This window comes from Sarcophilus harrisii, chromosome 2, assembly GCF_902635505.1.
Source record: "Sarcophilus harrisii chromosome 2, mSarHar1.11, whole genome shotgun sequence".
Classification (NCBI taxonomy): Eukaryota; Metazoa; Chordata; class Mammalia; order Dasyuromorphia; family Dasyuridae; genus Sarcophilus; species Sarcophilus harrisii.
Window position 1 is genome coordinate 97,524,238 of NC_045427.1, and position 126,779 is coordinate 97,651,016.

The 126,779-nt window shown below is 35.2% G+C and overlaps 1 protein-coding gene and 1 long non-coding RNA gene across 4 annotated transcripts in view; both read right to left on the reverse strand.

Moving 5' to 3' along the window:
- The window catches only part of RTN4 (reticulon 4), a 64,509-nt gene extending 35,997 nt beyond the window's left edge, over nt 1-28,512 (reverse strand). The window contains exons 1-3 of one of the 3 annotated variants that reach the window (XM_031950480.1): nt 27,657-28,512; nt 19,117-19,173; nt 15,942-18,389 (exon numbers count right to left, since the gene is read on the reverse strand). In XM_031950480.1, the coding sequence (XP_031806340.1) occupies nt 15,942-18,389; nt 19,117-19,173; nt 27,657-28,224 (3,073 nt within the window). In that variant the 5' untranslated portion in view covers nt 28,225-28,512. The remainder of the gene's footprint in view (nt 1-15,941; nt 18,390-19,116; nt 19,174-27,656) is intronic. The other 2 variants (XM_031950481.1, XM_031950482.1) reach the window with 2 other exon arrangements.
- Nucleotides 28,513-31,457: 2,945 nt separating this feature from the next.
- LOC116421368 lies at nt 31,458-102,929 on the reverse strand. The gene is made up of 3 exons (XR_004231707.1): nt 102,740-102,929; nt 56,202-56,295; nt 31,458-31,812 (listed from the first exon to the last, which is right to left on the reverse strand). It is a non-coding gene; the product is annotated as an uncharacterized LOC116421368 (long non-coding RNA).
- Nucleotides 102,930-126,779: the final 23,850 nt, after the last annotated feature.

Here is a 126,779-nt window from a genome sequence, read left to right on the forward strand (position 1 = left end):
ATACATAATAATGTAAAAATTACTCAATTCTCAGTCTGAAATACAAGTTGTTCATATTTTTAAAATTAGATTATTGCAGAATTATCATTTGTTGGTATTTACTAAATGAAGCAAAGTATAAGTAGGATTATGCAGAGAAAATAGCACTTAGATTTGAGTCAAAAGACCTTAATTCTAAGCCTAGTTGCTTAGTTATCACCTAAGACAGTGGTTCTCAAACTTTTGTTCTCAGTATCTTCATGTTGTTAAAAAAACTATCGAGGATCTATTCAAAGAGTTTTTGTTCACATGGGTTATATTTATAGCTATTTACTATATTAGAAATAAAAAATAATTTTGAATTTGTAGACCCTCTGAAAGGGTTTCAGAGGCCCCAACAATTCTTTGGACTACACTTTAAGGACCACTTGTAATGGGCTGAGGAACAAATCATTTAAGTTTATCTGTCCTTGTTTCTGTAATAGCAAAGCAAAAGGAATTGAACTAGATAACCTTGAAAGTCTTTTCCAGTTCCAAATCCTAGCAGTCAAATTTTTTTTAGAAAAATATAAGCCTTTACTGGGCATTTTTTTTTTTTTTAATTTGGACTGTACTGAGCATTTCCCAAGAAGTTTTCTCTCTTAGGCACTAGATGGCACCAAAACCTATCTTCTAGAGCAGGCCACGAGGTCAGTTAAAACTTTTTTCGAAAGTTTACTTCTGTATTTCTGCTGGTTCTATGGAACAAATACATGGTGCAGACCATGTAAGGAGGAAAGGAAATAAATATAAAGAAATAAATATGTGTATATATGTATTGGGATGAGGGTGGGGGACTGCTACTGCCATTTAATACAATAGGGAAAGTCACAAAAATATCAAGTTTTCCTATTTTTTATTTCAATAAACTGTTCAATTCATGTAATTCCTACTGTACTGCTTACTGGAAGAAAATATGCCCCAAATCACTTAATATCTTCAACTGTTGAATTATCTACTTTCAGATATTTCCACTGAATTTCTTGATAGTAAAGGGAGGTAACCTAGATCAGCAATTGTCCTTTCCCATCCCAAAATAAATAACAAAAGGGCCAGTAACAAAAATTGCAATGAAATGAAAAGGAAAAAAGAACTGACTACAAAGAAAAAGCCACTCAGCATAAGAAATGAGAGAAAGATGGTTTGTTGGGGCTTTCCTCTCAGAAGCATCTGGGGGAAACCTTTCCCACAATCCATTCACAACAAGCCAACAAAGGGTCACAGAGAGATCTAGTTCGGGAACAGAAAGGAAGGAAAAGCCAAAAAAATTGGGTATGGGAAAAATGAAGAATAGGTTCAACTCTAATGGCCTTTAATCTCCCTCCAATAGTATTCCCAAATGAAACCAGTTATTGAGAATCACAGATCTCATCCAACTATAGTGGGTGGGAGAGAACACAGAAAAAGGCAGCAAGAGGTCTAAGAGCACTGTGTTTATTGGCAATGACTGGCAATAAGAAACATGATTACAGCAAGGATGATGTGGGGGGAAAAGTAGTAATGCCTTATTAAATATAAAAGCTAAGGAGAAAAGAACAGAAAATAAAAAACTGTATCAATGAATGAGTACCCTGAAGTAAAAGTATCCTCCTCTAAGAAAGATTAAAGTTCTAAAAGAAATTCTGCAGAGCTCCCTGAAATGACAGTGAAACAAATCCTAGAACTGTCTAAATGTCTTATAAGAGCAAATAATTAAGTATCAAAGAAATAAGTACAGAAATTAGAATTCTTGAGTAAAAGGTCAATTAAAGTAATTTAGCATAGAAGATAGAGACTTCAAAACAATATTCTGAAAAAAAAAAAAAAAAGTCGAATGTAAAATGGCAGAAGCTAAAGCAAAATTAATTGAACAAAACCAAAAGATGATTTGAATAATTCATCAAAGTTCAATGAAACGACTTAAAATAGGATAGGAAGAAATAATCTAAGAAGTACAAGTTTTCTAGAAAACACAAACATTCAAGTGTACTTGAAGCAATCACAAAGGAACATAATCAAAAACATACTGATAACAAAGTAGAGACTGAGACCAACAGAAAAATACTCCCAAATTGAACTCACCCAAAACTTTCTAGTTAAACTTCAAAATTACAACAAATTTTGCAACCAAGAAGAACAAAGAAAACAAATCAGCACAATGGAGGATTGTTCCTTGTTTGTAAAAAATCATGTTGACTATAGATCTACAGTTAAAAGGGACCTCAATAATCTAATCTCCATTTTACAGATGGCCCAAGAAAGTTAAATGACTTGTTCAATATCACAGATTTTAAGTGTGAAAAGTCTGATTTTTAAACTATGGTGCTCTAACCTCAACCAATGCTCCTTCCATTGTACTATGCTGCCTGAAAATCCGAAAAAAATATTGGAATGCTATTTCAAAAAAGAGCAGTTTAGGTGCTTAAAAAAGTAAACCCCAGTCTAATCGAAGAAAATAGAGGGGATTCAGTAAAAGGCGAGAATGAGCAATTCCATAAAAAGAATCCAAGGTCAACTGTGTATTTAAAAAAGCAAATTGCCTAAACACAAGCTAGCTATGTTCAAATAGTAATGAAGGAACTAAGAAATGAAATATTTGTTTTTTCAAGTGGGTGAGACAAAAGGTAAGAGTGTAGAAAGGGAAATCTTTTTGCCAGTTTGCTTAAATTTCCTGTATTAAAAAAAAAAAAAATTCATGGATTAGACTGGATTAGAGATACCGAGAAGGAAAACAGTGTCAATAGGTGAGAGAATATAGGGAACTCACTACTAAAAAAAAAAAAAAACAAATCGGCAAAAAAAAGGGAAACCCTGAAAAATTTTTAAAATGGAAAGAAGGTAATTCACAAAGGAAAACAACTAAGTAATGTTGGTACTGTTAATTTTAATACTTAAAACAGTTACTTGGACAAAATATATTTTTCTGTCTTATATAAAGAAACGTTCATTTCTTGTCAATGCTTGTAGGAGAAACTGAAGGCTCTGGCAGCTCAGAATTTACAAAAGCAGGAGGGGATAAGATAATCTGAACAGCAAAAAAGATATATAAAACAGATGCTTTTGGAATACAATTTCTTAGTAATCTCAACTGAGAAGAAAAAAGTTTAATACATTAGGGTTGAGTACAGCTGAGAAAGCTGAATAAGAGAATACAGATTTAAAAAGGAGAATTCCATGACATCAAATATAATGTGAGGAAAGAGCAGGCAGAGCCCATCAGATTCAATAACAGCAATCTCAGCCATCTTCCATGCTACCTCAGAGTACTTACATTCCTGGAAAAAAATGCTAGAATGATGTCAAAAGGGAAACAAGCAAGGAACGGATTGTCATGAAAACAACAATTCTTGGAAAGGAATGTTATAAATTAATATCAGTGAAAAGGACATATTGCAAAAAGAGGAAAGACAAGAATGATTAAGTACCACACTTTTATCAGAACGGAAAAAAGACAGGGCTAGAGATGAAATGTGAGATTAAGATTGGGCAAGATAACTGAGGGAGGGGAAATTAATGAGAGAAAAACAGAACCAGGTAAAGAAAAGGGCAGACTTAAAAAAGAAAAGGAGAAGAAATAAATCCAATACAAAAGTTTAATTGATCATAACCCTAAATGTGAAAGGATTAAATGTCTGAAGAAAATACATTTTTAAAAAAACTAACAATTTTCTGCAAAATACTAAAAACATATACACAGAAAGATAATAACCAGAATTATGATTTCATTAGGATAGGGAACTCTGATAAACAATCTTGTTCTATCATTTCAAATCAATACCTTCCATTTTTTTCCATTCCAATCTTACAGTCAAGAGTGAAAATGAAGGAATGGACCAAAATTAACTGGTGATCACAAAAGAAGCATTATAGTCATGAATAAGGCAATCATAAAAACTGATATCAAAAGGGAAATTAAATTATTCTCAAAGACAGCACAGATTATCAAAAAAAAAAATTAAATAAATATAACCAGTGGCCTAATAGGTCATTTTTTTTAAAGCTAGATAAACTGCAAAAGATACTGATAGCAAAATAGTGGCAGAGAGATGAAGAAAATATTGCAAAAATTAAATGTGATGAACATATAGTAACCTCTTTATGGGAAAATTATAAAGTATATATTTTTCCAGCATCCCATAGCACTTTTATAGAAATTGATTATGTGGGAGACCATAAAGGAATTATAAACAAATGTAAAAGGCAAAAATAAACATCTTCTATAAACCTTAAAACAATAAAATAAAATTTAGTTAGAGAGATAGAAATAAAAGATACAATATTAGAGGTTAAACAATGACATCCTGCATGAATGAGTATAGGAACAATAACTAAATAGATTGAGGAGAATAATAATGAAACTTATAAAATAAATTAAGTTGATCAGTTCTCAGAGGAAATTTTCATCTCTGAAAATATGCATTAACAAGTAGAAAAAAGATCAATAAAGTGAGCATTATAATTAAAGACTACAAAATAATAACTTTTTTAAAAGTGCAAAAAAAAGACATCCTAATCAGCAAAATAGTTGTGAACCTGGGCAAGTCATTTTCATTGTCTGGCTTAGTTTCATCATCTGTAAAGTTGGGATAATGATAGCATGTACCTCATAATAGCATGTATCTTCAAGCGTTGTTGTAAGGATCAAATGAGATACTGTGTAAATTATTTAGCACAGTATCTGGCATATAATAGGTGCTTAACACTTGTTTCCTTCCTTTTTCGAAACAAATACACTCTCAATATTAGAGAAGATAAAGCTACAGAGACCAATCTCACTAACAAATACTTCTGTCAAGATCTAGAAAATAATCGGATGCATATGGATTACTAGTACATAAATAACAAAGAACGAACAAAAACAAATCATAACACAAATCTAGAAATAAGAATTACTTAAAGGCCATCTAATGTAACCTACTTATTATTAATCCTGAAGAAAGAGGTCCACAGTTAGCTGACAAGGTCACACAAGTAGTGTCAGAGGTAGGATATGAAGCCTTTTGCCTCCAGTTTTTCTTCTGCATTATACTACCTCTTCTACATCAGTCAATTATTTCAACAGACTCAGAAAAAGACAGAAAAATGTTTCTCATTTAAAGTTAAAAACAGACATCTTTTTTAATATAATAAATGTAAACAAAAGTTTTCCCTAATGCAAATAAGAGTAAAGCAAAAAATGGCCTCCATGCCACTATTTTTTGATAATTCTAGACATTGCAACTACAAGAATAACAATAGAATTAAAGGTATGAATACAACATGCCCCAAAGTCAATCTATTTAAAACTTTTTGTGACAGACATTGGGTGATATCCAATATACACAAAGAAACATCAATATTATTTGCAGATGACATAGAAAACTGTGAATCAAAGACAGAAAGGTAATGACTATAATACATAGGATGCAAAATAAATCGACACAAATTCCCAATATTTCTTCAGACTGATACTAGATAATGACTTCTCCTTTTATAAAGCTTCTCCTTTTAAATGGATGGGTCTTTTCAGAAGCCCTACTAAAGGCCAATCTTATCTTCATTTCTACGATGGCAGGGGGGAGAGGAGATACTAGTTTTCTTTTATGTATTGTCTTGCCAAGTTAGAATGCAAGATCCTTACTTTCATTTGTACAAAAGGATGGCTTAGGTGGCACATAAAGTAGGCCGAGAGTCAGAAAGACCCGGCCCAGACAAAGTCATTAACCTCTGTTTGCCTCAATTTCTTCATTTGTGAGATAATAATAATAATACTCTGCTCTTAGTTGTTGTGAGACTAAAATAAGATAATAATTGTATAGTATTAATAAATACTTGCTGACATTATAGTCAATATTAACAAAAAAAATCTAATTTGCATTCAAAAGTGTACAACTATTTGGAAGTTAACCTATCAAAATATATGTAAGACATAAATACATCTATAAAATATTCTTTACAGAAATAAATGAAAATATAAGTTAGTAAGATTTAATGGTCACGATTGGCTCATGAAAACAGAATAAAGATGAAAATATTACACCAATCAAGTTTCCAAAGGAGATGCTTTATAGAAGCAGGAAAAACTATGGTGCTCTAACCTCAACCAATGCTCCTTCCATTGTACTATGCTGCCTGAAAATCCGAAAAAAATATTGGAATGCTATTTCAAAAAAGAGCAGTTTAGGTGCTTAAAAAAGTAAACCCCAGTATAATCGAAGAAAATAAAGGGGATTCAAGAAAAAAAATACAATTTTCGTTTGGAGAAACATTTCAAAAATGGAAACAAAAAATAAAAAAGTAAAATTTAACAGAGCACAACATTACCAGATTTCAAGCTATATTATTATGAGGCAATAAACACGAAAATTATTTGGTACTGATAATACAAAAAATAAGTAATAAAAAATTACCAAACTCTCAAATCTATAATCCAACAAAAATAGTCCAGTCTTTGCTACCCATAAGAACAAGAAGGGAAAGATTCCCTATTCGACAAGAAATTTGACAGAAATTTGGTATGAGACCAACATTTTACATCATATAATCACAGTAATGAATGAGAAAAAGGTCACATTATTTTAAAATAGGGACAATGCAAGAAATCTTAACTAAACAAGAAACAGTGCGATTCAAAACTGATATAAAAAATTTTAAGCATTTTCAGGTCAATGAAGTAAATAACAAATTTTCTGTCAAATACACATTGGGGAATTAACATAAATATAACTACAAACCATTCTACAAAAGATAGTGGTCAAAGGATAAGAACTGTCTTCAAAAGAATTATTAATATACTCTTAATAACAGTAATCAGAAATAAAATTTAAACAACTATATATTTCACTCTGAAAAACTGGCAAAAATGCTAAAATGACTATAACCAATGATTTTTACCTGTGTAAGAAATCCAAATGAGACAATTCACTACATCAAATTAGACAGGAAACTGTTCTGCTATTAATAACCAAAGAATTGTCTTAAGTAGCTTGTATTGGGGCCAATACTTGAACGACTGCTAGGTGGCACAATGAATAGAAAGCCAGACTTGTAATCAGTAAGGCTCATCTTCCTGAGTTCAAGTCTGGCCTGACATTTACTATTTTTATGTGATCCTGGGCAAGTCACTTCATCCTGTTTACCTCAGTTTCCTCATTTATAAAATGATCTGGAGAAGGAAATGATAAACGACTTCAATATCTTTGCAAAGAAAATTCCAAATGGCATAACAAAGAGTTGAACTAGAGGATTGTTAAACTAGTTGAACTAGAACTAAAAGAATTCAACAAAAGCTGAATCCAGGTCTTCTGGACTCGTAATAGCTCTCCACTAGCTTCTGTTGTATCTCTCATAATTATTAAATTAAAACCTTTTCTACTGTACTAACAGCTAACCAATCTCTCAGCAATTGTTTACTGAATACATATTGTATTTCAAAATCTTCATAATTTGGATAGTGCTGTATCACAGACTTTGGCTAGGCCAAGTGTCAAATATTGCCTCTAACATTCCCCAATGAAACAAAATCAGATATAATTGTTAGATATTTAATGAAATAAATAAAAAATATAGATATTACATTTAAAAACTACATCCCCAGGAGATCTTCAAGAGACCTATCCCACTCCCTCAGGTCAACTTTTTCATTCAAGACGAGAAAATATCCAAGAAAGTGAAGTACTGGGGATCAAGTTCACAGGAGGCCAAATCCCTGACTATTCCATTGCACATTACCCATTGCTTTTTTAAAGTAATATCATTTGTGCTCTTTTCCCAGTCATTTTTTTCTAATTTGTTTCCCTTTAAGACAATTTAATAACTAAGTACCCAATTCTCCCACCTCTGGAATGGGCATAAATTATCTGCCATAAAAAAGGCAAGAAGAGAAGTGCAAGTGGAAGAAAAGAGGAAGAATAATTTTTTACCCATATTTTTCTAGGGAAAGAGAGTCAATCTCATTTTCATCAGGAAATAACATACACACTCAATATGGATACAGAAATCTATCTCACCCTAAAGGAAAACAGGAAGGGAAAGGTATTAAGGGTTTAGAAAAAAGAATATGTTGGGATAGGGAGTGATCAGTAGCAAAGCACTTTTGATGAGGATCAGGGTAAAAAGTGAGAAAATAAATAAGGAAATACAGTTAGCAATAGTAATTAGGAGAAGAATTTTGAAGCAAGTTTCCCTGATGATGGCTTCATTTCTCAAACATATAAGAGAACCGTCAAATTTCTAAAAAAAAATTAAGAGCCATTCCCCAATTGATAAGTAACCAAAAGATAGGAACTATGCCCCCAAAGCTATAAGATCATGTATATCCTTTGACCTAACAATACCACTATTAGGAATGAATCCCAAAAGATTAAAAAACAAAACAAACAAACAAAAAAAAAAAAAACAGGAAAAGGACCTCTATGTACAAAAATATAGAGAGTAGCTCTCTTTTCAGGGCAAAGAATTGGAAATTGAAGTCATGCTCATCAATTGGGGAATAGCTGAATTGTGGTATGTGATTATAATGGAATTTTAATGATCTATGGGAAATGAGCAGGATAGTCTCAGAAAAATCTGGGAAACCTGCTTAAGTGAAATATACTATACACAAAATAATAGCAGTGTTGTGGGATGATCAGCTACAGATATTCATACCCAGAGAAGAAATGATTGTGTCTGAAAACAGATTGAAGCATAAACTTTTTTTAAAATTTTTATTTTTCTCAAAGATTTTTTTTTTGAGGGGGGAGAAGATCTATGTTTCCCTTCAGAACATGACTTTTATGGAAATATTTTGCACAATTTCACAGCTCTTCTTAATGGGGAAGGAGGGCATAGAGAAGGGAGAAAATCTGAAATTCAAAAGTTTTAAAAACAAAAGTTTTACATCTTAACTGGGAAAATAATGCCCTCTCATCTCTGGGATGCATCATATCTTTTCTATGTATCAGGGCAGGTATAATCACTATTTTCAATTTCATCTTCTTAAGTTCATATGTTCCTCTATTTAAAAACAGGTAGGGAACTCAAAATGCCATCCAGTCCAACCTCCTAATTTTATGGATGAGGAGACTGAGACCCAGGAAAATAAAGGGACTTGCCCAAGGTCACACAACTAGTTAGCATCTAAGGAGGATTTGAACCTACATCCTTTCCTCTCATTAAGGGAAAGCTCAATATTCATTCCAGTGTATCACTAAGTTCATCACATAACACATTCAATAAAGGAACTTCAATGTGGTGACTTTATTATCAAAAGTGAGATTATACCACAATCTATTCCATTTTGAAATCTGTTTTTCTGGTTTTCTCAATAAACGGTCAAGGTGATCAGGCTAGAGGGGTTGGAAGCTCACACAAAGCTTTCTGCTAGTTATATCCTCCAACTGTCCCTTTAACAAGACAGTACTGCTTGTAATCTTCAGTTATCTTCCTCCATGTTATTGAGAATAACATTCACACTAAAATAATTACCCATATTTTTCTATTTAGCAAAGAAATGAACAATTAGACATCCAAGAATTTTTGTATTCCTTTTGGTCTTCTTATCATGACTATTTTACATGGTTTTATGTTTATCTAAAAAGTGATAATGCTCTAAGTCATACTTCGTTTAAATAGATGAAAGCAGAGCTACTAAAATATGCCGCCCTTAAGGTATAGTGCAAAGAACACAAGAATAGGAATATGGTAAATTTCACCTCTGCTACTTATTCAATGTTCTAATCTCTAAAATAGGAATATTACCAGTAGTAATCACTTCACAGGATAATTCTATCAAATAAATTAATCTAAAGTATTTTGCAAACTTTAAAGCACTATATATATAATGGGAGCTATTTCCTTTCTCCTTCTTCAATAACTGATTCCAAACTTCATTTTAACCAGGCAAGGATGAGAAAAGGTGACTGCAGACAGCTGACTCCTAAATGATGAGCCAAGATAAGTGATGTTCATGTCAGTACTCAAATTATTTTCCACCTATTTAAAATAGTCTTTATTTTCTGTTAATATTCAGAATTTGCCAAAATCTTCCAACTCCTCATCTGTGGGTGAGAGAAAAATGCATCTTCTGACAAGATAAATCTTTGTATTCTCTATTTAATTCCAAAATAATATCCAAAATATTTTTCTGTCTCTCCCTGTGGCCATCTTCACATTAAATTATCAAGTATCAAGGTAGATGGATTCAATAGGAAGACCCACCTTCTCAAGTTCTTTATGCAATTTAATTTTTCTACTTCAACTTGTGCAACCAAACCTGCAACTGATTATTACACTGGCTTAAGCTCATTATGAGCACTACCAGGCAAGATAACCAAGTATCCCACGGAAAAATGCTACCTTTTAGAAAACAATGAAACCAACTCAAACAACTCCTTTATTCGCCCACCTCTGTGAATCATTGTTCCATTTAACTACAACTAATGTTTTTTCTTTACATTTTACTGATGTCAGAAAGGTTGATATGTGAGTGATTTCTCTAGTAAGTATTAAAGCACTGATAGACAAAGATTGAATATGAGAATACCAACAATTAAACTGGTGTTTGCGTGTCATCAAAAAATTTACTCTTTATACCTTCTGCCCCCACTCCTTTCACCATATATAATAATCTCTATGAAAGCACAATAAGGTTGCTGAAAACCAATACCCATTGCATATTTTTTTAAGTCATCATGGCTTAAGAATTCAACACCCAGTAGTCATCTTTCTAATAAAGAGCTTCCCCTATATTCAGGTTGGTCCTTAAACAGCAGGTACAGTCTGTCACGGGAACTGTCCTTGAAGTCTGTCCAGGTTGGCAGACCCTGCCAGAGCCTGAGTTCTGCTGGTATAGTTTTCAAAAACCCTGAGTTACCTCTACACCATAAGCCATTAGTGAGGGTATACAATATGTGGCTGGGGGAAAACAAGGGAATATGAGAACAGAGCTCGTTCTCCAATCACACCTCAGTCTACAATGATGCAATGAAAACTGCTCGCTGACAAGAAAATGAGAAGAAATTCTAAAACCTAATACTAAAATTCAGTAGATTTCTAGCTTTAGCTTTTATAAAAAGGTTATATCATATACCCTTTTCTAACAAAAATTTAAAAATTAAAGTTCAGTACTGCAGAAAAGTTCTGCATAAAAGAAATTTCCATTCAAGTAGATTTCATTTTATGTAATTTGTTAACTGATTTAACAAAAATATTAATGAGGTCAAAATATTACCGAGTGCATCTTTTTTTTGGGGGGGGAGGGGGCACTAAGGAATTGGGGTTAAGTGACTTGCTTAGGGTCACACAGTTAGGAAGTATTAACTGTCTGAGTGCTCCTGACTTCAGGACTGGTGCTCTATCCACTGCACCACCTCGCTGTCCCTACTGAGTCCATCTTGACAGGACCAATTAGTTTTTTCCTACATGTATATGTCCAACTGATTTTGAATATGTGGATAACTTTTATATACCAAAAATAGCTCTAAAAATCTAAATTTGTATATTACCAGAAAAAACTTTTAATGAGGAAGGTAAACGATAACCAACCCAGTAATTTCAGGCATTAGGACCTCATTTACATATTATACAAGTTAGCTATTGTATCTCCTAGCTAGCAACTCATTTTTCTTATGCAGCATTTTGAAAACTTGGCAGTAATTTCCCAAATACGAAATCTCCTTTCTACAATGAAACCATCAACATCTTATAATTTTCCAAAGAGCATGAAAGGAAATGAATTGACATGCCTGGAAATTTCCTGCTGTCATACTTAAAAGTTGCCCAAATCTTATTGCGAAATTCCTATCTGGTGACTGACAATGTCTAACAAAAAGCTGATTTCTGGGTTATAATAGAGACTGGTACCTGCTTTCCCCAAACAATACAAAAATTCCTTAAGCTTGAGTTATGAACTAACAATATTGTTTTTTCCCCACAAAATTAACCCATACAAATGGCTACCATTGTTAACAAGAGATGAAAGCTTAGTATAATTTATGTCCCTTTGGATTTTCCTACGATTTCCTTAAATCAGAGGTTCATAGCTATGTGTCATTGACTCATTTGTCAATCCAATAAAGTCTATGGCCCTATTCTCAGAAAAAATATTTGTTGCCTTCATTCATAAGTGAAAGAAATATTAAATTTCAGTTAGAAGTTATGGAATACACAGATGTATTTTTTTTTTTACCCATACAATATTACAGAACCACTTAAATCTATATACAGGGATCTGTGAACCTCTAACCCTCATCAGCAGTTACCTGACTTCCAACAGCACCATGTCATTAGCAACAGAGTAGAAGAAAAGCAGGGGGAGAGCCAGACCTGTTAAAGAGTAATCCAGGCTTCTGGTTGAAGAGGACAAGAAAGCAAGAGATTTCAAGAATATCATTTAATTGGAAAGAGAAAGAAAGAGCAAAGAAATAAATTCAATACAATAAGTTCACAGACTATAGATAAAGCACCTAGTACAATATAAATCTGAGGCTCTGAGAGTGACTTTGTCCAAGGCCGTACAGTGAATCTCTAATTCCAAAATAAAAGTATTTTTCAACAAGGTATCGTTTTTCATCTTAAAACAAAACTACTGTCAGTTCTAGTAGGGACTGGATTTCAGTGAACTTAATCTTCATCCCATTCAGGGACTCAGAGGATAGAGCAAGGGGCCTGCTGTCAGTAAAACCTGATTTCATATCTGACACAAGTTATATGATTCTAACTACTTAGCCTTTGATTGCCTCAATTTCCTCATCTGTGAAAATGGGGATAATTAATAGCACCTACCTTACAGGGTGGTTGTGAGGATCAAGTGAGGTAATTATCTATAAAGTACTTAAAGCAATACCGGGACATATCAGGAACATAGTAAACATTTGTCTTCTTCCTTAATCTCATTAAAATTGCTAAAATGAAAACTAACCAATTATGAAAAACAAAAAAATCCACTTTAAAGAAGTCTCTTTATGGAGAATTTTTCTGTAATATTCAATACTTTTTTTTGTTGTTTAATAAGTTGACTTCTACTTTTAGTCATAATACACCTGTAAAAGACAAATCAAAATTCCTTTTAAAGTGAGCTGGGACCTTAGAAATCCAATTGACTTGATTTTGCAGATAAGGAAACTGATGTCTGGAGAGAGGAAGTGATTTGCCCAAGATCTCACAAGTTAGGATTCAAAAATAATTCCACTAACTCCAGATTTAGTGCTCTTTTCACTATATCATGAAGTTAAATATAGTGGATTTTTTTCTGTCATATCTCTGGTACTACATGAAGAGATAACAATTCTTAACAAGGATACAAGTTTACTCCATTTCCAAACCCATCTAAGTTTCCTCTGTTAGATCATCATCCAGGCCAGGGCTGCTCACAGTAGGTGTCCCCCAGAGCTCTGCCCTGAGTCATCTCTTCATTTTCCAATTATTTCTTTTGATGATTTCCTCAGCTCTCAGGTTTCAATGATCATCTCTATGCTGATAATCCTCACCTCTTTCCTAATTACCTAATCTGCCTATTACATGTGTCCCAAACATCCTAAACTCTACATTTCCAAAACTACAACTCATCTCCTGCCCAAACTATTCCTGTTCCCAAGATCCTTCCAGGCACCCAGGCTCACAATCTAGATGTCATCCTCAATTTTTTTTTCCCCTCTCTACATTCAAACATATCCTTTCCTCCTGACACTGCCAGGAGGCTGTCACATGCATTCATCACCTCATCACAGACCACAGCAGCAGCCTGCTGGTTAGTCTACTAGGCCAGGTTCCTCTTCACTTCAGACCATGTCACTCAGCAGTCACATTAATCTCAAAGATCTGACTGTGTTAGCACCACCGACAACGACAAACTATCCCAATACCCTGCAATGGTTCTCTAGAACTTCCTAATGTAAAATGCTCTTTTGGCATCTAATGCCCTTCCCAGCCTGACCATCCCCTACATTTCCAAGGGTCTTTTATTATACATTCCTACAATAAACACTGTAATCCAGGAACACTGGCCTCCTTTTATTGTTTCTCCTATGAGACACTACATCTCCAAAGTGAGGCGCTTCCACTAATTAGCCCCCATGCATGGACTAGCCTCCCCCCGCCCATCCTCATCTCCTGGCTTCCTTCAAGTCCCAGTTAAAATCATATGTTCCATAAGAAGCCTATCCCGCTTAATGCTAGTGCCTCCCTTCTGTTAATTATTTTCAATTTATCCTGAAAATATTTTACTTGTACATTTGCATATTGCCTCTTTCACAAGACTATGAGAGTCCCTGATACTTGGGAACAAGGACTGCCTTTGTACCTTTCTCTTTAAATCCCTAGTAGCTGGCACATAACAGGTGCCAGATAAATATCCATTCCTGACTAAAAATATAATTATTTTGCTTACAAAGGTCAATGTTAAATCAGGATAACAAATATAGAATAGATGATTATCACACCTAACTGGAGTTATTCTGCAAGGTACTATCCTGGGCCCTCTTCTCCCTCTATACCAGGGACTCAAAACCTAGATTATATCTCCCTAACAATCTACCAACAAATTTCAGGGAGTCCATGAATTTGCTTCTTTAAAATTTTGATAACCCTTTTAATATCAATGGCTTCCTATGTAATCTTATTTTACTTTATTTATACATACAAAAACATAATTCTGTAAAAAGAGACTTTAGACCACCAAAGGAGTTTAGGACACAAAAAAAGGTTCTTTAACAACTCTTGATCCACAGTATCTCTTTATAACTAAATCAAGTCCAGAAGTTTTTTTACCATTTTTACACAAATTAACTTCCAGATCTACAGATGCATGCTCAAGTGTTTCCTCTGCTAACTCAGTCTCATTGTCACTAATGGTCTATCAGAAAATTCAAACCAGATTTCCCAGAGACCTCTTAAGAATAACCAAAACCAAACTAAACTCACTACTTTTTGCCCAAAATCCTGGTATTTCAGGTTCATAATCTTGGTATTATCTTGGACTCTTCATTGTTCCTCACCCCAACTGTCTTACCAAGTTGCCAAATCTTGCCATTTCTATCCACATTTCTTGCAACTAGTCCTTTTCATTTTCACTTAGATTATTGCAACAATCTCCTGATTGGTTTTCCCATCTCAAATCTTGCTCCCTCTCTAGTCCATACTATATTCTACTTCAAAGGAAGCTTCCTTAAGCAAAGAACTAACCAACTGCAGTGGCTTCCTATTGCCTCTGGGAGAAAATATAAACTGTTTGGCTTTTAATAAAATCCATGGTCTCAAACTATCTTTCAAAGCATATTTATTTGGTCTCCCACATTCTGTGATCAACTCACATTGGACTTCTATTTCTCTCTCATGATACTCGCATTTGAAATGGACTTTCTCTTCACCTCCATCTCATTCCAACACTCTCTGTTCCTTTAAGATGCAACTTAGGCATCACCTTTTGAATGAAGTCTTTCCTAATTCTGGAAGCTGCTAGTGACCTCCCCTCTACTTTGTTTTTAAATACTTTGTATGTATTTGTATGTATTCACTTCATAAAGTGTATAATATTTGTATTTACATACATACTTGTTGCCTTCCTCATTAGAAAGATCACTGTATTGTATTTGGATCTTCAAAGCCTAGAGTAATATGTCACATAATAGAAACCATTTAATAGATACTTGCTTAAGATTTCTTCCTTTAAAATTAAGACATTAATCTCAATCATAATGGGTCTAAAAAACTTGCCCATATTATGAACAAACCATTAAATTCTGTTTTAGTAGTCGAGAATTTATGTATTGAGTGATGAACTAATAACTTGTGAAGTAGCCAAAACAGGGTGAAAAGGCAAGGAGGGTAGGAAAGAAAAGATTATAAGAATTGATATCATGATTTCAAGGAAGCATCATAACAAATGTAGTGTATTAGATAGGATGTAGTGAAATGTAACATGGAAATTCATAACATGCCAGTTGAGAAAAAGGTTGGTTAGTAAGTACAAAGTGTTACAAAATTACCTGAAGTCTTACTCAGCTCTGCTGAAAATATAGCCGAAGGTGCTCTTTTCTCTTTTTCTGTAACAGAAGGCTTTTTTTCTTCAGCTTCTTTCAAGATAACTTTGGGCTTTACTATACTGCCTATCTCTGCATTAGTGGGCAAAACAGAAACATCTGTAGGCAACGAAAGCCCCTTGGATCCATCAGGCATGTCTTGAGAGACTCCATCTGGAGCTTTGTGCAAAACATGAATTTTTTCTTCAGCTTTAATAGGTACATTTTTGAGAGAAAGGTCATGGGGTAATTCTGAGCAAAGCGATGAGCTTACTACTACTTCTTGGTGACTACCATTTTCACCCTTCAGTGATACTTCTACATCAGTGAATTCTCTAGCCAATTTAGCAGGAGTAACAGTTTTTGAGCTGACGGTTATAGAGAAATCTTCTACAATCTGAATTGGAGAAGAATCGGCAAAGAGTTCAGCTTCTCTTATTTTTGGTTCCTTAGAAACAAAGAAGTCTTCATCTGAATAAACTGCGGTATTCAGTTCCTCCATTTGCAAAGGAATTTTCTCCTTGTTCACCACTGTGAAAGTAACTTCAGATGACAGAGCACTGGCTGCTTTTGAGGTATCCAGAATAGGCTGAAAAGACTCCAAATATGGCTTTCCCATGGTAGGAGGGGATGCGTTGAGTTTTTCCTTACTTTCATGCTCTATCACCAGTGACGGTGAATTTTCCATCAAATTTTCTCTTTCAAGCAGCACAGCCTCATCTTCCTTTTGAGGAACTTCTGGTATTGAGTCATCGCTGAATAAATCTACTGGTTCTGATTCAGGTGAAGAGTCTTCCACCAGGTCAGAGAGGTCAGGCATAGGCTGTGAAACATTTTCTTTTACTGCCATCTCTGAGTAATCAGTAAAGTCTGCGGAAGCAGATTCAGTGGAGAGTTTTGTTTCTTTAATTAAGTCACATGCAATAGAAATATATGATGCTTCTGTTTCTTCAACAATTGGACTAATGCATTCAGGTCCCTTCTTTTCTTCTTTTATTGCTGATATCTCTTTTGAGAGTATATTCATGCTATCTTCATAGGGTGGGGGGTTTTCTGACTCGAGTTTTAGGCTTTCATAATTAACAGGTGTAAAAGCCTCTAATGGAGATGAACTGAGTTGAGCAGCTGAAGCACTTGCACCAGGAGTTACAGAATTCAGTGGGGCTTCCATAACAATGTCGGGCAAAACTGGTGAAGGGGTAGCTTCAGATTCTTCAAATGAAGGGCAAAGCTGAGCTACAGAATGTACAGACTCCTGTAAAGATTCAGACATTTGGACCAAATCCATTTTTGTTTCATAAACCAGCTTTGTGGAAGTAGCATCACTAATTTTGCTTTCATGTGCTTCTTGTACTAAATCTGGTGTAAGACCTTCTGGTATGCTTGCTCCGGCTTCTACAGGTACCTTTGATAAACTATCTGTTGAGACATAATCTCTGTCACGATCCTGTGCTGACACAATAAAAGGGTTTGTTGTTTTGATACTATTACTTTCAGTCACAATTTGAGCTTGCTTTTCTGCAATTTTTTTTTCATCTGTCTTATTTTCAGAAGTTTGGTCTTCTAAGAGAGAAAGATCTTTTTTTGCAAGGTTTTCTGTTACTGCATCAGGTTCAAAAGAAGCATATGCTTGTGAAACATCTTTTATAGCTTCTGGAGTACTGGGAAAAGAATTATCTTCATTGCTGCTTTCACTGTCTTTGTCATGATTCTTTTTCCTAAGACTATCTGCAACATATTTCTCATCTACAATGCTTTCCAACTTGTTATCTAAATTATCTCGAAAACTTTCTATATTACTCTTTTCATTGTAAGTATCTTTTGCTTTCCATACTTGCTCAAATGGTTTGAAATCTACATATTCTTCCCTTAGAGGAGCCTCTTCCTTGGAAGGTACTATGACTTCCCTTTCACCAATGTTGTCTTTATCATATTTTGCTTTTTCAGAAAATATAACTTTGTCTTTTTCTTCTGATTTAATGAGAGCTAATGGCAAATCTTGTTGGCACTGGCGGAGAGTCTCACTGACTAAATTCTCTTGTTTATCTTGTTTCTTCATAAATATTTCTTCCTGAGGGATTTCTTTGAAGGATAATTCGGCTTTTTGCAACCCTTCAAATGAAGATCCCATTTCTGAGTATCTCAACTCTGAAAACCCTCTGAAGTCGCTATCTACAAATGGATTTTTTGCCTTCTCTGTGGATTCTTTAGAAACTTCATTTGTAGTTTGGTGTGTTTCTTCTGTAGATAATACAGCTGGAAAGTTACCAAAAGATTCATGTTCTTTAAAAGGAGCAGCTGATAGAGGAGACAGAGAAGGAAGAGAAGCAGCAGTTTCAAGAAGTACAGATGTAAGTTCCTCTTGATCAGCTGATAGAGTGCTACCTGGCTGCTCCTTCAAGTTCATAACTTTTTCTGTGACCATGGACAGAAAGGAAAGTTAGAGAATGCAAGTGTTCTTAAAAGTTAATGCAAACTTTATGACAGATTCAAATTAGTAAAAAAAAAAAAATCACCTATAGTTAGCTAAAATGACAGTATAAAAAGGATGTTAAATGAGTTAGAAAATAATTGACTGATTTAAAGCTACTGCCCAGCAACCAAAAAATTATTATATATGTGACAAAAGAAGAAATTTCATGCAATGCGAAGACAGAAATAAAGACTAGAAAAGAACTTAAGTGTTAACAAGTAGGGAAAATTATTTTTAATGAGTTTTAGAAAAGAGGAAATTTGGTTTGGCAGTGTATAGGGGACAAAAAAGCAATGGATAATTCCGTGATCTAATCCTGGCATTCATTTACAAATAGGATTAAGAAAGTTAATGCAACAATTAAAATGTTTCATCTATCAGCAAATATATCTATTAGGAAAAATTAATTGTTAATGTGTAAATCAAAGGTCCAAGAATTCCTATATATATATATATATATATATATTCTTATTCTGCCCATCTCCTCTTACATCTGTCATCTAGGAAGACTGAGTATGAAACTACAAATTTACAGCCTGACATATTATAAACATTCTTGGACCCATGCTAAATTTTAGTAAGCACAAACTATTCTGTAAAAGATTAATGAGATGAAAGATTCAAAGGATAGAATATACTTAAGACACAAGACTAGCAGAAAGAACTTGCCTGCAGAGGAGTGCATCACAGGCTCAGATGAAGCAGGAAGAGCAAAAAGGGTCTCATCTGAAAAACAAATACAATATAACCTCAGCAGAAATAAAGATAGATAGTTGAAAGGAGATTGGGAGCAAGAGGAAGCAAGCTAGTGTATGATTCATAATGAGTTAGCACAAGACTGTGACAAACATTCACACAGAAAAAGTCAAGACTAAAAAAACTTTAAAAAAATAGTCTATGAAAACTTGCATTAAACCAAAAACTTAAATACAGCTATATGTTCATTATAATTTATATTTACCGAAATTTTATGCAAAAGACCCATATCTTCAAAGAGACAGTGTTAATTATTTTTTAAAATTTCTTAATATGAACTTAAATGTAGGTTAACAGTTCTATAAACTAAATAATCAACATCTTAAGATAAGGTATCACTTTTCTTAATTATAAATTATGACACCACATGCCTAATATCTGGAGTACTACTTTATAAAGATATGGTCAATAATGGAAGAGGATTTAGTAAAAGATCTCCACAAGTTGTATTTCAATCATTTTTTTTCCCTGTCATATCTGACTTTGTGCCCCACTTGGGGCATTGTTGGCAAAGATACTAGAGTGATTTGTCATTTCCTTTTCCAGCTAATTTTACAGATAAGGAAACTGAGGCAAACAGAGTTAAGTGACTTGCCTAGTCACACAGCAGTGTCTGAAGCCAGATTTGAATATAGAATGATGTCTTTCCTAACTCCAAGCCTGGCACTCAATAAACAGTAAGCCATTTAACTGCCACTAAAAATTGGCAAACAAAATGGCCAATGAGAACTGCCCTAAAGGACACATTAAAAAAAAAAAAAAAACTGGACTTAAATCTGTAAAGACTGAGACTGAGTATGGATATGAAGAAAATATATACATAAAGTTGTAAAGAATGTGGATAAAGTGAATATATTTGTTCTGCAATCAACATACATTTATTAAACATCTACAATAGTCAGGTGCATGTCAGGAAACTTCTCAATAGATTTCCTTCACTTAAATTATCACAGATAAAACTGAGATTTGGAAGACGAATAGCTGAACCAAATAAACTAATATTAAATAGAATCAATCATTTTGCAGTAACATTACTTAAATTTGGTACTACAGTAACTTGTCTTAATGGAGAATTGTGGGCATCCTTAAGGCAGTTGAACATTTATCAATTTCTCCTTGTCAATGGAATAAAATACAGTAAAATAAATCAGAAGGATGGAGAAATTGTCAAAAATCTGAATTGTAGAATATTCTTAAACAAATGCAGCTTCTTCCTTTTATATGCCAATATAAACAATAGTAAAAGCCATCTTACTCATTAAGTTTTAGAAAATTACATTTCCATCAAATCAATTTTCACTCTTAAATGCAACCTATCACCAGAATTTAATTACAAGCAATTTGGGCAGAAGTACTGTATTTCCAAAAGCAGTTAGAAAACGCTGAAAAAGTTACATCATCTAGTTCTCCAAAGAGATGCAATAATTCTGAAGCTCTTGCAATAGCCAGAGCTCAAAAACAGAAATTCCCGCAATCCCTACCCTCCTCCAAAAAAGCTAATGTGCACATTTACATCAACTGCAATCAATCTTTGTGCACATCTGCAGCAACTGCAATCAATCTTTGTGCACATCTACATCTACATTAATTGCAATCTTTTGACATCAGTTTCCACATCTCATTCCCATTTCTTTCCCAAAATCTCCATTCCCAAAGCAAAGACTTAAATCAGTTGCTGTTTATACAGAATTGAGAGACTAAACAGCTTTACGAACTTCATAACATGTACCACTTGGGCCAGATGGCCTTAACAAATAGGAAATATTAAAAAATGCAATTATACCATAACATTTGAAAGTCATGATGGGAGATATAAATCAAACATATTGCAACAGGAATGATGTATTGGTTAGTATGCAATAAAAATAAATAAATAAATAAAAGCCTTTAAATTTAGGTCTAGAGAAACCAAACCAAAATGGTTGTCACTTAAGACTAACTTAAAAGGGCAGGTAAGGTGGTGCAATGGATAGAGCACCAACCCTGAAGTCAAGAGGACGTTAGTTCAAATCTGTCTCAGACACTTGAACGTTTCCTAGCTGTGTGACCCTGGGCAAGTCACTTAACCCCAATTGCCTCTGGAAAAACAACAACAACTAACTTTTCTATAGCTACAAAAATAAACCAGAGGGGGAAAAAAGGAGGCATTCCCAAAAGTATAATATTAATATTCTCTCTTTCCATTCTCTCCTTTGGCAAAGACCATTCAGTTTCAACTTTAACTTGTATCTAAATAACTACAAAATCCCCAAGTCCAGCTGATTCTCTTTTCTCAACTAATACCTCCAACTGCTTACATTCATCTTTCAAAAGACTTTTACTAACCTCAATACATTCAAAAGCATTAACAGTGGTATCACCAATTTCCCATGTCAAAATCTTGATTCTTTCTTCTCTATCTCACATATTCAGTTATTAAGTATGCACGCAGAGCATTGCAAATCTAAATTTTCATTATACTTCATAAAGAACAAAAGCTTTGCTTCACAATATGAAATAATGTAAAATACTGCATATTACAATTGTCATACATGTCATAATTCTCTACCAAACTGCTGAGTTCCATGAAGGCAAGGATGGTGTCTTAGCTAAGATTTGTATTTCCCTCAGTGTTTAACACAGTTCTACACACAGCAGACACAACAAATGTTTGTCAAATTATTATATCAAAAAAAAAATATATATATATATATTCTTTACAGTGTCCACTAATTAACGTAGGATTTTCTGCTTAAAAACATATGTAAAATAATGGCAGTAAAGAAAAATGAAAGTTACCTACATTTTGCTACTCTTAACAAACCTCTGGGGAGATCATTCTATGAATGAATGTAATTCCCTGTGTGAAAGAAAACAAAGGCACTAAAGCTTAAATATTTAGCACAATTAAGGCCAAAATATCCTTAGAATTCACTATATTCCTGGCTGTGGTCAATGGGAAATATTCAAGCAAGAAAAGTCATCATAAGAGATTATGCAATTCACTAAAACTTTCAAAGCATTCCAAGTTGGGAAGCCAATATATTTCACATAAGGATAGAGGTTAAAGGAACTAGAGATGTTTTAGCCTGGAGAACCAGGGTAGAAGGAGGAGAGAGGATATAATCCTCTTCAAATATCTGAAAGATGTGTTTAAGAGAAATTAAACTTCTTTGCCTCTATCCAAGAGGCAAATTCTGAGTATGTAACTCAGAAGGAGAAAAAAAAAAGAGCTATCAAAAAATGGAGAAGAGGCTGCCTTGAAAGGTCATGTGTTCTAGAAGACCAAATAGGTTAATGTTCTAATGGGAATTCCTTTTCAAGTAGAAGGTGAACCTAATAGATGCTGAGACTTTTTTCAACCCTATAATTCTAAGATTCTACAAGTCACAGTCAAGTTTATTATGTTCACCAGACAATTTTTAATGAGGTTATATTTAAGAAAATTTGTACACATTCCTGTATTTTTTCTCTCAAATAAATCAGAAGAGGTATCATTCATAAAGTTTGTTAATCTAATTATACTTTTTAATCATCTAACAGATAAAATGGAAAAATGTCATTAGTGAATCTATCAATAGACATCATCAATCTGGTATTTTGTCATTTATCTTAACAGAACAATTGTTTCCCTTTTATATGAAGCAAAACCACTTTTAGAAAATTTTTAAGATGGTCATTCTGATAAACCTGAGTTGTCATCTAAATCTAAAAATACTGTGAAAGATATGAATAGAGGCAATTTGTGCCCTTTTCACTAATACCAGAATTGGGAACAGCGGGAATAGACACTCAAAAGTTTGAAGGATAAACAAAAGTATGTTTCATTAAGATAAATATGAGTATATTACTCATTTATATCAATGAATTTTAATAAAAACCTAAGCATCTACTATACTCCAGACATTAATAAGTACAAAATACATACAAAGTAATTTGGGGTTTAGGGAAAAATGTTAATAAGAATGGTTTCACCTGAGTTGACACTTGGAGAACTAAGGCTTCCAAAATGTAGAGATGAAAAGCAAAAGCACTTCAGGCATGTACAGTAGGTACAAAAGCCCAGAGGTCAGAAATGGTTATTATATGCAGGATTACACCTTAGGTATGAATGCCTCTGACTTTAAATGTCAAAGAAATTAGTTGATGTTATATCTTAGCAGCAATAAGAAGTCAATCAAACTTCTTACTGATGGATTGTCCTAAAGATGTTTAGAGCAAGCTTACTAAAGGTGAGTTTACAACTCAATGCTTTTATTTAATTATACAAAGCAGTTATTTTACCCACCTGTGTAATCATTGAAATATTAAATATAAATGAATAAGTAGCAAGACAGTGGCTATTCCTAAACTATTTCTATCTATTGAAAAAAATGAAATTAAAAAATTAATAAAGATAATTGAAGTTTCAAGCCTAAATGTTAGAGAACTGTGATATCAATAAACAAAATAAGCAAAATGGGCAGAGGGAGCTAGTTATGAAACAACAATCCTATATTACTCAACATTTTTATAGCACTTTAAATTTTAAAAATTTTAAAAAACACTACCCAGCCTACACAGGTGTTGTGAGAAAAACATCATTATTATCCTCTGAAGCTTTGAGAAGTAACTTATTTAAGGTTGCACAGTTGGCAAGTATCAGAGCTGCAGTTTGAACAGAGGTCTTCCCAATCTCAAATTCAATGTTTTTTCCTCTATCTCAACCAGCTCAACTTAATTCCTAAATTGATACTGGAACAATCAATTATATGTTAAATCCATGAGGAATACATAAAATAGCAGAAGAAATCAAAACCATGATTAAACAGGAGTAGGTACTTATCTCCCTTGTGTTACCAACTTCATGAACTATCCAAAAAAACTTACAGAAGATGAGTCATATATACAACTAAGAATTTACGAAGTCTAGGAAAAAAAAATTGTGATTAAATATATAATGAAAACTGATCTATTACAGAGGTGATAGTTTAAAATTTTTTAGAAAAATCTATAAAAGGAATATATTATTACAGCAGTTAGTGGAGACTACAAATTGTACATCCAAATAAGAAAGAGGAACCGGCAAAGGGGAAAAAAAGGAAGGAAAGAAAGAAGGAAAGGAAGGGAGGGAAGGAAGGGAAGGAGGGAAGAAAGGAAGGAAGGGAGGAAGGAAGGGAGGAAAGAAGGGAGGAAGGAAGGAAGGGAGGAAGGCAGGGAGGGAGGAAGGCAGGGAGGGAGGAAGGCAGGGAAGGAGGGAAGGAGGGAGAGGCAGGGAGGGAAGGGGAGGAGGAAGGGAAGGGAGGAAGGAAATCATACAGCTTCAAGAATGACAAAGGGAAAAGGTTTCCAAAAAAGGGTAGGTGAAAGATATTGCAAACAGGTCAAGGGAAATCAAGACTAAAAAGTGTTATATAAGATGGTGATAACCTTCAAAAAATGAATATAAAACTTAAGCCATTAAATTACTGTGAGTGTTCTTTCAGAACATAACAATTCAATAATTCTACTTTTGTCAGTGAGTTCCTTTAAAGGGTCAGAACTTCATTATATTTTAAGAAAACTCCAGAAAAGTATTTTAAAAAATCAGGTTATAAAGTGAGAAAAAGACAAGTCAAGGTTGAAGCAGTGATTCAGAGCACCTAGTTAGCACAAAAGCATTTTTCATTAGTCATTAGCAAGAAAGTATACCACACTGAGTAAGTAACCCAATGACATTCCTCTCCACAAAAGTTGTTAAGGCTTAATTTAATTTCTGTGCCATAACTATTCTTTCTAGAAAAGAACATTCCCTGCGCCCCCCCCCCAAAAAAAAAAGCTTTGGAGATGACTCAAATCTATATAATTTAGTAGGCTTTAAAAAATTCTTCTAAAATAGAGTTATGATGGTCATTATCACTATGCTTCAAGATGTAGGCACCATTTTAAATATGGGATGATGCAAGAGATAATCTCATTGAATATTCATGGTTGGAAAATGTTTCTAACAACTAACCAATACAAACTGGTTAAATAATTCTTCAATTGACAGAATTCAGAATTCCAAGTCAAACTTTATTGGAGGGGGAGAAAAAGAGAAAAATAGAGATTGTTTAATCTTTTCTACTTAGGGGAAACATGTCCCGGGAGGCTGAATACACCTACAAGAATGCCACAATAGCTTAACAAAGTAAAAAAAAAGGTAGCCAAGCAAAGAGACCAGGTAAAAAGCATGTCAAAAGATAACTTTCTTAGTCCACACATAATTCCTGAGTTAGAAGTCACAAATCAGAATTCCTTTTATTCTTTTGTTACGACAGCTTCTGAACACTTCAAACCCATCTATGGTTGTGGTTCTTGGAGTCTGCACTAGGCATAGTGATAAAGACCATTACACCTCTTAAAATTTTAATATTAATATTTAAGAGATTTTTATCTTTCTAAAAGCACAAGGAGAAACTGGTATAATTAAAAGAATATTACATTGGGAGATTATCTAAGTTCAAATCCAAGGTATGTTACTATGTGATCTTGGGGCAAGATACTTTTGACACCCTCTATGGGCCAGTTTCCTCATGTAAAAAATAGCATTCATTTATGTGGAACTTGTCATTTATCGTCATCCTTTATACAAATCTCTGTGTTCCTTCTATTCCCCCCCCCCCCTCCTGAATTTAAGCTCCTGGAGGAGGGCAAGTTCTATGTCATTTTTCAATTTATATCCCTCAGTATCTAGTTGTGCTACAGAGGACAGATCTTTAATAAAAGCTAAACAGAACTGAATAAAGATCATCTTCAAATAAGTCTTTTCTGCCTTCTGAACACAGTACTGATTGGGATACTAAAAGTTTTATATTCATCATTTATATTTATTTATTTAATATATAAAATACACATATATTTATATTTCAATCATCATTTTTCTTAAGTTCAATTACTTTGAGAAATCTTTGTAAAATCGCTAAATAACATTCTTTTGTCTAACTTCTGTCTAAATTTCAAATGTTTCTTTCTTTCATACTTTCTTAATCTTCCCATCTATTCCTACATCTCCCAAATGTCCTTTAGCCTCCTCTACGAAAAATAAATAAATAAATGTTTCTAATACAGAAAATGGGAGAGTGAATGAACCCTAATATCTACTATCTTTAACTTCTCATTCTGAAGTTCTCTGCTTTCATTAATAAATTTCTGCAGGAAATTATATTGTAATTATAAGCTCTTGATCACTTAACCATCACTGTCTTTATCTCAATAAAACCCTGTATTAATCAAAACTGTGTCACCAAATAGTCTAAGCTTTTGACAAGCTTCACGATTCCTTTCAAAGGGAACTCCCGGCTAAGATGGCTCACAAAAAATAAAACTACCACATATTCAAGTATTCACACAAAAAGAACTGACGTAATCCTCTTCCCAAGCTTTGTAGAATTCAGTCTTTTAATTAAAATTTGCATCTTTACTAATTAATGCAAATATATGTAAATGCATTTTTTAAAAATCCTAGACAATAAGATGCTGCACAGACAAGACGCTCATTTCAAATGCCTGAACAGAAAGGGAAATGTGTTAAATACGCCCAAAAAATTACTGACAGCTCAGAATTGATGTTTCTGTTCTCGATTGGCTGGTTCTAATCAAAGAATCCACAGGTTGGGGGGGGGGGGGGTTGTTTAGTGTTTTTTTGCTTTTTTTTTTAACGTGCCAACCATTTTGCCATTGTTAAATGTCCTTTCAGGAGCGCAGGAGGGCCCCGAAAGGGCCCGAATGCGCCCATCCCCTGCTGCGGCACAGAAAACTGGCAGGTCTGCTCCTCCTCCAGAGACGGCCCCGCAGTTAAAGGACGGCCGCGCTCCCGCTCCGCGGCCGCAAGCACAGACGCCACATCACAGCGCATCAGTCGGGAAACTGGGCGGTGGCGCGAAGGCTACGCCAGAACCTCACCCCCACCCCCCCCCGGCCCCCGCGCTCTAGGCCGCTAGGGGCGCTCTTCCCCATCACCGCAGGGGCCAGGGAAGAGACGCAGAGGCGGCGGCGGCGGCGGCAGCGGGGTTACCCCAGAAAGACTTGGCCTCCTCTCCAGACAGGCCGGGAGGGCTGGGCCGCTCCCCACCCCCGCGGCCCAAAGCCGCCGCGCCCCTCCCGGCTCCCCATTACTGACCCCAGGCATCCTCCGTTCTCCAGTTAAACAAACTCTAGGGAGGGGAGTGGGGCTGGAACAAAGGGGGAACAAGCAAGGCAAGGGTGGGAGACGCTGCGGGGTGAGGAGGACGCACATGGTCCCCGCAAGGGAGACGCAGACAATGAGGAAGCCGGAGTGGGACCAGATGACAATGACCACCAGCTCCACCCTCCTCCCTAGGCCTCCTTCCCAGGCAGGGGTACACGAAGCTCCCAGGGGCTTGGAGAAGGGCGGGAGGGAGAGCAGGCAGGACCCCCGACACCCTCCCCTCCGCGCCGCAGCTCCACCTCCCCCCAGGCGGGACGGGGCAGAGTGGGGGAGGGCGCTCACTCACCAGCAGAGCCCGACGATCCTTTGCGCTTGGGCGCGGCCGGAGTGGAGGGGGGCGCGGCTGGCGCCGGGGTGCTCGGGGTCCAGGCAGAGGGTGCAGGATCCGGATGGGGACCCACGCTGGTCGTTGGGGGAGGGGGCGGGGGACGGGAAGGGGGCTCGTCTTCCTCCGGGGTTGCGGCGGCCACGGAGGAGGAGGGCGGGGGGGATGGCGAGGACGAGGACACGGGGCTGGGATCCCAGCGCGGCTGCCGCTCTGCAGCTGCAGGGGGCACGGCGGGTAAGGGCCCGCGAGGGGCCGGCGGCACCGACTCGTTCTCGAAATCCAGGAGGGGCGCGTCCGCCGCGGCGGCGTTGGCCGGCAGCGGCACTGCAGTCATCCCGGCGGCCGGCTTCCTCTCCAGCACCTCCAGCTCCTCCAGGTCCTCGTCCTCGTCCTCTTCCTCTTCCTCCTCCTCGTCCTCGTCCTCAGGCTCCTTCACGAACTGGTACTTGAACTCTGGCTGAGGCCGGGCCGGGCCCGAGGCAGCGCCCGAGGAGGAGACCAGGGGCGACTGGTCCAGCTCTTCCATGGCCGGGCTCGGAAGGATGCTGTAGCGGCGGCGGTGGAAGCGGGAAGGGAGGAAACAGGGGAAGGAGGGCTTTCCACCCGAAACCCGGGAAGATGCCGAGAGGAGCGGAGACGAGAAGTGACTGAGAGACACGGAGATAAAGAAACGAGAGAGAGGCGGGCAGGGGCGCGGTGGCTGCGGCTACGGCTGCCGGAACAATGAGTCGGCTCCTCCTGCCTGAGCGCCCCGCAGCTGCGCCGCTCTGCGCTGCGCCGCGCCACCCACCAGCCCCCAGGCACCGCCGCCGCCGCCCAGACCGGGGAGGGAGGGATGAAGGAAGGCAGAGAGAGGCGAATGAGCACAGCCAAGAGACTCTCCGCCCAGTTTGGCGCGACTCTAGCTGAGAGAATCGCGGGGCTGGGCGGAAAGGGGCGTGGCTCAAAGGAGGGGGCGGTCCCGCGGAAAGCCTGGACCAATGAGCGGTAGCATCCAGGGAAAGAACGGCCGGAATCTCCAATGGGAATGGAAAGGGGAAGCCGGGGCAGGCTTGGCTGGCCCACTCTAGTCGCGGGAGAGAAGGAGCATGGGCGGGGCTTAGGGACCAGTGAGTCTCCCTGACCTCCTGGGGATGCTCGCCTGGGTGGGGCCAGCTGCGGACATGGCCTGGGCAGGTTTCTCGGTTAAAGGATGGGAGTATCCTCTGATATGTGGGCTAGGGAGCACTTGGGGAAGGGAAATCCCCCTTACAGACAAGAACGGGAAAAAAACAGGAGTGATGGGGCTAAGAGGCGAGGAGAGTCTCACTATTTTTTAAATGCAATAAATAATAAATGATGAAAGCTGGTTGTCAAAGTGACCCTTCATCTCAGCGTGGAGCCCTCCCAAACTACCGGCCCCCTCAAGAATCCCAGACCTGGGCCGGAGAGCAAAGCCACAAAGAGAGAGGGGGAGGAGGGGGCGTTGGAAAGGCGTTTCGCTCCTTTGCTAGGACGTTTTCGCCTTTTCAGCCTGTGCTCGGCCTTTTCAGCCTGTGCTCGGCCTTTTCACGTGGTGGAAGATGAGTCATGCGGGTGGAGGGTGGGAGCCTACCAGGAAGAAGTTTGCCTCTGTCTGGGAGCTCGCTTGATTCGTGTTACATTGCAGTCGACTCCGTTTTATTAAACATTTCTGATGATTCAGACGTTCTGCAAGTTCAGCCGTGCATTCCGCGCTCTGATTGATTTGCAGGAGAGGAGCTGACCCTCGGTTCACTTTCTGCAGTGTTTCTGCAGATGAGTCGGCATCATATACAAGAATCAAAATCTAGATATTTAGTTTTGTGGGAGTTTTTTTCGGAAGTGTGTGTGTATGTGTTTAAATTTCTGGTATACTTTTCATTTCCAAGGTATCCCTCTAATTTGAATAGCACCAGTTGCCAAAGGAAAATGCTAATTATTCAAAAGGTCTTTTAAAAAAAAAAATTAAACCTCAAACGTCATATAGATCATTCTTTTAATTTATATTGATTCGGGCTTAATTTGACTAAATGCATTTCATTCCAGGAAGAGGGAATGTTAAATAGGATGTGCCCTCTTCCCTTATCCCAGACCTTTTTTTCATTTTTTGTGAAAATAATAAACATTTCAACCTGGCCAGATCTCTTGGGTGAATATGTAAAACATCAAATTAGGAAACTTTGTGGCCCAGTATTTTCCTTCCCACAATGATAAACTGCCTAAATTATCTCATTGATTTTGTATTTTTCTTAATATACTTGGATATGTAGATGCTATTTCTCCTATTAGAAAGTAAGCTTTTTGAGAACAAGGGCTCTTTCATCTTTGGTTTCATATCCCCAATACATAGCACAGTGTAAATTCTGGTGGATTGATTAAATGATGGCACTGAGGATACAAAGATGAAAAACACCATTGCCCTTGTCATCACAACAAGATGTGGAACAAAAGAAAGAACCTGAGAGGCCAAGTAGTCCCATCCCCTTGTTTTTCAGTGGAGGAAATGTAGATCTAGCAATATTGAGTGATTTGCTCAAAATTACACAGGCTTCTATAACTCAAGGGAGTTTGGATCTCAGTGCCTCTGAATCCAAAACCAGTGCTTATTCCAACATGGATACAATTGATGTTGAAAAAGACACAGAAAGATTCAAAGGGCTGTAAGAAAATTTGAGGAAAAAGAAAACACTCAGCTAGAAGATGGAGAGATCAAGGAAATCATCATGGTAAAAGTGATGCCAAAGCTGACCTTGAAGGAAAAGGAGGTTTACAGGTGAAAACTGGGAGAGTTTAAACTTAGGACATGACATGGCCAGATAGCCCTTAGGATGTCTCTTTCCAGTACCCATTGCTATTGCCTTCTAAGTGATTAAAAATAGTTTTAGGGGACAGGTGAAAAGGGCAACCAGAATTGTGAAGCTATATCAGTTTATACCACTTATAATCAATTGAAGGAAAGGGGGTGTTTAGCCTGGAGAATTCAATTTGATTAAAATTTGCTAAGCACCCATTATGGGCCAGACCTTGTTTTAAGCATTAGGGATATAAAAAAGAGGCAAGAAACTCCCTGCCTTTGAAAAGTTTACAATCTAATGAGGGAGACAAAATGCAAACAAATATATACAAAACAAGCTTGGGAAAATTTGAGGATTGAGGAGAAAGGGTTATGAAGAACATTTTCTATTTGATCTTGGAGACAATAGGGAGCCACTACTGTTATATCACTGACTGCCAAGGACAGAAAAGTAAGAGCTGGATGAAACTTAACAAAGAGGTAAGTATAGGCTTAATTTGGGCTGTCAGGTGTTTCCCTTTACTACAGATCTTTTAAAAAGGCCAGATGCACAATTGCCAGGTACACTATGTACAGATTCTTTTTCAGGTAGATGGCCTTTGAAGTCCCTTTCAATCCTAAAATTCTGTGAAAAAACTGACGAAATATATTCCTAAATTATCCATTACATTCAAGGGAAGGGGGGGGGATCTAAAATTGCTGATGTTGCTGCTACTGCCCTTTTGTTATTTTTTGTCCTTTCTCTGAAGACATCCATGACATCAGGGAGATACTGTGCCGTGCAAGTGGAGTGGATTTAAGTGCTGGAGGGCTGTGCAAAGTCACCAGTCTCACTTTCTCTTCCAGAGCCATCTGAGTCCCAGGCAAAATATAGATCCAGATGACTAGCAATAGTCCTAGATAAAAATGAAAGACCTTGGCCTTTTTAAGCTAAGATCTTTAACAAATTTCAGTTTGACCAAGGCAATGTCCATTTAAGACTAGGTAAAAGATTTTTAATCTAGATTAAGACTAGGTAAAAATTGAGGCAAAGGACACAAGAAAAATTAAATGGATAAAGAATGTCTATTGATATGCAGAGGATGACGTTAAGAGCTTCCACCAGTACATATGTGCAGGACAAACAACACAAATGAAAAATGAATTGGACTTGGAATCAAACAGAACAAGAACAGCTGGTTGAATTGCTTTTAGGAAATTTCAAAGCTTCTTAAAAGTCCAAACTTCTCCAGAAAGAAAGGCACATCTTTTTGTTGTTGTTGTTGTTGTTAATATTGACCAGTGTTGCTGTATGACTTCTAGCCGTCAATACCATGATGTCTAAAGAATTAAAAATGAGTATCACAGAGAGGATCATGAAGTGGCACATGATAGGTATGAAGAACTACAACATATAACAAATAGCAATTTTCAAAGAACTAAGTAAAAGATGTCACTGGGAAAATATATGGGAGAAAAAAGAAGATAGACTCATCTCATGGTCCAATTAAAGAGCCCATGTGCTCCATACTAGGATCTTTACAAAATCAGAAAAAGTGAGAAAGACCCTTCACATGTTAGATAGATCCTTTAAAGTAAACTTCTGAAAGAACACGGACAAGAGTGATGGATAATGGACAATGGCTGCCATGGATAGGTTGCAATCTGTGTTTGACTTCCATCTAAATGAGGACACAGATCCATTTAAGAATGTGGCGGGTGACTTGAAAATATTAATTTCTCTCATATGTATATACATACATATATGTGTGTTTAGATGTACATATTTCACATGCAGACAAATATATGTGTGTCTGTGTGAAGATACTAAAGAAAAGCTCTTTGGTAGAATGGATTGTTCTACTAAGCACATAGGATAAACAGTGGTAGTTCAATTTTTCCCACTCTCTCTCCAAGTACTTTAATTTAACCTGAACTGCTAAAATCTTTCTCAAATATTGAGTTATGTATACAGATTAGTGATGTGGCAGGAGAAGTTTCAAAGGGACTTCATTTTTCACCTTCAGCTTACTTAGGTAAAATTCTTGTAGTTAGATGTCTGTCTTTGTATAACTCCAAGCTAAATAGTCTCAAAGGATGATGTTTCTTCATTCATCCATCCAACCATCAATTTGACAAAAATTCATATCATAGAAAATGACAATCATAACAATAATCTAGCAATTAACATAAGGACTATAAAACAACACAACTATCAACCTTTGTCCACCTATCCATCCCACCAGAAAAAAAAAATGCAAAAAACCCTGGAGAAGTGATTGGAATGAGATATTAGGGTCAGGAAAACCTGGATTTGAATTCTGTCTCAGACATTTGCAAATTGAGTGTCCTTTGGCAAATCACTTAACTTCCTCTAAATCTCAGTTTCCTCCTCTGTAAATAAAAACAATAATAGCTTCTATGGTATAGGGTTGACATGAGGATCAAATAAGATAATACCTATAAAGACAGTTGCAAACCTTAAAGCACAATACAAATTTTAACTATGATGATGATATATATAATTTTTATATAATGCTAATTTGATGTATGATTACTTTTGGTTTTAGTTATGTCTAAGAAATTAAGTTATTTGACTTGTACCTGAGAGTAAAATTGAATCTATACACTATTAATAGTATAAGTATATAAAGGAGGAAGGAAAAAGTGGTAATTTGTATCTAGAACTAAAAGGTGTGAAGAGAGCTTAAAAAACACAAAATTTGTAATAGACAAAAGCATGTAATAATAATTTTTAAATCATCTATTATTCCACAGAAACATCTGGAATCCATTTACTTAGTTTGCTAGCAGGCATTTGAGAAGAAAAGCAGCTAGAATATGGGGGAAAGACCACTCTACTTGGAATCAAAAGACCCAGCGTTGAGCTCTGATCCTGAATAACTTTGTACACTTGGGCAGTCAATTTACTCTGGCTCTTAGTTTCCAAATCGGTAAAATTCAAGTATTAGATTAAATGATTCTAAGATCCCTTCAAGCTTTCATATGCCATAATATGAGAATAGCTAGAGGCAAATGCAAATTCTGTCTGGCACATATTAAACACTTAATAAAATACTTGTTGGCTGCTGAATCATGTTCATTGAATGAATAAATCTTTGATATTATCTAGTGCAGATTGAAAAATTGCAGTATGGTTTGACTGTTGTAAGGGGGAGAACTGCTTAATATTTGTTTTGTCTGATATAATAATAGTTGGATTTGAATAGCACTTTCAGATTTACAAAGCATTTTACATTTTATCTCATTTTCCAGAGTCCTATATAGCTAACTAGCATCTGAGGCAGAATTTGAATTCAATCCTCCTAACTCCAAATCCAACTAGGTGGCAAAATTGATAGCAGAGTGGACTTGGAATCAGCAAGATTCACATTCATGAATTCAAATCTGTCCTCAAACACTTCCTGGCTGTGTGACCCGGGGCAAGTCACTTAATTTATGCCTCAGTTTCCTTATCTATAAAATGAGCTGGAGAAAGAAATGGCAAACCACTCCTGTATCTCTGCCAAGAAAACCCAAATGGGGTCAGAAAGAGTTAGACACAACTGAACAACAAACTCTATTCATTCTATCTATTTCTAGTTTGCTATGGTCCTACAAAGCAGGAGGAATGAAGTGACTATCCTAGACACCTGGATATAAGACCTTCAGCGGTCATCTAGTCTATTCTCTGCATTAACTCAATGAGGACTCTCCTTGGAGACTCCCTGTGAGAGGGTCCCCACATCCTCTAAAAGGAAGCCCACTCTACTTTTATTTGACTCCACAGGCAGTAAAGTAGATAGAGTGCCAGACCTGGAATCAGGAAGACCTCTACTAACTAGCTATGTCACCCTGGGCAAGGCACTTAAAAAAAAAATCAATGTTTTCCTCAGTTTCCCCAACTATAAAATGGAAATTTAACAGCACCTATCTTCCAGAGTTGTTGTGAGTATCAAATGAAATAATATTTATTAAAAGTGCTTAGCAAAGTGCCTGGCACATAATAAGTACTAAATAATGCTTATTCCCTTCTCTATTTGTTTCTCTTCAAATTCCTCTAGTTTTCTCCTCAGTAGCCAAATCTGATCCTTCTTCCACCTAGCAACCCAACGGCTTGAAATATGCTTCTCTCAAGCCTGAAAAAGAAGAGATTTTCACTATTGATTAAAGAAATTTAGGACAACTCTGAAGTACCATTTCACACTTCTGAGATTGGCTAAAATGATAGGAAAAGATAATGATGAATGTTGGAAGGGATGTGGGAAAACTGGGACATTGTTGGTGGAATTGTGAAATAATCCAACCATTCTGGAGAGCAATTTGGAACCATGCCCAAAGGGCTATCAAACTGTACATATCCTTTGATCCAGCAGTGTTTCTATTGAATTTGAATCCCAAGGAGATCATAAAAGAGGGAAAGTGGCCCACGTGTGCAAAAATGTTTGTGGCAGCCCTCTTTGTAATGGCAAGAAAGTGGAAACTGAGTAGATGCCCATCAGTTAGAGAATGACTGAATAAGTTATAATATATGAATGGAATGGAATATTATTTTTCTATAAGAAATGATGAGGAGGCTGATTTCAGAAAAGTCTGTAAAGATTTCCATGAACTGATGCTAAGTGAAGTGAGCAGAACCAAGAGAACATTGTACACAGTAACAATAAAATTATATAATGATCACTTGTGATGGACTTGGTTCTATTCAACAATGTGGTGAGTCAGGCAATTTCAAAATGCTTGTAATAGAAATAGCCAACTCCATCCAAAGAGAGAACTATGGAGACTGAATGTGGATCAAAACATAATATTTTCACTTTTTTGGTTGTTTGTTTGCTTAGTTTTTTTTTTCTGATTTTTTTCCCCTTTTAATCTGATTTTTCTTGCACAGCATGACAAATATGGAAATATGTTTATAAGAACTGTATGTCTAATCTTTATCAGATTGCTTACTATCTAGAAGAGGGTTAGGCTAGAAAGGGAGAAAAAATTGTAATATAAGGTTTTGCAAAAGTGAATGTTGAAAACAATCTTTGCATGTTTTTGGAAAAAGAAAATACTATTTAAAAAAAAAAAGGTTCCCCAATAGAACTCACAATTAACCAAAAGAAAGGGAATACACTATTAATTGGCAGACTAAATCCATAGAGAAATTTAGTACCCTAAAGAGTTAATTAGCAAGGAGAAAGATACCATGAGGAATGGGGGAGGAGTGGAAAGAAAGATATCATAAGGCAAAATGCTGTGGTGTACCAACCCAAAAGGGATTCTGCAAAGATGGAGTAGGCCATGGGAACTATAAGGCTGAGATGATTCCCATCAGTGCTCTTCCCTGCTTGCCTTGAGGAATTTTATCACCTTATTAATACTTCAGGTTTTATCTACCAGTCCTACTTAGCTACCCAGGACCTCATCAATAGGCACAATCAAGACTTGATGGGATGAGACCTAGAAGTAGAATACTCATAAACTGTATTAAGGCATGCTTATACAAAAGGAACAAGTTAGGTAAATTGTAAAAGGAAGGAATATTAAGTAAATTTTAACAAAAACTCATGTGAGGAAATCCAGGGAGTAGATGGTAGATGTGTGATTGAGAACATTTTAGTGGATGTCAAAAGAGAGAAACAGAAACATTATTGTTGTCAGAGTCCATTATAGACCACTTGGACAGAAAGAAAACATAGGTAAGTACTTAAGGGAACATTATAAGCTTGGAATAAGTGAATGGAGTAATAAGTGACATGGAATTATCCAGCCAACTATAGGAATTCTCTCTTAGTCAAAAGTAATAATAATTTCCTGATATACTTTCTTTGTGGGGGAATATCCTCTCTCCTAGATTGTGATTCTCATCACTGAGGAGGAATTACTATAAGATTTTGTCCACAAAATTTAGTTTAAAGAAGAAATGAGTCATGACAATTGATGGCTCCTGCTTCCCCCAAAACTTCCATTTAAGGTGGGCCCTGAGATACCCATCTTGTCTTTTTCCACCTAACTGAAATTCTCTACCTTCCCACCCTAGACCTCACCCTCTCCTTTCCAGTTTCCTTTTGGGTGTTGTCCTCCCCTTATAAGGTCCTTAAGGGAAGAAACTATCTTTTTTTTCAAATTTGTATTCCCACCATTTAGCATAAGGCCTGACTTAATAAATGTTTATTGACAGATTAATATGAGTGATATAGTTTGACAATAATGCATATGTCCCTCAGATTTGGTAAACAAATACTAATGATTGTGTGTATCCCCCCTCCCTATCTTGTTAAAACTGATAAACACTCATGAATGACATTGGGAAACTGTAGTGGGCAGAATCTCTGAAAAGGTATACTTAAGTATATACTTAAGGTATACATTATCGATGTAATCTTACAACAAGATGTTAACTCAATGGGATGCATTGTTGGTGGAGTTGTGAACAAATCCAACCATTCTGGAGATCAATCTGGAATTATGCCCAAAAAGTTATCAGACTGTGCATACCCTTTGATCCAGCAGTGTCTCTACTGGGCTTATACCCCAAGAAGATACTAAAGAAGGGAAAGGGACCTGTATGTGCCAAAATGTTTGTGGCAGCCCTGTTTGTAGTGGCTAGAAACTGGAAAATGAATGGATGCCCTTCAATTGGAGAATGACTGAATAAATTGTGGAATGTGAATGTTATGGAATATTATTGTTCTGTAAGAAATGACCAGCAGGATGAATACAGAGAGGCTTGGAGAGAATTACATGAACTGTTGCTGAGTGAAATGAGCAGAACCAGGAGATCATTATATACTTCAACAACAATACTATATGAGGATGTATTCTGATGGAAGTGGATTTCTTCAACAAAGACAAGATCTAACTCAGTTTCAATCGATCAATGATGGACAGAAGCAGCTACACCCAAAGAATGAACACTGGGAAATGAATGTAAGCTGTTTGCATTTTTGTTTTTCTTCCCAGGTTATTTCTACCTTCTGAATCCAATTCTCCCTGAGCAACAAGAGAACTGTTCAGTTCTGCACACATATATTGTATCTAGGATATACTATAATCTATTTAACATGTATAGGACTGCTTGCCATCTGGGGGAAAGGGTAGAGGGAGGGAGGGGAAAAATCGGAACAGAAGTGAGTGCAAGGGATAAGGTTGTAAAAAATTACCCAGACATGGGTTCTGTCAATAAAAAGTTATTAAAAAAAAAAAAGATATTAACTCAGTGGAATTGATGAGATAATGGTTCCCAAATGATATAATGATTGGCTTATATTCAGTATGATGAATTGATATAATTGTAATAGAAGATTTAAGAGATCAGAGTTGGACTAAAGTCAGAGACTGAGATGTGCAGACTGTAGACTGACTGACTGAGACTGTGACTACTAGTGCAGACTAGGAGACTGAAGGAGATAATAAAGACTTTGGACTTTATTCCTCACTATTCTCGGGGTGATTATTCTGCTGAGACCAAGGCTGGTCCCAAGGCCCTCCAGAAAGCTAGTCTGGACATTACAGGATACTAAAGCTTTGACTGATAGTTTCATTTCATCATTAGTCACTAATCAGAATCTAGAAGTAACCAATCTTTGTACCAAAAAAAACCCTGCTGGAGGCCCCAGACATCAGACAGCTCCTAGGTCTCATCTAGGATAGACTCTAGTCTTGCCCATGCTTGGAAATATGAGCATTCCATGTTTTCTTGCCAATTGGTGGATGGGAGACACATGGGCCTCTTGCAAGGCAGAAAGGAATCTCTGGATGAGCACTAGATACAAAACATAATTACCAGGATCCTTAGGAATCAGATTGATGATTGGTCCTAGAAGGCTTGATGTTTGCATTATTGAATACTCAATAAAATTTGATAGCGTGTACTGCTCAGTCAATTAGCATTTATTAAGTGTCTGCAATGTGTTAGGTCATTCAAAGATATTTTGGGATTTACCTTAAACCCAAATCACTTTGGTTCTCATTGATTGACCAACAGCAGGTCCCAGGCCAAGCCCCACTTGGTCATTGTTTGGATCCTAATTCATTTAGAGTGAATGTAATAGCAATTGTTTTTGTTTTGTCCAGAATCCTTGAGGGTCTTCTTCTATTCATAGATATATCTATATTTGTATGGATATATATATATATTGTACATACATATATGTGTATTACATATACATATATAATATATATTATACATAATATACATATCATATATACATATATATACATATATGTGCATGGCATATACTAGGTAAAAAGAGATCTCCATCTCATTTCTTACCTAACCTTAATCACTGATTGAGTATTCCCTCACTCAAACTGAGGCCTGTTGAAGGCCTTAACTTAAAAAGGCCAAGATTTCCCTTTCATCCAGGGCCATTTCCAGTTATCCTGATGTATATCTCCAGATGGTTCTGGAGGAGAAAGTGAAGCTGCTGACTGCACAGCCCTCCATTACTTAAATCCAATTCATGTCATGTCATGGTATCACCTCCCTGATGTCATGGTCCTCTTCAAGAAAGATAGACAACTGCTATACTCTGGGAGTAGAAAGAAAGGCAAACCACAGTCTTTGCCCTCAAGGAACTCACAATCTAATGGGGGAGACCACCTACAATAAAAACTGTAAGCCTTTTCAGTGTACAGTAAGCACCTAATGAGTTCACACAATCATTTGTAGGCTTTGCACAACAAAATTACTCTGCATTATAGTCTGCCATATACTTAAAGACACTTGTAATTTCCTCTTTGCCTTTCTGATTCAAGGCTTAAAAAACAAATTTTCTTTAGCATTTCTTCCCAGAAATCCCATTCTTGTATAATCATTCCTTTTTTATTCTTTCCAATTCACTCATGAAATTAACTTTAAAACTAAATGAGTTTTTAAGTGCCTGAAGTAGCTAGTTCTAATTTTTTTTTTTTTTATCATAGGGTGAACTGATTAATGTAACACTGGATAGATAATACATAAGCTTCTATTAAACTAGTGGCTCCAACTTTCTCCCACATCAGACTTTTTAATCAGAGTTAATAATAAGTTGTTAAAATGGCTGGCTGAATTTTAACTCTTTTCTATAACCTTATCCCACTCAAATTCAATTCATCTACACTTTTAACAAGTGTACTACAAGGCATTGAGTGTGTAAAGGTTAAAAACTTCATACTTCCTGTCCATAAACAGTGTATAATCAAAAAGGGAAAATATAACATATAATTGGGATTTCTCAGATTCCTACCTCATTAACTATAAAGAACCTAGAATTTTTTTATTGGAACAATCAGAAGCACAAAACTAAGCATAAACAAAGCTCAGCTATCTCTACTGAGTCAGACATAGATGAGGAGAAATTATATTTCAGGAGTAAGGAATAGACCAAGATCACTCCATGGATGAAACTGCTAATAAAAACAGTGAAATGGATAAAATACAAATAGGGAGAGAAAAATCTCAGGATCTAGACTATATCCTAATTATCTATGATTCATTAAGATAGAGAATTCTCTATGCAAATGTTTTTTGTTGTTCAGTCATTTTTCAGTCATGTACTCCTCTTTATGACCATATTTTAGGGTTTTCTTGGCAAAAATATTGGAGTGGTTTGCCATTTTCTTCTCCAGTTCTTTTTATAGATTAAGAAACTGAGGTACATAGGGCTAAGTGACTTCTCCAGGGTCACACAACTAGTAAGTTTCTCAGGTCTACTTTGAACCCAAAAGATGAGTCTTTCTGACTCCAGTCTTAGAATACTATTTATTGTGCCATCCAGATGCCCCTTTGTGCCAGATCTGAATTGTTTTTGACTTAGCAGACAGATCCTAGAGTTGCCTGAAGCAGAAAGACCTTGACTTTCTCAAAGTCACAGGTAATAAGTGAATTTGGTTGGTGAAGGTGGTTTAGCCAATGGAAGCAGAATTTAAATCCAAGTCTTTCTAATTCTAAACTCAGCACTTTATTTACTACACAACTCTGTCTCTCATCTTTAAATTTTGTTATCTGTTATCTACTCTATATTATAGCAATATATAATATGTATTAGTAGTCCCTTTATAACCAAGAATTGATGGAGTAATCACTGATTATATTGTATTTTACTTCTATTTAAGAATTATAACTTGAATTCTAATTCAGTTAACTAGAATTTTTTAAACAGCTACCAAATGCCAGGCACTGGGCTCAGTTTCGTAAGATGAAAGAAAAGCAGAAACTATTTCATGTTCTCAATGAGTTTACACTATTCTACTAAGGGAGATAATATATAAACAATTATGTATAAACAAAATATATGCAGGATGTATTTGGGATAATTTCAGAGGGGAAGCACTAAAATTAAGGAGGACTAAGAAGGATTTATTTCAGAAGGTGGGAATTTAGGAAATACTTGGAGGAAACATGGAAGCCAGGAGGCAGAGATGAAGACAGAGAGAGTTTCAGGCTTGGGAGTCTGCCAATGAAAGTGCTAAGAGTTGGAAATGGAGTGTTGTGTTCCAATAACAATTTGTTCTTAAAATTAAAAAAAATAATAAAAGCTCAGAGCCATAACGCTAACTTCAATTATCATGCTATTTCCCTTTATGGCATCTATATATCCCCAAATTCAATTTTGAGAAAAGAATGTATACTTTAAATAACATTTGCAAAAGGTAACTTGTCTATGGCCAATACCACTGAGCCTCAGTAGTAGAATTTGAACCCAGACCAAATCAAAACATTATCCATGCAGCTATTTTGGTCTCTGAAGAGATTTTTCTGCAGTTAGTCCTCCCTTTTAGAAATAGTGCTTTGGATTTTTATGTGCTTAGGCGAATCAAAATTTCCATTTTTACTTAGTTCTATTCTATTTTTTAGAAATAACTATTTAAGTTGTTGAAAAGTGAAAAATATTGTGTCTAGTTAAAGATGCTATGTTATCTCTATAGCATTCTAACCATGTTCTTATAATTCCTGAGATTATTTCTCAGATTCAGGCAAAAAGCTTATTGGAATATGAAAGGGCATTCACTGAAATTTGGTTGTAAGGCAGTTTAAAAAAAGTGGGAATAAATTTGGGATGGGAGAGAAGAGGAGAGAGAAAGGAAGAACCTTCAGGAGGACATGGTTTAGTCCAAAAACTAGACAAGGAGGACCCTTTTCCACTCCCATGAAATATCAGTCCCCAACAATTTTCTTAATCCAGACTCCAGCTTCAATTATAGTCCTGTATCTAAGTGATGCTCTATTTTAAGGAACTAAGATCCTATCTAAGGCAGAAAGAAGGACCCTAATATCTTTCATCTATCTCTGATGTTATATGAGCCTATAAACATGCAAATCAGTTGTTTATTCTCATTCAAATATTAGCAATACTCATGTTAATAAGCAACATTAGCCACATTTAATTATAATTTTAAACAAAAATTACTGTTTTTATAACCTTAAAATTCAGATAAACATTTAAAATATTATTTAGAAAATGACAAAGCATATGCAAGCATATGTATGTATTATTCATTATTCCCAAAAATCAGAGAGGCAGGACCATAATATAACATTACATTTCTTTTTAATCGATCTTGTCCTTCAGAAAGGTGAAACTGGGTGATACTCCATGGCATGGCATTATTTAAAAGTTTACATTTTAACTCAACTTCCTAAATGTATGCAAAACAAATCTCTAAAGCAACTGACATTTTTATGATTCAATTTTCTAAAATGTAAATATCAAATTTTTCAATTAAACATTCATTTTTATTTATGTCTTTTAAAATCCCTATTGAACAAATTTTTTAAAAGCAAAAGAAGGCTCTCATTATTGCTGCATAGTTCAGTGAAACAAATTGCCACATTAGCCATTTCCAAAAATGCATGTCTTTGCATTTTAAGTTCATTACCTCTCTATCGGGAAGTAAATGGCATGTTTTATTTTTATTGCTTAAAATTATGGCTTAAGACTGTACTTGATACTACATTTTATCATCAGTTGGGTCAGCTATGCAGTAAATAGAGTGCCAGATCTGGAATCGGGAAGCCTCATCTTTCTGCATTCAACTCTAGCCTCTGATACTTAACAGCTATATGACCCTGGGCAAGTCACTCAACCCTGTTTGCCTCAGTTTTCTCATCTGTAAAATGAGCTGGAGAAAGAAATGGAAAATCACTCTAGTGACTTTGCCAAGATGATCCCAAGTGGGATCATGAAGACTCAAATATGACTGAAAAATGACTGAATCAAAACAAAATAACTTGTCATCAGTTAGGAATTCTTTTATCTCAGAAAGTTAAGAATTCACAGATGATAAATGGAGCCCCACCTAGGGAGGTAAATTGACTTGCCCTAAGGGGACAGTTGTAATCTCCAAAGTAGAATTTGAATCCAGATATTTTGATTCTAGAGCCTCTACTTTCTACTGTACATGTACATTGGTAGTATAATAAATAAAATTAAAATTCTTTATAAATCCACACTAAATCATTGCTCAGAAATGACTACAGTACTGAATAACTGGCTGTTTTCAGATAGTATGATACCTGAAAAATGTAAAATATAATACAAAAATGTAATATTTTAAACAAAACAGAGTTGTTTTGTAGTCAAAGAATTTTAGAGTTGTAAGGGCTCTCAGAGAGGAAAACACTAAAAAGTGCTAAATTTATAGTCAAAAAAACTAGTAAAAATCCTATCTCTGCTACTTTGGGAAGTCAGAAAGAAAAACAGAGAGAGAGAGAGAGAGAGAGACAAAGACAGAGAGACAGAGAGGGAGGAGGAAAGAGAGAGAGACAGAGAGAGACAGAGAGAGAGACAGAGAGATAGAGAGACAGAGATAGAGAGGGGAGGGGGAAAGAGAGAGAGAGAATGCAGTATCATCATATATTTAACTAGATGAACTGCTTTTTCCCTAGCTTCATGTTTCTCACTTTTAAAGAAAATGTGAAAGCTGAGTAGACTTGGCAATACTTTGAGGAAGATAATATTAAAGTCATTGCCTAGGCCAGATATATTAGTCAAAAGATAAAGCATAATGACTGCAGAGCTTTTTTATTTTAGCCAAAGTTGATATGATTCTCAAAAGTTCTGGATGAAGTGTATATATATGTGTGTATATAAACACACATTTTTACAGTCTTATATCGTATTTTTGTTTTTTGTTTTTTTTCTATATAGCACCACTTTAAAGTATCAAAGCACAAATTTTTTCACTAACTTTAGCGGGGTTAGGATGGAATAAGTTGATCTGTTTATTTGACCATTCTCCAACTTAACATCTATATTCCAAACAACATAGTTGGGTTACCTTGGTAATTTAAAAAATATCATTTTAGTCTCCATTTCCAGAATATTTTTCTCCGTCTATAAACTATATTATAAATGATGTGCTAAAAATACCACCTATATTTAAAGATTCTTCTAAAAAAGAGAAAGCTCATTTAGAATCAGAAATCTAGATGTGACTAATTTAAATGTTTGGATTAGCATAAATTATTATATTACTATATAGGACTTCATAATTTTTATATTACAATCTTAATACATTTTATTACCTAATTTTTTGGAAAGCAAGTCAATTACAACTAAAGTAAATAGAAAAAAGGTTTATATTTAAAGAGAGGAAATGACTCAATATCTCTAAGGGAGACAGGGAGAGTCCTAAATTGAGGGGGAAGTAAAAGTGAATAAGCTGTTTAAAAAAATGTTTCTAAAAATGCATCCAAGTTATGTATCAGCAACAGCATTTCTGTTACTAAAATATTTCATTTTCTGAATAAGATTTTTATATCAATACTTTTTTTGCTCAAGAATATCAGGATGAAAGTTAATAAAGGCAGAATTTTCATGAGAGTTAACTTGGAACATTGAGATTGTATCTCATTATTTCTTTGTTTATTTGTTTGTTTTCTTTGTGACCGCTGAGGATATTAGAATAACAAGGACTTCCTTGATATTCTGATCAGGGCAAACATGTGCACATTGCCTCCATAGGGATATATGTATAATCTGAAGGATTTACACTATGGGACAATGGTGAAATCCTTTACTAATTTCCATAACTGGGTGCTTTGTTAAAGAGGGCTGTCAAATAGGCCAGGAAGAGCATGGCTACACAGTAGACTATAAAAGGAGAAGACAAACACTCTGTTCTCATTTCCTCTGGTTTGAGTGTGTCACTTGGGATGCTGCCAGTTCTTTTAGACTTCCAGTGTGGATAGGGGAAGGGCTTTCTCTTCCCCTTCCCAGCAGAAGCTTTGGCAGCTTATACAAACATGGCACTGAAAATATGTACTTGCTAAGGTGAGCCAAAGACTAGACTTTGTTGTCTACTGTTTGGTTCTTTCCTGAGCACAGGGGACCAAGCAACAATTCTAAGAGATGACTCTTTTCAGAGCTGCCTCGGTGGCTGCCTTGTGAATTTGCTTGACAGCCTGAGAATTCCAGTCAGGTATTAGATGCCCAATGGGAACTATACAGTTTTTCAGAAGAGGACAGATGACCATTGATAGCATCCCCTAGAATCTGAAAGGACAAAGGAAACAAGGGGCATGTCCTGCCTGGTCAGAAGACCTGGACTTCTGAGTACTGAGACCCTAAAGACTGACCCTAAAGATTCACAAAGTGAAATACCTATTCATAGATCTCATCAGTCTTCTCCTAAATGGTTTTTCTCCCTACCAGGAAATATTAGAATCGTAATAGGTTATAGTTTACGGTGTTAAGTATATCTTAAAGCACCCTTTGAATCTTGAGTTTTCAGAATTTCTTTTGTGGTTGAGAAAATAAATAGCCATCATATTCAGATCAAAAATTACTACTTTTTCATTGAACAGCTTTTTTTTTTTTTTTTTAAGAATGGAATCTGTTTTTCTCTTTTGGAGATACCCTACACATGTATAGTAACCAATCTTTACTGAAGTGATTTTTTTCTGTGGTTCTGAGATTAGGAACTCATGAATTCAAGAAAAACCCAATTACACCTCTTTAGGGTCATATTTTCCCAAGACTGAACCTGATCCAATAGTTAAAGAAGTGAGGGCTTGCTGTGACATCAGCATTTATAGGAGGAATTCTTACTGTAATCTCTATTTACCTGAATTGGTATTGGAATATCATCACCAGGGGTCCTGTGTTTCTACTATTACTAGTTAATGATAACAATTTTATAAGAAAGACAACAGCATTCTAGAATCAAATAAGATTTAAGGTTCAGAACTAATGTTTCTACAGCAAGCTCTTTCTTTTGTCTCTTTGTTTTTAGCAATTCATTTTATTTCCCACAAATCCTCAGACAGCTCATTAACACCCTTTGTATTTAGGTCAAGTTTCTATTTCTCAGAGCCTCTCCATGCTGCCCAGTCATATATTTTTATTCTTCTACTCAGATCTTTCCTTCCTTGAGACAATTAAAAAAACTATCCCTCAGTACTTTTATGATTGTTTCTCCTTTAGCATTAATTTCTTTTATATGTATTTGACCAATTCTAGTAAGCTCAATAAAAAAGATATGCTTTGTGTATTAGAACAATAAAGGCAGGGTATGTTTCTGATAATGTTAATTTTTCTTTAGTGGATCAGTGTTTTATTTAACACATAAATATATGCATATATGATAAACTTATTTGAATAAAATGGGATAATATATAAATATATCATACAGAATAACTTACAATTCATCTTAATTGAATTAGCATCTTATTTAACACAAAAATAAATATGTGAAACACGTATGTGATCCAATCTAAGTAATTATTGAATCAGGATAAGTAAAAGAAGCTACATTTTTTTTCATTTTATTTTTATGTTTTTGAAATAAGGCATTTCCACAACATAATAGAATAAAAGAAAGAATGGTTCCACATGAAACTGGAAATCTATTATGTATAATGTGATATTTCTTTTAAATATCTAATAAAGTTATGATGTAAATTTTTTTCATTTTTTTTCTTCTTTTACCCCACAATCCCAGAGATGGTTACCATTATATGTATTATATTTCCTGAGCTCAAGGGACCAAGCAACAATTCTAAGAGATGGCTCTTTTCAGCTGCCTCACTGGCTGCCTTGTAAATTTTCTTGACAGCCTGAGAATTCCAGTCAGGTATTAGATGCCCAATGGGAACTATATAGTTTTTCAGAAGAGGACAGATGACCATTGATAGCATCCCCTAGAATCTGAAAGGACAAAGGAAACAAAGGGCATATATATATATATATATATATATATATATATATGTGTGTGTGTGTGTGTGTTTGTGTGTATGTATGTATGTATATATATAATATAGAAAATCATTCTATACATTTATCAATTAAAAGAAGCTATTCTTAAAGAGATAACTTTGAATTATCAGTCTTATTAAAAAAATAAGACTTACATACAAAAAATGATAAAACAGTATATTATCAAAAACAAAAATGGATGACAGATAATAAATGTTATAAGCACTCAGACAATGGAAAAGCTGATTTGGCCTAAAACAGTTAGGAAAAGCTTCAGTAATATTGCAGAAATCTTGCAAATTTAGCTTGTCTTTACAAGATAATAATAGTAATGCCACTTGTATTTGTTTTTTTTTTATGATCCATATAGCTATTCCAAAACCACAGAATCATGGAATTAGAGTCTCAGAAGATATCCAGTCCAATCCATGGCTGGACAAACAACCTTCCTATAATACCACCAAAAAATTACCCAGTCTTTCCTTGAAGATCAACAGGAAAGGGAACTCACTACCAAGGCAGCCCATTTCATTTTTAGGAAATTCTCTGCTCATATTGAGCCCAAACATGCCTCTCTGTGACTTCCAGTCATAGTTCCTTATTCTGTCCTAGTAGAGCCCTGAACTGGGAGTCAGACTTGAATTCAATTCTTATTTCAGACACTTTCTGGATTTGTGACCTTGAGAAAATCATTTAACCTCTTAGAGCCTCAGTTTCTTCATCTGTAAAACAATAATACAGAGTGGGGTCAAAAGATTTTGGGGTCACTCTATACTTATAATACCTACCTTTAGGGTTGTTATGAGAAAACAGTGTTTTATGAACCTTAAAACACTATTTAAATGTGAATTGCTATTGTTATTCTGCATCCCTATTTTTTAAATATTTAAATGCAGTTATTACAACCACCACCAGCTATGATCGCACTTTAACCAGGTCTTGTTTAGGTTAAGCATCTCCTTTAATCATGGCTTGACTTCAAGACCCTTCACTCTCCAAAAGCCCAAGGGCTTCTCTGACCAGCTTTCAAATTTGTCAGAGTCAGTTCCCTCAGCCCAATAATATATTCCCTTTGTTATTCCCGTTTTTCAGATGAGAAAACAAAATCTAAGAGGTTAAGTGATCACCTTATCACCACCTATCACCACCCAACTATTCCATTTTTATCCATACTAATCCCCTACATGTGTTATATGATGCAGTCAAATTATTCTTGTCACTAAGCAGACACCAAAAGAATTGTCCTGCACTTTCCTCCTTCCTACCTTTACTCACATTCTTCTGTAAAGCTGACATACCCTTTTCTCACCAACAGCCTCTGAAGCTGACTGATTAATTCCCACAATTCTTTGAAGACCAACTGAAAATTTACCTCCTCAATTAAGAATGATTTAATCCTCCAGGCAACAATAATGGTCATTTTCCTGTTGGATCTTCCATAAGCACTTTGTACTTCTCTCTTAAATATTTTTTCTTCTTCTTAGTTATTTCTGTATATGTTTCACACCTTCACTAAACTATAAGCACTATATGGGCAAGGACTATAATTAATCAAAAATTTGTATTTCTCCCTGTGTCTAGCAGTAAATGTATACACAGTAGACATTTAATTAATGTGTATTTATTGCATTTAAAGTAAGATGGTCAGTGAGAATTGAGCAAAGGAAATATCAATAAAGAAATCAAAGCTCCTGATTGGGAATTAAGGGATAATATCCATAACAATATAAACAAATATCAATATCAATAAAGAACCCAAAGCTTCTAATTGGGCAATAAGAGATAGAGAAGAAAAGAAAATAAGGACAATATGCTGGAATTTGTTCATTTTTCTTGGACTTACGTAATTATTAAATATATTTAAATTAATCTTTTCTTTTATACAGTGTTGCCCATGTTATATGACTGGAGTGTTTATTCTGGATAAAAGGTGCAAGTATCCTAAATTGGTCCACCCACAACTCACACCAAAGCTAAACTGAGACATGTTGTAGGAGGGAATCAGGGATTTCTACTGAGCTCTGAGCAGCTTTTAACTAAAAGTGTAGGTGGTGTTAATGTTAAAAGTATCACTAAAAAAGCACTTAGAAAAGTATACACACAAACTCATTATAAATTGATTTTTCACCCATATGGCTTTTCTATATAATATGTTTTGCTTGAGGGTCACTCTTCTATCTTAATTTTCAGAATCCTCTGTTAAAATGGAGGATCCTGGATCAGGACCTTAATAATAGAATCACAGGCTTTACTCCCACAATATTAAGGGCAAAAAAGTTTTTGCTTGGGTACTGTCAACATAACTCTTCCCAAAGAATAAAAAAGGAAATTGGGAATTGAACCAAGGTTTCTCTTACTTCCTTGATAAGAGCTTAAAGTCACAGAAATTACATAAAATGTTTTGACAGCTTCACCCAGAACCAGACTTCATTTCAGCCAAGTGGTTTAGTAAATAAGTCAATCAACAAACATTTATTAATGTCAACTAACTTGCTGAAAGCTATTAGATACCTAATCATTTTATGTGTATTGATCTTGATTTATTTAAATCAGTGATTCTTAAAGCATAGACCAGGAACCCCACTGTTTCCGGGGGAGAGGGGGTCTATGAGGTCAAAACTTTTCATAATAATAGCATCATGCAATAATATTATAGTAGAAATAATACTAAGACTTTTTAATTTCTAATATAGAAAAGACCAGTAGATATAACACACATAAACAAGAATTGGGGGGGCGTCCTCAATAATTTTTAAGAGTGTTAGAGGGGTTTTGATGCCAAAAAGTTTGAGAACTCCCGAACTAACTTATCAGCTACTTGAGGACAAAGATCACATTTTCTATTTTTTATTATTCCTTTTGGCAGGAGTGCCAAACAAAGACACTATAAACCATACATAAGGATTCTTGTGACTCAGAAAACTACATTTAAAAATCATCTGTGTTTTATTTCATATTTATTTATTTTGTTAAATATTTCCCAATTGCATTTTAATCTGATTTGGCTGTATTCTGCCGTTTAGCATGAAACCCAGCACCTACTTGATATTTTACTCGGCATACTTGTTGACTGGAGCAGTGGGGAGATTTTCCTCTTGGAAATTTGTGGGGAGTCACAAACCAATTAGAGAAAAAGGTACCTTTCATTCGAGGACAGTAGATGGCACAATAAATAGAGTGCCAGGCTTGAAGTCAGGAAGACCTGAGCTCAAATCCTGCACCAGACATTTATTAACCATGTAACCCTGGGTTAATGCTCCCTTAACCTAAACTACCTCGTGTTTACTACTTCATGTTCTTTGTGTACTATTTTATGTACATGTTTTATTTTCTGAATAGAATATAAGCTCTTTGAGAATAGAGACTGCTTCATTTTGTACTCTCATTCCTAGCACAGTGATTGATAATTAATATTTGATCATTTAAGACTGATTAATTGATAAGATCTTCATGATCAGATGGTGGCCCAGAGTCAGGTAAGAGAAGCAGTAGATGGACTTCCTCCATCTAGGCTACCATATCCATTGGGGTTTACTTTCTCTCTGCAGTAATTCCCTACCAACCTGATACCAACCATATGAAAGAAGTATACTCAATGTTATGTCAGTGCCCAGGACAGAAAAAACATGTCCCTTGCCTTCTGGGTGTCAGCATCCTAAAGGAAAGTCATTTGTTTTTATTATACATCTGTTTAATACCATACTTCAGGAAATCATACCACAAATTATACAAAAGTATTGAAATTAATGGGAAATGTACATTGATAGATTCCATGGTCTGGAAGAAAAGAAAAATTCCACCTTCAACTCACTCAGACATGGAGTCTCTGAGCTCAAGAATGGAAGAAAAGGTCTTGCCAGCTGCAAGAAGGAAACAGTAAGAAATAGTTGCCTATTTCTATTTCAAGGAAGACCAATCCAAAATGTGGTGAACTACTCTTTGATAATGAGAAATTAAGGCAAAGCCTAGAATATGCTATATCAAAAAGCAGAGGAAGACACTAATATCCTATAAACTTGAACAATTTCCACAGGAAAAAAAGATGAATTTTCAATAAAATCAATGCTCTTCTGTTAGTCAATAAACATTTTTAAAGAATCTACTATATGCCAGATATGGTACTAAGTCTCAGGGACACAAAAAATAGAGGCAAAAGATAGCTCTTGCCTTCAAAGAGTTTACAATCTAATGGGAAGACAATAAGCAAACAAAAAAATGTACACACTATATAAAGAAAAACAGGAAATAATTTTAAAAGAAAGGCCCCTAGAATTAAGAGGGATTGAAAAAGACTTCCTGACTTTAGTTTGGACTTGAAGGAAGCTAGGGAAACCAGAAGGTAGAGTTGAGTTGATTTTTTTTCAAATGAAAATTTATTAGGAAAAAGAAATTTTCTGCCTCTGACACAAAGTTTGAAGAGATATTTAACATGCTAAGTGACAGAGTATGTACCCTAAAAGATCTAGGTTAGACCACTGGACTAAATAATAAAGATCAAATATAAGAAAAAACATGTAAAGTCATGTACTTTTATTAAAATAATTGGCTTTATAAGTACAAGACGAGAGAGACATGGTGAGACAGCAGTTCATCTAAAAATGTCTAGGGAACTACAAGTGCAATATGAATCAATATAACAGTCAAAATGGATAATGAGCTCATGGATTCTGAGGCATAATTTCAGGAATAAGGAGATGGTAATTCATCTGTACTCTGTCGAGCTCAGGCCAATTCTAAAGTATTGTTTTAAGTTTTGGGCAGCACCATTTAGTAATTTAATTGATAGATCTGATAGATCTGTCTAGGGGAAAACACTTAGGATCTTTCTTGTTTGTTTTTTGGGTTTTTTAAAATAATAATAGATTTTTATTTTTCAAAATACCTGCAAAGATAGTTTTCAACATTCACCCTTGTAGATGCTTGTATTCCAAATTTTTCTCCCTCCTTCCCTCCCTCTTTCCTCCCTTAGACAGCAAGTATTCCAAAATAGGTCAAACATGGACACCTAAGATATTGAAAAGTTTTGAATTTATATCATATGTAGATGGGTAGAAGGAACAATATTTTGTCAAGAAAAGGGAAAACCTGGGGAAGACATGATAAGTGTCTTTAAGAATTTCAAGGACTGCCAATTGAAAGGATAATACTTAGTCAATGTATGCCCAGAGGAAAAAACTAGGAGCAATGGCTAGAGCTTTCAAAGAGAAAAATTTATGTTTTACATCCAGAAAAATTCTCCAGAAGTAATCCATAATGGAATGGGCCAATCTGAGGTCTTCAAGCAGATTGAATGACTATTTATCTGATATTTTGTAGTAGAGATTCTTTTTCAATACAGGTGTGATTAAATCATAATTGAGGTCCCTAAATTTTGGGATATGATGAAATTTAAGAAAGGTAAACAAGTATATCTGGCAGGGTGATTGCTTGTTGTTTATATCCTTCCTGTAAAAGAACACTTTTGACTCCTAAAAGTTAATCCCTCCTCAACAAAAGATAAATGAAGGACAAAGAAAGAGTTTTGAGCACAAGTGTTCAAGCAAAAGTAACTTAGAGCAATGGGGTGAGGAAATAAAAGGATCCAGATACTGATGTTCCAAGGAGAAATTCTGAGTGAGGCCATTGAATATAGGAATTATCAGAAATCATTATATAACAATCTTAAGTTTGAATGCAATTTATTGTGCCAAAGTTTAGGATCTGATACACAAGTTGCAGGAAAGGCAAGAGAAAGAGGAAATCAAAGAAGAACAATTTCAAAAGAGGAAAAGAAAAAAATGTAGTAAATGATTTATATTTCTAACATAGTTTCAGAAAGAATCTACATAATCTGACTTTCATATAGAAATTAATAAATACTTGTGGATTATCATAATGTGATAATAATAAATTAATGGCTGTTGTCATCAGTCTAGTAGTGCAGTGGATAGAGCACAGGTTTAAAGTCAGGAAGACAAATTCTGATCTGTCTGTGTGATCCTGGGCAAGTCACTAAAACCTGGTTGTCTCAGTTCCTCACCTGTAAAATGATTTGGGGAAGGAAATGGCAAACTATTCCAGTATTTTTGCCAAACAGGGATATGAAGAATCAAATCTGACCAACACAACAACAATAAAGTTCTATTAAGGCTGCAAAACAAATGTAAACATCTAATTAGAAGATCTTAGAAAATTATGAAATATTTAGTCATGGCTAATACCTATAGTTCCTGCCCTTGAGATTGATAGATTTTGAGCAGCAATGGACTAGGCCCATTAGGATTGCTAAATTAGCTATAAATGTGATGATTCTGGGTTGCCAGAGCAGGATCAGAAACAAGCTCAAATCAGAAACTAGAGCAGGTCAAAGCTCCTGTGCAGATCAGAGTGAGGAAAATCTTTTAGCCTCTGTCTTTCCAGTCTAGACAAGATTTTTTAAATTAAAGACAAAGAGAAAAAGGAAAATATGAAATATAAATATAACAGTGGAGTAGTTGGAGTATTCAATGGAGTTTGACTGGAGATAACTGCTTTAATATTAATTTCAAGGATCTAAAATTTTGTTATAGATTCTCATCCTCTTTTACTCTATTGATTATAATCCTTTCATGCCTTGCTATGGCCAAAAGATATATTATTTGCCTTTAGTTAGTCTTCTGACAATGTGTCTCCAGATGTGCCCAGGTGACAAACACATAATCCCTGACCTTGTTTATATTCAAAGCCTTTCCAATTTGATAGGATCTATTAGAGTCTGGGTTAGTTTGGAGTTTCTGTCATTAAGGGACTCAGCAAACAAAGTCTGTAATCAAACTTCAGTGATAATTCATCAAAATTTATTATAACTAAATCAATATATATAAATAAATGCATGAAATTTATTATAAATAAAAATTATTATAAAATAATATGGGAGAAAATGGAAACATTGACTAAATGAAAAAAAAGTTTGCTTGAATATTTAAACAAACTTATCAAGTATTTTTCAATTAATTGAATATACTGTAAATTTTTAAAGTACTAATCATATTTTTAGCATTGATGAAAAAATAATGAATTATTTTCTGTGTAGTAAAGTGAAGGTGAAAGTATACATTTTTTCAACTTAAAATAGCCCCTTCATCAATAGTAACTTTGATACTTTAATTTATTTTTAAAATCTATTGTATGACTTCTAAATTTAGTATAAACATGGGAAATTCTCAAAATGATTTTCTGTAGCAAAAGATTTAGCTAAAGCTAAATCTGTTTTTTTGTAAATAATTATTCTATGAAATTTATCATTTACAATTTTATTCTAAATACTCAAAATATTAGATTATTGAAGAAAATAGGAATAGAAACCATTTTTTTATCTTGATTATGCTACAATTTCACCTCACTTCTTACTTAACAGTAATAATCTAGTAATAATTGTTGGTTTGTTGTTCAGTTATGTCTGACTCTTCATGACACCATTTGGGGTTTTCTTGGCAAAGATACTAGAAGGGTTTGCCATTTCTTTCTCCAGTTAATTTTACAGATGAAGAAATTGAGGCAAATAAGGTTAAGTGGCATTCCCTAAGTCACACAACCAATAAGTGTCTTGGGCCAGATTTTAATTTAAGAAGATGAATCTTCCTGACTCCAGACCTGGTGCTGAATCTTTTGGACCACCCAGCTGCTAAATCTAGTAAAAAAACATTTGCCATGTTCTTTTCTCAGGGGCACATAAATCAAAATCTGGAAGATATTGTTTCTTCCAGCTAGACTGTAAATGCCTCCAGGGCATAAACTCGCTTACTTTTGCCTTTGTAGCCTCAGCACCAATAATATTGAGTGGAACACATTAGATGCTTAATAAAGACTTGCAGATTGATTGAAGGGGTGATTGAAGGTCAACTAGTCTAATCTCTTCACTTTACAGATGATTAAACTAAATTCTAAAGAGAGTAATGGACTTGCCCAAAATTATATAGATATTAGGTAGAAAAGTAGGTTCAAACCCCAATCCTATAACTATAAAGCCTTATCATCTCTTTTGTCCAGGAAAATGAACTTCTTGTTTGTTTGAAGCCATATACAGGTTTCCCTAACATTTAGCCTCATCCGGAGACTGGAGTGTGTGTGTGTGTGTGTAAGACACATACACAGAAACATATATATAATATTCATAATATTTTTTTTAATTCTCTATACTATTACCAAATAGATTTTTAAAAAAAAATCTACAGTTGATATGATAGTGGATCTTTATAGAGCATTCTGGTGGTTCAGCATTTAGTCAAAAAGAAAGAAACCACAGTAACAATTCTATTTTCAGTAATATGCTGACTTTCCTGGTAACACTAGTAGAGAGCAATGAATAAACAAAAAACGTGTTTAAGTTTAGAAACAGCGGCAATAAAATCAGAATTTGCCAGAAGAGACAGGTTCACCTGCAAAGGACAACCATTTAACAGTGAAATAAGAGAAGGAATAGAAAATATTAATTTTCAGCATTTTAGGAAGACATTTCAGTGAAATGAGTTGACAATTTATTACTTTCAATCTTCAGTTCTATTTTCCAAGAAAATATCATTACAACTATATCCCTAATAAAATATTATTAGCTACTTATAAGTTAAATCTTAACTAATAGGGGCCCAATTGAACAGAATTTTTTTTTCCAAAACATATCCATGCCAGGAAGTTCAGAATACTAAAATTATCATATAAGGAAGGATGGCATATACAACTCTATAAAGCAAGTTAGCTTTTTTGAGTGGATATTGTATTGTTTGAAGATAGCCCTACAAGGCTGAGAAGCTGCTTAGAAACCCTTAACTGAGGACCTACGAAATGCTGACCAGAAACCCAGCCAGATCATAAAACTGATAACAAGGAGTTTTCTCACAATTATATATCTCAAGTGACCTAAGTGTCTTATCTGAAAACTGGCCCCACACTGATCAATCAGTTATTGTTTCCATGTTCATTTGATTGTTCACAGATACTTGGGGTTAGGAGAGGATATCTCCTTATCTGATTTCAGGGAATTGTACTTGTTCATTTTCTCCTTCCCAATTTCGAAAGTCCCTGATATTTCATCCAGTTAAAAATCAGATTACCTAATGTTGATTCCTAGTTAATTATTTCCTTTTAACTATTTGGTCTTTTTTGATTATTATTTTTTTAATGTTTAAAAATCTGTCTCCCCCATATTCAAGGTCCAGCCCTAAGCTGAAGAAGGGCCAGGTCACAATTTGTTAGGCAATTGGCATTCATTGCTTAATAAATGAATATGCTTGGAAGATAAATGCTCTGTTTCCTCAATTATTTTATCTTTTACCCATCACATTTCCAAATCTGCATTCAGGTTAGAGTAATGGGACTATATGGCAACTCCTTCAAGTAAGCTTCCCTGCTTTCCTTTTTGTTTAGAAGAAAGGGGTTCCAAGATAGTGACTGGCAGAATGCAAAGTGTCATCCTTATTTCTGCTTCCAAATTTATATGGTGGGATCTTTGAACCCAGTAATTGGCTGAGGGAGAATGGAAATAGGAGAGTGGAATGATTCCCAACTTATTCAAAGTTTGCTAACAAGAGATATAAAGAATCTTACCTATGATCCTGGATACTATGAGGTCATTTGGGCTCAGATGGACATTACTTAGGATGTTATAATTGGAGAATCAAGAGGAAGTCTTAGTAGGTTTCTATGAGGAAATTAAAACAAAGCAATAATTAATTAAAACTCTATAGATTCACAAAGGTCTTTTCAGAGGTTTCTTCCTCTCACATTGACTGGTCAGTGCCAGTTGAATGGTCTTGGGTTAATTTCTCAGACTGAGGCTCAAAGAGCTTAGGAAGTTGCTTATAGCTTTTTATTTTAGGATTCTATATAGAAATTTTACATAGAAATGTTAACTTAGATTCTAAAAGAGAAGGAAAATAAACTTCTAGTATACAAAGATCCTAACAAAGGGGGAAAGACTTTAATTATTAATATAGTTACATATGGAGGGATGTGTAATGTTCCTATTTTCTAGCAAGAAATTTCAGTTCATTTACATTGTCCAGTGAAAAAGAATGACACTTGGAAATATACAATTCTAGAAAATAAATATAGTCTTATACACATTGTTAAAAAAAAAAAAAGTTAGGGTTGGGAGAATTATAGAAACCACAAATCAGATAACCTAAATGAATTGTGTCAGTCATAGTTTAAAAGGATATACAATTTATGGCAACTCTGAAGTACAATAAGGTACAAACTACAACTGAAGGCTTTTTCCACATGCATTACCTCCAAAAAGTCTCTCTCACTATGGAATCTCTATTGTGCTATATTAAAGTGTGAGTTTCTAGGACAAATTTTTTTCATACTCTTACATTTGTAAGGCTTCTCTGTAGTGGGTCTTCTCTGATGAACAAGGTTTGATCTCAAACTGAAAGTTTTTCTACACCTATTACCTCCACTAGCATTATCTCCAGTATGGAATCTCTGATCCTAAATAAAGCATAATCTCCAAAAGAGTATAAAATCCCTAAAAGGCAGAAATTTTTTTTTCTGTTTTTATATCACCATAAAGGGGTGCCTTGAGTTCAGGAGGAATTTAATAAATATTTGTCAGCTGGGTTTAAATGAATTCTATTTTGACTCCTTTGGGATTGTCTTGGATCATTATATTACTAAGAAAAGCTAAGTTGTTCACACAGTTCATCATACAATATTGCTGTTACAACATTCTCTTAGTTCTTCTCACTTCATTTTGTATGAGTTTATTTAAATCTTTCAGGTTTTTCCTTAAGTAATATTATTCATTAGTTCTTGTATACAATAGTATTCATCACAATTATATACCACAGCTTCTTTAGCCATTTCCAATTGATGGTCATCCCTTTGATTTCAAATTTTCAGCCACCACAAAAGAGCTATTATAAATATTTTTATATAAATAGTTCTTTTCCCTTTTCTTTTTACATCTTTGTGATATAGACTTAGCAGTAGTATTGCTGGATCAAAGGGTATGCATAGTTTTATAGTCCTTTGGACATAGTTCTAAATTGTTCTCCAGCATGGTTGGATCAGTTCACAGCTTTACCAACAGTGCATTAGTTTTCCCACTTTTTCTCAAATATCTTTCATTTTCCTTTTTTGTCATATTAACCATTCTGATGAATGTGAAATGTGTACCTCAGAGTTGTTTTAATTTAATCAATAGAGATTTAGAGCATTTTAAAAATCTGACTATATCGAGATTTGATTTCTTTGTCTGATTACCACCTTTTAATATTCTTTGGCTATTTATAAGTTATATGACTTGTGTTTTTATAAACTTGACCCAGTTTTCTATATATTTGAGAAATAAGACCTTTATCAGAGATATATGCTGCAAAATCGACCCTCCCCCAGTTTTCCACTTCCCATTAATTTTGGTTGCATTGCTTTTGTTTGTGTAAAAACTTCTTAATTTGATATAATCAAAATTATCTATTTTACATTTTGTAATGTTCTCTATATTTTCTTTGGCCTTAAATTCTTCCCTTATGCATAGATTCAATAAATAAACAATTCTATGCTCTTCTAATTTGTTTATGTTTCATCCTTTATATAGAAATCACATTCCCACTTAATCTTTATTTTAATATGTGGTGTGAAATATTGGTCTGTACCTGGTTTCTGCCATATTCTTTCCAATTTTCCCAGCAGTTTTTGTCAAATATCAAGTTTTTGCTCCAAAAATTTTGATCTTTGGATTTATCAAATACTAGATTATTATGGTCACTTAATATAAGGCAATATATACATAATTTATTCCACTGATCCACCACTTAGCCAATAGCAGATTGTTTTGACAATTTGTATTTTATAATAGAGTACAAAATGTGGTGTGGCTAAAAATATCTTCCTTCAGATCTTTTCATTGTTCTTCCAGATGAATTTTATTATTATTATTATTATTATTATTTGCTCTATAACATAAGTTTTGGTAGTTTCATTGGCACAGCACTGAATAAATAGGTTAATTTAGCTAGAATTTAGCTATCATATTTGCTTTATTGGCTTGGCCTACCCATGAGCAATTGATAGTTTTTCAATTGTTTAGATCTGACTTTATTTGAGTGAAGGGTGTTTTGTAATTGTCTTCCTATAATTCCTGGATTTGTCTTGACCAGATAGATTCTGAAGTAGTTTATATTGTCTACAATTATTTTAAATGGAATTTTTCTTTCTTTCTCTTGCTGCTGGAATATCAGTGATATGTAGAAATGCTGGTGATTTATTTGGGTTTATGTCGTATTTTGCAATTTTGCTAAAGTTGTTCATTTTTTCCACTAGTTCTTTAGTTGATTTTCTATGATTCTCTAAGTATATCATCATATCATCTTCAAAGAATGATAGCTTTGTGTCCTCATTGCCTATTCCTTTGATTTCTTTTTCTTCTATTTTTGCTATAGCTAACATTTCTATTACAATATTGAAACGATAAAGGTGCTAACGGACAACTTTGCTTCACCCCTGATCTTGTTAGGAAAGCTTCTAGCTTATCCTCACAACAGGTAATGCTTGCTGGTTTTAGATAAATGTTCCTATACGTTAATTGGGTCCCTCCCCCTTTTAGTAGCACTATTGTACCTACACAACAACCTAGGCTCCCTTCTGATTGAGATAATGATAATTTCTGGGGTTCTAAAAAATTGATACGGTCAATTATGTTAATAGTTTTCCTAGTATTGAACCAGATTTTTAAATATAAAGTCCACCTGGTCATAGTTTATGATCCTTGTGACATATTACTATAATCTCCTTGCTAGTATTTTATTTACAATTTTTGCATCAATATTAATTAGGAAAATTGTTTTATATTCATTAGAGAAATTAATCAATCCAAAGAGAACTTGTGAGGGAAATCATGGGTATCTTTTCAACTATATACTTCTGAGACTGAGAAATTAAAGTTTAGGTATGGATGCTTTAGTGTCTTTAATGGTTAAAAAAAAAAGTTTATTATAAAAATCTATGAAAATCTTTTTCACATGAGGAGAGGACATTTATGCCTCAGAATCAGCTGAAGTCTTCCATCAACAGTATCTCACTGAACCTTTACCTTAAAGCCCAAAGATCAATTCAAAGGGGAAAGATGGTATTCAATTCTACATCCTACCTAGTTCTATTTGGTCATGAGGAAATTGAAGCAGTTATTTTTTGATCATGGTAATATGTCATAATAGGAAAGATATTGAGAATTAGTACAATTGATGACAATATTACCTAAACTAATCTATTTATTTAGCGCTATACCAATCAGACTCCCAAAAAACTATTTTAATGACCTAGAAAAAATAACAACAAAGTTCATATGGAAAAACAAAAGGTCAAGAATTTCAAGGGAATTAATGAAAAAAAAATCAAATGATGGTGGCTTAGCTGTACCAGATCTAAAATTATATTATAGAGCAGCAGTTACCAAAACTATTTGGTATTGGCTAAGGAATAGATTAGTTGATCAGTGGAATAGATTAGGTTCAAGGGATAAAACAGTCAACAAATATAGCAACCTAGTCTTTGACAAACCCAAAGATCCCAGCTTTTGGGATAAGAACTTACTGTTTGATAAAAATTGCTGGGAAAATTGGAAACTAATATGGCAGAAACTAGGCATTGATCCATACATAACGCCGAACACCAAGATAAGGTCAAAATGGGTTCATGACCTAGGCATAAAGAATGAAATTATTAATAAATTAGAGGAACATAGGATAGTTTACCTCTCAGACCTGTGGAAGGGAAGGTCTTTATGACCAAAGCAGAACTAGAGATCATTACTGATCACAAAATAGAAAATTTCGATTATACCAAACTGAAAAGTTTTTGTACAAACAAAACTAATGCAGACAAGATTAGAAGGAAGCAATAAACTGGGAAAATATTTTACAGTCAAAGGTTCTGATAAAGGCCTCATTTCCAAAATATATAGAGAATTAACTCTAATTTATAAAAAATCAAGCCATTCTCCAATTGAAAAATGGTCAAAGGATATGAACAGACAATTCTCAGATGAAGAAATTGAAACTATTTCTAGTCATATGAAAAGATGCTCCAAGTCATTATTAATCAGAGAAATGCAAATTAAGACAACTCTAAGATACCACTACACACCTGTCAGATTGGCTAAGATGACAGGAAAAAATAATGATGATTGTTGGAGGGATGTGGGAAAACTGGGACATTGATTCATTGTTGGTGGAGTTGTGAACAATCCAACCATTTTGGAGAGTAGTTTGGAACTATGCTCAAAAGTTATCAAACTGTGCATACCCTTTGATCCAGCAGTGTTACTACTGGGATTATATCCCAAAGAGATTATAAAGAAGGGAAAGGGACCTGTATGTGCACGAATGTTTGTGGCAGCCCTTTTGTAGTGGCTAGAAACTGGAAACTGAATGGATGTCCATCAGTTGGAGAATGGCTGAATAAATTGTGGTATATGAAAATTATGGAATATTACTGTTCTGTAAGAAATGACCAACAGGATGATTTCAGAAAGGCCTGGAGAGACTTACACGAACTGATGCTGAGTGAAATGAGCAGGACCAGGAGATCATTATATACTTCAACAACAATACTAGATGATGACCAGTTCTGATGGATCAGGCCATCCTCAGCAACGAGATCAACCAAATCATTTCTAATGGAGCAGTAATGAACTGAACTAGCTATACCCAGAAAAAGAACTCTGGGAGATGACTAAAAACCATTACATTGAATTCCCAATCCCTATATTTATGCACACCTGCATTTTGATTTCCTTCACAAGCTAATTGTACAATAATTCAGAGTCTGATTCTTTTTGTACAGCAAAATAATGTTTTGGTCATGTATACTTATTGTGTATCTAAGTTATATTTTAATATATTTAACATCTACTGGTCATCCTGCCATTTAGGGGGGGGTGGGGGGGTAAGAGGTGAAAAATTGGAACAAGAGGTTTGGCAATTGTTAATGCTGTAAAGTTACCCATGTATATATCCTGTAAATAAAAGGCTATTAAATTAAAAAAAAAAAAAAGAGAGAGAGAATTAGTACAATTACCACAAAAATCCAAAGCTTTGGGAAGATTTTTGGAGACAGATAAAGTCATTTCACAGTCATTTCTAGTAGTATCCCTCTTGATCCAGGTAGACCTCCAGTTTGAGACCTCCAGTCCTGTGTTTTCTTCCTTAACAATATCTTGGATATTTGTGTTCTGAAAAATCCTAGATTATGATTTGACTTAACTTCTAGTTTATACTTGTTGAAATTCCATTTTGTACCCCACTATCTTTCACACAGTACAATGGTTTTTCCTCAACTCTGTTTTATTGATTGCTTAATGGTATGATCCCTAATTCTATTCTATTCTTGCTATGCATGTTATACCCCAGTGCTTAGAACAATAGCTTGCACAGAGTGAATGCTTAATAAAATGTCTACTGAAAGAATGAGTGAATGAATAAATTAGTGTTTTTTATAGCTGAGATACCGATAATGCTAACTATCAAATAATAAACTCTCTGAGAAACAAAATGGCCAAAGGGTTTCCTTTCTGACTAGAAAACCACAAAAATCAATCAATCAATTAGCATTTATTAAGTATCTACTATATACTAGAATTCCACTGAGTTAACACACTTGTTTCAAGTATACTTCTCTAAATTTCCAGACTCTACACCCTGGGTATGTAGGTATTTAAGATGGGCAAACAAATCAAACATATACTGACTGACAACAAATCATCATTTTGTAATTCCCCACATTCAGTTATGCAACTCCTTTTGGGATCATGACCCATAGTTTAAGAAGCTTTGTACTAGGAACTGTGCTACATATCTTCAATCCAATTTTGCCCTTATAAAGGGCCACAATTGAAAATATTTATATAAGGATAATAGATTGGCAGAAATTAGGTTTGAACCACCATCTCATACATATTCCAAAATAAAGTCTAAACATGACCTAGATATAAGTAGTTGAAGAATAAATAAATTAAAGCATCTAGAAAGAAATTACTATTCTATTGATAGAGGAAAATTTTATGACAAAACAGTGATAAAGAAATTACACAAAATGAAATGGATAACTTGAATTATGAAGAATTTAAAAGATTTTGTACAAACAACTCTAGTGTAGTAAAAATTAGAAAAGGAAGTGATAACTGAGATTTTTTTTTTAATTGCAACAAGTTTCTCCAATAAAGGTCTCATATACAATATATCTAAAGAACTGATTCATATTTTTAAACTAAGAGTCATTCCCTAATTAATGAATGGTCAAATGATATGAATAGCAGATTTCCAAGGCAGATCATCTAACTATCAATACTCATATCAAAAAATGCTCCAAATCACTAAATTAAAATTTTTGAATTAATTAAATTTTGAGGTTTCATCTCAAAAGAAGACAACATTTTAATTTTCTAATCTAAGCTCTCCAAAATTTAATAGTCAATATTACTCTTTTTCAAAGAAACAAATTAATTTTGAATCAAGAGGGTCTTGACTTATTCATAAACAGACAAACTCAATTCACCATGACTGTTGGGAGCCCACTAATTGTCTGGCTGGAAGCAATTGCAATAAAAAGCAAGATCTATTCTACTTTCTAAATTTTTTTAGGTTAGTTGGTATCAGTTATTAATACAAATGAATACTGTCATCAATTAATACTAATTAAACTGTCATCCAACTGGCAAACGTGTCATAGGAAGAAAATCAGTGTTGAAGAGACTATGAGAAAACAAGTACATTACTATATCATTGATGGAGTTATGAATTGGATCAGTCATTATGGAAAGTAATTTGGAACTATGTACCTTTTAATCCAGCTATACTATGCTAAGTATACTTCACATAAATCAAAGAAAGAAGAAAAGGATGGAAATATATATTTATATTTATATATGTTTGCATATACACACAAAAACATTTATAATATATCTTCATTATGGTCACAAATTGAAAACTAAGGAAACTATCTCCTTATTGGAGAATGATTTAACAAATTGTGGCATATGAATATTGTTGAATATTATTATGCCACAAAATGATGAAATGGACAATTTCAGAAAAAACTGGGAAGACCTCCTTAAACTGATGCAAAGTGAAGTGAGTAGAAAAAGAGAGAACAATTTAAACAATAATTACATTATAGAAAAAATCAACCTTGAAAGACCTTAGGACTCTGAAAAATACAATGAGAAAAATCCAAAAGAATGAAGTTGAAATATGCCATTCACTTTCTGGAAGAGAAGATATAAAAGGGGAGAGAAGGAAAGGAAATAAACAGACATGGAAAATATACATGGATAATACAACATGGGAAAAATTTAAATCACAGAAAACAAATGCTAGTGTAATAATTATAAAGGTAAAGAAATATATTTTCAGACATGGATAAACATGAGAATGTGTATACAGTATATATTGAAGGCTTTTTTTAAAAATTCTATTCAAATAGGGGGTAGGGTGCAGTAAGGAAAGAAACAAGTGAATTTAAAATGTTTGTTAATTGAAAAAATTAAAAGAAAAAGAAAATTTTTATGTGATCAAGAGTACTTACTTTCTGGTAAGTAGATATAATCACTGTCTACAGAAACCTTCATTGCTCAAAGTTAACAGCTTGGAATACGAATGCCAATCACAACAATGGTTCTTAGATGTTCTCTCTACCTCTAGGAAAATCAGTTGCAAGATTTTGTAAAATGAGTTCACTTTGGAACTTGCTGCTCCCACCCATCTATTCTTTCAGGAATAATAGCAGGAAGATCTGAGATAGGCGATCCTAACTTTAATGCCAATGAGTGGCACACCAAACATTAGAACTTAGCACCCAAGGGACCTTTTTCTGTTAGGGCTTGGCAGCTCCATTTAGTGCACAATCTCCGGCTAGTCACTTTGTTGTTGCAAAGGAAACAGTAATGAAGAACAACAGTGAGGCGAACCATAATAAGGCGATGACAGGAGGTAAAGAAGTAAGAATAACAAATCTGGATCAGCCCCAGAATTAGGAAAAATTTGCCATTTGAAAGATTGGGCAGGAATAGGATCATGGAGTGAAAAATAACCAAAAGTGAAGAAAGAAATATAGAAAACCACCCCCTAAAAAAAAAAAAAAAGCAAAGGAGGATGAATTGTTGATAACTCCATCTAACAGCTTTATAATTAGTAATCCATATAATTCTGATTTTGGAAACTGTATTTCTTTCTAATAAAGAATATGTGAACCACTGTTTTAAACCTTCTCACTAATGGAGGATCATTCTACATACATGTTCCATTCTTATCTCCATAAATATGTTTCTCTAAGTATCAACTGTTCTTTACTGTTGTTGTCCTGTTCCTTGTCCACCTTTAGTTGTAGTCATTTAACCCAGGCAAGGATTAAATTCTTCAAAATAAAGACAAGTTCTGCCTTTTCCTTTATGATTATAACATTCAATATATCATTAAGAAGCAGATTTATGTGATCTAATGAATCTAAGAGTTAGGCATGCTGTCATTACCTCTCTGTGCCTCAGTTTTAATGAGGATAAATAGGAATATGATGGCTCAAGAGCAAGACTTGGAATCAGGAAGAAATGAGTTCAAATTTTACCTCACTATCTGTGTGACTCTGAACAAGTCATTTAACCTCTGCCTCAGTTTCCTCAACTGTAAAATTAGTAGAATGATACCATCTATCTCCCAGCCTTGTCATGAAGGGAAGGAAATGACATAATATTTGTAAAGTACTTTGCAAACATTAAAGATAACTGCTATTATGATAAATGTGGAAATACGTTTAGAAGAATTACACATATTTAACCGGTAACAGAGAAGGGTAGTTGGGGGAAGGGAGGGAGAAAAATTTGGAACACAAGGTTTTGCAAGGATGAATGTTGAAAACTATATTTGCATGTATTTTGAAAATAAAAATCTATTGTTAAAATTTTAAAATAAAAAACCCTCCATTAAAAAAAAAGACAACTCCTATCTCATTATTAAGCATTACTACCCTCCATTTTAGGGCAGGTAAGTGGCACAGAGGATAGAGCACAGGACCTGGAGCTGCTAGTCCTAAACTCAAATCCAACCTCAGACACTTAATAACAGTGTGATCATGGACCAATCACTTAACTCTGTTCACTTCAGTTTTTTCATTGTAAAATAAGGATAAGGAAATAACAAATCACTTCAGTATCTTTGCCCAAAAAAATCCCAGATGGGGACATGAAGAGTTGGACATGATTGAGAACAACTAAATAAGACAAACTTCCATGATGACTGTGAGAATAAAATGGCACAACAGATGTAAAAGTATCTTGAGTTATGTTATTGTAAATTTCTGTAGACTTGTGTTTTATGTGTACAATGATTAGCACATTGGTAGATAACTCTAAAGTATATTTAATGCTCTTCCCACAGTCAGCCCTATAATTTAAGTCAGGCACTCACAAGCATTATTTAAGCGCTTACTATGTGCCAGAGAAAAATGTTAAAATAGGTATCTACAAAATATGTCTAGAATAAATGAAAGGTTGCAGAGGAAAAGGATATCTGCACTAAGTGAAATTTGAATTGAGTTTTGAAGGAAACCAGAGAAGCTAAGAGATGGAGGTGATGAGGGAGAATGCTGCAAGCACAGGGAGGGAGACATGATGTGAAAATTCCTGGAGTCCAGAGTTGGAATGTCATGTTCAGGAATCAATCAATGAATAAGCAAACATTTATTAAATGCCTGGAATATGGCAGGCACTAAGCTAAGTAATAAGGATACAAAAAGAGGCAAAAAAAAAAACCCTCCCAAAACAAAGAGCTCTCAATCTAATGGGGAGAAAATATGCAAATAAATATATACATAATCAAGAGGAAATAATTAACAGAGGGAAGGTAGTAAAATTAAGAGGAATGAGGAAAAGTTTTCTGTAGAAGATGGAATTTTAGCTGGAACTTGAAGGAAGCCAAATGAGTCAGTAAATAGGATGGAAGAAAGAAGAGGAAGAGAATTCCAGGCATAGCAGATCTCCCTAGTACTGGGAGATGGAGTGCCTTTTTTTGTGGAACAACCAGGAGGCCAGTAATCATGAATTACCGAGTACATCTCTGGAAGTAAGATATAATAGACTAAAAAGATAGAAGGGGGCTAGGTTATAAAGAATTCTGAAGGTCAAACAGAAAATTTTGTACTTAACCTGGAATCAATAGGGAACCACTGTTTTTTGAGTGGGAAATGGTGGAGTGGGAGGTATATGATCAGATCTGGACTTTAGGAAAATCACTTTGGTAGGTGAAAGGAGGTTGGGTTGGAATGGGGAGATTTTTGAGGCAAATAGACCCACCAGCAATGATTCCAATAGTTTAGACATAAGGATATAGAAGTAGCAGTATTGAATGAGGAAAGGGGGCTTATTTGAGAGATGCTGACAAAGTGACAGATCTTGGCAACAGTTTGGATACAGAGGTGTGAGAGATAGTAAGAATTCCAGAGTTGATGCCTAAATTTTGAGTTTGAGGGACTGGAAGAATGCTGTTACCCTCCATAGTAACAGGGAAGATATGAGGGAGTAAGGATTTAGGGAGAAAGATAATGAATTCAATTTTGGACTCATTGAATGTCCAAGTGTGTTGGACATTCAGTTTGAAACATCTGAAAGGCAATTAGACATTCAAGATTGGAGACCATCAGAAAGTTTGGGACAGGAGAGGTAGATTTGTGAATCATCAACATAAAGATAGATCAGCAAGTAGGACAATGTAACTGGATTATGGAATGATTAGAAGGGAGTACACTGCAAGAACACTAGAACCTAGGAAAGGACCAAGTTGTGGAGAGGATTTTAAATTCAGTCCTGCAGACAATAGGGAGACTTTTGGAGTTTTACAGGAGAGGAAGGGTTTTGATGTGTTCAGACTTGTATGTTAGGATAATCATTCTGATGGCTTAGTGGAAGATGGATTGGAGTGGGGAGAAACATGAGGCATATAGACTGAGAATCAAATAGTTCAAGCATTTGATGACAGTTGGTATGACTAAAGAGAAGAAGACACTAAAGATGTTGTAAAGGTAGAAGGAACAAGACTTGAAAATAGATTGGCTATGTGGGGTGAGTGTGAGGGAGGACTTGAGGATGACACTGACATTGTGGGCCATGGTGACTCACAAGATGATGTTATCTTTAATAGTAACGGGAAAGTTGAGAAGAGAAAAGGATTGGGGAAAAGATAATGAGTTCTGTTTTGGAATATGGAAAGTGACCCACTTACCAATGGAGTTACCTGTCATTTGCTTTCTATTTATATTGCATAGAAGGAATTAGTTTCTCAGGTAACAGATAATATAGGCAGGTCCTGAACTTTATCTGCATTGTCACAGACCTACCCCTACAAATTACTGTTCCAGGTCCCATTGCCTTGAGGGGAGAGGGAGAAAGGACATAGAGCTTACAGAAAATCAGTATTTTCAGAAGAAATGAAATCTGTGAAAAGCAGAAACAGCTGAAAAATGTTGACTGACTCTGCAGGAAAGTTCCCAAGCCCAGTTTTTCTTTTTTAATCTTTGTCTCCCCTCTGTTTCATTCCTCACACTGTCTGAAATTGTTAATTTTGCTTTGTTACACTGCTTAATATTTCGTTTTATTTCTATTAAGAATATTACTATACACTTCCTAACTGTGTAACCCTGGGCAAGTCACTTAACCCTAATTGCCTCAGGGGAAAAAAAAGAATATTACTATACTATAAGAAATGATGAATAGGTTTATTTTTAGAAAAACATGAAAGACTTGAAATAATAAAAAGTGAATTGAATAAAATCAGAGAATGTGTACATAATAATGGTAAAAATAACTGCAAACAACTAAATTATTCAGGGTATTAAAAATACCCAAAACAAAGAATTTATGAAAAAAAAAACAACACTATCTACCTCCAAAGAAAGAACTGATAAATAGAAGTATACATAGTATAGGGGTGGGTGTCTGTGTCTGTGTATACACACATATGTGTGTCAAATAGTGGCATTTTCTAGAGGAGATGGGGGAATAGTTTAAAACTTAAAATCTAACAAAAATAAATTTAGTTCAATTTTTTAAAAAGACAAAAAGCTTTTTGTTTCAAAAATTACAGATACTTCTAGTAGGTTTATAACAGTATTAATAATTTGCACTCTAAAATGAATTAATATCATAATAGAATCTTAATAGCAGATACTGTAGGTATATAATAAAATCATAAAAAAAGCAAAATAATAGTCCCTTCCCTCAAAGTACTGGGAAGATAATATATAAAAAGGAGCTGAAAGAATTTGGGGATTGAAGGGTGGGGGAAGAAGGTCTTTGAGTCCAGAGAATCAAAATCACATTCAGGAAGGGAATTAAGAATGGTTGGTTTGCCTTTTGGTAGTGGCAAGGAAATGGGTAATGTGTGGATGCCCATCAGTTGGAGAATGGCTGAATAAGTTATAGTATATGAATGTTATGGAATATGATTGTTGTATAAGAAACGGTCAACAGTATGATTTTAGAAAGGCCTGGAGAGACTTACATGAACTGAGGCTAAGTGAAGTGAGTAGAACTAGGAAATCATTGTACACAGCAGCAACAATATTATGCAATGATCAACTCTGATGTACATGCTCCTTTTTTTTCTTTTTTTAAAATATATAATGGCTCTTTTTATTTTTTTCCTTGTTTATTTACTTATTTTTTGCTGATGCAATTGCGGTTAAGTGACTTGCCCAGGGTCACACAGCCCAGAAGTGTTAAGTGTCTGAGATTAGATTTGAACTCAGGTCCTCATGACCTGGGGCTGGTGGTCTGCTCACTACACTAACTAGCTGCCCCCTGGTTGTGGCTCTTTTCAACAGTGAGGTGAGTCAGACTAGTTCCAATGGACTTGTGATGAAGAAAGTCATCTGCCCTCAGAAAGAGAACTGTGGGGACTGATAGTGGTTTACAACATAGTATTTTCACTTCTTTGTTATTTGCTTGCTTTTTGTTTTCTTTCTCAGTTTTTTTTTCCCTTTTTGATCTGATTATTTTTGAATAGCATGATAATTGTCAAAATACCAAAATTTGAGTGGAAGAATTTCACATGTTTAACATATATTGGATTACTTGCCATCTAAGAAGAAGAGCGGGAACACAGTTTTGCAAGGGTGAATGTTGAAATTATGCATATATTTTGAAAATAAGAAGTTTTAAAAAGAAGAATGGTTGGCTTGGACATGTCCCCCAAATAAGGTCCTTCTATTCCCTCCCCTCAGGAACTCATCAGTGAGGGAAGGGGATTTGAGCAGAGGAATGTTCTTGGGTAAAAAGATTCAAGAATGCTAAAGGAAGTTCTAGAGTAAGAAGGCATCTGAGGAATGATGGTAAAATCCAGAGAGGCAAAAACGCAGCCAGTAGGACAATGTGGAATGAAACCTTGGAAGACTATATAGGCTTAGCTTATATTCCATGTAAAAATCCTCTGTATATATTTCCAGCAAGATATTCTGTTTAAATATTGTCACTAAGAGGGAGCTATTTAAAACTGAAACTAAAATTAATTTAGTCAGATTATTTTTCTTCTAATCTAGCTAGGTTCAAATGTACTAGAAAAAAAAGGAGTTTTTGAATGGAGATTTACCTGACTTTTCTTACAAAGTAAAAATATTATAGGGGAACCATAGGGCAGAATAAACATCAGGAGAAAAACACACTAATATGTGGGAGGGAGGTGCAGAAAGGAAAGTGGGAAGCTGCCAAAAGCAAACCATTGATTTCAAAATTTTACCGTCAGTTTTATACCACAAAATTTAGAAGAAACACTATTTCTCCTCTTTAAAAAAAAAAATAGCTTTTTATTTATAAGATATCACATGGGTGATTTTTCAGCATTGACAGTTGCAAAACCTTTTGTTTCAACTTTTCCCCTCCTCCCCACCCCCTCCACCAGATGGCTGGTTGACCAATACATGTTAAATATGTTAAAGTATAAGTTAAATACAATGTATGTATACATGTCCATACAGTTATTTTGCTGTACAAAAAGAATCGGACTTTGAAATAGTGTACAATTAACCTGTGAAGAAAATAAAAAATGCAGGCAGACAAAAATAGAGGGTTTGGGAATTCTAGGTAGTGGTTCATAGTCATCTCCCAGAGTTCTTTTTGCTGGGTGCAGTTGGTTCAATTCATTACTGCTTTATTGGAACTGATTTGGTTCATCTCATTGTTGAAGAGACCACGTCCATCAGAACTGATCATCATCACTATCCTCTTATACTTACTACATGAAACCTCTTCCCTTACCATCCCATTCTCTGAGCCTTTGTGGGGTTTTAAAGGGTTAATCTGTAAAACTAGCACCCATTAACAAGACTTTATAAAGTAAAATCTAATCTCAGTTCCAAACAACCAATTTACAAATGAGCTTAATTCAATCCATTCATAAATTAAGAACTACCCACATGGTAACTTTATACATATTTACTATAAACTATGTCTTAGAATTAGTAGATCTTTAAATATACATATATTTAAAGCATATGTGTGTATATATGTATATACATATATATTTAAAGTAATGAACAATCTATGGATTCCTATGCATGAATGTTTGGTAGCTGTTAACCAGACTGCCTAATTTATCATACCAGCCATCTGTTTAGAAATACTAGAGTATGAGGACTTTGGAGGAAATCTGATCCACGTTATTCAAAGAAGAATCTCTTTGAAACTAGAAGTGGAAGAAGTAATGGTTAATAATACTAGAGCACACAAAATCTATAAAAGCTAGTATTTTTTCCAGATAAGAATCTTTTTTGGCAATAATCAATAGAAAGCCTGACAGATTGAACCCCACTAAACGAACACACCATTTTGAGAGAGAGACAGAGACAGAGACACAGAGAGACAGAGAGACAGAAAGACAGAAAGACAGAGACAGAGACAGAGAGACAGAGAGAAAATATTGACATTTAATGGGAATTATCAAGCACATCTAGAATATCAGTAAATTCCTGGCTCTTTACAAATATATGAATAGATCAAAGTGATTTCTATATGGCAAAAATAGGATACGTAACAAAACCCATAAAAACATATAGCAAAGAATTATTTCTGAAGGAGGATGGAAATGAATTGCCAATCAAAATTTGTCCTAACCAGTTCCCAGAGAGGGAGGGGCAGAAGAACCAAGCTGGAGCCTACCATTCTGCTCCACAAGAGTGAAAGAAAAAGAATTAGCATACTCAGGTCAACAGGAAGGAGAAAACAAGGGGATAAGAATAGCCAAGAAGGCTCCTGTCCATCTGCCCAGCAGAAAAAGGGAAAGGTGAAAGGAGCAGAACTACGATGTTTATGCTCTCATGACCAACAAGAAAGAGAGAGTTCCAGAAAAAAGGGGAAACAGTCTCAAAAAATCTAGGTGTCCATTAGTGCTGAACATTACTTCCAATTAAGTCATGTCACATGCTAGGATCCAGTAGTCAGTAATTCTGCCCTCTTGAGAAGAGGGGGCAACATGGTACCTTGCATTCTAAATTCTCCAAATGCGAAAGTCAGCATTCTTTCTTTCCCAAGGGATAAATCAGTTTTGAATCAAAAGAATCCTGCCCTATTAATAAACAGAAAAATATCTCTTCAATTTACTTAACATGATTTCTTAGCCTAAGCCAATTGGGAGAAAAAAGTATTCTGACTTATTTTCCAAAATTCTTGTAGATTACTTGATGCCAGATATTACTACGAGAGTGCCATCGATAGCTACTCAGATAAATTACTTAACAAAACCATTTATGAACAATCAAAAAATAATAGCAAAGAATAAAATAGTGGAGAAATAAAATAAAGGGAGAACCATTAAATAAACCTTGAAATATCGAAGACTCAGTTTCCCACTTTTGGTGGAATACAACCCTACAGGTTGCATGTAATGATATTTTAATTCTTTATATCAGTTAAATTTGTCAAAGTTTGAAGCTTATAGGTAATCAAAGGGCAGTAAATAAAAATCTGAGTTTTAGTTCTAAATTCATTATGATCTACTTTAGAGGTAAACCTTTTCTTAGTGACAAAAAAGTGTTGATTTCTTGATATCAGAGTAGATTAGAAAGAAGCCAGAGTATACTATACCTTGATACCATAGCCAAAGGCACAATATATGAAAACAGCATCATATATAAAAAAAGAGCCCTAGATCTATGATCAAAGGGGCTACCACTTACTACTTGTGTATCATCTTTCCTCTCTAGATCTCAATTTCTTTCTCTATAACATGAGAAAATTGAAATAGATAACCTCTAACATTCTTTCCAACACTTAAATCTGTTATTTAGGTTGCCCCTGGATGGAGACAAAGATGTGATGTGACAATCAGTGTGACAGGTTTTTAACAAGCTTAGTTTTTCATCATTGTTCAATAGAGCCTGTCCTTAAATTTGCCCTAAAATAGTTACTTTAGTAATCTCTGAAATTCCACTTTTTCATCATTCCACTCTTCATCTTGTCCTAAACTTCACGGCTATTTGTAGATTCCTATCAAGATGAATTTTTTGTCTCTCAGTGAAGACATTGGATTTTAATCCAGTTTATATAATATTTATTTAGAGTTTTAAGTTTTGCAAAATGTTTTATACACACAATCATACTTGATCTTCACAACGACTCTATAAGGTAGGTATTATTATTATCCTCAGGAAAATGAGGCTGAACCCAGGAGTCACACAGCTAGTAAATTTCACAAGCAAGATTCAAACTCAAATCTTCCTGATTTCAGACCCAGTATTTTAGCCACACTTTGTAAGGCCACTATGTCACAAAAGAAAGTTGTATTGCTCCTAATATTTATTATACAACTAAGTGCATATGAATAGCTAACTCTTTTGGTAGGAATGTCATTAAATCTCTCTTCATATTGAATCCATTAATTTAAAAGGCCTACACACAAAAATCTTAATATTAAAAATGCAAATTTTGCCTTGGGGAAAATATAACTATCATGATAGCCTTCTGAAATTCATTTGCTTTTAATAAATCTTGAATTGTCTTTACCTTGTTTACAGCACTATGGGGACTATAGGCAATGCAATGCAATAGGTAGTATGGGGGAATTTCAAAATACTGGAAGAGAGAGAGAGAAAAAGGGTGGGGAGAGAGAGAGAGAGGGAAAGACAGAAAGACAGATAGAGATACAGAGAGCAAGACAGAAACAGAGAGACAGAGAGAAAGAGAAAGAGACAGAGATAGAGGCAGAGAGACAGAAAGACAGAGACAGAGAACATACTCACAAAAGGTTTTATCTAATGTAAAGGCACGGACATGAAACAATTAAAGAATGGTATGGAGGTTGGTAAAAAAAAAAAAAAGGGGGGGGGGCAATAAGCTTTTTTAATTTTCTTTCTCTCCAATTAAAAAATTATCTGACTCTTTACTAATTTTCTCTTTTTGCCTTCCTTTTTCAAATTATATCCCTTCTCCTTTACAAAGCTAACTCCTGAACCTATTTCTTTAATTTTTTTTTGCTCCTACCCCATTCTGAAAAATCAATATATTGAATTTTGATATAGAGAATATACCCTTTTACCTCTCCATCTTTAACTTAATTATTGTCAGCCAGCTCCTTTTCCTCCAAGTATAAATATTCTCAAGGTTCTCTTATTATTTTAAAAAATAAATACCTTTATTTATTTCATTAACTATTTCCTAATTACATGTCAAAATATTTAATAATATTTTAAAAAATATTTTGGGTTCTTCCCTCAACCTCCTCATTGAGAAAGCAAGCAATTTGACATCAATTAAATATATGAAATCATGCAAAACATATTTCCCTATTAAGAGCTCCCCTATTATTAAAAGAAAACAATCTTCCCTGAATCCTTCAATCCCTAGACATTGTCATCCCTGTCAGAGTCCTTCAACCTCTGATTGACAAGGTCCTATCATCTGTAGCACAGGCATGCCCTTAGGATAAACAAGTGGTTCATGGAAGCATTCTTAGGGACAAAACTCATCTGCTGACTCTGGGAACATTTTTCGTGACAGCCAAAATCTGAATTTAAAATATACACAGTTCCAAGATGAAGAACAGAATGGCTAAAGATGATAAGACAGCAATGACAACCTCAAACACTCTGAAGACCTACACATACCACAATTCCCTTACTCTTGTTTCCAGGTGGAAAAAATAAAGGTTTCCAGATGGATGACAATTAGCAAAGGTTCTCAATCAAACACAAACAAAAGGGTCTCAATTATATGTCTACCTCGGCTCTTGCTCTTGCTCAATTCTTATGTATAATTTCTTTGTGAATTGTAGACTATTTACTGAAAAAAACATGAATCTTAATCACTCAGCTCCCTACCCTTAAATACACTATTGTATCCCTAAGGAATCCTGATGCAATCAGCCAGAAACTCAACCCAAACACTCTCCATAACCTCTGGCAGAGTTGTCCCAGGGGAGCCTTCTGTGCATGGTACCACCTACACCCTCCCACCGCCTCTCTACTGTGTTTCTTTCTTGTCCTGTTGAGAAGTAAGGCACAGTGGAAATTATGCTGAATTTTGAATCAAGAAGATCTGAGTTAAAATTTTACCCTTGACCTTTCTTTAATTAATAACAATTGCTAGCATTTAATAATAATAACTAACATTTACATAGGGATTATTTTGTGCTAGGTTAAGTGCTTTCTTATATAATCCTTATAATAAATATATATCTATTTTATAGATGAGGTAACTAAGGCAGACAGTGGTTAACTAATTTGCCCAAGATCACACTAGTAGTAAAGATAGCTAATGATGGAATGGATAGAGTGCTAGACCTTAAATCAGGAAGAATTGAATTCAAATACTTCTTCAGAAACATACTAGCTGAGTAAATAACTCTGATCAAATTACTTCACCTACATTTACCTCAGTGCCTTATCTGAAATATGAGGAAGTTGTATATGATGTCCTCTGAGGTTCCTCCCATTTCCAAATCTATGAGATTCAAAATTACTAATCTGTAGCATGGTGGATAAAGCTCTGGACTTGGAATCAGAAAGAATGACTTAGGTTTGGCAATTGTCAGTGCTGTAAAGTTACCCATACTATAACTTGTAAATAAAAGGCTATTAAAATAAAAAAAAATTAAAAATTAAAAATTAAAAAAAAAGAAAGGATGACTTTCTATTCCTACCTTAAATAATGCAGTTGCATGGCCCTTGCAAAATCATTTAATCTTTGAAGCTCAATTTTTTCATCTGTAAAATGGATATAATAATAGCATCTACCATACAGAGTTGTTGTGAGAATAAAATGAGTAAACAAATATAAATTCTTTGCAAACTTTAAAATACTATATAAAAATATACTATTATTATTACATTTCTCACTGACATTGTCATCCTCCCAGGCAGTCACTCACATTTGATATTCTATGCATCACTCAGATTTACTCTACAAACCTGAATGAGATCACCCTTGATCCCCTAGTAAAAGTAATCATGCCATTCTGTTTTCCATGGCATTTATTTTTTTTAATAATAGCTTTTTATTTTTCAAAAAACACACAAAGGTGGTTTTCAATATTCACCTTTGCAAAACCTTGTGTTTCAAGTTTTTCTCCTTCCTTCCCCACTTTTCTCCTTTCCTAGACAGCAAGTAATCCAATATAGGTTAAATATATGCAATTTTTTCTAAACATACTTCCACGTTTATCATATGGCATGTATTTCTATCTGTTGCTTCTAACACTCATCACAAACTGTATTGTATTTCATTTATTTATGTTCTTGCGCTGCCTTTCTTACTAGAATATAACATCCTCAAAAACAAGAACCTAGTCTGTTCATTTTTTAAAAAATGGAACAAGTACTTTTATCAATAAAGTGAGTTCTAGGTAAGGAATTTCTCATACCATGGCAAATCAGTTTTTCTGCAATTTTCATAGTCTTAAAGTTCCTTGGGATACAATCTTGTGAGAAGGATACTGTTATTTTTATCACCATTTTAGCTGGGGAAATTGAAGCAATCAGAGATTGAGGCAAACTTACTTTCCCAGGGTCACACGGTCATAAGTGGACAGGATTGGATAGATATAAGGCTAGATTTGAACTTAAATCTTCCTTACATCAAGCTCATTACTCTGTCCCCTGAGCCACTTAGCTGCCTTTAAGGGGTTAAGTAACTTGTCAGGTGTCACACAGTAAGTGTATTTCAGAAGCAAGACTTGAATTTGAGGGATCTTCACTCTTTCTTTCTTTGGTTTGCTCCACCTACGCATCTTGCTGCCCCAGAGGATGACTGGCCGGCTCAATTTACTGATAAGTCCATGCTTGAAACCATCATAGCATCAGAAGCCTCAGCCCCACGTCTCTGGTCCCTTCAGGTCTGCCCCACCTCCACATTGGCCGTGTTCTCTCTTCCCTTCCAACATCCATATTCCCTTTACAGGTTACGTTTCCCTTTGAGAATGTAAGTACATCGAGAACTGGCCACATCGTTCAAAGGTCAAAAGCACATTTGCCTAAAAGATTATTTTACAGAGAACTCATACAAGGTAAGTGCTCACATGAAGGTCAGTAGAAATGTTACAAGAACACTTTCAAGGTTTCTCTAAAGAATTTTGGAATTGATTATTAGACATGGAACCCAGGACCACCCAGCATGGCATGCACTCAGCAAAGAAGAGACTGTACTCTAAGCAAAGGAGATTTGAAGTCCAAAAGAAACCCAAGATGTGAAAATTTAGAGATTTCTCTACTCTAAATAGTCATAAGATCCGTGATAGAGCCTTCTATGCTCATATTGGTCTGATCAGCCAGAGTCGGACACACCGTACCTTGACCCCAACATAATGACATCTTTTTGGTCTTATTTGAGAAGGAAAGACAACAGCCAATGTACTAACCTTGAGAGCAAAGATAGTCTTGTTTTCTCAGTTTTGTATCCTCATATTCCCAGTACTTAAAACAGTGTCTGGAATTTAATAAATGCTTTATCCAACCCCCCTCCTTCAACAGACTACCATTGCTAAACACTATCTTGTTTATCTGCATATCCCAATAAAATCTAGCATATTGTTTTGCACATGGTTCTTTTTTTATTACTATAGCTTTTTATTTATTTATATGCATGGGTAATTTTACAGCATTGACAACTGCAAACTTCTGTTCCAATTTTTCCCCTCCTTCCCCCATCCCCTCCCCCCATGGCAGGTTGACCAATACATGTTAAATATGTTAAAATATAAGTTAAATATAATATAAGTAGACATGTCCATACAGTTATTTTGCTGTACAAAAAGAATTGGACTTTGAAATAGTGTACAATTAGCCTGTGAAGGAAATCAAAAATTCAGGTGGACAAAAATATAGGGATTGGGAATTCTATGTAATGGTTCATAGTCATCTCCCAGAGTTCTTTCTCTGGGTGTAGCTGGTTCAATTCATTACTGCTCTATTGGAACTGATTTGGTTGATCTCGTTGCTGAGGATGGCCAGGTCCATCAGAATTGATCATCATATAGTGTTGTTGTTGAAGAATATAATGATCTTCTGGTCCTGCTCATTTCACTCAGCATCAGTTCATGTGAGTCTCTCCAGGCCTTTCTGAAATCATCCTGCTGGTCATTTCTTACAGAACAGTAATATTCCATAATATTCATATACCACAATTTATTCAGCCATTCTCCAGTTGATGAGCATCCACTCAAAGTTTCCAGTTTCTGGCCACTACAAAGAGACCTGCCACAAACATTCTGCATTCTTTCTATTGGCTCAAGAAATGTTTGTTAAGCTTAATTAAAAGAACATCTTTTGGGCAAGGAGCATGCCATGGATGAAATAGACCTTGAAGGAAAATAAACAATTTAGACCAGTGAGAGGTCACTGGAGAGAAGTCAGAAGGGTATTCCATTTGAAAGATTAGCATAAGCAAAGAGACAGAGATAGAAATGAGAATAAAGTAGATAAAGGATAATCAGAAATTAACACAGAGGATCCATGATGGAGCACCCTCTATTTTCTTCCTGCAGATCATCCTTCACGCGAACACTGGTTTAATCTTGCTTATATATAAATCTATATATAGATTCCTCTACTCAAAACTTTCCAATAGCTCTTTGGTATTGCCTACTAAATTGAGTTCAGACCCTTTGTTTAGTATTCAAGGCCATTTGCCCTTTTTCATCATTATTTCATATTACTTAGCTCTCCAGATTCTACAGTCAAACAACATACTGTGTGCTTCATCAGTAAATGTTAAATGGATGACACAAAGTTGAAGATGTAAAAGAAAGAGAGAAAGAGAAAGAGAGAGAGAGAGAAAGAGAGAGAGAGAGAGAGAGAGAGAGAGAGAGAGAGAGAGAGAGAGAGAGAGGAAATAAGGGAGAGGGAGGGAGAGGGAGGGAAACATAGAAAGAGATTAAATAGCATGTTCAGAAGTTTGGACTTTATTCAATAAAATTATAGGTGTATTTTGGGGATGTGGATTAATGACCTTTGAACAATTTGAATATTTCAAAACTGGTATTGGCTGCTTTAAAAAATGGTAGGGCCTTACTCTTTGGAAGTCTTCAAACAGAAGCTAGATAACTTGTTGGTCATATTGTAGTAGGGATTCCATATAAGTTGGACTAGAGGTGGTTCCTGAAGTGGTTCCAATTCTAAATTCTGTAATTTTGTGAAATATTTGTTGCTTATGTAAGAGTTATTAGATTGAATATACAAAACATAATATGCTTGGGGGAAGTTGCTTTTTTTTTTCTGTGACTGGGTTTCTACTGGGAGAGTAATACATTGATCGGACAAAATCCCACTGGAGAACTCATGGGAAAATATAGAGAAGAATGACTCAGGATGGACTGGCACACACACACACACACACACACACACACAGAGGTTCCAAAGTTTCATCATGGTGTCAATACATACACATACATGTATATCAATACATATTTAACTATATATCATTTTTGGAGGGAGTATCCAATTTAGTGAGATTATAGATACAGGCCTTTGAATATAGGGAAAGGGAATACAAAAGGAAGTAGAAGATTTGTGTCTAGATGAAAAGTATGGGCTGCTGGTCAGTTTACAGAAGGATTAACATGGGCTGAAGGGGCAAAATGGTAGTCAAAAAAGTATGTAGGACATGAGCCATCACTCCAGGAATGATTATAATTTGTTGTAAAAGTATACTAGGTAGATGAATACTGTAGTGTATTAGTTTACTATTCCAAAGCCAGGCTACCATATCTTCTCCTCAGGGTCCTATTAGATTTGGGGGTTTCTTCTTCAATGCCTGCAGACTCAATGATTGTATTCCTATCCCTGTTAATTTCTAGTAGCTAATGTCCTTGATTCCATGAAACCATTTAACACTGATTAGTTTTTTAATCATTTTTATTGCATATAGTTTTTACAAAAGGTTATTTGCTTTAAAATTACAGAAAAAACAAAAATCAGAACATTTTCCCCCAATATCTAGGGGGCAAATTCTTTCCTATATAGCTTCAGTCTCTGGAAGGAAGAAGCTCAAACTTAGTTCAGCTTCTACACAACACTGTTCCAATCAAGTTCACATTCAAATTTGGCATTGCTAATGGATGAGCTCTTGTTTCAGCTACTGCTGGCCTAGGTTCTGAAGGGCATTCCTGAAGGCATCACTTCTTGGCTGCCTTCAAACCTAGCATGGACCTGGAGGCTTGCTCTCTTGATCTTTTTAAACTCATAAAATCAAGTCTTTTAATTGCTTCACTAAAAACCAAGGAACAAATATTTGAGGCTAGTAAAGAGCCCAGGCTCTTATTCATAGGTCACATAGCAGCAGAGGAAATGGTCCAAGATCCCTAGGCTTTCAACATTATCTTTCCCCAATGTCATCAGCAAAGAAGTCAAAGAAAAAGAGAGTTCGTTTAGGAATACTGAGACTCTGGTCCCTAGTGTCTTTTTGACAATTGAAAAATCTTCTCTTAACTAACCATGTGGTTAGCAGACCATAACCAGTTACACATACTCCAAGACTAATAGTCACCTCCATTACTCATTATTATATAATGAGATAGAGAGGAAGAAGCAAGTAAAGCCTTTTTGAGTCTGAACTACATTTAATTTTTAATCAAATTCTAAAGAGTTCTGACCATTTTATTTTGTGACCTCAGCGGTCACCACCTCAGAGAGTATAGTTGGGAAAAAAAAACACATCATAGTACATTATTGGTGAAATGATAGACTAACCATAAGGAAAGGTTGCCTCTTTTCCAACCAAAGAGGTTGTCTTTTCCACCTTGGCTATAACTCCCACTTTTCCAACAGCAAGAGCAAGCCCACTCATTATAGCAACCACTTCCATAGCAGCTGCTGTAGCCAGGGAACTCAAAAACATTAAGTAAAGTGAACAATACTGGAGTATATTTAGAAAAAATTGACTAAAAGGATTATCTAGTGATAATCCTTTATGCATTATGATGAGGGGCTCATAAATCCAGGTGCATGCTAACCATTATTATTTTATATTAATTTCTCTCCAAAAATGTGCAGCATGAATAATTTTTGTGTCAAGTTTTTTTATTATAAATCCTTCAGTTGTGCCTAAGAGTCTTTTTTGTTTTTTTATGGCCTTCTGGAATGAAATCTGGCCTTTTCTTTTGCTGAGATATTTTTTGCCATGAGTGGATAAACTTTCAGATTCATAGAGCATCAAATGTACTTTCTTGCTGATAGTATTGCTAGCTTTTAAATGATAATATTCTTTCATCTATCCCCATTTTTATAGCTTTATATTGAGAACTTAGAACACATTGTTACATATTTGAGATAGTGGATTATAAAATTGCTTTTGAATTTTTAAAGTTGAAACTACTCATGCTTAGAAACTTAATTTCTTATCAATAATGAATCCCAAATTCCAGACTCTTAGTCTGCCAGCAATTTTCTTCCCACTTTCCCAATTTCTAAGAGATATTTTGACAAGAATACTCAAAAGAATAATTGGGATATTCCGGCTCCATCTTTGAGATTCTATGAACCTTAAATAACTCCAGTATACTGATTTTACCAACAGAAAAAAATTCTATTTCTATTCTTTTAATTTTATACTTATACATTCTGTGGGGGAAGGTAGATGGTGCAGTGGATTGAGTACTGAGAGTAGATTCAAAAAGACACAAAGTCACAACCTCTGTCAGCATCAATTTCTTCATTTGCCAATACATGGAAAATAGTACATGCTATATATATATATATATAATGTTAGCTATGATTATCATGGGGAACTAAGCAATGCAGTGGACAGAGTGCTGGGTCTGGAATCAGGAAGACATCTTCATATGTTCAAATCTAGATTCAAACGAGCTGTGTGATCCTGGGCAAGTTACTTAGCCTAGGCTGCCTCAGTTTCCTCATCTGTGAAATGAGCTGGAGAAGGAAATGACAAACTATTCTAGTATCTCTGCTAAGAAAACCCCAAATAGAGTCATGAAGAGTCAGACCCAACTGAACAACAATAATTATTTTTATGATGATCATTATCATTATCATTTATTAACATAAAACTATAAAGTACCTAAAAATTGTTTGGATTATTTTCTACATTAAGATTAAGATAATGCGGGCAGCTAGGTGGTGCAGTGGATAAAACAGCACCCTTGAAGTTCAAATCTGGCCTCAGACACTTAACATTTCCTAGCTTGTGTGACCCTGGGCAAGTCACTTAACCTCAATTGCCTCAGGGGAAAAAAGATTATGATAATGGTCATACCTTCATTAAAATCAATTTGCTGCGTGACCTTAGGCAAGTCACTTAACAGAAGTTTTCTGTTCTGTTTCTTCATCTGTAAAATCAGGGGATTAGACTCAATGGCCTTGAAAACTCCTCCAGGTCTAAAACTGTGATCCTATGATCCTAAATACAAGATAAATAACATATAATATTTGTTCTCAAGGAACTGAAGTTATTTGTATAATAGGCCATTTACAGTAACATGGCTTGTTATTTGTGACAATTAAAACTGGAAACAAACTGGGTGCCCAATAATTACTATAAAGACAAATGTGAAACAATTCGACAAATCCATTTATATAAAGAAATGTTAAATGAAGAAAGTAGAACAAGAGAAGCATACTCATTGTAGTGTATGTCAGTACCACACTATCATGGTTAAAGGACACAATTTCTCCTTTCTATTAACAAGATAAACTATGAACTTAGGAGTGGTATTTGTTGAAGTGTTGTTGAAATATATTCTATCAAAATGAAGAAGAGTTGTGGAAGGAAGGAGAGATTAGCAGCTTTAGAACCAAGGGCTAGCACCAGGCCTGATAAGACATCAGAGAACTATGGTGGAGAAACAAAAATGATCTGATCTACAAAATGATATAGGATCTTAAAAATCCCACTCCAGTCTTATCACCCATTCCTCTTCTATCTCAGTAAGACACATTATTGTGGCTCTTCTGTCACACTATTGACACGTATCAGTATAGTTGCAGAAATTTCCAATAACTATATGAAGTAAATTAACAGCTGAATACAAAATAAAGGACAAGAAAAAATCAATGTGGGAGCTGAAAACAATGTTTTGTAGTTACTACAACATAATTATTCTGAAAAACAAAATAATTGAAAACTGAAAGAATAGATCCTTATCATCAATCAATAGACAATATTTATTAAGCACCTATCAAGTGTCACTTACTCCATATCTTTGGAGAACACAATGACAGAAGAAAGACAGTTCCTGCCTTCCAGAAACTCACACTCTAATAGGAAATACGTGATTTGTGAAAATGGACATAGATTTACATATATGTGTTTAAAGATAGAGAATATTTGTAAAATAACTACCAAGTATATTAAATAAACAAGTTATGTTTTGGCAATGAGGTAGTGAAATGGGTAGCGCACTGGACCTGGGAGTAAGGAAAAACTGAGGTCAAATCCTGCTGCAGTTACTTATTAACCTGTATGACATGGGCACACAACTTAAGTAGTCTGCATTTTAAAATTAAATTTGTCAAATCAAAAATAGGAATAAAAATAGCACCCAACTTTCAGGGTTGTTGTGAGGATTAAATGAGATGATTTTATTAAAATATTTTGTGAACCTTAAAGCATTATTATGAATGTGTACTATAAGAAAGTAAAGTTATTAAAAAAAGAATCAGATATTTTTTGTTGCTTGTCGTTTTCTCCATAGGGCTCTTCAGCATCCAAGTTATATTGCACATTAAACCTCATGTGCATTTCTGTGGAGCCAGCAGATGGAAAGTTGATTCGCTGGACTGTTCACAATTCAGAATGTAATGGCACTTCTGTCTAGAGCAGCTCTTTAGAAACATTAGCTGTGAAATAGACCTCACTCCATTGTTCAAAGAATGGGTCTTACCTCTATAGTGAATGCACTCCTGAAAAATGGTTGAATAAATGGAATTTTTACAAATGGGGTTATTTCATTTATTTATTTTAATAGTATTTTTTCCAACTACATGTGAAGATAGTTTTCAGCATTCACTTTTATAAGATTTTAAGATCCATATTTTTTTCCTTCCTCCTTTTCCAAGGCCACAAGAAATCTGATAGAGGTTATATATGTACAATAAAAGGGATTGTTTTAAATGTTTCTAATGGGACTTGATATTTGAAAGATTTTTTATATCTTGTGTAATTTATTTACCTGATCCTTTAAAATGGGATTTTCATTTATTGAGTTTGCTTAAAATGGAGCTCCATTCCATTTCCCTTCTTTCTAGTATGCCTATTAAAATCTATCAAACACTTTTTGGAAAACAAATATTGCTTCTTTCAAACTAGCATTATTCTACCTCTTATGGTATAATAATTTAGTTACTTGCACAATTATTAGATTCACCAGAATTATTTAAGTTGTTCCTCTCTATCCCCATGGAGCAATATAGTATCAAACTTGGGGAAATGCAGGAAAGAAAATAATTTGTTTGATTAAAATGGAGGAAAAAAAGCTATAAATTAGGAAATTCCTTTCCATGATGAAACATAGATACCAAAAGCCTTCAAGGAATCATGTAGGACTGCTATAGCCCTCTGATTTTGGTATTCAAAACTTTCTGTTCCCATTTCATCTTTTTCTTCATTTCCCTTCCTGCACCTAGACTTGTCTTTTCATCTCTTACTTTATTTGCCTTCTCTCCCTGAACATTCTTCTATACTGCCCCTGTGCCAAAAATAGACTTGATTGTTTTCAAACATTGTTCCCCCTCAAGCTCCTCTTTGTGAATTCAATCAGTGATAGCTCTCTCTGGAAAGCAAGCAGAAGGGAGGAGAGGGACAGATAAGCACATCGGGCCTGGTACAGAGGCTCTCAATAACATCTGCTGAATGAACTAGAACTAAACCTTGAAGACTGTGTATTTTATCCATGGAATTTTCCTCCTTTCTCTTTAAACTTCTTGTTTTAGAGATTTATTTAAACAGAACTTATCATCTTCCCTGTCTTCCATAAATCTATCCCTAAGAATCAATGCATTTAAATAGCCATTCAAAAATTCCAATTTTAAAATACATCCACACATCCATAATTACACCAGTAAACTCTGTCCCCTTGATAGAATCCTTGTAGTGACCCAATTAAGTCCATCTAGAGAAAAATTCATCTCAACTTAATTTTCTGAAAATGTCTTGACTTTTTTTTTAAAGCTCATGTCAATGTCTTTTCTGAAAATGTTAATAAGTAATTCCATTGCTGTTTCCCTTCTTCAAAGCTCACCAAGGGCATAATATGTGGCTGACAAAACATTTTTTTTCGCATAATTGACATGTAAAATAAAAATAAGGTAGAAATTCAAAGTCCAAGTGAGAGTGGCCTGGGTTCATAATTGTTTCATCCAATATCAGCTAAGAGAAATAAAAACAAGAAGAAACTTTCTTGGAATTATATTGATACTGATTGTTAATTCATTTGTCTCCTATAGAAACAGAGCTGACTAACTGTAAAAGGGAGTCTGTTTTATCCATTCTGGTTCTATTTTCCTCCTCAGTCTTCCCTTACGTAGTAGAAACTAATATTTATATAGCTATATGGTTTCAAAGTACTTTATTTATTTTATCACAATAACCCTGACATAGCAGTTATTATTATCCCCATTTACAGATGACTTGCTTAGCTATGTGTTTGAGGTAGGATCTGAACTCAAGACTTCTTGATTCCATGTCTAGTACTCTATCTATTCACTATAGCACTTACAAATGCTTTACTCTTTCTAATATATATGTACTTTTATGTCCATCTTCATGATACTCATGAAACACTGCTACTCAGTTAACTCATTTCAAGTTGCACTGAAAGGAATAATTAGGTTATTTCCCATCTCTTTCCACCTTCACCTTTTCCACCTGTATGAAGTACAAACTCTGAGTGTAATCTTCTTGAAGGTAGGGAATATTTTATTCAAATGTTTGACTATTTCGTCCTTTGTCTTTATAGGTTCATTATTTAGAAGAATATCATACTCATAATGGGTGCCTAATAAATGTTGGTTGAATTATTTTGCATACATGGGACTTGTTAATCTAGATGTCCATTTGAATTAGGTCAAATGTCTTGGGAAAAATATATTTCTAAAAATCTAACATATAGTAATAATAACAATAATAATAGCTCATATTTGTAATGCAACTTAAGATGTGGAAAACATTTTACAAATATCTCATTTCATAATTACTTCTGTAGAGTTTTTTTTTTTTCACAAACCCAGAAGTCATGGTAGATCTAAAAATCAATAAAAATGTTAACTCTTGCTTCAGAGTCAGAGGTTCAAGAAGGTCAAACAATGTCAAAAAAATCCAATCTAATACTCAACCCATTGATATTCTTTTCTCCTCTTACACTAATAATTTCACAAGAGCTTTTACAGGAATGATAGACAGTAAAAGAGGAGTAGGGTTTGGAGTTGGTGGTGGTGTAACTGGGTTGGATAGGAGGAAGCTATCCTCACTCTCATAAGTACCCAAGGAAATAGCATATCCTATAGATTTACTTTTAAAACACATGCTACATCTCTTCTCCTTAACAGCTGCCTATATTGGATATTTTTTTCATCTAACTCCCTACCTACCCCCTCTCCTTTTCTTTTCTCTTTAACCATTCTTCTTCCTAAGAAAAAAACAAATCTTAGCTCTCTGAGCCTGAGAGATCCTGTTCTGTCCATTTCACTGTTCAGGATCATAAGATTTAGTACGAGGGAGTCCCTTAGAGATTATCTAGTCCAATGGCCTCATTTTACAGATAGGCCTTTGGCCCCATGTGGCATCAGGCATGATAGAACATAAAATATCTCACCTTACCAAATATTGCTGACTAATGGACTTCAAATATAGGTTGTGGGACAAAAGAATCACAAAGTCTCACCAAAAACAAATACATTTAATTATTTGGAAGGCAGCTAGTACAGTGAGAAACGTGCTAGTTTTGGAGTCACATATCCATGCTCGGTTTCCAGAATCTGTGTGATCTAAGGTAAGTTATATGATCTCTCTGGACCTCTAAAAAAAGGTGATTTGGCAAGATAATCTTTAAATCTCCTTGCTCATCACAGTCAGGGTCAATTTTTTAAAAAAGAAACTAACAAAAACAAAGTAAGAAATGTCTAATGGTCACCAGCAGGTGCATTTTATCACTATTTCTCTGGGATCTTTAAGTCTACACTCCACCCTTTCTAGTATATCGTGATTCTCTCTGTGGTTTCCTTTACCTACCATGATTCCCTACCCTGAGATCCAAATTGAACTCCAGCAGTGTATCTATCTTTCACTGCCTTACAGGTGTCCACAGGTATCCATCAAATGACAGAGCAAGAAGGAAAAAACTCAGATTTAGAGATCTGGGAGAGATCCGAAGTTCATTTAAACCTACTCCTTCATTTTAAAGATGAGGAAACTGAGACTCAAGTCAAGTCAATAAACATTTAGGAAGCACCTACTATGTGCCAGGCACTGTGCTAAGCAAACAGGCCCTGCTCTCAAGGCACTCAAAGTCTTAATGGAACTCAACATGCCAACAACTATGTAGGAGTATAGCTGGGCTTTGCATATGTCTGAATCACCTAAGCTCCCGCCCATATGGGAGATAGCAAAATCTTCCTCCTAGGAAAAAACTTCTGTGTTCCCCTGTCTTGTGGGTGGAAGCAACCTTTTTTCCTTTGGCTACAGAGCCAGAACAGACTGTCTTTAAAAGTACCAGACTGAGACAGTCTTGTTCTCTGTTTCCATCTGCATCCAGTGGTAAAGGTCTTGCTCACCCACCAGGATGGTCACTAATAACTAAGTTGGCTGTGGAAGAAACATCCATCTTCTTCCAGTTTAAAGGCCTGTTGCCTTGCAAAATAGCTTTAGGGTTTTGGTCACTTTAGTTTGTCCTTTTCATTTCTAGGTACAGTTGGCTCTAGGAGCTCAAGCCATGGTAACTTTGAAGCCAGGATTCCAACCAGAATGTTGCTATGGGTTCAGCAGAGAAACTTTGAGAAGACAAGGGGGCCTTTGGACTTGGAACTCTGTATAATGGATACTAATTCTCTCCCAGAGACCAAGTTACAGGGGAAATTAAATATGGTATACCATATTAGTATACAGGGGTTTTTGCCTCCCCAGATATTGGGGGAGGATGCTTGTCACTTTGTTCTTATCATACCTTTGAAGTAATTCTTTGTAAAAGCTAAATAGTTAAATAGAGTTGGGGTACAGGGGACCCCCTAAAATTGGGTGAACATAATTGACGGGGGCTTGAGCCAATGGTGGAAGCCTAGATTTGAACTAAGGTACTCTGACTTCAAATCCAGAGCTTCTTCCATAAGTCTAAAAAAATAACTTTTTTTCTGAGGTAGTGTGACTTGCCCAAAGTCTCATAGCCAGTTAGTGGTAGAGTTGAAAATCAGACCTAGGTCTCTAAAATCACTGGTCTTTCTATAATATCATATGATATGTTCACATTTAGAATTAATGTCTTTTTAGCTGAGGTTGTCAAAATACATTATAAATATCAACAATTATCAAAAAAGAAGAAAAGTGTTAAATCTCCCTGACCAGTGTTTGGATATGTAGAAAATAAAAAATCAGCATCTGAACTAGGAATCCTATACGAAACTTAATAAATATCATTTCTCATAAACACACATTACTTATATCTGCATTTCACGTATAGGGGCACAAAAATGCACACTATGGTTTTAGAAGGGCATACTTCTCAACAAATGTTTGGGAATTCCTTCAGAAAGGGATTAGAACTTGTTATAATTTTAGCAGCCTGTGAAAACATCTTTCTGATATAAATTTAACATTTTTAAAATATTGGTCATAAGGAGCATATAGACCTTAGTTTTGTTCATTTGGGATGCTGGTTAGTTCTATTAAAGTATAGTCTACTATTACTTTCATTTTCAAAGTAGATATATACTACTGTGTTTCGTTTATAAGTGTGGATGAAACTTGGCAGTTTAAAAAAAAATACCCACAGAAGCATTTCGTAACTGAGAAACTGTCACACTTACTATGTGACATTGGGCAAGTCATTTAACTACTTTCCCTCAGGTTCCTCAACTGTAAAATGGGGATAATAATAGTATCTACCTCCCAGTGTTGTTGTTAAGTATCAGATGAGACATTTGTAAACATTTAGTGCAACGTCTGGCACATAATAGGTTTTATATAAATGGTAGCTGTTATTATTGTGTCTACAGCCAGCAAATGAAGCAGTATTGCAGACTAGAAAAAATGTGTTACAAAGTGATACAACTAAATTGAAGGAATAGGAGGTAAATAAATACAAGGAAGCTGATCAGGAGAATTCATATCTACCAAACTAAAAAATATTTAGAAAGAAGATCTTTAGTTTTAAACTTTACCATTTTTCTTGTCAGTTCTTCTTCCTCATTTCATAATGATCTGAATCTCACTGTTCAAGCAATTATCTTGCTCCCCAGTAATTACATATGCATTAACCTAGAGGCAAATATCTGATCCTAAATTACAGTCACCCTTAACAATTTTCATTCCTAGGATAATAGATTTAAAAGGGGAAGGAATATTAGAGATCATGTATTTGAATCCCCTCATAGATAAGGAACCTTGAGTCTTCTCAAGTCCAATAGTATTGTTTCTACACTCAACCATATTATCTGTCAAAGACCCTTTTGTACAAGCTATTCTCTAATTGATAAATCATCAAAAGTTCAGATGAAGAAATTAAAACCATATCTAGTCAGATGAAAAAATGCTCTAAATCACTATTGAATAGAGAAATGCAAATTAAGACAACTTTGAAGTACCACTACATACCTCTCAGATTGATTAAAATGACAGGAAAAAATAATTATGAATGTTGGAGGGGATGTGAGAAAACTCAGACACTAATGCGTTATTGGTGGAGTTGTGAACTCATCCAGTCCTTCTGGAAAGCAATATGGAAATATGCTCAAAGGACTACTGAACTGTGTATACCCTTTGATCCATCAGTGTTTCTACTGGGCCTGTATCCTAAAGAGATCATTAAAAAGGAAAAGGACCCACATGTGCAAAAATGTTTGTAGCAGCCCTTTTTGTAATGGCAAAGAACAGGAAACTGAGTGAATGCCCATCAACTGGAATAAGTGATTAAGTTACGGCATATTGTTGTGGAATATTGTTGTTCTATAAGAAATGATCAGCAAGATGATTTCAGAAAGGCCTGAGGAGACTTAGATGAACTGATGCTAACTGAAATGAGTAGAGCCAAGAAAATATAGTACATAGCAACAAGATAATACAACAACCAATTCTGGTGCACGTGGTTCTTTTCAGCAACAAGGTGATTGAGGTTGGTTCCAATTGTTCATGATGAAGAGAGCCATCTGCACCCATAGAGAGAACCATGGGGACTGAGTGTAGATCACAATATGGTATTTTCATTCTTTTTATTGTTGTTTATTTGCTTTTTGTTTTCTTTCTCATTTTTTTTTCCTTTATTGATCTGATTTTTCTTGTGCATCATTATAATTGTGGAAATATGTATGGAAGAATTGCAAATGCTTGCCATCTAGGAAAGGGATTAGGGGGAAGGAAGGGAGAAAAAAAATTGGAACACAAGGTTTTACAAGGGTGAATATTGAAAACTATGCATATGTTTTTGAAAATAAAAAGCTTTATTAAAAAAAAAAAAAAGACCTCTCTAGCCCTAGACTTATGATTGCATGATCTATATTTTCTTTCTTTCTTTTTTTTTTGCTGAGGCAATTGGGGTTAAGTGACTTGTCCAGGGTCACACAGCTAGGAAGTATTTAAGTGTCTTGAAACCAGATTTGAACTCAAGTCCTCCTGACTTCAGGGCTGGTGCTCTATCCACTGCACTACCTAGCTGCCCCATGTGATCTATATTCTTGAAGAGTTCCTTCCACTCTGAAATTCCATGATTATATGAATTTAGTTTTCCATTTAGGAGAGGTTACTTGGGAATCACAAAATTAGAAGGTACCTGAGAGATTGTTTTTTACAGATAAAGAAGGTCAGGAGCAGTTCCTTGTGTCTTGCTTAATAGAGTCACATGATTAGTGTGGGTTGGAAACTTAGAACTAGGACTCAAATCCCATGACTTCTAGTCCAACACTATACCCTTTATGCTGCCTCTTACATGGTGACTTTAGTATTCAGAATCTAAAATTCATTACACTCTAGAGGCTTTTATATTTCATCCTTCCTTTAGCTTTTCTACAGCCACTTGGAATGGAAATCTGTATGTCTGAACATATATACTTAAATTCTGTTTCACATTATAATTATTTGAGTACACATCTTGCCATTTCCTCTACTAGACTATAAGCTTCTTGAAAGGCAAGGATCAAGTCTTATTTGTCTTCATATCTTCCTCAGTATATAGTACAATATCTGGCACACAATCGGGGCACCATAAAAATCTATAGAATTGTATTAAATTGAGTTTGAAGAATGGAATACCTTTGATTCATGAGAGGAAGGCCCAAGTACCTCCTAAAACCCTAGTTCATGGTCTGTGGCTCTTCACAGACTTGGACTTGCACTGTTGACATTGATAGCTTCATTTACTTCTCACCAAGAGTAATAGGGAAGAATCAGAGATTAAGAGATAGAGGAGGAAAAACAAAAACAACAACAACAAAAAAAAAATCCCTGTATTTGAAAGAGGAGTAGTGAGTGGTACATGGCTTTCCCTTCCCCCAAGTAGAGGCCAATGTGAAAGACCTTCCACTGAACATGTTGCAACCCTTAGCAAAGGCCAAAACACATTCCATTTACTGAAGTATTTTTTGTTTCTAAACAGAAAAAAAGAAAGAGGGAAGATTATATAGTTTTCTTTATTTCTCTCAAAAAGGGGGAGGGATAGGAAATGTTCATGTTAGGACAGTTTGAGAGACTGAACAAAACTCTAAACTTCAAACTTTCAAAAACTCATATATAAATATGTGTAACCAATATCAAAATTAAGAGATGAACATGAGCATTTCATTAAGGAATACTGTAGTTTATTTATGAAAAATCAGTCCTAAAAACCTTTCGGCTTGAAGAGTATTCAAGTATAATATTTATATTTTTAGAATAGTTCCAATGATTTAGGGGAAAATTCATCAAGCCTTTACTATTGTACTATCCATATCGTAAAAATGAAATTGTCTCTGCTAATAAACAATAGAAAGCTGTCTCAGATGATAAATATTTGTAGATGCCATGGGATCTCTAATCACCTATTTCTGGCCCCAAATTCTTGAATTCTGGCATGCAAGGATTTCTAACAATAGCTGACTCAAATTTATCTACTTTTTTCTTACAATTGCCTACCACTGAGGAACCATCAATCAAAATAGCTAAAAACGTTCTCTGCATTTTAATATCTGCTATATTTGGGACTAAATGAATAATTGATCCTCTGGTCAAAATTACTAGGTTAGCTGTAAAGAAGGCATGGAATCTGTTGTTTAGAATTTCACAGAGCCAGAGGCTCTATTCTCTGTTTATGGCTGTTTTTGTCATTCTCACATGCTTGTACTGTTGCCCACTTGAGAGTCAACATAGACTAAAGTTTCATTCAGATGCTAGTGACACACTGATTTATTTAAAAATCAACACTAGTATTTCATCTGCCACATCTGTCTTGCTTAAGTCTTAGTCAAACTGATGACAAGGCTCACACATCTTAAACTACTTCCTATAAATGAACACAAACAAAACAACACATGGATTTAAACAATCGATGTCATGGGTAAAATATGGGAGAGATATGACTAGACAGAAGTTTGTCTGAAAAAGTTTTAGGGAGTTTAGAGGACAGTAAGCTGAAGATGAGTCAATAGTGTAACTAAAAAAAAAAAAAAAAGATAATGTAATTTTAGGTTTCATTAAGAGAGATGATGTAGTACCCAGAATAAGGAAGGACTTGTCATGATATATTAGTCTATGAACTGATCAGGCCACATCTGAAAGACTACATATGTAGAACTTCACAGAATAATTATGTATATTACAAAACATATAAAAACAAATTTAAACAGAAGAGATAAAGATGAAATAATAAGGTTCTGGGCATTACATTTTAGGAAGGACTTTAATGAGTTGGAGTATACAGAGGGTAATCAGGATGGTGAAAGGCTCCAAGATCATGTCTTATAAGAATGCATTTAAAGGAAATGAGAATGTTTATCCTAAAGAAGAGAGGTCTTAAGGCATCAGGATCACAGAATCTGGGTTAGACTTTTCAAGACCAAAGGCTTTTAGGACTGATTTTCCATAAATCAACTACAAAATATTCCTTAATAAAATATTCATGTTCATCTCTTAATTTTGATGTTAGTTACACATATTTCAGTGGCAGCAGTAGAGTTTTGAAGAGTAGTAAGGATAATATCATTGAAACTTCCTTTCTTCCTATCTTGTTCAATCTCCTAAACTCTCTTAATATAACATTTCCTAACCCACCCACCCTTTTTGAGATGAAAATTAAGAAAAGAGAAAATAAAGAAAGGAGAAAGAAGATAAGTTTTACTCTGAATTTTAGATTCTATCAGATACCCTAATATATGAAATTGCACGTAATTAAAGAAAAAGAGATTAGCCAACAGAATTTCTTTTATTAGCTAATGATGCTATCAATTTCCAACTCATATTTATAGTAATTGTAAAGTGAAAGATTAAGAAATTCTATAATTCAAGTAGATAAAAAGATATCGTTTTTAGTTATATTTTATACTATTTAACAAAAGAGAGAGGCATCATATTGCAATGATCTCCAAATTTTTTATTTTAAACATCTCAGTAAAAAAAAAAAAATAGGCTTGCATATGCATACCCAATGAATTAATTTACCTATTTCATACATATATTACTGCAAAAACAATTATATACATAAAAACATGTGCAAAAAATAGAAATTTAAAAGAAAGAGATAAAGAAAATATTTGGTTCTACAGTAATCATTTATCTTTTGGGAAATAACTCTCATTCTTGTATATATGAAGTCTAGATATTAGACTTCATCCTCTAATGATTTCACAAAATTTATCTTCATATATATATATATATATCTAGCATCTCCAGTGGAAAGGCAATATAATGTAGTGAATTGTTGAACTTATCTGATCCAGGTCTGCTGCTTACTACCTTTGTGACCTTAAACATTTAAATTAATGTGTTCATGGTGAAAATAAGGGTTATGAATATTTTAGTCTGTTCTAGACCCACTTTGCTAACTACAGAAACATTATATATACATACGTGCTACATATATACATATATAATAATCTCTAATGAATAAAGCAAAACTCATAGGATTTCAAATAAAACAAGTTATTTTGCAATACAATTATATACTTTTTTTAAAAGTTTATGGACTTTAAATTTTAAACCCATTGGACTACCTTGATTCTAGTTTCCCTTTTAGTTCTAAATCTAAATCTCCATATTATGATTCTATGATCTCTCAAAGTGCCATCCCTATGCTCCCAAAGCCTAACTGGCTCTTTTTAATGAAGCAAGGACAGCATAAAGGATGATTTTTTTCCTTCCTTTCTAACCAATCCTTTGTCAAGATATTTGAAGAGATCCTTATTTCCAGAGGTAAGACCCAGCAAGCAGGATATGCCCAGAGTTTGGCATAACAGCAATCCTTTGCAATCACCTTCTGGCAAAGTCATATCATTATTGTATTGCTTTTAACCAGGTGTTCTCTGAGCTCCAACAAGCACCTGCTGTAACCATGTTCTGGTCATGAAGCCCTACTATAAATCAAACCTGTCACTTGTCATTTCTGGTCATGAAACCTTGCTATAAATCAAACTTGTCTCATGGTTGCTGTTACCCCTTATTGTCAGGACTACAGCTCACTGCACAGCCACTGGTATAAGTATTAAGATCTCTCCACACGACATAGGGTCCTCTCCCTTCCCTACCCCAAAAGAGACAGAGCTCCAGCATGTGTGTCCTTGCTTGAAAGTCATTTCCCTTACTTTGAAATTAAACTTCTATTTGATTCTTGATTTTCCTGTCTCTAGCCTGCTCTAAAACAGATATTTGACTGATAAAGTGCCTTGAATATTCTATTCAGCTCGAGGCATCTGCAGGTTAGAGGCTGGTTCTGTCCACTTGACATTCTCATTTCTCATTTTTAACCCAAGTCACAGAAATCTTGATTTTGTTCTGATTTGGAAGCTTTACTTCTTGTTCAACTTGATTCTATTCAGGTTTAAAAAAAAAAAAAAAAAAAAAAAACACTTTCCTCTAATGTTTTTGGGATTTCTAGCTACTGCTGCTGCTGCTGCTGCTGCTGCTGCTGCTGCTGCTGCTGCTGCTGCTGCTGCTGCTGCTCAGATTCTTTTTGTTCACCTTAGTGACCCTTGCTCCCCATCACATTCCAAATGAACAACTTTCCTTCCTTAAACACGTCTAGCTCCCAAGAACTTTAATCTGGATTCTTCTCTCCAAACTGGTTACTCCATGAATCACTCATTCCCAAGGGGATTCATTTGCCATTTGCTGCAACTGTCTCACCATTTCAGAATTGTGCTACTGTTGCATCAGCTGAGGCAGGGTGGGGCAATGGAAGAAAGCCACATTGGATTTGGAATCAGATGCTCTGGGTGGTAAGTTCTAATTCTGACAGTATGTTCAACCTCAATTTCCTTACCCTTAAATTGAGAGTAGATATTTATACTACTTGTCGAATAATGTTAAAGTGAGAAAAATTCTCTCTATAAAACACTATATAAATGTAAGCCACTAATAATCTGGGCATTGACAACTTCTAGCTAGGGATTTTGATTTTGTCATTAGCTAAATTTAAATTGTTTCCTCCTTAATTTGTAATTATTGAACTTGAAACATTAAGATTTTTCAATTTGGTGTATATTTTTTCCTAAAGGATCTTGTGATAACTAGTTATTCAAGGCATTTTATCAGTCAAATTTGTTTAGAGTGCTTTCAAAGTGGGAAAGTTATAAATTATTGCTTACCAAAAGTTTTATTAATATAAAAAACGATAGCTTCAATTTGGAACAATGCCTAAAGGGCTATCAAATTGCATACCTGTGATCTAACAGTGTCACTACTGGATCCCAAAGAGTTCATGAAAACAGGAAATGGACATACATGTGCAAAAAATGTTTATAATAACAATTTTTATAGTAACAAGAAATTAGAAATTGAGTGGAGGTTCATCAATTGGGGAATGACTTAATAAGTTATGGTATATGAATGTGAAGGAATATTATTGTTCTATAAGAAATGATAAGCAGGCTGATTTCAGAAAAGCCTGGAGATACTTACATAAATTGATGCTGAACATTGTATATAGTAACAACAGGATTATGGAATGATCAGATATGATGAATTTGGCTATTCTCCAGCAATATGATAATTCAAGACAAATCCAATATACTTGGAATGAAAAACAGCGTCTACATTCTGAGAGAAAACTACGGAGCCTGAATGTGGATCAAAATATAATATTTTCACCTTTTTTGTCTATTTGCTTTTTATTTCTTGTGGATTTTTTCCCTTTTGGTTTGATTTTTCTTGTACAACATAATAAATATGGAAATATATTTAAAAGGATTACACATGTTTAACCTATATTAGATTGCTTGCTGTCTTGGGGAGAAGGGAAATTAGGGAAGGAGGGAGAAAAATTTAGAACACAAAATCTTACGAAAATGAATGCTGAAAATTATCTTTATATGTATTTGGAATAATACTATCAAAAAAAGTGACAGCTTTTCTAGATATTTGTGAATCCTGCATATGCTTCTCCATTGAAAAACTAAGGAAATTAAAATTGTTTGTCTTTTGTTACCAAAGTGAACCAAAAATATCATGGGGTAATATCTTGACTTTTGAATGAATTGGATTTAAGTATGTCAGAGTTGCATAAAGTTGTGAGCCTCACTCTCTCTTCCAAAGTTATTGAAGTCAAGTGCCAAGATAAAAGACAAGATGACTAGTGATAACCTGGGATTCAATAGATGATCTTGAAATCTTAGATATTTGACCAAGGTCTAAGCACTCCACAATACTTCTGTCAGCTGCCTTCACCTTTGGAACAAATTGTCCTCATCCATCTGTTCTGCTGAGCAAGTTTTCAAATGCTTGTGATAAAGGTTTAAGACTTGTCATTTATCCTCACTTGATTTTACACATCTGACAAGACAGTACCATTGTGCATGCTTCAGCTTCTTGGAATCACAAATGAAAGGTGGGAACAGGTGGACATGAAAGGTGTATAAGCAGTCCTGAAAAGAGCTTGGCAAGCCTTCATGCCAGAGGTGCCAGTTCTCCCTGAATTCTCTATACAAAGTTCACAAAGTCCATCAAAATTCTCTCTATGATGGTTTATGATTTAAAGTTGAACATTAACAAAAGAAGGAAGAAAATAAACGTGTATTAACCTCTTACTACATGCCAGTAACTGCACTAAGTGTTTTACTCTCATTTTACTCTCACAACAACCTTGGGAGTTAGGTGCTAATATTATTTCTAATTTTACAATTAAGGAAACTGAGATAGATAGAGATTTAAGTTACTTTCCCAGCCAGAGTCACACAGCTACTGAGACAGAATTTGTACTTAAGTCTTCCTGATTGCAGGTCCAGAGCTCTATCCGTACACCTACCTGCAAATAATTCACAAAAAAAGGAATAGTTGCCAGGGACAGGTACTTTGGATCTAAAAGTTACTGGAATGATGAGAGGTATAAATGCATGTGCCCTATCCAGGAACAATGATAGAATTGCTATAATTATGGTTTATTGTTCCATAAGCAGATAGATGAAAAGAGGAGGAAAGAGATTTATGCTGGGTTTTAAGGTAGTTGTAAGTGGAGGAGAGGATGGATGAGTGGGGAATGAAGTGATACAAGAGCTTGCTTTCTTGAAAGAATGGTCTAAACACAGTGATCAGTCAGGACCAACAAAATCACAAGGTTTTCCTTAGAATCAAGGAGATTTCTGTGGAAGAGATAGAAAATAGGGAATTCACTGAATCTATCAAACTTTAAATATCAAACAATATCAAATTACTACCAAATAATTAATATAGAACTATAATTAGAGTTAAAGTCTATAGGTCCACAGGTACTTTGCAAATCCAACTACAGAGCTGTAAAATTGTGTTGAAAAATATTGTTCAAAACAAGAGAGGGAGGGAAGGCAAGAGGGAAAAAGAGGGAAATGGAGACAGACAGGGACAGGGACAGAGGGAACAGAGGAAGGGACCAAGAAACAGAGGTCAAAAACTTTTAGACAATTTGGAAGCCCTACTTATACATTGTGAATACCTTCTAATGTACTTGGTTTATTTTTAAATGTTTTATTGATGTTTCTGTGTCATTCTTATCATCACTATTTTCCCAATAAATCCTCAACTAGAACCTTCCATTATATCAAATAAATGTAATCAAGAAAAAACAAAAGACATGAAATGAGACATTATCTATCTCTTAACAGTTATATCGATGTTAAGCAATCATCATGACAAGGAGAATAAAAGAGCCCAGAAACCATTACAATCAGCAAACTCTTTATTTTCCTGTTGAACTTTGGCTCATGGGAGTCAAAATACCATCAGTTTAGTTAAATAACAAAATTCTATGTAGGAGAAGAGTGGAAGATGACCAACGATATTTTCCTTGCAAAACATCAAAAAACCACATGGAAAAAATGACTCAATAAAGTTCATATGTGGATGAAATTAGGAAGAGGATGAAAAGAACTTATTTGTGGGTGTTTAATGGTTTATGACATAATGGAGGGGAAAATCTAGGCTCAAATTACAATGCTGCCACATTAGTCTGATGACCTTGGACAAATGAATCAGTTAATATTTGAGTCTCAAATTCCTTATCTGTAAGTGGGAAACATGCCAATTAAACTACCTATCTTAAAAGGTTGTTGTAAGCTAGAGAGTACAATGTAAATGTGTTCTATTATTACTTATAGTGATGTCTTCTCACTGGCAGTGATAATGAAAACATTAATTTGGAATCTGCTATCTCTGTCCTTAATATTCCACAGGAACAAGTTCTACTGGCACTTAAGATCAAATCAGGAAGAGTGGCTAGACTTGATCCAGTCTGGAGGTGGCATAGTTTTAAAGACGCTTAGTGATTCTCAAGATACGAAGGAGAAGGAGAAGGAGAAGGAGAAGGAGAAGGAGAAGGAGAAGGAGAAGGAGAAGGAGAAGGAGAAGGAGAAGGAGAAGGAGAAGGAGAGAGAAGGAGAAGGAGAAGGAGAAGGAGAAGGAGAAGGAGAAGGAGAAGGAGAAGGAGAAGGAGAAGGAGAAGGAGAAGGAGAAGGAGAAGGAGAAGGAGAAGGAGAAGGAGAAGGAGAAGGAGAAGGAGAAGAAGAAGGAGAAGAAGAAGGAGAAGAAGAAGAAGAAGAAGAAGAAAATGAGACTGAAGAGATATCAACAACTATCAGCTGTATGTACGTTTTAAAAAACCTTTATGAAAATGGTCTATACTCATGAACAAGAGTATCCTTGATGAAAACATGAGTAGAGAAGAGATAGGCAATTAAAATATATAATAAACTTCATCTTCAACAAACACGAACATTTCCATAACCAAAAGCCAGAAAATGAGGATCGTAATGAAATCATGAATCTACCATATATAGCTTCTTCTTTCTAATATATATTACATTTAATATGGTAATACCAACATTGTCTATGTGCTGTCAGCTTGTCTCTAATTCTTTTTGCTCCTTCATTTCCACTGTATATTTTAAAAATATTTTATGACATTTTCTTCTTTCCTTTCTACTATTTTCCTTATATAACTATCCTTATTCTTCCTGCCAACTTACCCCAAATAAAAGTTCTCCCTTATGAAAACAAAACAAAACAAAACACAGTCTTGTTAAACATATTTGTTTTGTAATGGTTGTATCATTGAATGTGTTTCATTCTATATTTAGAGAAATATGTCAATTTGCTATAGCAGACCACATCTTTATGGTCACACAAATGACTGAGAAATATAAAAAATATAAAATAACATTATATTGACTGTTGATTTTTAAAAAGCATTTGGTTTACAAAATGAAACTTTATATGCTCTCTCTCCAGACACAAGAGCATCAAAACCCTATGAGAATCCGTGACAGATGCAACAAAACTTTAATCTCTATCCTCCCTCCAAACTGGTTAATCCATGAGTCACTCAAATACAGGGGGATTCTATGACTCTTTGCTATACTTGTCTCACCAATACAGCATTATGTGACTATCACTTTAGCCAAAGCAGCAGGATGTGGTGAAAGGAAAGTACCCTGGACTTGGAATCAGGAGACCTGATTCCTAATCCTAAAACTATGTTGAACTCCATTTTCCTCATCTGTAAAATGAGGGTATAGATACATATACTATCTATCTCACAAAGTGATTGGAAGGCAAGTGTTTCATTTCAAGAGTCATACTAATAAGTTAAAAAGCCCTGTAGCAGGACTATTACTATGGATGAAGAATATCAAAGTTTATGCCAAAAGGACCACTGATTTGCAAATTTGAATCTGGATTCAAATCCTACCTTTGTTGTTTCCTCTCCCCTTTCTACAGCCTGGGATCAAATTACCTTTTTTCTGCTATGAAGGAACATGGTAGAGGGAAAAAGGCCTACAAGCCCAATCTAGGTATGAGGTCCCACCAGAATAGCCATGATAAATTTTTACTAAATATAATATATTCTGGTTTTTCTAATAAAGATTAAATATACTTGTTATATTCTGTTTCTCCTTCTGTCAAATTTGTAGGCTATTAATGTTTATTCATTTAACAAATATTTATTAAGCATTTACTATGTACAAATCCCCCCACAAAGCACTGGAAGAGGCACAGTTTCCATAAGGCATGATCCCTGCCCTCAGGGAGGTTGAGGTCTATTGTGGTACAAAAAAACATAACATTAATAAATACATTTCTACAATGCCTTCAGGTTTACAAAGTGTTTTCCTCACAACAGCCCTGTGACATTGTTAGTATAAATATTATTAATGTCATTTTCTAGATGATTATCTGATGAGAATTAAATCACTTATGAAGTCACAGGAAATCCTATAGAGCTGGATTCCTTAATTCTCCATTATTTGGCTATGTAAAAGGAGAAAGGGAGAAAGCAATCTCTACTGGACCTGAGATAAGATATCCCAAGGAAGGGCCAAGAAAGGGCAAGATCTGAACATTGGAATATATTTTTCCTCATAAAGTCCTATATTTAATCAGTGTCGACTTATAGCAAAAGGCCAACCACTGCATCTCCCCCATATATCCTAAATGGTCTTATTTTATATTTTAAATATAGATTCATGATCTAAAATGGATGATGTAAATTTTAAGCTAATACTTTTTCAAAGAGAATTCTTTTCTTCCTGAGTTCATTCTAGACCCTGGGAGAACCACGATTTTAATAAGACATGGTTCTTGTCTGTTCTATTGAGGAACAACTTTTTTTTTTTTTTCATTTTTTTTCCCATTCTAGGTATATAGTTTGAGCTAATGTGTTAGACATCACAAGAGGACTAAACCTCACAGCAAATAGAAGAAAGGAGTATATATTTAATGATTGGATACGATAAAAAGAATTCAGTAGCTTTTTTTTTTTTTTAATTTGAACAACAGGGACTAGTAAAGGGCTGATATTTATAGAATGAGGTCACATACTTCAGGCTGAGTAGATGCAAAAGTGTTCGGAGATGTCAGTCAGGCTCAGAGTTGAGACAAAGAAAGCATCAGCTGATCAGTCAGGCATTCTTAACACAGCCGCCTTCCTTGATTTTTTGGGAGCATCAGGAATGCTGTCTCCACTCCCAGACAAACAAGGATCTCAAAGGCCAGATTACTCACTCTTTGTCAATTAAGTTTTCAAAAATATAAATCATTCAGGCACTGGAAAATAACTCAGGGGGAAAAAAATACATACATACATATATATATATATATATATATATATATATATATATATATATATAGTACAAGAATAACAAACAAAACTACACATTGCATGCTTTACTTTTAAAAATTACCTGATGCTTGAACTTTGGCTGCAAAATAAAAAACACAAATCTACACAGAGGCTTATGTAACCAATTATTATTTGAAATTCAAGGTTCATGCAATGCTTTAGAGAAAGGCTAGGTAGATAATAGGATTAACCTATTTTCTAAGTTTTTCTGGGATTTTAAACAATGGGTGTGTGTGTGTGTGCATAACAATACTTAACATATGAACAAAACACAAGATACATTCTAAAAGTTTATTGTGTTAGTGTTTTGGAATTTACAATATATTTCCCTATAAAGCCCCTTTAATCATCTAGTACATAGATATAGAATAAACATATAAGTATACTATGTATACTTATGTATATAGAGAATTTTATATACTTATAGAACATAACCATAATTTGCAACATTTCTAAGTTCAAACTGGAGATACCAGGAATACACACATATATACATGTGCTCATTCATGCACATACACACAATCAGAGAATTTCAGAGTCAAAAAGGTTTTTAATGGACGTCTAATCTAATCCATACTTGAACAAAAATCCCTAGAAAGTGGGAGGAGGGAAAAATAGGAAGCAGACAGGAAGACAGGGAGAGAAACCAGGGAAGCAAGCAGGAAGACAGACACATACTCAACAAATTATTACCTAGACTTTACTTAAAGACATCCAGGGAGAGAGAACCATTACCTCCAGAGGTAACAAGAAACTTCACTGGTGGTGGCCACCCCCATTCCAGTAGCAGCAGCTCTAAGAGTGAGATTAAACTGTCCCAGTCTCCTTGTGACTATAAAGATAGCAAGGAGAGAGCAGAGGGCTGCAGTATTATCAGGTGCAGCCTGTGGGCTGGGAGTGGAGAAATAGTTCAAGGGCAGGAGCTTTCACAGCAGCCATGGCTATCCATATGTATCAGTAATTCATAAGGGCTTGTGTATGCATGTCACAATCAGAGACCTAAATTCCCTATATCTCTACTGTATTCCATGCAATTAGACTTGGGTTCATCACTCTCTGAATAACAAAAGGGTTTTACTGGAATTATTGTATAATACCAAAGACATAGACATAGAAATTCATGCAGAATCATGGCTCTTTGAAAATTTTCTAAAGTCTCCTGCCATAACTAGTATCTCCAAAGCTAGAACTAAATTAGAATAGCAATACTTGATCCTATGTGCTAAAATTTAGAGGGCTAACATGTCATTCCCCATCGGGTAGTCATAGACAATTTAGGAAGTAGCATTATGTGATAAAAATAAGCCAATCCCTGAGAATATTGTCCTTTTGTTTCTAAATCACTAATTTAAAGTGGGTGTGTTGGGGTCTGCCTGCCTGACCCTAATTTCTGCTCTGCATATTGCAGATTCTCTTTTTTTATTCCTGCCCCCTGCATACCCATTTATTCAGAAGTCTCCCAGCAAAGCCTGAGCAACTGAAACGATGATGGTTATTTCTATCTATAGTGCTGTTAATTTCCCTGAAAGACTCTACTCTACAGTTTCCAATCCTGTTTACATCATCAGTAAGACCTTGTAAGTACAGTGGTCTGGGGAGGAGAGTTATCTAAGATGTGAAAATTACTAACATTATAAAGCTCTCTTTGCCTTAGCTCTTGGCAAGTTCTAGGTGAGGCAGTCTTTTGGTTCAAAAACAAAACAAAACAAAAAACTATTCCTTCTATATTGTTTTATCTTAAGGTGAGCAGAAAGCAAGATTTCCAGAATAACTACAAAAGTTTCATTGTCAGCATTTATCCAGGATTCCGCAGCTATTTAGGCCACCAAGAAGTCAAATAGATCAATTAACAAGTATTTTTAAGGTCCTAATATATGTCAGCCACCGTGCTAAGCCTTGGAAAAATAAGTACAAAGAACTAAACAATTCCCTACTTGCAGTGAGCTTACATTTCAATGGATAAAACAACAAGCATTAAAAATACATACATATATATATATACATTTATGTGCATATATGTATGTATCATAAAATTAAAACATATACTATACATTCAAATATATACAGGCAACATAATTAAATATGTTATATTAAATATAAGAGGAAAGGCATCAATAGTTGGGAGAGCAAGAACTTGGGGTATAGGAGGGAGGGCTGAGGACTTTGAGGAACAAATTAAAGAATCAGGGTTACTGCTGGTCCCATGATACCACTACTCCACAGCTGTAGCAATTGCCCCTGGTTTCTCATCAGGCTGGTCACCGCCCCTAGTGACTAAGGTCCAGTCCCAGAATCAGTGGCCAATATCTGAAAGCCAAAAGAGACAACTGACATTCCTTCTCTCCGCCACATCTCTCACTCCCAACTTTCTTGACAGGAATGATGGGTTTTGGGGAATCAAGGGTCATAGTTGTGAAGAGGTCCAGTTCCCCTCAATTCCTGGTCAAGGAGCCAAATGAAGAGGTTCAGGGTTGTGCCCCCAAATGATAAGGTTTGGCACAGGGCAGGGAGTTGTGGGAACCCTTCTGGTGGCACAGGTCCTTCGTAAGTGAATTTGCGAACCCAAAAAGTTAAACTGGCAAAAGAAGTTTTATTATTGACATTGGGAAGTCAGCCTTTGCTATGCATGAAGAGAAAGCCAGAATTCCTTGTGTCAAAGTCCCAACAGAGGGATATAAAGTTTCTAGCAGAGAAATCCCGGAAGGAAGGTAAAGAGGGCATAGTCCTGTTAGGGAAACAGGTGAGAAAAAGATAAAGAGGGAGGAATGCTGAAAAAGAATATCATTTCAGCAAGCAGAGGGTTGCAGCTTACACCAAGGGGAGAGAGAGATTCCTTGGCATGGCATGTTAGGTCCTTTGCAAAGAAATGAGTTTAAAATTGCCATTTTTATAAGGAAATCTGAGACAGAAGTTTCAACTAAATGAGATTCACTTAATGCTGTCACTGCCCCCAGGCCTAAATGAGACCACTTAGTGAGAGTGGTATTGAGCCAATTTTCAGCTCAATAGGGGTCAATAGAAATCTAGATCTTCAGCTAAATGAGATTACTTAAATTTGAGCTAAGTAGGGGGTGGTCCTAAGATTCAACTAGTCCCCCAAGATAACGGAAGAAAGAAAGCATGAAAAAAAAAAATCCAATACACATCCAACATTCATATTAGATTCCTTTTCTTTTAGCCACCCAACTAAATGTTTTTGAAATCTCAACTCAGCAATAGCTGCCTTCAGATGAAAGTTTCTTTGTACAGCCAAACTTTTCAATAATAGATATGAAGTTAGAGAAATGTCACTCCGGACGACTGAATAGCTTCCATTTCGCTGATCACTACTGGTAAGAATAGCACTGATGAGGTGTGAAACTGGGTTCCCTTTTGAACTGTAAAATTAACACTCTGAAATTCTGTTCCCTTTGATTCCTGGTCTCCCTGGTCTGTGAGAGTTTCTCAGGCTGGGCCATTTCTAAGGCAAATCACCTCCATTGATAGCTGGATCTCCATTCAAATCAGGCTGAAAAAGCCTTCAAAGTAATTTCAATTGGGAGCTCCTGGTCTGATCAGATCAAACTGCCCCCACCACCCGGCCCCTGCCAAGATCTGCTCACAAAATAGGTTTCTGTTCTCTCGTTTCTTTGCAGAATGTCCAAAGTAGCATGCTCTGCCTCTTTGGCATAGGTGCCAGGATCCTGCCTGCTCTGAAGACATTCTCTTCTCAGTGCCAGCCTCCATTTCCCTAATAAAACCTTGCCACTGAAGAAGCCAGTTTTTCTAGCAAAGCTGACTTCTCATCCAACAATTCCATTGGGTGAATTCTTTCACAAAGTACCTGCACTGATCAAAAGGGGATTCCCACAACTCTCTGACTGCCACCTGGCTGCCCCATCATTTGGTTCCCTGACTGAGAATGATCTCGTCTTCACTAGGCAGAAAAAAAATGGCCCAATAAATCACCTTTCATTAATTCTACCCATAAATATCAGATGCAAATCAAATGGTAAGTGTCTTGATTGACCATTTAAAAAAAAGAAATAAAAATTTAAATATAACTGAGCTCTGATAAGACTGGTAGTCCTGAGGATATCAGACCTCTGAAATATATTTTGTTAATATTTGCTTAGGATGAAGACAATCACCTGATAATGCCTGACTGGAATCATCTTTTAGAATAACAAGGAATTGAGCAGAATTTTGTAAGTAAGATAGTGACATTCTTTCACTTTAAACACTATTACATTTTGTAAAATAGTCAATTGAAACATTTAGTATCTATAGTGGGAACAATCCCAATCTCCTTACCACTACAGCTCCCCACTGCCACCTCTGTGAAAGTTAAAAGATATTGAAACCATCCTGAGATTTACTTGGCTCAGTGTACCAAAGTATAAGCTATTTATACCACTTCCTGGTCAACTAATTATGAAAGAGCCAAGACAAAGATTCCGGTGAGCTTTGATGGGCTTTCATTGGTAGACCATGATGGACAACTTAGTAACAGGGGATCTTTGTCCAGTTAAATCAACTCAGGATGTTACATATACATTCTTGTTAAATAAATATCCTTCTCCTGATCTGGCTAAGTAAATCACCTTTAAGTGTCTCATTTCATTTCAATATAAGCCATAAATGACCACAGGGCTAAGTCTGAGTCAGGCCCAGATCAGAACAGATACTCTTTTTTTTTTTTAATAGCTTTTTATTTACAAGATATATGCATAGGTAATTTTTCAGCATTGACAGTTGCAAATCCTTTTGCTCCAACTTTTTCCTGCCTTCCTCCCCCCCCCCCCCCCCCCCCCCCCCCTGGCATACCCATAATTATATATAAATGAATAAAAAAATATATATATATATATATATATATATATATATATATATATATATACACATACATGTCCAAACAGTTATTTTGCTGTATAAAAAGAGTCGGACTTTGAAATAGTGTACAATTAGACTGTGAAGGAAATCAAAAATGCAGGCAGACAAAAATGGAGGGATTGGGAATTCTACGTAGTGGTTCATAGTCATCTCCCAGAAGAACAGATACTCTTTATGATAGTATGCAGCACATGAAATCATGCCAGATAGCTAGGGGAAAAAAACCTTGAAATCTATGGAGAGATATTATTCAGAGGCTAGGAAGGAACAGTTCTCTCTCAGCTGAAGATAGAACATAAAATAAAGAGCCTGAAATCATGATGATTTCTAAATTTCTCAAGTAAGGTTCTGTAATCTCATTCACCAAAGGTCTGTTTCATTAAGGTCTCCATCTATCAGTATAAAATGGTTAAATCATGCACCTACATAAGAGAAGGATGGATCAGCTGATCTTTCAAAGATCTTTTTAATTTGAGTTTGACAGTGAAAGCGCAGCCTTTCTAAAGACTAATTTGTTAACCCAGGAATAGCACAATCTGGGAAACCTTATGGAATGTTGGGACTGATGAAAGCTCTGTCAATTCTCACCCATGAAGAAAGTGCTTCCAAACAATATTTCCTAATAACTCAGTTCTGGTCAAACTGTCCTAGGAAGGATGTGCTTCTTTTTGGTTACTTATTTTATTATTTATTCCATCCCTCAAGAAATAAGGCAAAACAGCCTTCCTGATCCTGGAGAGACATAGATGGGAAAACTAATAGATGCTTCATTCTTTTCCATTTGTCCCAGATCCGCTGCCTAGTTTGCCCTCATCATCTAGTTCACTCCAAGGCTGTTTGCTTCATAGGCTTATTATGAGATTAGTGCTTCATGAATCTTAAAGTGTTAATAGATTCTTAAATAGATTCTTAAATAACAAAAATTTGATGTAGTGAAGTCACGTGTTAGGTAGAATATTGGACTTAGAATCAGGTTGAAATACAACTCAAGATATTTATTAGCTGTGGGACTCTGTTCAAGTCATTTAACTTCCCTCTGCCTCAATTCTCTAATCTATAAAATGAGGATAATCATAATACTTATTTCCCAGAGTTATTGTGATGATAAAATAAGTGTAAAGTGCTTTGAAAACCTTAAAGGATTTTATATAAATGTTAGCTATTATTATGATTTTGATTGAGAGAATTCTGCTCTATTTCTGTGATGAAAATGATTGAACTTTAGATTCATACCTTTGGCCTCCCTGAGGCAAAATAATAAGAACAGACTACAAAGGTGTTGATGAAAATGTTTGTGGATATCACATAAGTCTAATCCCAAGTGGTAGAGCTATTACTAGAGCACTGTGCTCAGAGTTTTGACCCAGGGAATTGACTGCAGTTGTATTCCTTCAATAGGCAGGGAAAATTGAACATCTAAGCAAAAAAAAAAAAAAAAAAAAAAAAAAATATATATATATATATATATATATATATATATATATATATATATATAGTTAAAATAGGAAGTCTTTTCCTTCCTCTACATTCCCAGTTAATAGTCACACTCAGGGAGACTTGTAATCTTAACCTAGTATCACCCTGCTCCATCCTCTATCACTGAACCAATACCATTGAGGTTTCCTGGATTCTCTGTCTCTCCCACACATGGGGCAATGTCCTGGAATCTCTTCCTTACTGGGGCCTTGTGTCCTGAGGTTTCTCTCTAAGGTTTCTTCCCATATCCACATATCCTCAGTTGAATTTGCCTTAATAATTTAATTTGAGAGCACTTTTCAAGGTGTCTGCCTGGAGTACATTAATTGGTACTTATTCCTGGACATTAAAATTGCAAGTTATGTCTCAGATGGAATGAATGGCAATATTGGGAAAACAACTATTCACAATAAAATTTTATCTCTTACCAAGTTCTCCAATAAGTTAGAAAAATCATAGAATCTCAAGCCAAAAGGGACCTAAGCTTCTGATAACTGCATTCCATATCAACAAAATACTCTTCTTATTCAGTCCTCTTTTGCTCTAAAAGGGTTTTTCAGCAGAGAACCTGGCTTAGTAGCAACTCTCTAGTATCCATTCTAAGAGAAGGTCATCCAACCCCAACCCTCATTTAAATAAACAAGCCCAAGAAGGTGGAGATATTTGTAATAATAATTAATCACATTTAAGATTTGCAAAATGCTTTCCTGCCCAAGACACTTCAGCAAAACTGCCATAATAACCCCATGGGGTAAATAAATTATTAATTAGGACTTATTCTAATAAATCTTATTATCCCTATTTTACAGGTGAAGAAACTGAGGCCCTGAAAAATTAAATGGCTTGTCAATTTGACTCCAAATTCAGAGTTTTTCCCAAGCCTCACAGAAGGGAGTTTAAATATAACATCTACCCAGATAAGTTAGATATAGAAATATTCACTAAAATCCCTACAAAAAAATTCTTTTGAAGTCATGGCTATTCATCTTCATGACTGTTGTCAGATTTGAGTAACATGAAAAGGAATTTCACTGCCTCAGTTGACAGAATCTGCAGTGTAACTCAGCTTGCGCTAGTGAGCCAAGTCTGGGTATCTCAACTTCAGGAGGCATAAAGAGCAATGACAGCAGGCTCTAAAATAATCTAGGCAGCTTATTGCTACATTATTTTCATACTTAGCTACAATGGTGACATTTTAGAGGGAAGTAGATGCTAGGACTTCCCAATCTAAAAATTCATAAAAAAAAAAAAGACCCTAGCAACAAGTTTTACAATCTTGGATACTTCCAATATTCCCTCATGTTTCTCTTAAAAAAAAAAAAAAAAAAAAAAAAAAAAAACCTGAATTGCTGCTGCATTTTGTTTTCTGAAAGGCTATGTCCATATTGTTCTAAGTGTGCTTATCCAAAGGGATCAGTATCACCCTCAGGTACCTATATCTCCACTACCCAGTAAATGCTACTTTAAGCATCCAGCATCAGTTCTCAGAGTATGCTTAGAGATGTCACACTGTGATCCATGGCAACCATTCTGTATCACTGAATCTAACCTAATTTGGAAGCTTAAGCTATCTTTATGAAGATGGATTTCCAAGATAAATCCTAGTGACATTGTTTGGGTCCTGGGCTTGAAAGAAAACATCCATTATAACATAGGTCAGGAAAAGCATGAATAGATCAAATGAGATAACACATGTAATGCCTTTTGCAAACCTTAACATGTTATATAAATATGAGTTATTCTAATTGAAGTACACAGATATCTCCAAAATGCATTTTATTGGAATCAAACTTTTCCTTTTTAAAATTTAATTTATGGCATAAACAAGCATTTCCATAACATTATATAATAAAAAAGATGGTTGCAGATGGAACTGCAAATCTATTATGTACAACTTGCTATTCTTTTTTGATATATAATAAAATTATAATATAATTTCTTTTTCTCTCCTTTTTTCTTCCTTTTTCCCCTACTCTCCCAGTTAGAAATGACTACAATTAGACACATATAGGTTTATGTAAGTAAAATTATTCTATATATATTTCTATTTATCAGGTTTTTTCTCTGGATGCAGATAGCTTCTTTCTTCATATGTCTTTTCTTTTTTAATTTGTGTATTTATAATGATATAGTTGTTCAAAGTTACTCTTAAAACAATATAGTTGTTACTGTTTACAGTGTTCTTCTAGATCTGCTCACTTCATTCTTCATCATTTCTTTCAAGTCTTTCCATGCTTTTCTAAGACTAAGCTCATTATTTCTTCTAGCACAGTAGTATTTCATCATATACAGTAGCATTCATTATACACTACGACTTGTTCAGCTATTTCCCAACTAATGGGTATCCACACATTTTCTAGTTCTTTGCTACCATAAAAAGAGCTACTATAAACATCCCATTCACATTCAAGAGTATAACTACTATTTCTGAATTTTCCTCCATCTTATTTTTACTCAATATTTTCTTTCTCAAACTATCTTTTTACCTTGTAATTGTTGCCTTATTTTTTCTCCTTACTCTCCTAGTCTTTGTTTTACTTACATCTCTAAGAATACCAAAGTTTTCCTTTTTCATTAAATCTGCTTATACACTAAACTATGTTTTGTTTTGTTTTTCTGGGCCTATCAATGATTTCGTTCATGTTGTTCTTCCTGGTGTGAAAGACCCTCTTCACTGAGGGCAAATTTGTACATTATTTGTAACTTGTCTTAGAGCAGGAGTTCTTAACTTGGGTCCATAAATAGATTTCACAAAGTTTGTGAACTCGGGTAGGTAAAAAAAATCTTTATTTTCACTAATCTCTAATTGAAATTTTGTGATTTTTTTTTAAAAGAGCCATTATTCCAAAGAATCCTTAGGCTGCACTAAACTTCCAGGGGACTCACGACACACAAAAAAAGATGAAGAATCCTTGTCTTAAGATGTTAAACTACTAGTCCAAAATCATACAGTATATGTTAAAGGCAGGACTGGAACCCAGATCTTCTAGTAAACTATGATGACCTTCTATGGAAAAATGCTATAGTGCCATAAAAATATTAAAGAAATTTGGAAAATCTAGTGTTAAGACTTATGAAATGAGGAAAGCAGAGTATATACCCAGACTGTGAATATATCTAAAAACTTCAAGGATCTAAGATTGCAGTCCTCTATATATCTAGTGAATGTTCTCTTAGAGTGTTTTTTTTCTTTTTTTCCCTCAATATTATTTTATTTTTCCAAATACATGTAAATATAGTTTTCAACATTCGTTTCGATAAAACTTTGTGTTTCAGATTTTTTTCCTACTTCCCCAATATAGCAAGCAATCTGATATAAGTTAAGTATATACAATTCTTTTAAACATATTTTGAAGATATTTCCATATTTGCAAGAAAAATCAGACCAAAAGGGAAAAAACAAGCATGAGAACGAAACAAAGAAATAAAAAAAGGTGAAAATATCATGCTTCAATCCACATGTAGTCTCCATAATTCTCTCTCTGGATGTAGTTGGCATTTTGCATCTCTTAGTTGGTTTAGAATTGGCTTGAATCACTATATTGTTGAGAAGAGCCAAGTTCATCACAGGTGATCATCACATAATCTTGTTGTTACTGTATACTATGTTCTCTTGATTCTGTTCACTTCATTCAGCATCAGTTCATGTAAATCTTTCCAGGCTTTTCTAAAATCAGCTTGCTCATCATTTCTTATTGAACAATAATTTCCATTATATTCATATACCATAACGTTTCAATCATTCCCCAGCTGATGGGCATCTACTCAATTTCCAGTTCCTTGTTACTACCAAAAGGGCTGCTACAAGTATTTTTGCACATGTGGGTCCTTTTCCCTCTTTTTTAATCTCTTTGGGATACAGACCCCAGGCATGAGACTGTTGGATCAAAGGGTATGCACAGTTTTATAGTCTTTAGGCATAGTTTCAAATTCTTCTCCAGAATGCCTGCATTATTTCACAACTCCACTAACAAAGGATTTCATACTTCAACCTTTCCAGCTTAGTAAAACCTATTACAATGTGTGCTTTACTAACATAGCTTTGGGGAACAAAAGGTCACTTTTATGCCAGAATGAATCATTGAAAAAGGATTTTTGTGGAGGGTGTATGACTCAGGAAGGAAAAAATTAGATATGTACAGAAGTACAACTATGACTGGACAGAAAATGGAAGGAGATACTAATGAATTACCTAAAGCTATGATGAATATATTATATACACAGAAATTTGTTTTTAAATAAATTTTCATTTCTGTCTTCTTTTTTACATTACCATTTCTGCAAGCACCCTTCCCATTGCTCAGTCTTCCCATATAAGAAGTAATATTTTTAAGACAAAAAAAGAAAAACAAAAAATCAGCATAGCCAAAATACATGGAAAAGTCTGAAAATATGTGTAGTATACAACACTTGTGGATCTCCCACCTCTTCAAAGGGATGGAGTCAGGCTATCGGGGTAGGGAAGATATCTTTGCATCAAGTTTCTCTGATAAATGCTGCATTTCCAAGACATATAAGGAATATGTTCAAATATATAAGACCCATTCCCTAACTGATAGGTCAAAGGACACAAACAGTAGTATTCTAAGACAGCAATCCAAAATATCTATAGCTATATGAAAAAAATGCTCCAAATTACTACTAATTTTTTAAAAATACAAATAATAGCAACTCCGAGTTTCTATTTCACACCTATCAGATTTGCAAAGTTGACTAAGAAAGGGAAATAATAAATATTGGAGGGATTATGGGGAAACAGTCACATTAATACAATATGAAACTATGATCAGCAAGTTATTAAACTATGCATACCCTCTAATTCAGAAATACCACTACTAGGTTTGTACTCTGAAAGAAATTAAAGAGAGAGGAAAAGGTCCTGTATGAACAAAAAATAATTATAGCAGTTTTTTTTTTTTTCAGTTAAGAGTTGCCTTTGGGAAGAATTTTATTAATTGATGCACAGAGAAGTGACCTGAACCAGAAGAATAATTTATACCAATAACAATATTGTAAGAAATAACTTTAAAGACTTAAAAAAAAACCTCTGATCAACATAATGATTCCAAAGGAGCATAAAATGAATAGTTTTATTACATAAAATTTAAAAGTTGAAGGGAGATAAATTAAATGTCTTTTAATGGAAAATAAATTTTTATTTAAAGAAAACTCTCATTTCAACTCATCCTCCACACAGCTACCAGAGTATTTTCCCTAAAATGTAGTTCTGACTATATCATAAGCTCTAGTGGCTCCTTAATGACTCTGAAATAAAATATTGTTTCATCCTGATCTCATTCATTTTTAATTTGTATCTTGTGTAATTTTTATTCTACATATCATTAAGTACAATAGTCATCATATATTATTTATAAGTAAATAAATATAAACATATTGGCATTACATGCTCAAACATGTATTTATTGCCAGGTCCTATACTAAATACTAAACTTGTATACTGGTACAGAGAATAAAACACCTATTTGCAAGAAGCTTACATTCTAACAGGAAAACAAATATATATTAAATATACCAGAGATGGAGTGTAAAACTCAGATAGAATAAGGGAGATAAATGGACTCTGAATTATTGACTTAGCTTTAAAATATAATGTCTCTGTTCTATTATACTTTTATTTAGCTAAATGTGTCTATATTCAAAGGGCTATACAACTGTGCATACCCTTTGATCATCTCTACTAGGTGTGTATCCCAAAGAGATCATAAAAGAGGAAAAAGGATCCACATGCGCAAAAGTATTTGTAGCAGCCCTTTTTGTAGTGGGAAGGAATTAGAAATTGAGTGGATATCCATCAGTTGGAGAATGGCTGAATAAGTTATGATATAGGAATGTAATGGAATATTATTGTTCAATAAAAAAATGATGAGCAGACTGATTTCAAAAAAGCCTGGAAAGACTTAAAGTGATGCTTAAGAGAAGTGAACAGAACCAAGAGAACATTGTACACAGTAATAATAAGATTATGTGATGATCAACTGTGATGGACTTGGCTCTTCTCAACCATGCAGTAATTCAAGGCAATTCCATTTGACTTGTAATGGAAAGTGCCATCCCCATGCAGAGAAACAATTATGGAGACTGAATGTGAATTGAAGCATAATACTTTCACTTTTGTTGTTGTTGTTGTTTGCTTGTCTTTTTTTTTCTTTCTTGTGTTTTTCCCCTTTTGAGCTGACTTTTCCTAAGCAGCATGACAAATTTGGAAATTTGTTTAGAAGAATTGCACATAGGTTAAATACCTATATCAGATTGCTTGCTCTCTTGAAGAGGGAGGAGAGAGAGAGAAAGGGAGGGGGGGGGGAATGTAACACAAGCTTTTGCAAAGGTGAATGTTGAAAATTATTTTTGCATGTATTTGGAAAAATCTTATTAAATAAATAAATATTTCCAAATTATATTTAATCCAGTTCAGCTGTATTTGGGAGTATTGAGCTGAATGTTTGATACCTCTGCTTTATAGTATTAATTAGCTAATATACTGATTCTTGTTAGGAGTGAATGAGCTAACAAATTTGGATCTAACACATTTTTTTGGATTAAAGGCTCCAGAGAAAAGGGAGGACCCCAGGATGGAGAGGAACTGTCTACAAATAGGAGGGTTAACCTTAACAAAATAGCTATTAATCTGCTTCTTTGCCCTAGAGGCAGGAGGCTAGAGTTGAATATAGAATATAGAAGGCTTTGATTCCTGGAACTGGATGAATCCTCCTGACCATACATTTACTCTGACAAGCCCCCCCAAAATAACATACCTGTCTAAACTCTCTTATATCTGCCTTTCAAAACAGGTTCTACTACTTGCACCTTCTCCTCAGGATGCAGAAATACCTGCAGAGAGAGTCACTGGCAGTGACAGGCCTATGAAGGCACTTAGCACTCCCAAATTCAGCTTGAATCACATTAAAATATAGTTCCTATTTGATTTTAATGTGTTGATAGATTAATAAAAAATAATTTTGTAAGTTAATATATGGTTCACAAGATCCTTATGTATAGTTTAGCAATCTCTATTTCTGCTTTAATTTGACACTACTGATATAGCCTTTTCTTGAACAACACCTCCAGTGATAACAACCCAAATACTTCCCAAAGTAGCCTGTTCTATTTCTGGCTAGAGCATTTAAAACTTCCTTATGTAATCTGATCTCCAAAGCCTATCAATATGGCGCTCTCTCCTCATTGGGAGAGGTCAATATTCTGTACCTGTGTGAAGGGCTGGGGAGAAATGTCAAAAAAAAAAAAAAAAAAAGATATCTGCGGCTCTCCTGGCTTCAAACTTTGAGAAAGATCTGCAATATTAAACTCCTTTTAGGTAACTGAAGGGAGAGAAAGATTCCAGAGAAACCAACAGAAGAGGAACTGAAGATCTCCATCATGTTCCTGTTGTCATCTTGCTACCTTAGGACTTAGGGGAATTTTTTTCCTTTTCAGCAAGATTTGGGAGTCTTTGGGCTACATGAGCTAGCTCATACCCAATGGAAGAGCTCCTCCAATCTTTGTTGCCTACTATATATTCATAAATGTATACATACACACATACACACATATATACCCATACATATATAATTTTTTCCCTCTGGTGTCTGCTTTGCTGTTGTCTTGGGGAGATGTGACAAAATCCCATAACTATAACAGCTAGCACTTAGAGTGCTTTAAGGTTTGCAAAATATTTTACACATATTAGCTCATTTGTGTTTTAGGCACTATTATTCTCCCTATTAAGGAAATTGAGCTGAAAGAGATTTTATCCTGTTCAGTGTCTGAACTAGTATTGAAACTTGGGTCTTCCCAACTCCCAGTCTAACATGGTGTCACTTACATGCAAGAACTACATTAAAGAGTAGATTTAAGTTTGAAGGGGGAGCATTATTACAGGCTATAGGAACAAGAAAAATTCTGACATTGAATTTTGCTTTAAAGGAGGAATTAATTAGACAAAGAAATAGAATATTTCATGAACAGGAGAGAAGTAGAAAACATGCAGAGATGAGAAAACGCAGGTTATTAAGGAATAGAGAATTTGGATGGAGTGTAGAGGGTGTGGAGGAGAATAACAGGACATAAGGGTGGAAAGTTATAGTGGAATTAGATTGTGCAAAGGAAGTCTGTCTCAGAAAGAGAAAACAAGGTGGAATGTTGCCTTTTTGGATGCCTCTGCAATGTATCATTCCCCAGAGGTGCTGTTACCAGTTCTCCTGAGTGGTAGAAGAGATCTTGAATTTATGCACTGATTAGATTCTCCTTTGTGTTACAGGTATTAACCCATGTGCTTTATCCTTTATATTAGAGCATAAACTCCTTGAGGACAGGGATATATACATACATATTATTACGTTGAATTATGTTATTTTATATCATTATAGAGGCTCATTTTATCTTTACATCTCATGCTCCTAACACAAGACCTTGAATATTCTAAACATGTATGTGATTTGAGGAAAGTAACAGCATCTTTGGGTATCAGTTCATCATCTATAAAATGATCAGAAATCTTAACTTGGGGTCTGTGAAACTTAAAAAATTATCAATCTTATTTTATTTTATTAATCTATTTCAATATCATTGGCTTCCTTTATAATCCTATACATTTTTATTGAAGCTTTTTATTTTCAAAACATATGCATAGACAATTTTTCAACATTAATCCTTGCGAAATCTTGTGTTCCAATTTTTTCCCTTCCCTTTGCCCCCTCCCCTAGATGACAAGCAATCTAATATATGTTAAGTATGGTAAGTTATATGTTAAATCCAATATCTGCATACATATTTATACAACTATCTTGATGCACAAGAAAAATCAGATCAAAAAGGGAAAGAAAATAAAACACAAACAAACAACAGCCAAAAGAGCAAAAATGCTATGTTGTGATCCACACTCAGTTCCCACAGTCCTTTCTTTGGGTATAGATGGTTCTCTTCATCACAAGATCATTGGAACTGACCTGAATCACCTCATTGTTGAAAAGAGCCATGTTCTTCAGAATTGATCATCATATAATCTTACTGTTGCCATGTATAATGATCTCCTGGTTCCGCTCATTTCACTTAACATTAGTTCCTCTAAGTCTCTTCAGGCCTTTCTGAAATCATCCTGCTGATCATTTCTTATAGAACAATAATATTCCATAACATTCATATGCCACAATTTATTCAGCCATTCTCCAATTGATGGACATTCATTCAGTTTCCAGTTGCTTACCACTACAAAAAGATCTGCCACAAATATTTTTGCACTTGTGGATTCCTTTCCCTCCTTTAAGATCTCTTTGGGATATAAGCCCAGTAGTAGCACTGCTGGATCAGAGGGTATGCACAGTTTTATAGCCCTTTGAGCATAGTTCCAAATCATTCTCCAGAATGACTGAATCACTTCACTACTCCACCAATAATGTATAGTGTCCCAGTTTTTCCACATGCCCTCCAACTGCCTTCATTTTCTTTTCCCGTCATCTTAGTCAATCTGAGAAATGTGTAGTAGAAGAACCTCAGAGTTGTCTTAATTTGCATTTCTCAGATCAGTAGTGATAATCCTATACATTTTAACATATGCATTTTAAAATATTATTATGGGAAGAGGTTCAGACTACCTAAAGGGTCTATCACACACACACACACCCACACACCCACAAAAGGTTAAGGACACCTAGATGAGTAAGGAGTAGGTGATTTTTTAGCTCTTATCCATAAACCTAAATATTTATTGAATCAGCTGGAATTAGGGAATTAATAACAATAATAAAAATGTATATAGTTTGCAAAGCATTTTATAAATATCATCTCATTTGATCCTCACAGCTCTGGGAGGTATCCCATTTTAGAGGTGAAGAAATTGAGGTAGACAAAGGTTAATGATTTGTCCAGATCTCACAGCTGGTAAGGATCTGAGGTTGGATTTGAATTCAAGCCTTCCAAATTTCAGGTCTAGTCTCTATTCATTGATAATGGGAGAAAAATGTTAAGGTAAGTTAAAATGTCATGCAAGTAATACTACTCCACCATATAGCTTGGAATGGGATCCACGGATGAGTTAAAGGCAGATAGCCAAATAAGCTTCCATGGTCATGTTGGGGCTCAAGGAGACCCCAAAAAGGTTGGGGTTCCATATAGGTCTCTCAAGGTGTCTCAAAAGTATTTGCAAGCTAGGACTCATCTCCAAGTCAAGAGGCAAAGTTTATTATAATTATAACACCAATTAAAGTGAACTAAGTTCTGAAAGAAGTTAGCAAAGAACCAGGGGCAAGAAGATAAATTTATAGAAAAATGTTAGAGAAACCAGGAACTTCATATCACTACTATGTTCATTTTATGGCTTGGAGGTAGAATTGAAGAGTGACTTGGTTTTGACTTTGTGCACAGGTACAATACTCTTCATTCTCTGGGCAGAGCTCCTGGGGACTTTCCAGAGAAATGTTTTGACCTGTAAATGGCAGACACCCACCCAGTTTTGTCCTGCTGCCTGCAACTTTAAGCACCTACCTCATTATTGTTACTCATTACTCTCAGATACTCTGTTATCACTGACCAACAAACTGTAATTTGCCAGTCAGCAATATTTGTAGCCCTAGTATCCTACTCATACAGAGTAAACTGAGCAGGATAATCTTTGGAAAGAAATACATTTCCAACTACATAACTCCCAGGGCCAGGACACCTTAAGGTTATTGCTTCATCTCCCCTAGAAGCTACGCCACATCATTCATGTGATGGCAGAGGAAGCTAGAGATTCATGACTGGAGATCTATGGGATTTGGCCATCCTGGTACTGGAGGAGTTTATACCTGCTATAGAGAAAATCATATCGACAAGGGAGATGTTAAATTGTTCTCATTTCGTTCTAAAATTCTATGTAAAGATTTAAATAATAAATCTTTGTGACCTCCCAAAAACATGTCAGGGATAGGATGAGGAAGCAGGGTTTTCTTGGGGTAGAATGAGGGCGGCTGAGCTATAATCTGATTGTATAAATTCATGCCAAACCCTAGGCCAATTTAAAAATCTGGGACATCACCCACATAAGGCGGAACCCAGAGGAGAATCATAGCTAGCTCTGTCAGAGCCTGAGAGAGGCACAAGGAAGTGGGATGATACCCCAGATTTCTCACTAGTGTTGGGTTCTGCACATGACAGATGGAGTAAACACTGGATTGACAGCACTTACAGCTCTGTATTACTGATGAGGACCAAGCACTAAACCCATGTCTTCTGGTTTTCCAGGGGTTATTTGTCTAAAGGGAAAGAACCCTCCAGCTCATGTGTTATCTCCTATGAGAAGTCATTTATGATCCCCTTATTCATTATTATTCTCTTCCTCCTCCTCAAATTATCATGTATCATGAACAGTAGAATTACATCTTAGTGGTTCTAAAATTGGCTCATAAAGCTAAAATCTCATCTAGTGAAAATTACCCGTTCTCCACAGTGGGTCTTCACCAGGAACAGCCTCTGACAGTTGGGACAATGGGAAGTTAGCACTCCAGACTGGTAACTCAAGATAGGGATTGGCTCTAAGTATGGCTTTGCCCATATTGGGGATAAATAAGGCACCATGATTCCCTCCAACCCTTTTTTACTTTCCACCTTCCTCGTTGCTCTCCTCTTGCTCTGTCCTGCCAAGGGAAAGACAGCCTTCAGTGTAAGGGTTCTGACTTGAGGGCTGAACTGCAGATTGAGCTTCCACTCATTCCTCAGCATACAAACACTCATTGGATAGAATGGTAAGGCTGCAGAATAGCCTGATCTGTCTAAATGATATTTGGTTTGTTTTGGGGTTTTTGCCTAGTCCATATAGTTGAATTCCAAAAGTTAAATTGTATGATGCATAAATGATGCTCTATATGTATTTAATTGTCTGTTATTTCACCCATTGAATGTAAAAAGGGAATCTTAATCTTTTACTACCCCTGCCTACCATAATGCCTTGCACATAGTAGAAACTCTAATAATTATGGGATTGGAATGGGTTAGAATTAGAAAGTGATTTTTGCTACTTTGTATCTTCTACAATCTCTCACATCTGTCAGATAAATATCTGTTGATTGATGGGTTGTAAACCATAAATAAAATCAGAATGAAAATGTGAAAACAGAATTGACAGCAGTTGACTCAAAACAGCTATTATCTTTGCTTGCTGTGTCTAGTCCAAACAAGATCACCCCCTCTGTAAACACACTGGACACAAAGCAAGTGAAAACCCAGTGCTGATATGGAAGCCAAGTTACATATGTATTCAGGATAGCAGGAACAGCTAGTCCCATGCTTTCCCAGTCACAATTCTGTCCAAGGGACAGAGAAGTCATCCCAAATGCCAAACCAGTGATTCCTAGCCTCATTTTTAAAAGCCTCAGGCTATGTTCAAATGACTCAGTAGCTGTTCTAAACTCTCCAAACCAAAGTAATTGTAATTTCCTCTAATTTGAATCAGAGATATCTGCCACCTGGACTAATTAGGGGCCACTACAGGATCAAAAAAAAAAATGACAGGGTTTTATAGCTCCCCAAAATCAGGAAACCCCTCTGCTAAAAGCTTGGCGATCTCTATATCTGCAGTGACTGCACCTGAGAGTTAACCAAATGAATTGCACAGTCACTGGGTCTTGAATAGCCTTCCCCCTGTTTTTCTGCCTCTGACCAGAACCGTAATGGCAGGACAGCCTACCTCAGCCATCAACACTCTCCCAAGAACAGAATTCCACAGTTAATGTGAAACCCGGCCTCCTGCCAACTGGATAAAGCATGTCCCTGATTCATGACAGAACATTGGATTCAGTTCAGTACCACAAAATGAGACAATAACCCAACTGGATTGTTCAACCACATTCTAAACCACACACACAAACCTAAAATAAAATTCTCCATAATCTGTGTCATGTTGGATTGCCACAGGGTCAGATTAGAGGCGTATCTGAGATCACGCACCTGGATCCCTGATGTTCGGGAAAAGGGGGAGGAGTAGCTTTAGAGTTCAGGAGACTCTTGAAAGAATCCAGTTCTGAAATGTGCATCCAGGAACAGCTTTTCTCTTTAGCTCCGTCAGACTGACAGCCATCAGCCACCAGCGACCAGATCTGGGATTCCTGCCAACTTCACAAGCAAGCTGTACAGGCCTGACTTCTCTCCTGTCTCAGGTTGTTTAAATCTAGCAATTATATTTCACTGCATGGAACACAGAATGCAAAATAGAAACTAAAATTAGAAGGCTAAAATGCTAATAGGACTACATGAAGAGAGGAAGCTCACAGGAGGTTGCTATTAGAAAGAACATAGAGGATTAGTGCCAGGGACCCTTGATTAAAGCACCAGAATGGAAGAGATAATCTGTGAAATGGGAGAGGGGGTGGGTAGGAGTTAGTATAATTAGAGTGAATCAATTGATCCTTGCACCTGCAAATAATTCTTATTGTTCTCAGGGTAGCCCAAAGCGCCATGATCTACTTGCTTTTAATTAAATCTCTTTCATATTCATCAACATCTATTTTCAGTAAATTACAGACAAATTTTCAGTAAATTGCCCCGCAATCTGTAGCCGTCAGTTTTGCTTCTAAAATCGAGATGAGAGTTAAAGTCTGTGGCTCTAAACAAGCATCAGTAGCAATGCCAGATTGTTAATATCCATTCATACTTTCTTTCAATAAACATTTATTCAGCACTTAATAAGTGCTAGGCACTGGACTAAATAAGCCCTAGGAGAAATACAAACATAAATAAAGCCGAGTCCTAACCCTATTGCCCCATCTCCCTATTACCCTAAAGGAGTTTACAATCTATTAAGGGCCCCTAAGAAATCGAAGCTTCCTTCCACAACTGAGCAAGAGTAAACACATCATTTGAGCCAACGGAATACTCAACCTACCCAATTAATTGCAGACTATCTGAAAAAAGTCTTGAGACAATAGGGATATAGGGATGTCTTGAGACATAGGGACGAGGCGGGGATGGGGGTGGGGTGGGATAAAAGGGCGGTATTACAGCTGATTAGGCTTCTGGGAACGAGCATAAACATCACATTTAAGGTAGCGCTGAGGGATATTTAGTGAAGATAACGGTTGATACCAGCCCCTGTAGGACCCCTAGCCAGGACAGCGACTGATTGTTATTTACGGGGAGGGGGAAGATGATTATGTGATTGCCTATGCGTTGTGGCGAAAAGACAGAACTCTACACACTCTCCTATGGAAAGTGGGTGGGTGGGTATATTTATTATATTAATCTTCAGGTTGTGAAAATGCACTGAGAAAATCAGGCAGCCACAGTCACTCGGAACCAGTTTCTGATGTCCAAGTGACTTCAGGTTTAAGAAGCATAGCCTAGGGACCTGAGTTTGAACTGTCTCTAACAAAATGTTTCCTTGATTCTGAACATGCGTGTATGATAGTAGAGGAAGGGAAAATGTGAACATAGGCAAGTATACAGAACAAAATATAAGTACATTAGAATATAAAGAGCTAGGAGATGAGATGAGGAGAAAACGACTTTAGTCTCACAGGGGTGGAGTGGGAAAACAACCAAGAGAGGTAGTTTTTGAGGTGGACTTTGAAATATGGGTAGGATGTTAACTAATGGAGATGGAAAGGGAAGTATGTCATGGGTATAAAGGAAGGGAGGGAAAGTGAAAAGGAAGAAGAACTGGGAGATCAGGGATAGTGAGTAATGTTATAGGTATCTCTATGTTTGTTTCTTAAAGTGGAAAGTAAATTGCAGTTTTAAAATGTACCCCAAGATGACAAGGAATTAGAAATTGAGTAGATGCTCATCAATTGGGGAATGGCTGAATAAGTTATGCATATATGAATGTAGTGGAATATTATTGTTCTATAACAAATGAGTAGGCTAATTTCAGAAAAGCTTGGAAAAATTTACATGAACTAATGCTGAGTGAAATGAGCAGAACTAGAACATTGTACACAGTAACAGCCAGATTATATGATCAACTATGCTAGACTTAGCTCTTCTCAGCAATACATTGATCCAAGACAGTTCCAATAGACTTGAGATGGAAAATGTCATCTATATCCAGAAAAAGAACTATGGAGAACAAATAAGGATCAAAGTATAATATTTTCACCTTTTTAAAAATTTGTTTGCTTTTTCTTTCTTGTGGTTTTTTCCCCTTTTTTGGCATGATTTTGTCTTTCACTGCATGACTAATATGGAAATATTATCTAAAAGGATTGTACATGTATAACCTATATCAGATAGCTTGCTGCCTTGAGGAGGAGAGAGGGAAGGAAGGGAAGAAGAAAAGAAAATTTGGAACTCAAAATTTTATAAAAATGAATGTTGAAAGCTATCTTTACTTTTAGTTGGAAAAATAAAATTATTTTTTCTTGTTTTGGGATTTTTTGTTTTGTTTTGTTTTGCCAGGCAACTGGGTTAAGTGACTTGCCTCAGGTCACACTATTAAGTGTCTAAGGCCAAATTTGAACTCAGGAACTCCTGACTTCAGTGCTGGTGCTCTACCCACTATGTCATCTAGCTGCCCCTGAATACAATTTTTAAAATGAAAAAATAAAATAAAATAAAATGCCCCCCAAAGGCATTATCAATTCCATCCAACTCTATTGATAAATCCACTGGCTTTGCTAAAGTATTTTTTTCTTTCTTGTTTTACTTTGGTTCAATGGGAGAAGGAAGGGAATATATCTAGAATGGAAGGAAAGTAATAGGAAAAACAAGATATTAATCCTTTAAAAAAAAACCTGAATTTGTAGGCAGAGTGTCAAGTAGGTGAGCATAGAAGCCCTGAGCAGCCAGGGGACCTGGAACTTGAGACTGAAAGAAATTATGGACTTGAAACTGGGACCATGAAAACAGAGCTAAACTAAGAACGTAATCCCCTTCCTTTCCCTAGAGTCTCATGGGGTACAAAGGGAGGAGGAGGGTTAGCCTCTCACCAGTGGGGAGAATTAGAGTATTTGTTATCATGCCTTCTGAACTAAAAACTCCTCTTTGTAAAATTACTCTATGCTCCATATATATGTACATATGCGTGCATACATACATAAACACAAAACAATTGAAATAAATTATTCTCACAAAAAAAATACTGTATCAGTGTGGGTGAAGCACTTGAGGGCAAAAAAACAAAATACACTGGATAGTTTCTTAAGGACAGTTTGGAACAGGGAGCTCCCATGTGATGGTTACTCAGCCTGGATGCCTCAACAAAAGGGCCTCAGAAAACACAACACAGTCCCCTCCAGTCATTGCCAAGATTTCTTCTAGTCCCTCTAGGAACAACAACATACAACAATAACATGTAATAACACAGTGAAAGATATTACAGGAATGGGCTCTAAGTTCCTGAGATGTTCTCCACTATTACATCTGACTCTCATTCCAGTCCCTTTATATCCTCAGACCTGGCCTCCTGTTCCCCATTTTTATGGATAACTGAGAGCCGACTTTTTTTCCTCAATCGTATTTTATTTTTCCAAATACATGTAAAGATAGTTTTTAAAATTCATTTTAGGAAAACTTTGTATTCCAAATTTGTCTCCCTCCTTCCCTTACTTTCTCCCTTCTCAAGATAGTAAGCAATCTGATATAGATTAAATATGTGCAATCAATCCTTTAAAACATATTTCCGTGTTAGTCATATTGTGCAAGAGAAATCAGACCAAAAGGGGAAAAAAACCATAAAAAAGAAACAAACAAATAAAAATGTGAAAATATTATACTTTGATCTACATTCAGTCTCCATAGTTTTCTCTCTGGATACAATTGGCATTTTCTATCCCAAGCCTGTTGCCTTGAAAAGAGCCAAATTCATCAAAGTTGATTATCACATAATCTTGTTACTGTGTACACTGTTATCCTAGTTCTTCTCACTTCACTCAGCAATAGTTCATGTAGATCTTTCTAGACTTTCCTGAAATCAGGCTGCTCATCATTTCTTATAGAACACTAATGTTCCATTACATTCATGTATATCATGACTTATTCAGTCATTCTCCAAACATTTTTGCACATATGAGTCCTTTTCCCTTTTTTATTATCTCTAGGATACTGACCCAGTAGTTATTGGATCAAAGGATACAGTTTTATAGCCCTTTGGGCATAGTTACAAATTGCTGAGAGATAATTTTTTGAGAAATATATGAAGCTCTGTCCAGAAGCCAGATTGTTATTAACATAGCAATCTAGGAATGGGATAAATCTAGATTATTGCTCAGGGAGGCTCAGGAGTCATGATACATGATACATGATACATAGACGTCAGCAGAACAATTTAGAACCATCTTATATTGTATCAGAGGTAGAGATAATGTTCTTCCAACCCCCACCTTTTGCAGGTGAGGAATCTTAGTCCCTAAGTGGTGAAGTATCTTTCCCAAGGTCATATAATGATGGAGCTAAGATTAGCTTCTCTTTATTCCCAACCCAGGGATCTCTCCACCATACCCTACTGAGTTCTTTATTTGTGGAAGTCACACACAGAGAATAAAATCAGGACAAAATAAACACATATCTTGAAATCTTTGCTATTGGAAGGTACTGGGTCCAACCCACATATGAAAAATAAAAACCTCTATGATATAGCTAAGAAATGGTCATCTAATCTTTGTTTGCTGGAGGGAAATCCATTACCACTCCATCCCATTTTTGGATAGTTCTGATTTCTAGGAAAATTTTCCTTACATCAATTTCACTTTAATTGCCATTCATTGCTACCATTTCTGAACTATAAAATTTAGTAGAACAAATCTAGTCCTTCTACAAAACAACTTTCAGGTTGTGATGTGTAAAAAGTTTGAGAGATACAGTTTTTGGTAATTAATAATGTTATTAATCATGTGAACAATAACTAATAAAAGGAGTTAGTGACATTCTTGAATGCCAAAGACTCCTCATAGAACCTACTTAATGTTTATATGCTCTTGGAAGACTGGGTGTTCCTAAGGGTGGCAATTGACTCTGACTGGTTAATAAATAATGACAGAATGAGTGTCATATTGAGAAATAAGTCCATTCTAATGAGGGACTGAGAGACGATTCTGATGACAATTTTTGAATAAAAACATTTATCTCTTATTCAGGCTACCCTGCCTAAAGCAATATAGAGTAAAAAGGGGAACACTTCTGCTTAGACCTGGCTGAATGGAACACAGTGGGCTAGAATTCACCTGAGATTCTGTAAGATTCTCTAGTTGGATGGAGGGCAACAACCCCCATCCAGGATTGAAAGGTATTTACTCTGGGGATCTGAATTATCTCATTCATCAGCAATGTCCTTTAGGTGCTAGCTTTGCCTAGTAGAAATGAGGAGCTAAAGAAAGGAAAAATACTAGCTTCCCCCAATATAAACAATTAGTTACATAATAATGAGTTCCCTCAAAATTCTTGAAAACAGCTGTTACTCATTCCC